At 41.1% G+C, this 144,179-nt stretch overlaps 3 protein-coding genes across 3 annotated transcripts in view; 1 reads left to right on the top strand and 2 right to left on the bottom strand.

The window, feature by feature from the left end:
- Positions 1-5,570, bottom strand: part of TMEM64 (transmembrane protein 64) — a 13,395-nt gene extending 7,825 nt beyond the window's left edge. The window contains 5 exon segments of the mRNA XM_059836352.1: positions 3,996-4,959; positions 5,013-5,183; positions 5,185-5,254; positions 5,257-5,311; positions 5,313-5,570. Of these exon segments, the coding sequence (XP_059692335.1) occupies positions 3,996-4,959; positions 5,013-5,183; positions 5,185-5,254; positions 5,257-5,311; positions 5,313-5,570 (1,518 nt within the window).
- Positions 5,571-40,691: 35,121 nt separating this feature from the next.
- NECAB1 (N-terminal EF-hand calcium binding protein 1) lies at positions 40,692-108,902 on the top strand. Its single transcript, XM_059836351.1, has 13 exons — positions 40,692-40,733; positions 45,549-45,573; positions 57,085-57,193; positions 72,357-72,382; positions 74,746-74,843; positions 90,087-90,223; positions 92,661-92,773; positions 95,909-95,985; positions 100,929-100,982; positions 102,517-102,629; positions 104,738-104,815; positions 105,838-105,929; positions 108,874-108,902. The coding sequence occupies exons 1-13, from the start codon at positions 40,692-40,694 to the stop codon at positions 108,900-108,902; spliced, it is 993 nt and encodes a 330-aa protein (XP_059692334.1).
- A 3,429-nt stretch (positions 108,903-112,331) lies between these two features.
- On the bottom strand, positions 112,332-122,195 carry C3H8orf88 (chromosome 3 C8orf88 homolog). Its single transcript, XM_059815872.1, has 5 exons — positions 122,117-122,195; positions 121,212-121,282; positions 119,115-119,199; positions 115,457-115,563; positions 112,332-112,370 (listed from the first exon to the last, which is right to left on the bottom strand). The coding sequence occupies exons 1-5, from the start codon at positions 122,193-122,195 to the stop codon at positions 112,332-112,334; spliced, it is 381 nt and encodes a 126-aa protein (XP_059671855.1).
- Positions 122,196-144,179: the final 21,984 nt, after the last annotated feature.

The raw sequence follows: 144,179 nt of genomic DNA, 5'->3' as shown, positions 1-144,179 counted from the left end.
CTTCGGTTACAGAGCAACACGTCTTCATGTCTGGATCTGTCCTGACGCAACTGGACCTCCTGGGCCATGACAAAGATTGTTTCCAAATGAAGGGGCGGCTGCCAAGGGACACGCTGGACTGACACTTGTGCTTCCCGCTAAAATGAAAGTCAAGTTGAAGGGGGAAAAAAAGATTGCAGATGCTGTTTTAACTCCTGGTTTGCAGGGTTTAGACCTATGGTGGTATCCCTTCCCCCAGAAGGCATAGGAAGCAGATGGCATCCCTACCTAAGAAACCTGAGAAATTTTCAATAAAACTTACATCTTTCTGTGTCTTTCCTTCTGTGAAACTTTACCTGTTCTAGAAACCTGCCGGACTGGGGTCTGCATGGCCAAGCTGTCAAACAAAGGCTATCAGGACTGTTTCTACTGAAAGCTCAAGCCAGCAAAAATTAACAGTAAAATCTCAATAGAAGCATGGATGCAATTGTTATAGGCCATACCAATGTACTAAAATAAAATTAAGAACTACCTAAACACTCTGGTAACAAAAGTGTTAGACAGAAATTCTCCAACTATGCCTTGGACAGGCTTTGTCCAGCAAAACTTTTGGGTATTCTTTGCAGCTGACACCTTTGGTTCCTTCCTGTCAAAGAACAGATGCTTGTGTCAAGGACTCTGCTGGGGGCTCGCATGCCTTTGGGGATTGCAGCAGATTCCTCTCCCATCAACTTACAAAATCCCGTGTTTCAGATCAGGTAGGCTTAGCAACTGAGAGCAAAGGACAATTCTGACACTTTACTTTCTCAAAAAAAAACCCCAAAAACACATAGAGAATAACAAACACACCAAAACAAAAAACACCTAGAAACTTTCCAATAAGCAGAGTAAGCAGCCTGTATGCTCCTGCAAAGCAGGTACCATTTCTTGAACTCTGATTTCACTGTGTGCATTTCTCAAACCAGAGATACATATTTGGACACATTATTTCTTCCATAAGATACTCCTCTCGGAGGAGAAAGAAGAAATATGAATTCTGATCTAAGCTACACCTGGCACTAGAAATAATCAGTTCGCACAAATCTAGCTCCAGGGACCCAGTACTGGGAAGGAGGTGATAACGTGAATACCAGGCCTCTTTGCAGACCTGCCTTCAAAACACTCAAGAGTTGCCAAGGGGAGAGGGCTGTGCATGGGCAAACTCTTCAGCAAGGGCTATCAGGCCACTCCAGCGGCCCAGGCCACCCTGGCATCACAGGAGCAACAATTAAGCAAAACCCACTCAAAAAGAAATACAAACATGCTTTCAGTTAAGAAGTTTCTAGCTCCTCCAGAAAGTCAAATAAATGCATTACCCCAATGCTCCTACTATCGGTGCTTTCCCAAAGAGCAGCAGAATGACCTTAAAAAGCAAGATGTTCACGTCTGGCTCGTGAGAAACTAAGAAATTTTTGTTAATTTTCTTCTTGTGCTGTTTCAGATAATATGATCCCATCACTAATCAAATGCTAGGAAGCTTTTCCTTCCTTCTGTACATTCCCCTGCAATTCAACCTCCCCAAAACCCTCAACAGATGGCACACACCACTGAACAAGTGCTTGCAGAAACCAATTAATCCCAGCCCTGCAGATGACCCCTTTCACATCAAGGTTATGCCTTGTCCTGGACCTTGTGTGCCACTTCCTCCCTTCCCTCTAAGTATTCTCAGTATCTCCAGTTTACTTATAAATATGCACATAGAAAACACATAGAACAGGCTGCTAGAAAACTGAAGATGCGTAGGTTTTCTAAAGTTCACTGTTCTTTCCTCTACTATTAAGAGCAATCCTTTTCAAATTCATTGCTGAAGTTGCTAGCACGGGGAATGGATAGATGGTTAGGGCACCCCAAATCCCCTTGCATTTTAAACAAAGTAGAGCACTAAGTTTTCAAATAAGTCAGATTTCAAAGAAATGACAGCTCAGTCTGTGTAGGTAGAATTTTGTATTCTATACGTAGCTTAAACTCTACTCACAGTGAAAAACTGCCTTGAATTCCCAGATTTGCATGCAACACTTATTTTTCAGTAATCTAGTAGTTCATATTCAATATTCTTAGTTAAAAATTGAATACACGGTGCTTTATTTGACTATGCTGCAAAATAATAAATCCAGAGTAATAAATGCAACCCGAACTAATTTTAGCAGGCAACATTGAAGTTATTTGGCATAGTCAAGAATCTACTTTCATCTCACTTCCTATCTGTTATTTTAACACTGAAACCTTCCACTTGAAAATAAAATTATTTAGCTTGCAGTACTTAAAGAATACAACACACTGATTTACAGTATCATTTTAATATTGCACTGGCCTGAATACTCTGCTGAATCGTCTTTCCAACAGAACAGTTATGCCATGAAGGTAATAATTTTAACTCGGTAATTCTCTGGTCAGTTCTTCAGATCCAATACTGCTCTACAACATTTGATGACTACTTCAAGTGATACCCAGAAGCTGTGAATAACCAAAGCACAACAGCTCTCCCCACTTTAGAAGGGTCACACTACAGCAGAAACTTCATCTGCTACATCGAGACCCTGGGCTCCAGGGGGACTCTGCTCCCGGTGGCATAGGTCTAAGCTTCCTCAGTCCTGCAATAATATAGGTAAATAAATAAAACAGCTGAGGTTGTTCTCATTCATAAGAAGGAAATGGTTAAAGGATCTGCTAAAAAAGAAATTGTAAGTTGCTACAGCTTTTATGGGCAGAGATTGCAGCTCCTGAGATGAATGCCCCAGCACACAGTTTTATACACAGCAATTTTAAATATTTGATGTGGGTGTTAACCCCTAAAATTCATCTGGATTAATTTTTTCTTAAATAACAAATTTGGTATTCAGTGACCTACTCATTTCAACCAGATGATTCTGTCAAAATTAAGCAAGCACTTCAGAAGGGTACAGGACCAGGACTGCCGATGGGGGACTGAAAGCATGCTATAAGAAAGTGGCAGACCAAAACACTTGTTTATAGGGTCTCTTACATTGAAGAACATACAAGTTACTGTTAAACATTTAAAATTTTTCACAATCTGGTCTGCTTTGTTTTGATTTCACCGAGTTAGCAGACACAACTGAAGCATGACACACAGCCAAAAACAGATCCTTCAGACAAAGCACTCGGGAAGAGCTGTGGGTCTGAAATTGTCATCATCAGCATGATGGTACTCAAGAGCAGTACCCTCTATGTTCTTCTTTACTTTCTCCTTTAAGATGATCAAAAAGAACAGCAAGATCATCAGTTTTAAATAATTATTCTTAAAGAATGTACCAATCTTCATCTAAAAGTAGAAAGAAAAGCAAGTCCAACCCTTTTCCAAACTCAAGTTTAAATTAACTTTCACTACCACTCTGGTGTACCAAGTCCCTTTTCAGCTCTGAGCCTACATCTTAATGCTCTGCCCAAAATGCATGACCTCTCTCGTGTGCATGGACTTAACACTCTTTATGGATTTGCTAGATGTATGCTACAAACATCAACCCAACTGAGCAAGAATTTTAATCTGTCCACTTCTTTCCTTCCAGTATAGTTATTTATACTAAGTAGCTGAGGGAGATCTGGCAAGACTGCTTAAAAATACAACTTTTCCTCCCACTCAGATCACTTTAAGAACACATGCACTTTAGAACTGTTGAGTCCTCTGCAGATTTTGCTACACAGCTCCTTGGCGCTTCTAACACCAGAACATAGTCTCAAAAGCCAAAGAGCATCTCTAATGCAATGCCACTGAACAAAGCACCTCGAGAACCTACCTGCCTGCCATCCCTCCGCCAGCAAGGAAGAGCCACTAGCAAGAGCAGGCAGGGGGGTTGCTTTTAGTGTTGCTAAAAGAGAAAGAAACTAAGGTTTCTTCTTGGAAAAGGAGGCAACCTCCACCAGTGACACTGGCTGCTATGCTGCAAGCCCTCCTCCCAGCCAGAGCTTCTTCCCTGGCCGCGGCTGCTGGCCTGTGGCACACAGCCCGGGTCGGGACTCACCGCGAAGACGGCGTTCTGCAGCCCAAAGGGGATCGGCGTCAGCCGTGCCAGAGCCACCACCTTGAGGCCGCTGCCACCCTCCACAACGCGGACGACAGCGCTGAGCGTCTCATTGCCCTGGATCCTGGCCCGCGCCCAGTGGGCCAACAGCCGCTTGCAGGCCACGTGGGCGACGAAGGTGCCGACGAGGACGCCGAGCACCATCAGCCCCATGCCCAGCACGAAGCCGTAGAGGTAGCCAGCGGCCACGTTGAGCAGGATGTAGCCCCAGCCGCAGGGGAAGGACACCACGATGAAGCCCACAGTGAAGAGCAGCACACCGGCCAGGCTGTCCAGGCTCTCGGCCCAGAGCAGCAGGTCCCGCAGGTACTGGCGCACCAGGGCCAGCGAGGCGAAGCAGAGGGCCGCCAGGACGCACACGCTGAGGCAGCTCTTGCACCAGCAGGTGCCCAGGAGGCAGCAGGAGCAGCGCCAGCCCCGGGCCTCCGCCAGCCCGGGCCCGCCGCCGCCCGCCTCGGGCAGCTGGCAGAGCAGCAGCTCCGCTGGCGGCAGCCCGCCCTGCTCCGCGTAGGGCCCCAGCAGCAGCCCGCCGGCCCCCGCCGCCTCCGCCGGGACGAAGCCGACGGTGTCCCCGCCGCCGCCTCCCACCGCCGTCCCGGCGGCTCGGGACAGCCAGCGGCCCAGGTCCTGCCGGGCCCCCTGCGCCGCCGCCTGCTTCACGGCCCGGGAGAGGAGCTGCAGCGCCGCGGCCCCGGCGCCCCACATCCCCCCGCCCCGCCGCCCGGCTCTAGCGCCGCCGAGCCGCCCAGCCCCGTCGCTCCCCGCCTCCCCACGCAGCCTGCGGGCAGGGGCGGCCGCTCCCTCATGGCCCCGCCATGGCTCGGCTCCCGGCGGCGGAGCCCCGCCGAGGGCCGGGCGAGGGCGGGGAAGCGGCAGCGGGGAGGGCGGGGAGCAGGGGGCCGCGCTTCGCCGCCGCCGCCGCCGCGCGGGCCCTGCGGGCTGAGGGGCCGCGGCGGCCTCCGCGCAGCCTTCCCCCTCGGCCGCGCCTCCGGGGCTGCGGCGTTAGGCGGCAGCGCCGCGCTCTCCGTCCCGGCAGTGGCGGCCCTGGCGGAGCGCGAGTCCCGGGGGGCGGCAGCGGCGGTGGCAGCAGCAACCGCGGCAGCGGGGCTCCATCTCCCGGCGCGCTGGACTCCCGCTCCGCGAAGCGCCTTCTCGGAGCGGCGGTGCCGATGTGGCAGCCCAGGCACCGCTCTCAGCGGAGGGGGAGGAGGCTCGACTCCGGCGGCAGCAGCGCCCTGCCCCGCTGCGGGGCTCGGCGGCAGCGCCGCGGCCCGCCCCCCGCTCTGCCCCGCCCCGGGAGCGCCGCGCCGGCCGGGGTGTGCCTCGGCGGGGCGCCGCGGCCCTCCCGCCCCGCCCTCGCCTCAGGCTGCCGGCGGGCTGGGGCCGCCGCTCACGCCTCCGCCAGGTGGCCCGCCGGCCGTCCCACGCCGGCAGTCCCACGCCGGCAGTCCCACGCCGGCAGTCCCACGCCGGCTGCCCCTGACAGTTTTCTGCCCCTTTCTCAGAAGCCCTCATTCACGGCAGAGCTTTAACCGGCGGGATTTGGAGCGACCGTGCTGCAAAGCAGTTATTTTCTGTCAGAGGAGCGCGTGGTTGAGGTGTCTCTGATCAGACGGTTACGCTCGGCCTCCTGTGACATGTTGGCCGCTCTCCCTCCCTCACACGGAGGCTTTGTTTCGCAAACACCTCAGTTTTCTTCTCTTCGCAAGTGCGGCAAACCTCTCCCAGCCAGCAGCCGGGGGTTTGAGCCGAGGGGTGACAACCAAGGCCCCTCGGCTCCACAGCTGCTGCATGGTGCTCACAACATATCCGCATCAGGACAACTTGACTCACCTGACTGCTTGGCTCACGTGCCTGAAGGCGCAGACACACTTTTGGATGGTTCGAGCTTGAATTTTGAGCCATTGCTAGAAAGAAAGAAATAGCCTGAATACACAACGAGGGCACGATCTGGAGGGGTGTTTTCTCAGGAGCCCTGCCGAGGCTCGACAGCTTCGTAGGTTGCTGTTGCTCTGGCATTACTAATGACAGGAGCTGTACAGTGCAGAAAGGGTTTTGTTTTCTTTACGATGCTTAAATGTACAATGTGCTCCAGTGGAGTTACATTCCTCTGCTGGGAAATTTGCAAGCATATATAAAATGACAATGTGTGTGGGAGTTGTAGAGGTTAAAGGGTGATTGGAAACACACCCCCCCACCCCCCCACCCCCCCCAAATCTCAAAATGAAGAACGCATCTTGAAGAATGTACTGGAAATATGGTCACTTGCAAAATACGCCATTCGAAACGATATAACCTGGGCAATCTAACAGATCAGCATAAGAAAATGACGTCTTTGAGCACCACAGCAGAATAAAGCAATCCTGGGAGACTCTGTACAACAGGGAAGTTGCAGATAAGTATTTCCAGCATAATCTGCCTTCTTGCTGTTACCTGTATCCAAATGTGAGCATTTGATTTTGTGTGTGCTCTTTACTTACAATGCAAACACAGGCAGGGTGTACATCCATAATAATAATAATAATAACGGCAAGAAATGCTGCATTATGGCTTGTAAAGGACTATGGGCATACTTGTACATTCAGTAAGGCATTTCAGCAAACTGGGGAGGCCTGGAAGTTCAGTAGAAAAACAAGAAGCCAAAATACTAATTTCTGATTTTATACTGAGAGCATGTATGTCTGATGTGGATTGAGCTTCTATATATTTTTATTCAGTACAGTTGCTTTCATAGAATGAAAAAGCCTGAGTGGAAATGTCTATCAGAGTTACACACTTTACGCTGCCCCTGCATTTCTGGACTTAGAGTGGATAACCTTGTGCTCAGAGCTGGAATGAATCTCCTGCGGCCACTCCTAAAAGCTACAGGGTTCTGTATTTATAATCATAGAAAACGTACATGAAAAGGGATCACGAAAGGGTACGAGGAACATAATGGTCTACCTAAGCGACAGTCCTGACATTACACTCCAACCTGTAAAAATATTTTAACTAGTTAGTTAGTGGAGATGCTTCTCCAGTCCCTGGGAATATACAGGCTGAAACTCCTTGACCTCATCCATCACCTGGGCCCCCTAAAATAGCTAATCCTGGCATTGTACAGATCCTTGGAGCAATAGCTCAGGAAGGAAAGACAACACGCAGGCAGATTTTGAGTGACACAGAGCATGGTCATGGAGCAGGAGCTGAAGCATCTTTGGATAAACATCCAGGCGAAGGCCGTAGGAATTCAACAGGACTCGGGCAGAGCTGGGAGCCTCTCCCGCACGCAGAGCAGATACAGCTGCAGAGCTGAGAGGCAGCGTCAGCTGGCTCCTGCGAGTCTTCCTGGCGTGCTCTTACTGTCTGAAGGGGAAAAAACCAACCTCACACACCCTTGAAAATTTGCCAACTGCTGGACAAAATGGTCTGCCTTTCAGACTTACTAGGCAGTGAAGCAAGATATTCCCATACTATGAATGATGCAGTCGCAATGATCTGATGATATGAGCAAAGCAAGATCTGTAAGGAAAAGCAGTTATCTTTTAATAGACCAATCACTACACTTAGAAAAACAGTCAAGCTCTTGAGCACACAGCTCCTGGACAGCACTTTGTGCTCCAAAAGATAGCGGGTTTTTTTTCCCCCAGATAAGTTAGTTGACTTGGTGAATAATTTCCAACAAATGTTGTCTAACCTGTTCTGTAAAAAAGCATTGCTGGCCTGGTTAGCTTCAGAAATTATTTGAAGTAATAGGAATAAAAATTACAGGTTTAGTACACATGGGTTTAAATGATTACATAGTAGCCGCTAAAATTGCTCCTATACATCCTCAGACTGAGTTACTTCGATTCTCATTAAACTCATCTATCATTTGAGCTGATTTCTTACCTGTCTTTATATTTTTGTGGCATTTGTCAGCAAATTAATTTAAATCTGAGAGGCACAGGGCAACAGCCAGAGGACTGTTCTGCTTCAAGAAAAGGTATTTCTGTAGAAAAATGATCTCATGGTGACCTAGATTGTAGTGGATATTAAAGAATTTTTGCCATGCGGGTGTTTTTTCCAGGCCTGTGTGTAGGTCCAGGATATTTCCTTGATCTGACACGAGCAACTGAGAAATGCTATTTTGCAGTTTGAAATTCTGCTTCTCCTGTCTTATTTTTTATTTCAAGGAATATTAGCATGGAAACACACCCAACTAAGCATGTGAGTCATCTTGTTGAAATGAAAGACATGACTCATTTAGGCCTGTGCGACTGGTCCACACTGAATAGGGGTCCTGAAGCTGGAGAGTAGGATACATTAAGTGAGGAGTCAGGAACCAAAATAATTCTGAGTTGCGAGCTCCTGAAAACTTGCCATAGTTTTTTCTGAATTGCTCTTCGGGAGTGAGAAGCAGGACTTTTTTGAGAAGATTGTATTAAGGACCATAACTCCAGCGTACTTCTAAATGCCTGTGCTGTTTAATTCTGTCAGCGTTACTGTGAAGGTCCTTTGGTGAGAGCTGCAACATTGACTAATTTATGTCAGGAGTAACCATTGTTTGGCCACAGCAGGCTGTCACTAGAAGTGCCTCCATCTTATCTGCAGTCTTCCTTGTCATACGTTCCTTTACATCCACATGAAGGAAGGTGCATGCATACATTTTGCTCATGCAGAGAATACACTTTTTGTGTATATACTGTTTAACAGAGGATGAGTTGCAAGGAGCAAGTCATGATCAGAGAAATTATTCTGGTAGACCAAATTAGGTCTGGAGGCCATAGCCTGGGCACCACCGATTTGGGTCGTTATGTTTTAAATACATGTGCGTTCACAGTTTTGTCAAAGTGAATGAGAAGTATGCTGAAGGAAAACAAGCTCTCATGTAGCTTTATGAGAGATTGGTTAAATTCCCAGTGAAAAGTGATAGTTCTGAAGTTGCTGCCTCAGGAACAGGAGGTGTAAGAGGAGAAATGGCACTATTAGCAACTTAGGATCATCCAGTGTTTTAATTTTTTGGACAAATATCAATCAAGATGTAACAAAGCTTGCATTGCTTTCACCTGGAGCTATCTAGATCAGAAAAGATCTTTAAATAAAAGATACAAACATAAAAAATGAAGTGCCCATAAAACTCAATAAATGTATCCATTCAAGAGCACTACTTCTTAAGTCTTAGGGTGGGAATCCAGACTGTATTTTGCAGCTTGATTGATTAGGTGTCTACATATAGGACTAGAAACTTCACTACTTGATTTATAGTCCCAGCCTCCCAGGTAAGTGCCATACAATCATGTTAAAAACATTGAGTGATTTGATATGCTATCATAAACTCATGTAATTCAGAAAATGAATGTTTTTATTTTCATACATGTTTGTACATAGAAAAATATGCTTAATACAATGATTTTAGAAGAAGCATTGCAAGCAGATTTTTTTACAGATATATGTAAGGCATGAACAAAAATTAAATACAGTAAGCAATGTGCTGAAATATTTATGCTGAAGGGAAGATTCTGGGACATCACTCTGGTATAAGTTATTATATAAATAGCGACACACCTAAAACAAGTTCATGTCAGTAGAACTGAGGATTTATGATGACTTGCATGATATTCCGCAAAGTGTCCTAGCTCAGAAACAGCAAATGAGAAACCTTAAACGTCCTTACACATAAGACAAAAATACAGCTATATACTTGGTACATCTATAGCTGCTTTCAGCTGTTGCAGTAATGGAAAATTTAATTCATCTTAAAGACTCACATGGGATTCTTCCTTGCAAAAGGATATCCTTAGGCTGACAGAAGAAACTTCCGCCAATTTTTCATTCCATGAAATGACTGCTTTGTTGCCAAAAGATCGCATTAGTCAGGGGCTGTTGGCGTAATGTAGTTAGGCTAAAGTTTGGAAGTCACGAAATTACTCGTGAGGACTAGACTAGCTGGCAGTCCTAGGAAATGGTAAGCTATAGAAGAAAGACCAAGTTTATTACGTTCATAGTGTCCTCCTGAATTGCACAGTGCAAACATTGGATGCACCTCAAAATGTTAACCGTATAATTACTTACTTCTACCAGGGCCACAAACTGGGAATCTACATTTTCGTGCAACAGAATACTTGAGACAGTTCTTGATAGTACTAACGTTTACAAGGTGTGCTTTCAAAATTGATTTTGTGTATTATGAAATAAGGTACAGTGAGCAAAGCATATTTGAGGAATAGGAAACTCTCAGTAATTTAGTGAGGATGTTTACATACAGATTCTTCTCTACTTAAAAGTGACTAAAATAAGAAGTTTATCTAAATATATACCATGCTCAGGACACTTTTAATGGGAGGCATTTAGGAAAATGGAAACATTAGCGTATCCTTAGTGTCATGTTTTCATCAGTTCCCACACATCTGTGGCTTTCTAGCAACATACTTTGATATTCTTCAACAAGCTATCACATTTCTTTTGATACATCTGCAATGCTTTTTATCCAATCCCATATGTAAAAGCTATATCTATCGCCTTTTCTATATATACTTTTAAAGTATACTAGACTAAGTTGCAAAGCAAAGTATACTGCATTTTCACTGCATTTTACCCACAGCAAGAGTATAGTCCTAGCAGGTTATGGGTTGGGGGTCAGTTTCTCCTAATATTTTTGGATCAGTGATTTTTGTAAGAGTATTTAACATTAAAGGTTAACCCAAGATCCAAAGATTCTGTTTTAACAGCGCAGTAATACTCAACGGAGTTTTACTATTAAACTTCATCAAGCAGCGTTAAGGTTAGCTTCAAGTCAACACTGAGGCAGAACATTGAATGTGTTTGTGGGTTGGATAAACAAACATATTCAAGTTTGCTGGTATAAAGCAGGACACTGATCTCAGTTACAGCAATCTAAGATCAGAAAGAAGCTCATGGATTTATTTTTTTATGTTGTCTTGATTTATAATTAGCTTTTACTTAGCAAAGTTTGAGCAGCCCTTTCCCATCCTTGTTGTTATTCCTTTATCTGAGAAACCACACTGTGGTAAACGCTGGCAGGCATTGAACACAGCAGGATTTTATGCCTCAGAAGAAGGATGGGGACTGAAAAAATCCCGGTTTCTAAAATCAATGGCAGAACACTTGTCTGAGTGTTACACTGTATCAGGCACTGTTGCTGCAACAAAGCACAATTATATCAGTCTACATGTTTACAAACCTTGTTTTAGTATATCTATTAAATGTTTTATTTTTCTGAGCTTCCAGCCAGACTAACTGATGAGTTACAAACCTCCTCCAAGGGAGCATTCACATTTTACATTAAACACAGGTGAAAATATGATTTGAGGCCTAATTTGCCTCCCATTTCAATTGTCATGGCCCTTGTCCCATGCAAAAGAGCATATTAACTAGAAGCCCCAAAAGTCAGAGTTCAGTAGGCAGCCTGGCACTCCTTTTCTGTCTAGCTTAATGGAGAGGCAGATTATGACTGAGTTTGGAAAATATTTTGCAGTCTCTTCTAAATGGTCTCACCTTTTATATGCTAAGACTGCAAAATGGAAACTCCACTTTTGTCTGCTTTTTCTAGGCTCTGGTGTCTGCACTGCTACTCCAGCAGCTGAGATCAGGGACACAATGTAGTTGCAAGAGCAGCAATCCATTAGGTTCACAATAAAGATTTTGCCAAAGGCTCTTTCTTTTGAAGGATTCAGTAGTCCTCAGCAGGCTTAGCAGGCACTCAGGAGCTCTTTAAGAGGTGCTCCAGGAGGAGATAGACACAGGATGAAAACAAATGATTGATCAGATGAGACAGTGAGGGCTGATGGGACTTAAAGAAAATGTGTTGACAGGAAACCACATGAAAAAGGGTTGTGTGTTCTTTTCAGTTGGCATCCTCCCTCAAGTCACAAGAAGTCCTGTAAACATAAAAATGCCCTTTAGCATTACTCAAATGGAGTTATACAGGAGAGGCTACAAGAAACAGGATAGAGGGGCAGGGTCTGTGCATAAAATAGCCTTCTCTCTCCAACCCTAAAACCACTCTATCCGAGGCAACCTCCATGCACCCTTTTCTGCACTTGAGGGCAGCTTTTCCATAACAAGGAGGAACCTCTAATGCTCTAAGAGACAACCTTGCACACAGAATTAAGATTAGTGTGTTTGCTAAATATGAAGCCTGTGTACAGAGCAGATCTCTGCAGGGCACACAGCTTAGGCAAATAGGAGTCCAGGTGCATGGCAATTTGGACTTTTGAAAACAAACATTCCCAAACTGCACCTCTTACCAGGTTCAACAGAGCCAGAATAGCTGTATTAAAAAATATTTAGACATGTTGAAACTATTTATTGACTTTGAGACTGACTTAAACTTCTCATACACTGATACCTAAAAGCATGTGTTTAAACTGAAGTTATTTAGTAAACCTGGTTTAAATGATATTGTTAGATAAAATTAGAAAATGGTTTCCAAACCTGATCTTGCAAAGGCATAGCAGCACATGGGTTTTGGTCTGGCCTCTTTTGACTGGGCAAAATTGTGCTTTCTGCAGCTGATAAAACCCAAAGGCATATTGTAAAAAGTTGCATACAACATTATTAAACACACAGAAAAGTTATACATGTAACTGTAGACATGTTCAGGCAAAGACATCCACAAAACCTGAAAGCATCCAGAGGTTTCCATCATTATGCTCTACAGCTCATCTCTTCTTTAGCTCAGATCTTTACCTGGATTTAGTTTGTGAAGGTGGTTGTTTGGGGTTTTGAGCCATCTACACCGTTGCTGCTCGGTCTTTATTATAAGTTTCAATTTCAACAGTTTTCACTGGGCTATAACAATTTTTTCAAGCTCTCCTGTACTTTGCACCCTCAAAACACTGTGTAAGCATTTTGTGTTGGATATATTGCCCCCATCTGTCCCTTGAAGCACTTAAAATTACCTTTATAAAATATGCATACATTAAATCAAATACATTGTACATTTGAATGAATCTGCTCTAAAATGCTTTCCAAGTCATCAGGCAAAGCAGGCAGTCTGCAAACCCAGCTATCCCCTTAGAAAATAAACACATCGGCAGCTTATCAAAGATATCCCAGGAAGATGTTCTCAGCCACAAAATACAGTCTTTTCCCATTATTCCACCCAAAGTAACACAAATGATTATGTGAACTATTGTGGCAAGTCCTAACTTAGGTAGAGAATTTCTTCTTCATTGAAAGAGCAATTTAAAAACTTTCTCCAACATTGGACCAGCTATCTTTATAAAACCTCTACGTAGTGTTTGTTTGCTTGCTTCTTTACTTGTGATCAGAAATAAGGTAGAAGGGTTAAGTTAGACACAAAGGGAATTAATGCCAAATCTGGGATTTGAAATCAGTTCTTTGCTTCTATTACACAAATTTAGATTTTTGTGAGTTCTTTTTCTCTCTTAAAAAATTTAAAGAGGATTTTTTTTTTAAAGTAAGTTTGTGCAACAGGGAAAGTTCTCAAAATTTTCTTCATGTTTTTCACAGTTTCTTTAACATATTCTGAAATCACTGTTTCAATGTAGTTTGTATGCCTTCATGAAATAACATGTTTTATTAATATACAGACACCTTGTACTGCTCCATCTTTAGGAAAATGTTTGCTTTCATCATTATGTATGGTCCCAGGGGTAACACTTAACGTCATCCTTTATTCCCTGTTTCCAGTTGATGATGGTGGGAGGATCACCTCTGTTTTCCTTCCTCCTCTGTCTCCTTTCTGGCATTCTGCCTATGGCCATGGGGTAGCAGGTGTATATTATTTCTTCAAGCAGTTACACCAGTTACTTCAGGCATGCATATCTCTTCAAATTAAATTCTCTGTGCCCCTTAGCAGCTGTTGCTGCTTTGCCGTTTTACTGCCAGATGGGCAGCAGGCGCCAGTCCTGAGCCAGGACCAGCCGAGGTGCCATCCATCCTCAGAGCAGCAGCGCTGTTAAATTCCTCACTGGAAACTGGATAAGCTAATAAGCTATATTTTTTCATTAAAATTTACCTTCATTCTTCTTTATGTGTGTTATTAATAATAGTCAATAAGACAAGACTAATTTTGTACTAAAGGAAATACTGAAGAGCTGTTATGTGGACATATATGTATAATTCTTTCAGGGGTTCTGAATGCAACTCCACACCACTCCAGCACAAAATTTACCTTGATCTGAAGTATTCCTAATTTTCTTCTTTACATGTCAAGGCCTTCCAAATTAGTCTCACATCTAGCAAGACATATAAGAATATTAAAAAATTTTTCCTGTAAATAGTTACATTTTAAAGTGTGAAGTCTACCTTACCTCCTCTAAAGTGCACAAAAAATTTCCATAAAATGATGGGGGAAAAAAAAAATTCACAGGGAAAAAAAAGCCAGAAATAATTAAAATACATTTGGAGTTGACTTTTCTATTTAATAACTTGAGCAAATAGTTATAGTGTTTGATAGCAACATTATCCTTCTGTACAAAAAGCAGACCAGGTTACACTGCTAAACCCAATATATGTACTTTCATTATATTCTCAAACACACTATATGGTTTATAGGAACTAATATGCTATTTGCTAATTATGGCTGGAGTAAGACCATGGCATGCTCTATTATGAGCCTCTCCATTCCAAAATAGCTTGTTGCACAATAGCTTGTTGCAATCACAAGACAGAGGCTGTGGTGCCATTTTTCTTGACTTATGAGATTATAGACTTTTTCTGTAACACATACCTTGATCCACCGTGCCTAAAGAGAACTGCTGGATTCCTGCATAAGCCTTTACTTCCTCACAAAGCAGATGTAAACTGTTTCCTTCTAGACCGCCTTCATCTATTGTATCATAGACACACACTCCAGTAATGACAGAGATATAAATTACCTCTAGTGTGAATTCATGGGCAAACTGTACTTGCTGCCCCTCAGGACCTGTACTATCCTCAGGAGCACTGACATCAAATGTATAGATATCCCAAACTGTGAAGACCCAGTTCAATATAGGTAATATAATTTATTTTGATAATTCTAAGGAAAATTGTGTTATGAATGCAAACTACTTGTCTGGCTTGTTCATGGTTAATGTCCTAATAGAGGTTGACAGGTATAAAGGAGGATCATGTCTTTCTTATTTGCATCCATGGCATTAAAAAGGTTTGCGGGGGTGTTTTTTTTTGTTTCTGTTTGTTTTGTTTTGCAGTAGCTATTATTATTATTTTTCCTGGATTTTTTTTTTCTTTCTTTCTTGCATGGAGGTAGTAATGAAGTCTCATGAAGCAGTTCCTTAAAGAAAGCAGAAGACTAGCAAGAAAACTGGATGTGAGGTGTTGAGCTTCTGTTGAGAGCAGAGATCAAGTATCTTGGGTCTGTGTAAGACCTTCAGTCTTTATGATTTCACCATCTTGTTTTCTAGTTGCCCCTTTAAAACTTGTCATGCACTTTAAACTTTCAACCCTTCAGATGCTTTATGTTACTTCAATACCTGTTACTCCTCCACTTGCCCATTTGGCCAAAACTTGCTGGGCAGAAAGCAGACTATATTTCTTAAGCAATACCTTTGGAGATGGCTTCAGAATTAAGACAACTGATCATAAATTTGGTGTGTAGTGATAAGGTCAATCCCAGCAGCTTCCCAAGAGATACAGAAAGCTTTTTGGAAAGTTATCCTTTACAGGCATAGCAAATACAGAAACAGCTCATTGCACTGGCATTTGGAATACATGAAGCATTTATTTATTTTTTATTGTCTTAATTTTTAATTAGCATTTTACTTAGCTAAGTTTGATAAGCCCTTTCCCATCTTTGTTGTTATTCCTTTATCTCAGAAACCACAAATGGAGTCCATCAAAGGTAATCAAGTTGCTCAGGCATGATTTTCCCTTGGTAAATCCATGCTGACCGCTCCCAATCACCTTCTCCTTCATGTTCTCAGAAGACTTTATTTGCACTGTGTATCTTTTAGATAACATGCAGAAAATATTTAATCAGAGTATATTTTTATTGCTGCTACACATTTCTCATCACATATTTTATGCTACAATACATATCCTATGAGCACTGAATGTCACCAATGCACAGCAAACATAAGCAGGGCTGGATCCAACCCTGATCCAGATCTGGGGACTGTGCTGTGTGTGAGCCTTCACACCATGTGTCTGAATCTGTTTGCCACACAGAAAGAGGCTAAAGAGGTTGGACAGGGAAAAGGAGAAGGTTAAAGGCCATGTTACCTGTCTCCCCTCCCTCCCTGCCACCCTGCCTCTTCCAGTAAACCCTACCTGCAGGGTATTGTCCTCTCATTAGGAACTATTTCTGTAAACAGATAACAAACTAGAGGAGGGAGATTAATAAAACTTTACACAACAAGTAGTTACATAGCTGAAGACTTGATCTGATTCAACAGATTATTACAGTAGCTCTAGGACAAGTTACCCTTCTTGACATCAGAGGTTTTGCATGAGCAGAAAAGCAGGGAAACACAGAAGCAGTTGGGCTTACCTAGTCTTCAGTATAACAGAAGGCTGCTTCAACAACAGAGACAATAAAGTAGTAGTAACTCTGCTGCAACCAATTATGAAGTTCCTAATTATGAAGAATTATTTAGGGTTTCCCCCAGGGAGTTCTTTTTAAAGAGTACTGGAGATTATCTCTAAAAGACCTCTTCTAACCTGTCGCACTTAAAAGCATTCCAGCTTCTCAGATGTGCTGCTCAAGGGAGCTCTTTCTATTTTATTGGCATCCACTAGAGAAAAATAAGCAACAGCCAAGTCGTAAAAAGGTTGTTTTTTATCACTTAACATTACAGCAATTTGCTGTTGCTAGCCTCATCAGAAAATTGCAGGGAGATGAAGATGAGTGGATGAGCTGATTCACTGGGGAGTATGATTGATTGAGGGTGGGAAAATAATGAGAAGTCCCAGGGAAGCACATAGCAGAAAGGAACTTCAGCAAAAGGAGAGTTTTAAAGAGAAGTGTTCTATTTTTCCTCCCCCCTTTTTTTTTTTCCAAAAGCACCCAACATCTTCATGATACACTTTGATCTGCACAATTTTGACAAGGTTATTTTCAGAGCGCAGAAGGCCCTTCTTCCTGTGTGAAAGTGAAAAGGCTGCACTTGCCACCCCTGGAAAAAGCTGTAGGATTCACAGTTCACCCAGAGCTCCTAAGAAAGTAGATTCCCATATGCAGCTTGTATTTCCTTCTGACAATGTAAAACCAGTTGGTTTTAAGCTGTTCGTTAAGAAAAGTCTAGAGTAGGTCACCTGTGGTTGGAGCAAGTGGGTGTATACCATGTATGACTGGACAATAAACTGCTCCTCCACATGCCAGCATTTAGATCAGAGCAAAGCACATGTAAAAAGCCCCAAAATATTTCCCCACCTATTTCCTGCCCTTGCACAGACTGTAACAGTCTCTGTGGTTTGGAAGCAGAACCGAAGAGGGAAGCTGTGATTTCAAAGCAGCACAACGTGAGGGAAATGTTCAGTGTGGCAAGAGGGTCTGCTGTGCCCTCTTTCCTGTGGAAGAGCGAAAAGGTTGCCCTGCCATTATGAGACACTTGCAGATTCAGCACGTCTGTGGTAAAGATTACCACTTTGTGGTCTGGAACAGCATCTCTGCTTTACTGGGGCGGGGGGGAAAGAAGGAAAATCTGGTCAACTGAGGGGACAAACTACAGAGCCGAGGGATTTCTTCTTTCTCAGAGCTCAAGCAAGACAAAAACATGGGAAGGGATGATGAAGTGACTTCATATCAAGATCTCAGAGCGGAGAGGACAAGCATGCGTGAGCGTTAAAAGAAAGCCACAGTGGAGGCAAGTCAACCAGCCTGTCTCTAGCAGACCTTTGTTTTCAGGGGAACTCAGGAAACAGGTGAACTTTCTGGTTCTTCCTCACTGCTGACGTATACAGGTGGCACCACATTAAGTCCTACCCTTTAAGGTATACATTACCACATAAACATGATTCTCCATTTTCAGGTTTTTTGGAATTAAATTTAAACATATGCCGTGTTAGCACAACTAGTATTACTACTGCAGCAGTTATGCTTTATTTCCTATATTTCTGCAACAGGGCAATTAAAAATTAAAATAATGAACCTGATTTTAAGACAGAAGAGCCTCCTGTAAAGGAAATAATCTCATCAGCCTTCTGAACTGAACAAAATAGTCCTGTTTCAGTGCAGAGCAGACCAAAATTACTACTACACCAAGGTGACTTAAACTTACTGTTGAGCCTTATGCCTTCTCAAGGGACTGCTACACAGAACCTCTCTTGGAGGGTTTTTCAGAAGCCCCTTGTCTTGGATGCTGCAAGTCCCCTGGCAACACCGCTGTCCACAAATACACACAAGATCACCTGATGGTGTACACAGAACTCTCTACTATGACAGCAGAATCTAACACTGAAATATACACCCCAAGATATGGAGATAACTTTTCTTGAAAAACTTGGCTGGAGGCTGCAAGGCTGCTTGGGCAGTCATGCAAGAGAGCCTGTACTGCTCGTGCAGCTCTAGAAAAGGGGAGCAATTATAAAGGGATTATTCCCAGTGCTTACTTCAGACATCACTTTTCAGCCTACCTATGTAACCAAAAAGAAAGAAAACAAGGACTGTATCATTATTAAAATGTTAATTAAGTAATGAGACAGGTTAAAAATAAAACAGGAAATTATTCTTCTATTTTTACTTCCCAAGCTTTTATTAGCTAGCTGACGCAGGCCAGCTCCTGAAAAAGCACTTGTTTAACAATTGGACAAAAATCAGAAGATAAATTTGAAGGCCATCTCCTTGGCAGCTCTCATGACAGACTCTGCAGCATGCAGTAAGACTCCTTTAAAAATGTTAAAAGTTAGTCTATCTAAAGATGCTATGTACCTTTTAGGAGAGGTTCGAAGTGAAACCAACCTGTTAGAGCTATCATGACCTGCAGTAATTTATCCTGTCTGGCCTCATCTAATGTTCAGAATATCAGCATGCCAATCAGATTTTCCCAGAGAGCATATTATTAATCTTTGCCCTTTATAATAAAGTCTTGGGTTTAGCTGTATTGTATACAATATGAGCCCAGGATCCTGTCAAGGACTCATCCTCTATGGAAATCCCACAGCCCAGCAACATGGGGTCTTCTGAGACTGAAAAAATGTCCTTTGTGATTTCATTTAGCATATGAGAAGAAGGAGAGGAAAAATGCTAATAACTATATAGAAAGAAGTGCAGATTGCACAGATTACAGTGCCCTGCATGTGACCAACTCTGTGCCAGTTCCAGGGATGCAATCGGATGCATACACTGCAGCCGGTGGAGACACACTTGCACTTCTCTCTGTGGATGGAGCTCAATGACCCCCTGAATTAGGCCAGCTTCCCTCTTGGGAAAAGCCCCAGGAATTGGCAGCTCTAATTGAATTATCCAGAGAGATTTTGGCCATGACGAGCAGAGACAACCATGAATGAGACCTTGATGCAAACCCTCAGTCTCTTGCCTGTCTCTAGACACTTTTTAGAAAGTTTACCCATTCTAAGTAGCTATAATTTAGCAGAATTATATCTTTGTATAGGCTATATAGATTTATACAGCCAGCTTTAGTGCTGGGGACTGAAGAAAAAGAAAATAGGAATACTCAGAGCTAGAGAGCCTGAAAGAGAGAGCAGTGCAAATACAGCCCATCCAATAAAAGACGTGCTTGTGTTTTATTTAGATACTGTTGCCATTTATGTTTAAAATAATCTGATTAGTTCAGGCTATTCAGCACCTGGAATGTTCTCTTTACTGCTTACCAAAAATAAATTATTAAGGCTTATTCTTTGTGATAAAGGACACTGGAAAGGGAAGGGAAGTCATGGAGAAAAAGATAGGAGAGTAGCCTTTGAGAAATACTCAGAATACTCAGCAATGGGTTTGTAAGTATTTCTAAGTACACCTGAAGCCTATGAGAGACCAGAATTTCTGGCCTGTGAACACGAGAGACTTCAGGAACTGCTCAGCTGGAAATGATGGGCAGAACAGGTCTCACAGGAGTGCCAAATGGTGAGGATGCCTGAACTCTTGTCGTACCCTTAGCAAGGGAGAAAATTAGTATTTCTGTAATTTTGCCACTGATTAAGTATGAAATTCAAAAGGAAACAGAGTGTCTTGATGCTGTTTCCCTGCTCACAGAAGACCTTTCCATGCATAGTTCTGTTCATATTTACTGCTATGCCAACAAATGTGCATCAAACGCCTTTCCACTGCTGCTTTTTTCTCAGAACCTCTGCCAAACCATGCAATCAATTTTTTTTTCCCAGTGTTTACAGACAGTTTGGGAGTCTATAAACTACAGTTCCTGCAATATACACACAAAAGCAAAGGAAAGAGAGGAATAAAAATTTCATGCCTGCTTTGATGGCAAAATTGTCTGTACAACAAGGAAGTATAAATTCTTTTATTCTTTTCTTTTACGTTTCAACATCTGCCAAACTCATCCTCTGCTAAACTCCAGTATTTCAAAAATGCAACGACTTAACTGCAAGGGCTTTTGCCAATGAATTGGAGTCCCATCCCTCTAGTTCTGAAGCTGGCTTTTCCAAACCAGTGTATGCAGCCAATTTTGTATCTGGGTGTAGAGGTTCTCCCAGCCCCAACCTCAGACCCCATCTTCTGCATGTAATGATCCTTCCTCATATTATTTTCCTTATCTGATCAAGAACCACTTTCATCCTTCAAACTAAAGATGGAGATGTTAATTAGTACTAATTAGATTAATATAGCTGTTATAGTTACACAAAGGACTTGCCAGAGGAACCTGGGAAAGGAAGGGGGAAGGAAGAGGAGGAAAGAGAAGAGAGAGTTTATTTGTGGAAATCACTTCATAAGTACCAAGGACACCTCTGGTTGCTATTTGTGAAGTACAAAACCAAAGCAAAGACTTGCATCTGGACCCATAAGCCTGGCTGAAACCAGCACAGCTGCCAAATAATTAGGCCATCTTGGGAAACTCCTTTACTAAGCAGTACTCTCCATTATATTGTTGTTTTCTCATGTGAGTTACTCAGTAAAGTGAGCAGAAAGAACAAGTCGCTGAGTGGAAGAGAGATAAAGTCTCCAACAAAAGGGAGAATCAAAGGCTGTTATACACTGCCCAAGTGCAAAACCTCTTCTGCTGGAAAGAGCACACAAAGCTCAATTGTTTCGTTCCAAATAAGTGTATTGATCTGGGTGGATATTAACAGGAATAATGGTAGAAGAGTTGGGGGGAGAATGAAACAGAGCAGAGCCATGGCACCCAGACAAAAGCCATTTCAAACTTATGCAGAGAAGAGGGGAGGCCTGTGTTGGCATGGATTTAACAAAGGATGGTGAGGTGATGTGGGCAGAGCAACAGGAAAACATTATCCCAGCAATGCTGTTCCCACTAACACCAGTAAATACTATATAATATATAACAATGAATAATCAGTCACCATCTTGATTATTGAAAGGTAATTGTCTTACCCCATGGCTGTAATGTAAATGGAGATGAGCTAACCCAATTGAAATTTGTGGAAGTATCATCAGAGATTAATCATACCCTTCTCCTCTATAGGTTTGCTTGAATTTGCTTATTTTGGAAACAAAGCAAAGCTTTAACTTCATTTGTTAAAATTGTATAGGGAGCAAAACTAGCCAGTATTTTACTCTGCCTCATGACCTATTAGTAAAGTTCCCAGAATCAGCAGATTTCCAGGTGCAGAAGTTTAACTGGTGCTGAGGCAAGGGACAGAAGTGACTTTTGGGTTGTAAGATTAACAACAAAGTAACTAGCTCTCACGTATGTACCAATGATGTATTCCACTGGTGGATATTTACTGCTCTACACCAGCACATTTCTGTGAGATGTCCTGAAGGTCCCCAGCATTAAAATTAAGACAACATAGTCGGCTTCAGTCATCACTTACAACAGTACAGCTCTAGATTAATATAGTATTAAATTTACATCAGCAAGACAATGAGACACCAAGAGCACTTGGCTTTTTCTGGAAAGACACAGAACAAAAACCATTAATATTACCTTTGCCACAAGATTTTACATTGGCAGAAGTGATGGGAGAATGTGGCTAGTAATTCACCAGCCTTAGAATTCATTTTGAAACTTTATTATTGTCTCCACTGAGACTCTCAAATTACTTTTGCTATAACATCATTGCAATTATTTTCAGCTGCTCAGCAATTAGAATTTGTAGAACAATTCTGACTCTTTGAAAGTTGTGCTCATTCTGAATGGGAATAAAATCAACTTTTTATAGTTTCTTAAAACACAAGTTTCTGGAGAAGATACTGTTTCAGGAAATTTGAAATGCATTAACCTAAGATAATTAACTAGTAAAGAGCTTTGCGTTTCAAACACGACAATTTATTCTGAAAAGGATCAAAATTAATCATACTGACATTGTTAAAATGCTTTTCAATTCTTTTCGTCACAGAATTTCATGAAAAGCAATGCATTTTTCAGATGGTTCTGTTTTTAATGAAGCTTCATTTCCCAAAGGACAAATTTTCCTGCAGTAAATTTCTTACCTTTTTCATTTTATCCATTTTTTTATATACTCTGTTCATCTGAAATTCAATTATACAAATGCTGCAGACACTTGTACCACCACCACCACCACTTTTTTCTAGGTATGAGTCTCTTACTCCATCTGCCAGTAGAAAAGTGTATTACAACACAGACATTACAGCTCTATGTATATAGCATTTTATAGTTTGAAGATTGTCTAAGGGTTAAATATTGATACCAAACTATACTAGTAAATGCTGTAAATCTACAGTACACCCCAGCTTTAAATCTAGTTTTGCATGTTGGAAATGAGTGCTAGCTAATTGAGGGTCTTCTGCTTTTTAAGAGGTGATCAGAGAGAAATGGGTAGATTAGGAAAAGAAGCTTAACTAAAAAAATTAGGAGGGAGGAATAAGGCAAGCCAACGTCAAGACGTTGCAAAATACACAGACAGTACCTCAATTAACAGGAAAAAGCTTTCCAAAGAATGGGCATACTTGGAGCATAGTGAAAAAGTTAATTGGTTCTCGCTAGGGTAATACGGAATTAGAGAGGATCGAGTTGCATCGTAGACCTGTTGTGTAATTTCCCTGTCTGCTCTTACAAATGAAGTGGATGGAGATTTGCTTTAGCTGGATGTTCATTTTCCCGATGACAGGGAAAACAACTAAGAAATTATGCTCAGCTGTAGGTACAGGCAGGACACAGCAGGGCCAAAGGCAGTTGAAGCAAAAGATTTGTGGGTGGGAAACTGTCAGAGGTAACCGCTGACAAATATTTGCCGGGCTGGTTTTGATAGATTCAGACCCAATATCTGATCTGAAGGGCAGGAAAAAACCAAGTATAAAACAAATACCAACACAAGAATCAAGGCTTATTTGCCAGAGATTATGGACATTTATTACCAAGCACACATATGGAAATCTGACCTTTGGCAAGAAGATATGATTAGGCAGAGTATGCACACTGCAGACAGCACAACTTTCCCACCGAAAGAGGATGCTAGAAGAAGCAGCAGCTGAAGTACACTGGGATTATAAAGTGGAGACCGACATATTCTGTGCACGTCACCTGCGTAGCAAATAGTGCATGTTGTCCACGGGAGGAGGAGAGGGTGCGCACACTTTTTGCAGCTCTGGCACCTCACCAAGTTGGTGAGACAGATAAGATCTAGCTACAGCCTGTCCAGCAAACCCAGGGTCTTAATCTTCTGCAGGTGCATCTTTGCCCTTACTTTAGATAGTCCAGAATTAGCAGAGGAGTTATTCCCAGGCTTCCACAGGCAGTGGTGACATTCTTTTACTAAGGGCTGCTTTAGTGGTTTAAAAATGCCTTAGATATAATTTGCTTCCTTTTCAAGTGAGATCCACCTCATAAGTACTTACGTTTAGTGTTCATCTGCCTGTACATTCCTCACTGTTGACAACACAAAGCAAGAAGGGATGGTAAATCTTAGCTGTTAATTAAGGCTGTGCTGAGAGTTAAGGACTCTGCCATAAATGGCCATTTTATTGTCACATGCAAGAACCAAGGAGCACAGTGCAGACCTTTTTCACAGAATCACAGAATCACTAAGGTTGGAAAAGACCTGTAAGATCATCAAGTCCAACCATTATTTTAGTGTGAGCTACAAAACGTGAAAGGATAGTTTATATAACTCATCCACCAGCTATCCTTAAATCCAGTATAGATGTTCCTCTGGTGCATGCCACCTCCCAGGCAGACTCCTGTTTTCCACATATGTCTGCTGAGCAGGTAGGCAGGGTGGTCAGGACCAGGACGGTCCATACAATTCTTTGCACAGTACAAAGCAAGAAGGTTTGTGGGAAGGAAGCTGGCATGGGGATGACATGACTGCAGAGGCAGCTGAAGGGAGAGACTCCTCTGGACCAAGGCCCTGGGGCTATGAGAATTTTGTGTTACAGATAAAAGAGACATCAGCTGGGATCCTGCGAATGTTTCAAAAAAATAAAATAAAAGGGCGAAAATACAGCTGCCATACATCTCCCTAAACTTTCTCATCCATACAAGGGTTTCAAACATTAAATCCTCTCTCAGTCAAGAATCTGGAATTGTCTAAGAGAATTCCCATTGACAAATGAAGTGCTGAGTAAAGACAGATGGGGAAAGGATTAAACCTGTCCCTTCTGAAATTTTTTGTGCATTGTATCCATCACAGACTTTCTTCTAATATTCACCACAACTAAAGCTCCCTCCTTGTAATCCTTTCTGATAATTCAGTCACTTTCTACCGTGAGAAACAGAATCAGGAGCCAACAGCTTTGAGTTATTAAAAATGATCCGGTTAAACACACAGGGCTACTAAGGAGAGAGGAGCATCCAACAGACCGTGCCAGCTTCTGCAAACAGGGCACGTGTTGTCTTCATATGGCCAACGGGGAGGGCGCTCTCCGTGTAAGCATTTTCCCCGCTTTAATTTGTGGTTCATAGGAATTGATAGCCCATTAGTAGGTATCTTAGGTCATCATCCTGTTAACTGCTTTCATGGTTTAATCAAAAACACCACAAATACTACTAACCCTTGTTAACTCCCAAATTAGAGCCAAAAGAGCAGTCCCCAGGGAGCGCGAGCGACCTGGATCGCAGACAACAGGGTGGGCAAGCAGGACGTGGCGCATCAGAAGGGTGTGGTGCCTCAGTGTGCGTGTCAGTTTGCGCAGGCAGGGTGTGCAGGGAAGGCGTGCGGGCCGGGCACGATCCTCCCTCCTGGCTCTAGGGGCTCTCTCGATGAGTGGTCATCGCCCTCCCAGAAAAGGACCGGCTACGGTCTCCACTCAGTTGAAAGCCATTGCCAGAAGAAACGTGGCAACCCAGACGGAGCTGCCGCTCAAGCACGCGGCTCTCCAGGTCTCCGGCTGCCGGCAGTGCCTGAGCCTGTCGCTTGTGCCGGAGGCCGGGAGAGACAACACCTGAGCGCGGTGCGACCAGGTGAAGGATCTGCTCAGCCTGGTGGCAGAGCTGAAAGAGGAGGTGGAGAGGCTGAGGAGTATAGAGCTCAATGATTATAACGGCAAGGTTGAGTGCTTATGGGTAAGGATGAGGGGGAAGGCAAACAAGGCAGATATCCTGCTGGGTGTCTATTATAGACCTCCCAACCAGGACGAAGAGGCGGACAAAGCGTTCTACGAGCAACTGGCAGAAGTCTTGCAATCGCAAGCCCTTGTTCTTGTGGGGGACTTCAACTTACCAGACGTCTGCTGGAAGTATAACACAGCCGAGAGGAAACAGTCCCGGAGGTTCCTGGAGTGTGTGGAAGATAACTTCCTGATGCAGCTGGTAAGGGAGCCTACCAGGGGAGGTGCCCTGCTTGACCTGCTGTTTACAAACAGAGAGGGACTGATAGGAGAAGTGATGGTTAGAGGCCGTCTTGGGCTTAGCGACCATGAAATATCAGAATTCTCAATTCTTGGTGAAGGAGGGGGATCAGCAAAACCACTACGATGGACTTCCAAAGGGCAGACTTCGACCTGTTCAGGACACTGGTTGAGAGGGTCCCTTGGGAGATGGTCCTGAAGGGCAAAGGGGTCCAGGAAGGCTGGACCTTCTTCAAGAAGGAAATCTTGAAGGCACAGGAGCGGGCAGTCCCCATGTGCAGTAAGACGAGCTGGCAGGGAGGACGGCCAACCTGGCTGAACAGGGAGCTTTTGCTGGGACTCGGGAAAAAAGGAGAGTTTCTCACCTTTGGAAGAAGGGGCAGGCAACTGAAGAAGAGTACAAGGGTCTCATTAGGTCATGCAGAGAGGGAATTAGAAAGGCAAAAGCCCAGCTAGAGCTCAATCTGGCCATGGTCGTAAGGGATAACAATGTTTTTTCAAATACATTAACAACAAAAAGAGAGCCAAGGAGAATCTCCATCCTTTACTGGATGTGGGGGGGAACATTGTCACCAAGGATGAGGAAAAGGCTGAAGTACTTAATGCCTTCTTTGCCTCAGTCTTTAATAGCCAGACCAGGTATCCTCAGGGTATTCAGCTCCCTGAGCTGGAAGACAAGGATGGAGAGCAAAATAAACTCCCCATGATCCAGCAGGAAGGAGTTAATGACCTGCTGTGCCACCAGGACACTCACAAGTCTATGGGGCCTGATGGCATCCACCCAAGGGTACTGAGGGAGCTGGCGGAGGAGCTTGCCAAGCCGCTCTCCATCATTTATCAACAGTCCTGGTTAACAGGGGAGGTCCCGGACGACTGGAGGCTTGCCAACGTGACACCCATCTACAAGAAGGGCCGGAAGGAGGATCCGGGGAACTACAGGCCTGTCAGCCTGACCTCGGTGCGGGGGAAGATTATGGAGAGGTTCATCTTGAGGGCGCTCACAGGGCATGTGCAGGACAACCGAGGGATCAGGCCCAGCCAGCACGGGTTCATGAAAGGCAGGTCCTGCTTGACCAACCTGATCTCCTTCTATGACCAGGTGACCCGCCTAGTGGATGAGGGAAAGGCTGTGGATGTTGGACTGTAGTGAAGCCTTTGACACTGTCTCCCACAGTATTCTCCTGGAGAAGCTGGCGAATCATGGCTTAGACAGGTGCACTCTTTGCTGGGTAAAAAACTGGCTGGACGGCCGAGCCCAGAGAGTTGTGGTGAATGGAGCGAAATCCAGTTGACGGCCGGTCACAAGTGGAGTCCCCCAGGGCTCAGTTTTGGGGCCGGTCTTGTTTAATATCTTTATTGATGATCTGGATGAGGGGATAGAGTGCACCCTCAGCAAGTTTGCAGATGACACCAAGTTGGGTGGGAGTGTTGATCTGCTCGAGGGTAGGAAGGCTCTGCAGAGGGATCTGGACAGGCTGGATCGATGGGCTGAGGCCAACTGGATGAGGTTCAACAAGGCCAAGGGCCGGGTCCTGCACTTGGGTCACAACAACCCCATGCAACGCTACAGGCTTGGGGACAAGTGGCTGGAAAGCTGCCCTGCAGAAAAGGACCTGGGGATGCTGCTTGACAGCCGGCTGAAGATGAGCCAGCAGTGTGCCCAGGTGGCCAAGAAGGCCAACAGCATCCTGGCCTGTATCAGAAATAGTGTGGCCAGCAGGAGCAGGGAGGTGATCGTGCCCCTGTACTCAGCACTGGCGAGGCCGCACCTCAAATACTGTGTTCAGTTTTGGGCCCCTCACTACAAGAAGGACATTGAGGTGCTGCAGCGTGTCCAGAGAAGGGCAACGAAGCTGGTGAGGGGTCTGGAGCACAAGTCTTATGAGGAGCGGCTGAGGGAACTGGGGTTGTTCAGTCTGGAGAAGAGGAGGCTGAGGGGAGACCTTATCGCTCTCTACAATTACCTGAAAGGGGGTTGTAGAGAGGTGGGTGTTGGTCTCTTGTCCCAAGTGACTAGCAATAGAACGAGAGGAAATGGCCTCAAGTTGCACCAGGGGAGGTTCAGGCTGGATATTAGGAAAAATTTCTTTACTGAAAGAGTAGTGAAACATTGGAACAGGCTGCCCAGGGAGGTGGTGGAGTCACCCTCACTGGAGGTGTTCAAGGAACGTGTGGATGTGGCATTGTGGGACATGGTTTAGTGGGCATGGGGGTGTTGGGTTTATGGTTGGACTTGATGATCTTACAGGTCTTTTCCAACCTTAATGATTCTGTGATTCTGTGAAATTCTTACCCATGAGGAAGGTTTAGTGTGGGCAATGCCCTTTGTGCAGATTGAGTTTGTACATGTATGCAGTTTATTTCCGCAGCTGTCATTTAACCTGTTCATATCCTTTCAATTGTAGAAATTTAAATTCAAAATGAAGGGAAAGAAAAGAATATAAGATGGGAACCAGATGTGACTGCTATACCTCTTTCCATGCATCACAGCTTTCTAAAGACTAAACAAAATTCCTGTATGTCATGCAGAGGGGAATAGGAGGCTACCTTTGCACAGCTTTGTATCTCTTGTTTTAATGACTTCTTAGGTAAGATTCAGAAATTCTAAAGCGTTCAGTTTTGGACAACTCACTGGGAATGGCAAAGCCAATAAAACAAAGAAGTTATATTGTTCAAACCACCTTCATGCTGTTTCATCAGATTACAGTTCTGAGTTTTATTTAAATATAATAAGCTCAGAATTAGTTAAAATGAATATAGGCACCATGTTCGTACTTCAAAATATAAATTAGAGATTTGTAATCTCTGTTTTCTAAAAAGGTAATATAAATTTCCTGTTCCTTTTACATTTTAAGGGAGAGTGATCTGTGTATTTGTCAATGTCATTTTAATGTTTTACAACTTTTGTCAAATGCGTTATTCACAAGCACGTTTGATGATTTACTTGTTTAGTTCTGAGCAAACGCTTTGATGTGGCAAGTTGGAAAGATTATTCAAATACTATTCTACTATTCAACTAACTCTGGTTGAGAGCCAGAAGAAGGCACCTTTGCTCAAAATATGCTGTTCTAGTGCTTTAATTAGGAGAGACTGGAGAAAATAATTCCCTAAAGCTTTTGGCTAGACAGTATTAGGCTGCAATGTAAAAAGTGAAATCTAAATGAAGGGAGGAGCGTTCCTCCCATAGCAGATTAGAGTTCAGATGGGAGACCGGAGTGTGCCTGCAGCCTGGGTCATTTTGCTCGAAAGGGGAAAACAGTTTGGGTTTTGTATGCTTTTTACAGCAACATTGCAACAGATGAGAAAAGAAAAGAATACAGATCTCTGAGAGTTAAGACAAGAGTAGACTATTTAAAATCAAAACCTGAGAGCCACATGCTATTCAGAGACTTGATAGCAGGGTCCATTGGAAGCAGAGCATTTGCTTCTGTGGCCAGAGGACAGCCCGTAGCTGTTGCCAAGCAGCCCAGCTGGGGCACGGAGAGCCCTAGTTGTAGACCCTTTGCATGTGATACTGCTGTCCTGACTTCTCCAGGGCAATCTGCGAGAGATGTGAGCGCAGCATTTCCTAAGGCTGTAGCCTGAGCTGTACCTGATCTGTAGATTAATGGAGTTCAGCAAGCCCAGCTGTTATTCTCCCGCTTTTCAGGAACATGATATGTATATTTATTTATACTCATATTGATACTCATGAATGTGAAGGGAACAAAAGGAAACCATTAAAGTAGAAATGAGACTTGTGCGAACTCTGATTTCTAATTAGAAACACTGCACATCTATTGCAATTTTAGCTCACAGAGGTTAATAGAAAATGAGATCAAAGGCAGCACGTGTTTACCAATGGTAGATCATACCAGACTAAGCTTCTTTGATGTGCTAACAGATCTGAATAGGAAATGCAGATCTCATTTATCTGAACTTCAGGAAAACATTTAATATGCTGCCACTTGGGACCATATCTGTTAGATGAATGAGAAAGGAACTCATAAAAGAACTATAAAAGTACATGAGGTTTGGAACAGGGCAGATGACAATCTGGTTCTCTTGAAAGGAAAATTACTATGCTGGAAGGAGGTTAGTAGTAGAGCTCCTCGAGGGTTTATGGTGGGTTCAGTCATCTTCTGTATACTATTCCTCCTTCCCCAACCCTGTAGGTTCTGAGGTTTTTTTACCAGATGCTCTAGGGCTGCTCAGCAAATGAATGCAACTCTGCCCTGGACCCTGAGCTGCGTCACCCAGCTGTTGGGAGCGCATGTTGCAAGCCCCTTCCCTTCTTCCTGAGGAAATCCTCACCAGGGCTGCAAATGTTTGCTCCAGGGAGGGCATCAGTACCCAGCAAGTGCAGGGATGGTGATACCTCCCACTTTCCTCGAGCATGGACACTTTCAGAAGAGCTCCACAGGGCCACACAAACACCACAAAACCCTCTGGACTCAGGTCCAATTGATAGCACTGCCAAATCATCTTTCAACTGGTAAAGAAGATAGGTTCCTGTGATGGGTGGAAGCAAATAACACAGAAAAATAGCTTGCTTTCGTAACCTTAAAAAGCTATTTTTAATTGAAATTGCAGCTGTGACAAAGCAGAAGACTGCAATATCATTCAGGAGGAACTAGAGGACCTTAGGGCATGGAGTCACAGCAGTGTGATGAGCTTCCATCAAATATGTTGTAAGACCATGCCCTTTGGACCTACAATGAGATTTGTGTTACAGACTGGGAGTTCTTCATTCAGGGAGATGATGGACCAGGGATTTATTTCCAAAGAAGCAAAGGTACTTAGAAAATATTGTCTGAACTACTTCTAGCAAAGAGGAGGAAACATATAATGACATTTTCCTTGTGAGCTCTTTCTGGAAGGTGGCGTAAAACCCTTGTCCCTTTGAAAAAGAGAAGCAAATGTGAACCAGTGCAGAGAAGGCAGACATGATGAGGGAAATGACAGCTTTTCTTAATGAGAGAAATACTAAAGAGTTTAACTTACTTAGTCTAGCAAAATCAGGGCTAAAAGAAGAAGCAGTTCTTCTCTGTAAAACTATCAAGACCAAACCTTAGAGAAGGAAAAGGACTTTTTAGCTGACACAGCAAGACATGGGAATAAACTGGCCATGAATATGATTAGGCTGGAAAATAGGAAAAGAAAAAAACCTATCAGGGAGCAGGGTTGTCTCACAGTAGAGGCAAATAGAAGCATATGCAATTTTAGGACAGCAGCTAATCAGCATATGGAGGAACCACCTTGAAGACTGCCATCCTGCAGCAGGAAAAATAAACCATAAGAAGCCATAAGGCATTTTTAATTTGCATCTGGGTGTATAGAAGCCCAAGGGATACCAAATTTCATGGTAGTAAGTAAAACCACCTCTTCTCCTCTCAATGGGAGAAACTGCACAGGTTATTAATGCTGGGATTAAAAGTCCAGTCCTACACAAGAACAAGCAATTTCTTTGCTCTGGAGTTATAAGTGAAACTGGAATAAAATCTTTCTAGGCCCTGTAGACCCATCTGCTGCTGCTCCTAAAAACAATGAGCAAAAAAGAATGGCAACAAGAAAAGCAACAAGCCAACAATAAGGAACTTCAACCAACATTCAGATCCACAGCCTAAGCTGGACTGTGACAGCAGAGGGTTGGTTATAAATCCTCTGCTTTGGGAAAAATTCAGGACCTTATAGGAAAGCTTACATACACTTTTGCTATGAATTATTGAGACTCCAGGTAGACTCTAGGTGAAAAAACCTCTGGACGTTATCACAATGACAGACCTTTCTCTCCCGCCCCACCAAGCCAGGAGCCTGCAGACCTGAAACTTTGGTTTGGGCATGTATCTGTCTGTGAAGCATCCCCTGCTTAACAGAGCAGCTGGACAGCTTAGAGGGGTGCCACTTGATTTGTGCCTTCTTGGCTGTGGCTGATGACAAGTTGTTACACTTCTGATTAATTTCCAAGCTACAAGACATTACAAGCCTTGTGCAGACCACAAGATGGCACAGCTGTAGTAGCTATATAGAACTGGATAAGGCAGCCTGGCATGAACAGGTTAAAAATAAAAATTAACACAGTATTTAATATCAATTAGGGAGGGGGGGATGAGAAGAAAAATATCCTGGTGAAAAAGCTCTTATTTCTAATTGAAGGGCAGTGTTCTCTGAGCCTGTAAACAACAGACAATGGTGAAATCTTTTATTTTCAATAATCAACTGCTTATATATTTACAAAAAAATAACATTTCAAAGCAGAAAGAACTTTTGAACAGGAAACTAGTTTTGTCTGAAATGTAATAGAATCCTGTGACTTTAGATTATTTTCAGTCAAATGTTACAATGATTATGGCATAGCTTTTTAGTGATCTATTTTTTAAGCTGGAAAATTCTTTAATACCGACAAACTCTCTCTATCCCGCAGACAATTCCATTTGCAACCACTTTCAATTTTTGAATAGAGAAAGAGTTTGAACGCAATCCCTAATTCAATGTCAGATACCAATGACCTTTTGAAAATAGTCTTTTTATGATACAATCCACAAGGCAATGAATGCACTCTATGTTAGTAATATGGATTTATGGGATTCAGATTCACTGCTCTGGATGACCCAGAAAATATTATAGAAATTTAACCCAATCGTTACTCTGGCAGCGTATCACAAGGAACTAGACAGTATAGGTTTATTGTCTCCAGGATATTTGCTTTTATTATCCCCTAAATACTGAGGAGATGATTTGAGGTAAAGAGAAGCAGACATATACAGAGGACTATGCAGGGAGGTGGAATTTCATCGTGTTTGTGTTGTGGGTTTTTTTAACAAAACTGATGTGATTTGTATCATTAACCAGTGAGTATTGTCATTTGTCTTGCGGCTGGGGCATAACAGGGCAATGATCCGTGATTAAGATTTCTAGGAGTCTAGAACAAATAGGAGTCTGCAGCAAAAATATTAACTTTCTATCCATTTATGTACTGCCATAGTTGTCAATAATTGTCACAAATGCCAGGGATTTGGAGAGGTCCCATTATGGCAGAATAATCAAAACCTAAATCTAAACTCATCTAAATAGTGATATATGTCCATCAGAAATATCTATATCTAGTCATCTAATCTATATCCAAAGGGGAGGGAAATAATAACTTTATTAGTCAGGCCCTCTTGTAGAAAATCAGAATTCCTGATTAGCATTCAAATAAAAAACTGACCTTTCCAAATTTGCTACATTTCATCCAGGCAAACTGTTCTCTGACTAGGCAGTGAAGAGACTCACAAAAGCCTGCATTTTTTTAAATGAGATCTGAAACTTTAATTAGCAAGTTTTTCATTGGGGTTGTCAGTCTTCCTTATTTTAACTGGGAAATGCCTGTGACTTATTGCTATGCTTGGTATGATACTTATAAGGAATGTCCTAGTAAGTAAGAATATAAGTCACTGATGTTCATTGATAATCATGGATACGACTTTCAAAACAACCTGAGGGATTTGAACACATAATGTTTTTCCTCTAATTCTTCCCATACTTCTGTCATCATCATCCACTGCAGTATTGTGTCTACTTCAGGGCTCAGTCCTCCAAACACAGAATTCAGTTCCAGGAAGCCCGTAATGATACGGGGGGCTGAGTCTTCAGATTAAAACCTTTCCCAGGGAAGGAATGCACCATTACAGCTCTGTTGGAAGGGAAAAGGAAAAGGAAAAGGAAAAGGAAAAGGAAAAGGAAAAGGAAAAAAGGAAAAGGAAGAAAGGAAAAGGAGAGAAGAAATGGTGATTGATTCCTAGAGCTCTCATGCTAATTGAAATGAAAGGAGTCAACTTCTTATCTCATACTATTAGATCCTCTACTCACACCAGCAGCATTGCTTCTATTAGATCCTCTGCTCACACCAGCAGCATTGCTTCAGGGGGCTCTCCAGAGCTCAAGAGACTGACACCAAAGAATACAATTATTCTTTTCTTATATTAATATAACTCAGCACAGATACAGACCAAAGAAGTATAAACTGTCTATTTATTTTTTAACTGAGGGTAATAAAGAGTCTTTAAAATTTCACAGCGAGGATAAGGATCCCATGTAGAAAACTCAGTCTTGCAATTCCCATTCATTTTAATGTGATTTGTACAATCAGTCCCTGAATGCTAAAAATGCCTCTCACATGAAACACATACAATGTCCCTGTTGTTTTATTGCATCCTTTGATGATTAAGTTTGTGTATTTTGGCCTTTGTAGAGAATGCACATCCTGAAATCTTGTTTACAGTTCCCTGTTAGTATTGCAGTGAGTGAGCACATTTTGAGGTCATATGACTATCTGTAGAATTTTGTTTCCCTGCCCCTATCTGTATATTTATATACACTGATGAGGTCCCCCCCTGAGCCTCCTCTTCTCCAGGCTGAACAGTCCCGCCTGTCTCAGCCTCTCCAGGCCAGCTGGAGGCCAGTCAGTAATGGTGCACCACAGGGGTGATACTGGGACCAGTAGTATATAACATCTTCATTAATGACAAGGATGATGGGACAGGGTGCACCCGCAGCAAGTTTGCAGATAATTTGTGGATCCAGGGACTCATAGGCACGCCAGCACTATTAAATTTTTGTTTAGGACCCTACAGAAAGTCTGCAATATGGCCAGGATTTTAATCTAGTTGTCTTGGGGTTGGTTCATCGTGGCGTTGAACCAGCCTTCACAGGCCTGGCTCTGGGATAACGACAGCATTAGTGACATGTGTCTGTCCAAAACACTTACTGCTATTTTCAATCTCAAATCCCATCTGTAAGTAGAACTTCTTTGGGAATATTTTATGTATCATTTCTCCAAAGAAGCACAGTATTCAGAAGCAGGCCAAAACTTTGACTTTCATTACTGGAAATTATCTCGATTTCTAGTACAGAGTTGCATTTGGATAGATATTTCTCCAAAGCTCCACTCTGTTTGGATTGAAGGTTTTGGTTCTGTCATTTAGCAGAAATTATTTTTTATTTCAAGTAGACATGTATTAATTATATTAATTATTGACCTATTAATTGTATTAATTATTCCTATTAATTGTATTAATTATTGTTAAAATCAATAACAGAGAACATCACATCCTAATTGCCCCCCTCTTTTTTTTGCATTTTGTTGCATTATGCTCCTTAGTTTAGGATTGAACATGATACCAGCTGGGGAGCAGAGTGCTTGTCACTGAATGCTCTGGCAATATAAAGTTGCTAGAGATTTCTTTGAAATAAGATGGCTTCATAGATGCAAGAATTCAGTCCCCCCCCAAAAAATCCTCTGAAAGCAAAACAGAGTATCATCTACAATTGTAACAGTATGATCACAGACATGAGTCAAAAAGACATCGAAGAGCCCTTGGCTTTCCTTCAGGTGAGAAGTACCAGGAGATGTGCCACCAGGCTGTGAGCATTGCCTGTCATGGGGAGAGGGGGTTGCCCACAGACTCTGTAAGCGTGGCTGTAAGTGATGAAATCACTGAGCTGAAATAAAACAGGTGGCCATGTCTGAGAGCAGAATTTCAACAACTGCCAGGGGTTTTCAAACTGAAAAGCAAAGAAAAGAGCTGGCATCGTTATGTCAGGTACTACTTCATGGGAGATGTGTACCTCGGGAGCAGCGGAAGCCTGGGAATGGTAGAGAGAAAATTCTTCATTTCATAAAACCATTGGAATAATACAATTTTTCTTAAAAAAAATTCAAATTTTCTCAAATCCAGCGATAGAAATGAATTTGAGATACTCTACTCAGATCCATGCTCTTGTTATTGGATTCATGTCATTAAATCCCTGTTGCATAGGAAGGATGATGGCCTGCACCTAGAAAAATATTTGGGCACCTAAAGCAGAGCTTAGGCAGGGAAACTTTGCGAAAGTCCAAAACCATGACTTCATGTCATAGGTCTCAGACACTCTCCCACATTGCTGTACTGCCTATTATATGTATATATGTGCTTACTTATGGCCCGGTTGTGAGGCAGAAAGCCTTTGGCATTTTTCTCAGTGGCAGTCCTCAAACACTTTTTAATTCAAAACATGTTAGTCATAGGTTGGCCTTGGTAGGAGGCTACATAGGCATGGAGGAGGAAGAAAACAGTAATTATTTACACCCCCCCAACAAGCCTCAAGCACTTGAATAAATTAACCAGGCTCCTACAATTACTCTGTAGTCAATGGCTTCTTCAGAGCCACTATAGACCAGGACCCTTAAGACTGGACTTTGGTGGAGCCTCACTCCCTTCTTCAGCTGTATGGAAAACTGTCCTCTGAGGATTGACAAATAATTAGCGGCTAAAGCTTTGCAATACAAATAACCTTCTGATCCCCGTTCTGAAAGGAAAGGAGCTGAGATGTATGGAGTGCTCAGGACCATTGGTTATACCTGTGAACCGGATCTCTTTGGGTTTGGATTAAATATGAAATAATTTTTAGCCGCAGGCTAACGACAGCAGTTTCCTTCTACCTTTTTTCTGGGAATGTTTCAAATACAAAGAATGAAACTGCATCTTTTTTACTGTGCTGTTGCATTGTTATGCTTCTGACTCTCTGTCATGTTTTTATCTTTTCCTTTGTTCCTTTTCTTAGATCTTATATGGAAATATCTGACTTAGCCATCCAGCAGGCTTTTTCTCAACATGAGCCATAGTCTCTGCTGGATGCCCCATTACAGCAATTTTTATTACACTGCTTGCTTCCAAAACGCTCCTGCAGGGCTGGTCATAAACAGAATGTGCATAGGAGAGTCTACAGGGTATATTAATTATCATCACACATCTCGTGCATTTCACATGTCCCTAAAAAGCTGTCCTAAAATCAACCAAATTGTCTGGATCTATATGAAAGAGTGTGTAAAAAAACATGTGTTACATCTTGCAAGGAATGACCAATATTCTGTGTATGGTGATGTGCATATAGTTTACTTAGGCACTTCTAATGAACCACTGTGCATTACTGACCCAGAACTGTTCCATCTTTACTATGTTTATCTTTATAATGATAGTGTTCTGTCCCAGGAGTATTATGTATCCCTTACAGACAGAAAGGGGGCCGGTAAAGAAAGGCTGAGGTTCATAGCTGCTGGTCTACAGCCTGCCTTAGATGCCAGGAGATGCCAGGCTTGGCATTTCCCACTGGTTAGGAAGAGTCTGTCAAAGGCACCGAAGTATTAAGAAAAATTAAGCCTGGGAACCTACATGAAAACTGGATTGAATGAGTAGGTCTTCAGTGATTTTCCCACACATTTATAGGAAGAGCGTGCAAGTAAACAAAAAGAACAAAATAATGTTCTAGTGCAAGCTGTGTGGTTTCCTCCTGCAGGAGCTCTTACCAACACGGAAGACAGCATCTCCCTGTATTCCTCATGTGTAATTACGGCTTTGCATTATGTTTCTTTTCCTGGTGATGTAGGAAAAAGCTCCAATACACACAGACTATATCCAGGTTCACCTGCTGATGTACATCCTGCATCCCAGTTGTCTATGCTGGATTGCCATTGGAGCGCGCTGTGGCTCCAGTCCAGCCTGTGTCTGGGTTTCCTTTCCATAAAAGAGTGGGTATGGGACCAGAGAGAAAGGAGGAGGGCAGGAAGGGCATGGGAGCAGACTCAGGTCTTCCCCCAGGAGGGATCAGGATGGGGGTAAAGTGAGCTCCCAGGGCTGGGGACTTTGAGGTGATTTTCATCCGATGATCTAGATTTAGCCACACACTCCCTGTATAGGTAGTTGATCCAACAATTTTCTAGGCACACCATCACTCCCTTTGGGATTTAGTACATCTTTCCTTGCTGTCACTGGCACAGATACCATCTGGAAGAGGACTCACTTTTCCATCCTTACAATCCCGTTTGTGGAAGCATGGAGCTGTAAAGATACTGGCTCCTCACTTGAGTCAGATTAGTCCGTGTGCAAGACCCAAGGTGGTGGAAAAGAAAGGTGGCCTCTAGCCTCCTCTGTTACTGCTCATATAACAAGCCATGGCTGCACGCATACTAACTCTGAAATTTCTGTTTTTACAGGTTATGATCAAGAAAAGTTGCGAGGGACCTATTACAGGGGGCAGCATTTGAGCACTCAAACCAGAAGCTGTTTTGGGGTTGGCCTACAGAGCACCAGACCAGATGGTCAAACCAAGACAAAGCAACATGTTTTGACAGCTGAATGGAGACATCGTATTATGCTAACTCAACTCTTTAGCTATGTACCAATGAACTCCTGTGGCCAAAAAAGGACCATAAAGCAGATCTATTTCCTTAGCCAAGGGAAAAGAATACTTTTCATCACAGACCCATGGGGTACCCAAGCAAGCAAGCTGTTCTTCTGCTGGAAAGCTTATATTTTGACATAAGCATTATATAGTGTTTTTCCTGTCATTTAGAGGCAACACACGTAGCTAACCATCATGGAGTGATTTAGAAACTTGATTAGACAGTTAGGCAGCTTGCACTTCCTCTGTAAAAAGGAAGCTTTGCTGTTTATCTCAGCACTGATGGCTCCTGTTGCACAGCCCACTGCACAGTAAATGTAACGTAGCGCTTGCTGCCAGTTTTCATTTGTTTGTTTTTCCCAGATAAAAGGGCAACATCATTAAATACTGACTGACGACTTCGTTTCACATGAGCGAAGACATCGGTACAGTAAGCTGCTTTCTAAATAAAAGTTTAATGATGTGACACATGGCAAGAAAAAGAGCAGGCACTTTTTAGGTTTTATCCTCATTCGCACATGAAACAACATTATTTATTATAATAGATTATGAGCAGCACAGGTCTGTGGCTGCAGAAGTGAGTGTATGTATCACTGAGTGCTGACCTCTGCTAACCTCACCTGGATATTTCACAAAACCATCGTCCTCCCATTAAGGCAGCAAGTACTATACCTGTACTCCCACATCACAGGGAACCACGCCACCGCATTCCCTTCTCCTCTGCCTCACAGCCTCTTGCTCAGGGACAGAGGGAAACCATTGAATGAATAGGGAAGCTGGTAAAATTCAGAGCTTTCATCCTGCTTGTGTTGTTAAAATTGAGATATTACTTCAGAAAACTTCAAAGTGGTATAAAAAAGTATCACCAGTAAGTTACACATATTGTTTGCTCTTCTGAACCTGAAAACTAAATAGTGTTTAAAAATGATTACTTAAAGAGTACTTTCATGTTTCTATGTCATGCAAAGGTGATTTGCAAATAAGGTTTTTAATAATGGAAATAAAGTTTTCTTATCTGATAAAAGGCCTATGCTTCTTATGTGTTAATTTTTGCCCTAAAAATATCAGGATTACACAATTCTTTTCTTACTATTTTTAAGGAAGATTTCTCTAGACAAAATATTTACAGTGAATGTTAAGACTAATCAAAAGGGAAAGATACTGGTTCTTCAACAAAAGTCTTGTCATTCCAAGACAGTAATTAGTCAATAAAGTTAAATACGTAAATTACTATTGTTGTTGTAACAGTTAACAAAAACAAGACCCTATATCGTCTGAAGAAGCTTTTCCTTATTTCTGCTCACCCTCCTGGCTCTTGAGACAACATCTGGACTTTTTTCTTCTTTTCTCTGTCTGGAAAGAAATACATTCCTATACTTCCATCATAGATATCAGATTAAATAAAGGCCTTTCATTATTATTAAAAAGCAAAAATAGCCTGAGATGATTTTTCCATCTCTCTTTCAAGCCATCTTTAGGAAGTGCGATAAAAATTTCTCACTCTGTGAAATGCCTTGTCTTTCCTTTTGGACAGTTGTCTCTCTCTCTTCTCTCAGATTTTCTTTTGAAATGTGGAAAGGGAGATGGAAGAAGCAGGAACACCCATGAAGAGCAAGCAGTGCCATGACCGAGGCTTTTCATACAAGAAGATATTTTAAAGTAAAAACTTCACTCTAACATTTGTTGTGAAGTATATCATCTACAATAATATATAACAATGAAATATAACATATATATATCATGTGTATATAATTATATATAATATTATTGTAATATGTAATGTAAAATTGCAATGCCATCAGCTAGTGGCGCGTGGTGGGAGAACAAAGACAATGCGCCCATTACTTGATGTCCACATAATAAACCTCTTGGCACGCGTCTGAACTAACACGAGGGGAGTTTCCCTCAGAGCTGCTCTTCCCCTCACCCTGGCATCCTCCTCCTCACCTGCCTCACCCCGCAGAGCCCGCTCCTGCCCCGTCCTGCAGCTCACTGCGTGCTCCCCTCCAGAAACACCAGCACTCCCGGGTCCCCTCAGCCCCTGATTTTTGGCCAAGCCACCTTGAGGGGTATATTATATTTAAGGTCCTTAGTTTGAAGCTGGAGTGCTTTTGCAGAGCACAGCTTATCGCCAGGTCTGCATCAGCCATGTGAAAGTACAGTTACACCCCATCACCCCTCCGCACTGCTGAAACTTCAAAGCGTGTTCAGTCTGGGGTCTTGTGGTTCACGAAAGATCTCCCCCAAGTGACCATATTGAAGGGGAAAGCAGCCAAAATAGTGATGAAAACTTGACCTGACAAAGACAGACGGCAAGAACCAAGTTTCTTTCATGGAGAGAAAGCAAATCTAGCCATGAACACACTTTAAAGATGCAACAAGGCGGCTGTAGAGCAGAATGGGACCAACTCTTCCCCGTACCCTCAAGGGTGAGAAGAAGCAAGAGCAGCCTCTTCTCCAGCCTCTTTTGGGGCGGTTTTCCAGTGACAGGCGAGGCGGGGCGTGCGGCTCGGCCCCCAGGCAAAGAAACCATCCCCACGGCCGGGGGCGGCGGTCCGCCCCCCGGCCCCGCCACCGCCCCCCGGCCCCGCCACCGCCCCCCGGCTCCGCCACCGCCCCCCGGCCCCGCCGCCGCTCCGGGCGGTGTCGGCGGCTGCGGCGGGCGGATGGCGGCGGAGCTGGGAGCGGGGCTGCGCATCTTCCGCGATGTGAGTACCCGGCACCCTTGACACGCACCCCTCCCTCCAGCAAAGGCAGCAATTGCAAGCGTCTGCGGGGGGGCGTCCTTTTTTTCCCGTTTTGCCCTTTTTTCTTGTCTTTTTTTCTTTGGCCCCCCTTTTTTCTTTTTTTTTCTTCTTTTTTTCTTTTTTTATTTCTCTTTTTTTCTGGAGCCATGATTTCCTCCCCGGGGTGAAGCCCAGTGAGGCTGTGGGTCTTTCCCTTCCCCTTCCCCTTCCCCTTCCTCTTCCCCTTCCCTTTTCCCTTCCCTTTCCCCTTCCCCTTCCTCTTTCCTTCTTTTTCAAACGTTTTTACCATTTAAAATGTTAATGAGGGGAATGAGTTTGCTTCCGATGGCATGCATGTGTGAGGAGAGCAGGGTAGCAACTGGAGGTGGTTAGGAGAGGCACTGGGTGAAAACACTGTCACTTTCCAAAATACTCCGCTTGGATTTTTATTATTTTAATTTTTTCTGGGCTTTTCACTCAAGTTTCTCACCCTGCAAAAGTTCTTTCCCAAACTGTGCAGGCTCCCTCCCATCCCGTTAGACCCTGTTGGCTTTGAGGTGCCCAAGGCTGATGTGCAGAGCTGAGCCCCTCAGCCCTTTGAGGGGGAGCCCACCAAGGTGCCCTCCTGGGCCCCCAGCCATCCTACTCCTCAGGGGTGCTGTGCTAGACCATCACCAAGGGCTCAGCATCTCACAAGATGCAGCTGTAAAGTCTTTTGTCTAAACTTGCCTGGCACAGAGCATTTCTTGGTCCAAGGTGAGTCCTGGATAAGAGGCAAACTCCCACCCAAAGATCTCCAAAGTACCCTCTATAGCTGTTGAGACCTACAAATCTTCAACTCTACTATCAACTCTGATCTACTTCAGACCAACTCTTATACCGGGGTTAATCCACAATATCAGCTGGAAATGACATGTTCTGTATTAAAGCTTGTTTTCAGGACCCTTTATCTAGGTCTTTTCTCTAATGTGCCCACATAAACTTCTCCAACCTTTTCCTCAAATTATTTCAAGCAGCCCCCAATGAAAGCCACATCTGCCCATCTGCTGATTGCTCTAGGTTCCATGAGAAATCATTTAGATTAGACTCTTTGTTGACCTTTATTATTTCCATTCAATCTTTTTGGTCTTACAAATACCTCTTAGAAGAGAAACAGGAGAATTACAAGCATACATCACAAAGACAGAAGAGAAACCCAGGTTGTCAGGAAAGAGATAAAATACATTCAAATGGTGCCAACTCTTCAGTTTAAGTCAGCACACTGGGTTAAGAAACTGCAGATGGTCAGAATATCTGATAAACTGACAACTTTTCATTTTACCCACTGTGAAAAATTTAATTCAAATCAAAATTCTTTGTTTAATTTTCAGCTATTTCTTAAACTAGTGTCAGGTTTGTATTTATAGAAAAGCACATGCCATTCAAAAAACTGGTGAAGAGGAGGGAGAGGGGCTGCTGCCGTACTTCTGCTCTTACATTTGGAGGAAAACCTTAAATTCAAACCTAGACTCTGCCTACTTCAAAGCAGAGACTGGACAGTGGGGGCCCTTCCTCCTGTGGAAGTACACTCATGTCATAGCTATTCAGGGGTGTGCAGCTCTCTGATAAACCCTCAGTGAAGTACCTCCACCTGTATAAACACTGAAAAGCCTGTTAGACCAGAGAGCAAGAGACTGGCTGTAAGGCTGCACAGGGAGGGCAGCACTGAGGTCCCAATCCCACTGGGAGCTGGTCAGAGACCTAAGGAGAATGAGACCTGATTTCTAATGCAACTTCCTCCTACTTTTGTGTCAGAGTCCCTATCAAGTGTCAAAAGGATTTTAACATTTCCATAAGGGTTTTTTAAAATAATTAAAATTAATTAATCCAAAATTTAAATAATATTCATTAACAAATAAATAAAAATTAAATAATTAAAATTAATTTTAAAAGACAAATTACTTGTGCAGAAACTTTTTCCACATTTGACCTATATTTGTGGGGCACTTCTAGTTGATTGAAACTCCACTGCTACAGCTGTCCTAGTCCTATACATCCGTAAGCCAAGACTGAGCAGCCGGTGTGGTTGCTCACATAGAAGTCTTGCACAAGGTGCGGGCTGCATCACCTGGTGTGGCTGCAACAGGTTGTGTGGCTCTGCATGGCCCCTTGCTACTCGTGGTACAGGTCTATGCTGGGCATATTTATCACCTCGCTGAAGCACACCTTGCTCTTTCCCATCAGACATGCTTGTGCACGTGCCCGCAGCGGGCAGCCCAGGCACCTCCGAAGTAAGGAGCAGGATTTCAGCACTAGCCCCTTTGGTATGCATCTGCTTGGGGGCACCCACTGTTCCCTTTTATCAGGTGTAACTGGGCAGAAGAAAGCCTTTGGATCTCAGAGCATCGTGTTTCTCCACCCTCCCCAAATTTCACAAATCTCTCCACTTCCAGCTGAAAATCTGCAAAACCTTTCAGCATGCTGGCTTTGCCATCTCTGTTAACATATGGTTACAAACTCAAGAGCAGCACCAAGTCCTACAGGCAGCACCGTGGTGGGTACCTTGACAAGCAGTCTAACTTCTCCTTCAGGTGGCACAGAAAGGAAACAAGGCTGCTTGCCAATAAGATAGGAGAAAGACCAACAACAGTCCCCCGAAAAATCCAGCCAAACCTGCCAGGAATCTAGGACTGTATTTTACCTGTTAAGGATTGTAGAAAGAGTTTTTATTTTATTCTAATAATTCTTTTAATGATCTTCCCTTTACTCTGCATTTAGTCTTTTAGTTTTCATTAGGAGAAATTCTGCAGTTTAAGAGTAAAAAATTATAACCCCCAAACAGTCCAATCCTCATACTGAAAATTGAGTGGCAATATATGATTTATTTGGCTATATCAGGAGGTAAGATATATCTTAGTTTTCTTACTAAGTTTATTTCATGCTTTATTTGCTGTAAACTTGGTCCAATGCAAAGTTCAGCTTAGGAACCATAAGTGAAGTCCTGGATGTGGGTCACAATTTCGTTAGCTCCCTGCCATCCCCACCCAACAGAGTACAGTCACAAAGATGCTCCAACAAAGCTTGGCACCTAGATCCTTGGGTTTCTTGTTTTGTTTCACCTCTAGGAGCAGAGCAGTTATGGCAAATGCTGGAGAAGCTGTTTAAATACTACTAGCAGTTTATGAAACAAGAGAATCACAGAATCATAGAATTGTTTAGATTGGAAAAGACCTTTAAGATCATTGAGTCCAACCGTTAACCTAACACTGCCAAGTCCACCACTAAACCATGTCCCTAAGCACCACATCTACATGTGTTTTAAGTACATGATTCTGTGATTCTGTGAAATGACGGAAAGTGGCTTGGTGAGCATTTCCACCAGCTCCCTCAGTCCCCTTGGGTGGACCCCATCCGGCCCCATAGACTTGTGTGGGTGTCTAAGTGGTATAGCAGGTCACTAACCATTTCCCCTTGGATTGTGAGGGCTTCATTCTGCTCCCCATCCCTGTCTTCCAGTGCAGGGGGCTGGGTAGCCCAAGAACAACTGGTCTTACTATTAAAAGACTGAGGCAAAGAAGGCATTAAGTACCTCAGCCTTTTCCTCATCCTTTGTCACTATGAACATTTCTGTTGCTGTCAGCTCTTAAAAATATATGTGCCCGTTTTGACACTCTTTCCTTTGCTGATAAAAATAACAGCAATAGAAACTATAGTCAGAAGATTTGCTTTCTTCCCTTGTCTAAACTTGTTATAGCATTGCCCGGATGACTCCCCATTGCAGTTCAGGCTGAAGTAGTGATGGGGACTACGTCCAGAAACGTAGCAGGGTTGCAGTGGATGGCAATTGCGCTTATCTATCTGAAGTGTCACATGGTGACCCATGCCACAGCAAAACCACCTCATCCAGAGAGCAGGGAGCAAAGAAACTGGAGGAGACCCCCTCTGTCACTTCCACTCCCTATCCCTGATCCCTTTTCCAAAACGCAGACTAATGTGGTACCTGCAGTGGGACTCCAGCAGGGACAGGCGGTCACGCCAGCACGTCACTGGTGGTAAGATGGGACCAGTGCACCTACATACAGCCCCGGATGGGTTGGTACTGTGTCCCCCGCCAATGGCAGGGCTGGGCCTGGCAGGCTCAGTCAGCTCTCCTCGTGGGATGCTCCCCCCAGGATCTTCCTCTAAGACTTTACATAAGGAGTTACAGACTATTGCCTATCTATTTAAATAGCTTCTCCAGCAGGTGCCATTTACAGTGGCCCTCTCTTCTTTCTTCTGCATCTGTATCTGGTTTCTACTTGCTATCAGAGCAATTCTCAGATTTGCTACCACACATCTGATCTTGCTGCCTCCCACACCAGGTCTGATCCCTTCATGCCACCCGGCTCCTCTCCTGACTTATCCCTTTGTTTCCTCCACCCACACAAACCCTGAGTCTTTCTTAGCTCAGCATATCCTCCCAGCTATCATCCTTGCCCTGCTTCTTTAAACTTCTCTCAACCCTGAATCCAGTATCATGGTAGCCATATGGTATCGGGCTTTGTGCCTGAACATGATGCTTATAAGCCATGCACAAACTAGAAAATAAAGCTGATTCTTATTATGGTCTTGATTTCCTGTGCACACAGCACAGGAGGAGTTGAAGACAGCAATAACTCTGAGGGAAGGATGGAGACACACTAAGGGATTTTCAATTTTATGCAGCCTTGTGAAAATATGATGTAGAGCTCAAACTATAAATGATCACTAAATACAGCATTGTGTGCTATTAACCCATACAAAAAAAAGTGATTCTGTTCTCTCTCTCTTTTTCTGTAGATATTAAGAAGAGCAGACAAGAATGGTAAGACCAGTCATGTGTCTTCTCCCTCCCTTTAGAAAAAAAATCCATCATTGATTCAGCATTTAAAATCATGCTTTAAACATCCTAACAGGAAACCCAGCCATCTCTCATGTCATTTTATGTTTTCTAAAGATTCAATGCAATGTATTTTGTTTTTCACTGATCCTTCCTATGGATTTTTTAAGGGCAGATCTTACGCTTTCACAATTTGGCATGTGTGTTTGATTTGCACTTTGGTGCATGTGGGTGTTTTCTTAGTGACTTTGTGTTCACAAGGAGGTTTGAAATACTTGTCAGTAGCTCCGTCTTATTACTTTTTAAAAGCACCATAGGCTATATCCAGCAATCAGACTTGTTTCCTACATTTTGCAGTTAAGTATTTTTTCAGCATGTCAGTAGGCAGAATAAAGCTTTGAATTCATCTCGCATATTTATAACACAAAAGTCATGATTTTTTTTTGTATTATGTTCGTAATCTAAAGTTTTTCCCTTGTCCTACTGACTGATTTTGCTTCCACATATATTTTTTTCCCTTATTTAAACTCAGTAAGTTGGAGCATAGTACTGTAAGGCTTCACAAATGCTCCCATTTGGCCTCAGCAGGGGAAGGGCCTTGCTGTAAGGGCCACAAGGGTGGCCGCTGGATTTTTTTGCTGGTATACATAGTCATGGTCTTGAACCTGACTTTAACCCCTTTTCCCATCTCAGAATTACTGCACAATTTTGGACAAGTGACATTGTCATTTTTGTGCCACATACCCCAGCAGAGAAATTAAGCCACTACCATGTCCCTGTGTCACAGAGCGTGAGATTTGGTATGTTTGAGGCTATGAAGAGCTTCTGTAGCTCTGCAGTTACCATAATAGTGTTTATACGTAACTCAGATAACCAGACTTAGGTCTTACAGGATGACAAGGAAATACAAGCTTGCAATTATTTAGCAATGTAATACTGAAGTACGGGAAGAAGGGAGATGCGACTTCTTGCAGAAGCGCAGGCCAGACTTTGGTCTTTTCCTGAAAGCACTGAACAGTGTCAAACCCACAGCTCAGACAGGGTTAACCCTGACAAGCAATTCCCACTTAATCCTCAGAAAACAGGTATTGTGCGGGTTCGATAAAGTGTACTCTCAGGTATCTGAAGGCAAATGGATACCATTGAGAAAATCAGAGAGGAAGAACTATTGGACAGTAAGGGGCTACCATACGGTTCGATGGTATAACTGAGCCTGTTGAATAACCATTTCCTGTTGCTGAGAGGGCAATTGCACCCCCCCAGCCCACCTCCGTCTGCTAGTCTTGCCCCAGCTCATGTGTGGCAACTGGCACTTCCTACGAAACCATGGCAGGCTCCTTCAGAGAGCTTAGGGGCCACAAAATCCATCACTGAGAGTTTTTTGGTGGTGTTTTTGTTATCATCTCCCTCAGTCAGCTTGCCAGTGGCTTGCAAGGGCAGTGATGGTGCAAGTTGAATCCCAAGGTGAGGGCTGGGATGGGGAGGAGAAAGACCTTCCCCTTCAGCAGTGCCTTTCCAGCTTAGCTACATGCCAACCACAGACAAGCTCTGCTGGCATCTCCTGCAGACCTCCCCGCGGTGTTTGGAATAGATGTTCATGTGTCTACCCTGAAGACTGATGAGAGCCAGAGCACATGGTGCAAAGCAGTGGTCGTCATCCCCCCAGAGTCAGAAAGAGCCCCTAAAGCTTCCATGTCCCTGTCCTGGACTTTGAAGTCATGCCCTGTCTCAGCCCTGGGGGATCCACAGCACTTCAGTGGTCAGGAAGACTCCCAGTCCTCACTGGGGTTACCCCACAGTTTATTATTGATGCTTTTCTACTAAAATAGGGGAAGCAGCTCACATGATCAGTGACAAACTTCCTTGGTCCAGAACAATATGAAGCCACGTTGGCACTAGAGACTTTGGTCACTGGAGTTCATACCTATATATGGATCCTTTACAACAAATTATTGGGAGAAAGTAGCTAAGTTCAGTCGCTTTAGTTCTATTAATTTAAGTCTATGAACTTGAAATGGTTTCAGCTTTTATGTGCTTGATTATGTTTGCTCAACCATCAGTTGCCCATGGGTCTTCCACTTTGCTAGCACTGCACAGGCTCATGCCACGTTAACAGGGAGCAGATTTGTTTTAAGGCTGGGAAGTTTAAGTACCTTCTCAGAAAGGTTATTGGATATGTGAACACTTACCTAACATGTTTACACTGTTGTCAACACAGATTATTAGCTTTTGTTAATGACTAGGATACTTATACTTTCAGTGTCACCTTTCTGTGCTACAGGAAACCAAGTATTGGCTTACAGTAACAAATACTACATTACTAACCATGAAATGCTCCTGTTAACCCATACACTTTTAATAGGACTCTCTCAGAGCTGCCATATTTATTCTCTGTGAGATTAAAATACCCCCCCAAAAAATTATCTTCAAAAACCTTACTAGATACTTGCTTGACAGCAAGAAAAAAATACATCCAAAAAAGTGGACCAAGATGATAAATAGGCATATTATAGGAGAAAACATTCTTACTATGAATTTAGGGACTGTGGGGCTCCAGGTTAGCCTTCCACAATAAGGAAAGACAACTGTTCCTGCAAAGACAATATGAAATAAGAGATCAAAAGAGCCAAGAAATCCTGCTGAATTGCTGTTACTGAAAAATACTACAATGATTTATGACAGCTAGGTTTAATTGAGAAACTCCTTTATCAAACAGTCATTCCCCTATTCAAAAGAAGCCATAAAAATGTTGTTTCTTTTGTGGTGGTGGCTTCTTTCTTTGCCAGCCCAGCTACATATATCATTCTGTTACCCTCCCATTTCTGGAAATATCAGCTATGCCCAACTTCCACAAGAGGATCAGCTTCATAAACTCTATCTATAGTTCTTATTTCATGGCTGATCAGCTCCATTCCGTATGGATCAGACCCACACTCCTCCCAAAACTGAAAAGGTCATGTGATTTTCTTCAAGGGAGAACAAGGTATAGGGAAAGAATATCACATTTCTGAGAAATGTATGTTTCATAATATTGACAAAAGAAACAGAAAACCCCAAGGGAAAAAAAAAGCAATTTCATAAAGGTGAGATGTTGCACATTGACCTTTTTGGAAAGGAGAAGTTTCACGTTTGCATGTCAAAATGAAGTTTTGGTCAGGTTTACCTTACAAAACTCCATGTGTTTAAAGGAAAGCCTGTGGATTCAACACAGAACTAATTCGGAAAAATTCCAGCTAAAAGGAAAGTTCTTAATTTATTTCATTCCTTTTGCTATGTAAAACAAAATCAAACTCATTAAGTTCCTCTCAAAAAGTAAAATCTTGTCCCTAGCCTGCAGCAGGGGGAGTAAAGAAATATGGGAAACTGGAACTGCCAAATGCAGTCTTTCCTAATCACGAAAATTTTTTATCTCACTCATCTCACAGGCAACAGTGGTTGCCCCCCACACATGTGACTGCAGTCTGTATGTGCTTATCCTCCTGCTTGGCTGCATGAGGTGTTTCTCTTACCTTCTGATATGCTAAGAGGGACATGGGCCACCCCATGAGCCTTGCAGTGATTTGCAATCAAATGAAACAGTATTGTTGGTAAAGGTCACCCTGGGGCCTCTCCTGACCATGCAGCTTTGACATGTGCCCTATTAGTATAGCCTCATGCTGTAATTTCCTCCTGTTAGCACAGGAATGGAAATTCAAATATAGACTATGTTGCAGAAATCCGATCACAAACAGTCTGACTGTCAAAATGGAGAAGAAAAATGGTAATGATCTACTGAGAATGCAACTCTCGATCTTGCAAGAGCAACAGTCTTCTTTCGGCTGAGGGAAGGTGCTTCAACACTGATGGTTCAACGCTGACCAGAGTCAGGGAGTACAACAAAATAACTGGAGACCAGTGCCCTGCCTTTGCCTGCGTCATGGCGGGGGTCATTTCCCTTCCCATCCTCCTGTGGGAGAAGAGGGCTGTTCTTCCCTTTCTACTTTATCATCTCCAGCTTTTTCTTGAGGGGAGGCTGGCTGCTTCAGGTCTGTTCTCTTATGAAGGTGGAAATGCATGACTCTGAGCCCAGTGGCATGCTTGCCTGGCTGTAGGCTGCTGAGCATATGTGCCAGCACAATAACCACCCTTTAAGGCGTGAGCCTCCTCTCCTGCTCTGGGAACATGGCATGCCCTGGCGTTTAAAACTCCCCTTAGCACTTTTCAGTGTGGAAACAGCCATCCAGTCAAACCTGGAGGAAGGAGCCAGTGACCCCCAGCCACATCCCCCAGAAGGAGGACCTCTCAGCTGTCTCTCTCCTCCACAAGTTTAGAACTGGTATTTGATTATGGCCTTGTTCCAGACTTACAGCTCCTGCCCCCAAACTCTCGGAACAGCTCCAAGCAAGAATTAACTAAAAAGAGCAGCTCTAATATGACAGTTTTGGAAAAGATGGTTTGTATATAGATGCTGTCATTGATTTGCAAATACAAGTCAGCTGTTATGAAAAAGCACTGAGTACAAGTTCTGTCTCAAACATCCTTAAAGCTCCTAAGAGGAAGATATTTGAAAACACCATATGTAATATCTGCCATAGAAGCAGAGACTTTCCAAAAAACAAGACGCCTTAACCGTAAGGAGCACAGTAAACAGTATGTGCAGGCAGTCAAGAAGTACTGCAACCAAATGAGGGAAAATTAAAAAATTTACTAAACAAAGCAATACTGGAGCTCCAGAGATAGCCAAACCTGAATATCAAACACCTAGCACAGACCAGCAATAAAATGTTATTAATGCCAGAACCAGTGCATTTATGACTGGTTTCTTTTTTTCTCTGACATTTCAAACAAGCACTCACTGAAAGCTTTCCCCCCCCCCCAAAAAAAACCATATGTTTTACAATGTCATTGAACTAGAATCTGTAAAATGAAAAATACAGTCAGATGCGACTAATCTTCTCATTCTGTCCTATGTCGTCATTCAGCAGCCCCTGATGTCCATGATACAGAACAGGGACATCCCATTTTTAAACATAGAATTCTAAAACTATATAAAACAGCATAATAATAATAACAGTATCTTCTCACCTGCCTTTAGCATAAGAAATTATATATGAAAAGTCCCCCAGTTCCCTCCAGCTCCAGCAGGAGGAAAATTGTTGTTGATTGCAGTGGCCTGGGGACTCCCAGCTCTAAAACCATGTGAACATTTGCCTGACAAAAAACTGCAGATCATAAATAAAGGACTCTTTAAAATAAGGCAACAGAGTGCAGCAATAGCATCCTATAGCTTCCACTGGTATCAGTGACCAAAGGGACTGATTCACAGAGCATACACATTTCAGTCAACGAACAGGATTTCCACAGAATAACCAAAAAGACACCGAGCTGCACGTGTACAATGATCAAGAGGAAATCTCGCAACTCTTGCTCTAGAGTCAGTTTTGCAGAGATCAAAATAGGTGTTTTCATATTCATTAGTTATTGACAGCACCATTGCAGGACAAACATTTTCTTTGCAGGTTAGTCTTCTACCCGCTGCATCTGCTCTTGTGTCTCCTGGTGAGCTCTGGCAGGATGATAGCTGCCTTGCTACAGCAGTCCTCAGATGGTGACTTCTCAGTTGCTCTAGCTTGTAGCCCAGAGTGCTAATTTAAGCCACCCTAGAGAACTGAGCGAATATGTCTGTGAGAGGCAGGGAAAGCACCTCAGGAAGGGGATCTCTTGAATCACCCTAAAGTGAACTGTCAGAGTTGGCGTGGACACTCTCTGAAGATTGCCACTTATGGGATTAAACTTTTTTTCAAGGAAAATTTTGGAGTTACACCAAAGCAAGGCATGCCAAGTCCCTGATTTCAGCATTTTTTCCTAGGCCATTATCTCCTAATGTGGGGCCACAACATCCTGACATCTCAGGAGGTCTTCAGCTAGCCCATAGACATAGCACAGTGGCAGCTACAGCAGTGCATGTGCTCTCCCCTCCATACACATGGACTGGCCAGATATGTCACAACATGACAGGGTGACCCATCTCTTGCGTGTCCTTCCTTGAGAAAAACAGCTACGTGCAGGAATCCCTTGGGGAAGCTCTATGCGCCACGATACCCAGAAGGGCCAAGTTTGAGCAGCCTATAGTGAGCTATACATCTACTGGATGACTTTACAGAACATATATTCTGACTGTGAGCCAGAGCACAGAAATTCTCTGAACTGCAGCACCACTGATTTGAGCTCCCAAATTATCCAATCAGTACTGGTAAAATGGATTTGTAAGGCAAAACCCTTGTAGCACAGCCTCCAGGGACTCTCGCCATGCTGCTGTTTGCTTCTTGACCATTTGGATCCACTGCAGAAACCACCCTGGCTCCTGTTTCAGAGCCCAGGCTCTGCCTGGGGTGGGATTCCCCATCCCACCTCCCTGGGTCCTTCAGGTGCTGGGCTCTGTTCTCCATATTCCACACTTTATTATTTCTATAAAGACAAAATGCCTACTTTTAAACCTAAACCCTCTCCCTGTTAGCCTCGTCCCCTTGGGACCACTTGGTTACATGTGCTAAGCTTTTCCAGCCTAACAGCTGGAATAATGGCTCAAAATCATTATTTCTGGTTATATCAACACTTGATACAGATCAGAGTCAATGAAAGCTTAGAGCATTTGTCCAGAGTCTTTAAAGTTTCAGCCTTTTTCTATGCTTTTTCTTATGCAACCCCTTATGCCTGGGACCTAGCAGATATTACCAGCATATGCTCTGGCACACTGAAATTTATTGTGTTGGCAGCTCTTCCTTGGTCTGATTCCAACCTATGTGCTGTATGCCAATAAATCAGGCTTTTTTCAACTTTTTGCATCTGGTTCAGTCCATCCATGTCTGTTGTCATGTGTCCCCACCACCACTTCTTTTTCTCTGTGTATAGGGCAATATCTTTTAGCACTCAAGTGCTCTGGACCAAACCTTTTACAGCAGGTATGGACTATCAGTTCCTTCCAGAAAGGCAAGTCACACAGCAGGTCCCCAGGAGTGGGTGAGCTGGGAGAAGGACCCATATTTATGCTGCCTTCCCACTGTGTTTGCTTCAGCCATGCAGGGGACTGAGGCCTGGGTGAGGCACTTTAAGTCTTTAAATTCTTCAAAGGCAGCCAGATTTCAAAAAGCTATAAAGAGCTGTCACAACTCCCATGAGGGATTTAGGAAGTTAGCTCTCATTGAGAACTGAGAGGGCCTGGATGGGGCTGGAGATTTGACCCTTGCCTTTCCCCAGGCAGAACTGACAGCTTTATTTCGAGCATGTAATTTCCTAATCCCTGTTGTAGCTTCCTGAGGAAGAAATACGTTCTGCCACAGGGGATTTTTCTATTTATTGGTTTCAGCTGTTGTTCTCTCTTTTCCCTTTTCTAATTTTTGCCCTACAGGGGCAGAGGACTGTGTTCATAGAGCCCCAGACCCTAAATAACCCGACTGCCCTGGCAGTGTGTGTGTTGCCAGCCTGGAGACAGGCTAGGCACCATCTGGTTGGGCCTGGACAGTGTCACGAGCTCTCCTTTCCAACTCCTGTCCCACCAGGGTGAACCCAGGATGAGCTTTAACCCAGTGGGTATTTTCCCTCTGATTTCCATAAGCTCTTCCATGTGGCTCTTCCAACAGCTATAAGCCCTAGGGCCACCATTCAGCAATATGAGCTCCATCTGCTGTGGCCCCTGCTGTGGCAACACTGCTTTGGTGGTCCTCTGTGGAGCCCACAGGTATGTTTAGCTGCTATGAAAGGCTCACAGTCCTAACAAGAAGCCCAAAATAGGTGGGAGTAGAAGCTGTTTGGTTGCCCTCCGGCCTTGGCTGGCATCTCTGCAAGACATCCTGCTCCTCTACATCACCGCAGCTTCCTTCGCTGGCTGCAGACTCACCATTTGCCATCGTCTTTGGGCACATAGACTCTAAATATAGAGGTGTTCTTGTTCATTATTTACTTGGTATCTTTTCACTCACTGAGGTCATCTTTCAACTCAAAAAGAGAGTATGTGTGTGGCTTTCCTTCATCAGATACACTGTTGTCTATTGAAGTCATAAGCTATCGCAAATGTCTCCTGGACACTATTAGTGTTTCTGGAGCAGACTGGCTGGGTGATATCACTTGAAGCTATTTTACACGTAAAACCATCTGTTCAATAGAGAGGTGAATTTTACTGAAATGAATGTAAGAATGCAATTGTAACCCAAAGGAAGGCTCTAAAACACCGTGTCAGTGTATCTCTAAACTTGCAAGTGCTACATAGGAAGATTAATTTTATTGTTTGTAATTTTGTCTGCCAGTCAGTAGTGTTTTGGCTCCAAGGAGGACAGGCAACTGTGCCTGTTTTTGAAGAAACCCTGCTTTTGAAAGACACCAGGGATGATATGCAAAACCGCTTCTTTGAGATAATGTTGCCAAGCCAAATGCTGCTGAAGGTTGATTTGTCTGAGGGATGCATGGCTTCAGAAAAGTTTGTCTTTCACGACTCATCCATCCCCTGTCGCTTTTCCAGTGACAAGGATTGAAGCATCTATAAGAGTGGTTTCCGCTCAGCTGCTCTGAAGCACTTAAACGAGACAGTATTTATCTGGGCTCTCCAAGGGCAGCAAGGTGTGCCCCGGGGAGGTGGTGCTGAGAATACATAATGCAGCCTTTAAAATAAAAGCCATTCTTGACACTTGAAAAAAAACCTGGCTAGGCAAACGTGTCTTCAATTAAAGAGCACAAGGAGCACTTGTTAGGGGTTGGGTCTGAGCTTCATCTGAGCACTGAGGAAGCGCAGGAGTGGCCTGGGCCGCCGGTGGCTGAGTCCCCAGCTGCACTAGCAAAGCAGTTACACTCATACAAAATCGGAGAAATGCTTTGGAGAATTAGAGCTTTTTTCAGTAAAGATAACTGTATGAAGTCTGTAAGTAACCAAATAGGTTCAAACCTCCTTAGGTTTTGCTAGCAACAAGCTCAGTGATGTGTCAGTCAATGTCAATAACATTCAAAATGTTATTGAGAATAAATAGCAATGAAGCAAAAGGCAATGTCTGCTCTTGGATGATAAAATTTAAAGAAAATAGCTAAAGTGCCCAGTCAGGCTGTTGGCAGATCATTGATTTTCTGGATTGATGTAAAGCCAATGATCCTGAAGAACAGAGATAAACAGACAGATGTTACAGATTTTGTGTCATACCCAGACTGTTCTATGAGCAAACTCATAATATGTTTATCTCAGAAAAGTTGCCAAAAATCACTAGTTTCTTGAGTATGTGTACAACTTGCATGCAAATCACCCTTCCCAGCAATGGCTAAAGCTGCAGAGGCACTTTGATTAAACAATTGATTGTATCTGTATGAGCAAAAGGAAGCATAGCTGTGAAACAAAGCTAATTTCAACATGCTCAATACTTGATATTCCTTCTCTGTAACCAGTGCCAAATGGGAGATGTGTTTAGATTCTCAATTAGGTAATCATGGCAGTTCTGTCAAAGAAAATTGCCTACCTTCAACACAGTATTGTGCCATCTTGGTTTTCAGTTCTTGTACATCCTGACATTTTATTTTGATCATAATGATGATTATCTCCAGCTACAATCTGTCTTTTCGTATTAAACATTTGAAATGTTTTGTTGAAGCAGACATTCAATTTGTCCAATTTTAAAAACTCTTGAAGATGACATATTTGAAGCCGTATAGTCAAGTCAAAGAAATTATGAAATAAGAGCAAGTAAAAGAGTGAGGAAACTCCTCAGCTCTACTCTTCAACTCTGCATGCTGTAGTACAGCATGTAGTTACAGGGTTCAGACAGGGTTCAGATACTGCCTTTATAATAGATTCTTCACCACTATGAAATTAGATGGCAATATGTTGTAGATTTGTCTGGTGCTTAGGGCATCTTAGTCTTATCCTCTACAGTTGTTTAGTGCCCCATGAGTGATTCAGTATGTTACTGAAGGAAGAGAAAGAGCCACATGTACTTAGCATAGAAAATCTGCAGTATAGCACCTTCTCTGGGATTTTTAGACATGCGTAAGTGAGGTGAGATACAAATACAATCCCTACTTCAGTGAAATGCCGTGCTATTTGTTGGAATATCCTTTAGAAAGCGTTCATAGTTGTGCAGAGTTTGATCTGACAAAAGGAGAGTAGAGACTCAATTTGAAGTGGTAACATCCTGAAAATACCAGATTAATTAATCTCTGCTTAATACATCTCAGATCAAGGATATTGCCTCATGTAGTCAAGGGCTTGCTACAATTGAAGCTAAATTAAGAAACAGATGAAACAGACTGCATTAAATAATGCATTACAGATTGTAATAAGGACTCTCTCCTTTGAATTAATGTACATCCCATTACTGTTCTTCTAAATGTTATCATATGGTACTTCCTCTCCCTCTGAGTCCCATTAGTCCTGTAGACACTTCCTAACTACATGAACGTATTATTGATGATGATCCGGACACATGTGGTGATGATTGTTTTTGTCCCAAACAAATGAGAAGAACAGGTATTTAGAAAATAAAAAGTCAAATTCTTCATAGTTGGGCTTCACTGTATATGGCATGGCAAATTCAAACTCCATCTGAAAATCCATCTGAGGATTTTGACTGACCTCTGATATATGTCCAAAACAGTTTTCTCATTCCTAAATTTTGGTGTAATCTCCAGACGTATTACATGCTGGCAAATAGAAAGGTATTTTCTGTGGTAAGAAAATGAGCTGAAATTCTTTCCAGTGGAAAAGGACACAAAGCTGTCTTTCTAGTCCATGAAAGTTGAACTTTTAAATATTTATTTTGTTAATTCCATACCAAACATAGAGCTTTTTGAGAAAGATGTGTTTTATAAAGAAAGAGAGAATCAAAATGCTGCAAACCAGTGCAGTGTATTGTTTAGTGTCCTTAGAAGACAGCCAGGGTCAGATCCCTGCTGCTATTGAATTATGCATTTGAGTCTCAGTCTCCCATGTAAGAGGCAGGGAGCAGAGGAAAGAGAGAGAAGGAAAAGGAAAGGGAAATAAGAATATACCTCTAGATAGCTGAAGAAATTTTCATTGAACCAATTTGTTCCTTCAACAAATGTTTGGTTTTGCATTTCCCTGGATTTTCTCTGTCCCCCTCAGTCTCAAGAAGTCACCGATCTTCCAAGCAGAGGCGAGAACATGGACAGCGAGCAAGCAGGGGAAGCGTGGGGCACAACAGGGAGAAGCTGCAGTGAATGGAATCAGGACAAAGACAGGATTGTATTGATGTGTTTGTCAGTAGAGGTTTACCAAATCCAAACTATCTTTGCTTGAAAGATGAGGAGGAAGCATAACAGAGTTACCAGGCAAACTGAGAACTCTGATACAACAACGGATGCATTTGACATCATGTTCTTTATGTGTCTTGATCAAGTGTGTGGAGTTTCTACATTTAATATGAAAAGCTAGTTTTTTTTAATAGTTTTCTCTTCTCCTGCATGAAGTAAACAAGCAAAACTATAAATGAAACTAAGGCACTTTCCATTTCTTCATTGTTTCAGACGATGGAAAACTGTCCTTTGATGAATTCAAAGCTTACTTCGCTGATGGAGTTCTGAGTGGAGAAGAACTGCATGAACTTTTTCACACAATCGACACACACAATACTGAGTAAGTGTCCCCTTACAATCAGAGTGCTATTCTCTGTACCTGAGAATGGAAAAGAAAGACATCAGGTTGATTTTAGAAAACAAGTCTAAGAAGAAAGCTGCTTCAGGGAAGCTAGGCTGTGTCAAATGCCTCTAAACTGTACAAGTGAAATGTTTCTAAACCTTATAGAAATACCTGTATGTTCCAATAAATGTGATTTGGGTACTGACAACACAGGGTGGCAACTGGATGCCTTCTGTGTTCTCCACCCATGATAGTAAGGAAAAGGGTCTGTCGCTTCCTTGAGGCTTAAATATGAGTTCCTCATTCTTGACTCCTCCTTACTGATTCATTACCTGAGATGAATACTTGGAACAGGTGTTGAGCAGGGAAAAAATAAATTAAGCAATCATAGTAAAGAGCAGAAAAAGCTATCCTGTCTGGTGCTGGCACGGTAATTATGTTACTGTTGTCACTTAGGCTGTTTGGACATTCCCGTTATGGTTTGGCTTAACAAGGCCTCAGGTTGAGGGTGTGAAAAACCTTACTTACTGCTTTCAACAGAGCCAAACATGTGCCATTGCATGCTTTCTTAAGCTAACTTTTCCTTATCTATAGTGATTAAGGTGGATTGAAAACTGGATGAATGGCCAGGCCCAGAGGGTGCTGATCAGTGGCATGAAGTCTAGTTGGAGGCCAGTGACTAGTGTTGTACCCTAGGTGTCAATACTGGGTCCAGTCCTGCTTAACATCTTCATTAATGATCTGGATGATGGGGCACAGTGTACCCTCGGCAAGTTTACTGATGACACAAAACTGGGAGGAGTGTCTGATATGCCAGAAGGTCATGCTGCCATCCAGAGTGACCTGGGGAAATGAGCTGACAGGAACTTCATGAATTTCAACAAGAAGTGCAGAGTCCCGCACCTGGGGAAGAACAACCCCATGCACCAGTATATACTGGGGGCCACCCGGCTGGAAAGCAACTTGGCAGAAAAGGACACAGGGGTCCTGGTGGACACCAATTTGAACATGAGCCCGCAATGTGCCTTTGCTGCAAAGAAGGCAAATGTTATTCTGGGCTGCATTAAACAAAGTATTGCTAGCAGGTCAAGGGAGGTGATCCCTCCCCTCTACTCAGCACTGGTGAGGCAACACCTGGAGTAGTGTCCAGTTCTGGGCTCCTCAGTACAAGAGAGACATAGACATACTGGAGAGAGTCCAATGATGGGCCACGAAGATGATTAAGGGACCGGAGCATCTTTCCTATGAGGAAAGGCTGAGAGAACTGGGACTGTTTAGCCTGGAGAAGAGAAGGCTCAGGGAGGGACCTCATCAATGTATATTGAGGGTGGAGTGTATATGAAGGGTGCAAAGAGGACAGAGGCAGGCTTTTTTCAGTGGCGTCCAATGACAGGACAAGAGGTAATGGGCACAAAGTGAAACACAGGAGGTTTCCTCTGACCATCAGGAAACACTTTTTTACTGTGAGGGTGACCAAGAACTGGCACAGGTAGCCCAGAGACATGGTGGAGTCCCCATCCTTGGAAATATTGAAAAGCCATCTGGACATGATCCTCGGCAACTGGCTCTAGATGGCCCTGCTTGAGCAGGGGGGATTGGACCAGATGACCTTCAGAGGTCCCTTCCAACCTCAGCCATCGTGTGATTCTATGACTGAAGAAGAGAATTAATTTCCTTTTTATTTGCTTTCTGGCAATCAGCAGTTATTCACAGGAGGTCTCCCATTTACTGTTAATTAGGAGGGCGTTACTAAGCTAGTGGTTTTTAAATTGGACTATTCCTGGGGTAGAGAAGGTCCTGAGGAGAGGCTGTTTATTGCTTTTTCTAAGAGGTTATGAAGACATCGTGTAGCAATCATGGTGTGGGTTGTGATTCTGTTTACAAGGAGCAAGTACTCATTAAGTCAGTATTGCTTTTCTCAGCTGCATACAGTGGAGCAACAAGTATTAAGATGCTATCACAGCCCTGCTCCCAGGCAGGAGCAGTGTAACAGGATCTTATCCAATGCCAAACTCCATTGTGTCTCTGGGTTTTTTCCCTGTGGGAGGTAAAAAAACCCAGCGCGCTGTTATTTTGTATTTCATCTACTTCATAAACATCCAGACACTAACTTACAGTAAGATATTAGTAGCCTTTTTCCTCAGACACATGAATTTGGCCATCGCCGTAATACCTTAGGACTCGTCCATTACCCCAGGTAGCTCCAGACAGGCCTTTCCCCTTGGCCAGTTCTTCCTGACAGTGACTCTCCTATGGCTTTTTCTCCTTTGGATGTCTGTGTCATAGCATTGCACCCCTCCTTGATCCCCTCTTCCTCAGCTTCTGCCACTCCTCCTCTGCAAACACCCAGTTCTTGTGACAGTTGTGTATCGCCAGCCCCAAACGCTGACCCAAGCCCAGGCCCATCCCCTGGGGGCCTGTCAATGACGAGGCGTGATGCTGGCATGTTGACATGACAACTGCTCTTGCAGTAGAAGGCCTGGAAGTCCAGCTAAGGGCTTTTTTGGGAACAATCTCAAAGCTCATTCTTCTGAAGGAGCCTCACTGGAGGCTTTGTCTGCTTGGAAGCTTGTCAATTTTTTCCACCATCAGCTAGTCTAATGAGTATATTCTCTCTCCTTGCAAATTTTGCCTACCTCCAATCTAGGTGGAATTATTAAACCATTTCAACTTTTCCAGAAAGTGTGAAGAAAGAAATCAATTGAAGTGTGAAATCTGTTCCGTAGTGTACAAGTGTATGTTGTACATGGGAACATGTATCTCAGTTTATGATCATTTATGAACATCTTCCAGGATGATAAACATAAAAATTTTTTAAAAGTTTCTAGGTTTTCATTAGCCAATATATAAATATTTTTTGCAAAAAATCAATAATTACATTAATTCAGATATTAAATATTCAAACTGTTGCCATTTAAATATACAGTCTATACGCAAAACGACATTACTTTGCTGTCTTAAGGGCTTGGTTGCTTTTTTTATAAAGGTGTATGAAGTACTTTTCATGAGCAGTATTGTCTGTGTGATTATACGGAGCCATGAAATGCCTAAAGTTAGGAATCCTCTTTTAGATCTGTTCTCTGCATTCCTAAAAGCATTCACATAGGCACCTAATTGATATAAACAGGGGAATATATCCCCTAGGAGTAAATGCCTAAATAACTCTGTCGATTTGGTTTTTAGCTCTGATCTCACTTATTTTTTAATCCCAAGGCCATCCTAAAGTATCCAGTAAACCATCCTGTGTTGAAGACTCTTGGTACTAGGATGCAACAAGACAGAGAAACAGATTTCCCAGATATATCATTCTCCTTAACAGACAACACAGGAGAAGAAGCAATATTAACAGGTTATCTCTTATTATAAGAAAAGAGGAAAAGGCTGTCATTATTGCCCTAATTTCCCATATTTCCCTAATTTGTCAAAAGTACTTATGTGCTATGAATTCAAAGCAGAAGGTTGCAGAAACACTGCTGAATAAATAGGCACTGTGTACAGAAGAAATAAGTGTAACATTTTAATTTCCTCGTTTCTTAAAATCAGTGGCAAAAACTGAGAAACAAACACAATTTTGAACAAATACAGTGCATGCAGTCTGCCTAATCCTAGCAAAATGAATCACATGCTTCTTAGAACACCATGGCAATTTGTTTAGCAGATTAAGGGCATGCATGCAAATTTTTAACCCAGAGTCAAAGACTCATTCATACAGATTTGGACTTCCTCATGTGTACCACATATCTGCATCAGAGTGGTTTTATTTCTGCATTTGTCAGGGAGCATCCTGGTAAGGGCAAATATCCGCAATGACTATGTAAGATTTCTAAGAAAAAAGATAGATGCTCTACATCTATTTTTCCTTTCTTTTAATTTGTAAAGGTTTTTTTTACTTGTAAAATATTTTTATTTGTAAATTTTTTATTATTTGCAAACCTTTTTCTCTTTAGCAGAGACTATCTGGATGTGAAAAATATGTAGAAAAGTGAGAATAACATTACGTTTTTCCTCCTGGGAGATAGGCATACCCAAAGAATAAGTGTGACTCTGTCAAATGCTACAGTTATTAGCTGAGAACAGGTAATGAAACTGGCACAGCAGCCATCTGAGAGAGAGATCATTCTCACTGTCCAGGAAAGCCTGGCAAAAAGCAGAGCACAAAAGTCACAGAGAATATGTACCATGAAGGATCATATTTTCATGTATTTCAGGGAACTGAACAGGTGGAAGACTAAGAAAACCTAGTAAATTACCTTTTCCAAACAGAAGAAAGGGTGCTTTCTATTGACAGGTTATTATTTGTTATAGAGTAGAACCTAGATAGAGACAGTAAGAAAGCATGCTTAAAGCTTAGATTTAAAACAGCAACAAGAAGCTTTCTGAGTATGTTTTTTCACAAAGTCTTTAACTGATAAAAGGCTTAGTGCCTGACTTTGCAGCTGAAAAGCATTCTACGCCACTTGATCTTTCTCTTTAACAGAGGCAAATACATTTTAAAGGCTTTTCCTTAGCACCTTTGAAAGCTTTTGTGAACCCTGTCATCAGGCAGGCAGCAAGATGGAGCATGCCAAATATCAGATGGATATAGCAAAGAGATACATCTTGGACAGTATAATATAAATTCCTTGTTAGTATAGCTTTCCAGCAAAATCACATGAAGCAGATATAAAAAGGAGGCAAAAACTTTACTCACTGGCATTTGCTGAAAAGGGCAGATTATGTAAAATGTCTCAAATTAACCAGCTGGCTAAGAAAAGCAGCAAAATGTTCATTGAACCTTGGGAAGTTTTGTAATGTAAGCATTAGGAGAATCATGTACATATCAAACGATCCCTAAACTACCTATTTTGTGATGTTTTCACTTGAAAATTACCCAAGGGAATGAAATTAAAATCATGGTTTGTGCCTATAATTCCCATGTAGTTTATGGCTGGTTTTTAGTAGGGGAGGGTGAGAAATTCTACTCAGTTGTGTATCTAATAGGAGAAGATTTGCACAGATTATTTCATCTCTCTTATCCAGTTAAAATACAGACTCTGTCAAATCATTTACCTTCTCTCTGCTTCGCTATTTACAAAATGCAGTCTGTAGTTCCCTATCCCAGAAATATTTCATAAGCACTGAGATTATGCAGTGATTTACACTACACATAAATGTCTAGGACAGATGGCTAGGGAAGCATATCATGATCCACTAGATCATTTCTTGGATGATCTAGTAGATCATCCAAGATTTCAATCTCAAGATTTCATACCCAGCTTGTCACAAGAGCAGACTTTGGGTCGTTTCCACCTGCATTAAATCTTTAGCTCTGCCAGCATTCAAAACCTCACTGTCTGTGTGCATGAGTCTTTGTACTTCAAAGCCTGAAGATAAAAAAGGTGAGGTGGCCTTGGGGTGATTTCCATGGGCCACAAGCTCAGGAAATCTGAATTCCCTTCTCAGCTCTGCTGCAGCAATCTTTCAAAAAAAATTCAAAGCATAAAAGACTTACACTGGCTTAACACTTTTAAGGGAATTAAATTAACCCGATATTAAAAACCCCTGTTACATGGGTCCTAATGTCAGTCTTGCTGAAGAGAGATTTAGAAGACTAACTTTTAAAAAGACCAAGCCAAGCTAATGTAACATATCTGTTACAGAGCAGATAGACTTTGGAAGACTGCTAAAATGAGCAATTACTGTTTTCAGTGTGATAGCAGGGCAAATAATAGGGGGTTTAACTTCCCAGTGATTGAGGCTGTGTCTGCCTGACTATGATCTCTGCACCTTGCTATTTGGTGCAGACAGGTGTTATCTCTTTACTAGGTAAAAGAAGAGTCAATTAGTACTGCAGTGAACATAATCACCAGGAAAAAAGATGAGTAGTAATTAGTTACCACCGCATAAAGTTTCCAAAAGATAGGTGGAATACGAATTCATTATGCCAGGATGAATTTATATTTACAGTTTGTCTAGACTCCCCATGATCCAGGAGGAAGCAGTTAACGACCTCCTATGCCACCTGGACACTCACAAGTCTATGGGGCCTGATGGCATCCACCCAAGGGTACTGAGGGAGCTGGCGGAGGAGCTTGCCAAGCCGCTCTCCATCATTTATCAACAGTCCTGGATAACGGGGGAGGTCCCGGACGACTGGAGGCTTGCCAACGTGACACCCATCTACAAGAAGGGTCGGAAGGAGGATCCGGGGAACTCCAGGCCTGTCAGCCTGACCTCGGTGCCGGGGAAGATTATGGAGAGGCTCATCTTGAGGGCGCTCACGGGGCACGTGCAGGATAACCAAGGGATCAGGCCCAGCCAGCATGGGTTCATGAAAGGCAGGTCCTGCTTGACCAACCTGATCTCCTTCTATGACCAGGTGACCCGCCTAGTGGATGAGGGAAAGGCTGTTGATGTTGTCTACATGGACTTCAGCAAAGCCTTCCACACTGTTCCCCACAGTATTCTCCTGGAGAAGCTGGTGGCCCGTGGTTTAGACAGGTGCACTCTTCGCTGGGTAAAAAACTGGCTGGATGGCTGAGCCCAGAGAGTTGTGGTGAATGGAGCGAAATCCAGTTGACGGCCGGTCACAAGCAGTGTCCCCCAGGGCTCAGTTTTGGGACCGGTCTTGTTTAATATCTTTATTGATGATCTGGATGAGGGGATAGAGTGCACCCTCAGCAAGTTTGCAGACGACATCAAGTTGGGAGGGAGTGTTGATCTGCTTGAGGGTCGGAAGGCTCTGCAGAGGGATCTGGACAGGCTGGATCGATGGGCTGAGACCAACCGGATGAAGTTCAATAAGGCCAAGTGCCGGGTTCTACACTTTGGCCACAACAACCCCAGGCAACGCTACAGGCTTGGGGACGAGTGGCTGGAAAGCTGCCTGGGGGAAAAGGACCTGGGGGTGTTGGTCGACAGCCAGCTGAAGATGAGCCAGCAGTGTGCCCAGGTGGCCAAGAAGGCCAACAGCATCCTGGCCTGTATCAGAAATAGTGTGGCCAGCAGGAGCAGGGAGGTGATCGTGCCCCTGTACTCGGCGCTGGTGAGGCCACACCTCAAATCCTGTGTTCAGTTTTGGGCCCCTCACTACAAGAAAGACATTGAAGTGCTGGAGCGTGTCCAGAGAAGGGCAACGAAGCTGGTGAGGGGTCTGGAGCACAAGTCTTATGAGGAACGGCTGAGGGAACTGGGGTTGTTCAGTCTGGAGAAGAGGAGGCTGAGGGGAGACCTTATCGCTCTCTACAACTACCTGAAAGGGGGTTGCAGAGAGGTGGGTGTTGGTCTCTTCTCCCAAGTGACTAGCGACAGGACTAGAGCAAATGGCTTCAAGTTGCACCAGGGGAGGTTCAGGCTGGATATTAGGAAAAAGTTCTTTACTGAAAGAGTAGTGAAACATTGGAATAGGCTGCCCAGGGAGGTGGTGGAGTCACCCTCCCTGGAGGTATTCAAGGAGCGTGTGGATGTGGCATTGTGGGACGTGGCTTGATGGGCATGGTGCTGTGTGGTGTGGTCTTTTTTGTTTGTTTGTGTGGTGTGTGTTTTGTCTTTTTTTTTTTTTTTTAGGTTGGACTTGATGATCTTACAGGTCTTTTCCAACCTTAGTGATTCTGTGATACCCAGTTCCTCACCCCTATCTCCCCCAACCTCAGCTCCAAGCTATGCAGTGCTCAGTGAGGCTCTGCAGGGCTGATGGGAGCAATGGGAAGGGTGTTGGAGGCAAATGCAGGTGCTGCAAAGGCACTGGAAGTCTTTCCCAGGGTTGACAGGGAAGGTGACAACGCACAGCTCATGGAGGACATGATCTGCAGGTCATAGATAAAATAATTTTGAAGCTGAAGACCCACATGCTTTGCTGTCTTGGAGGATCCTGGTTATCAGCTCCTCTATCAAATGAATGTGAAACACTCATTTTGGTTGGAAAGCAGTTTGTACTATCATGGCATGAGTGTAAATCCCTACACACAGCTGAAGGCAAAGACTATCCGAGACTGATGCTCATTGCCACCTGAACATAGGAGAAGTGAGCAGATGATGTTAACTACAAGAAATACTTTATGTTTTCAGAAATTGCAGACTTTTACAAAGGGAATATCTGTGAAGTTTAAGGCTGAGGACAGAAGAGCAGAATTGTCTTGCAAACTTAAGCATTGTGTTTCTTAACATATTCTCCTAAGCACTATTTTTAGGAGCAGATAGGAGCACAAGAATATTTTACAGATTAAATAGGAAGAAGAATCATTCAATGTGACTAGCTTTTGCTGACTTTCAACTTGAAAAATACTGAAGAATTTTTTGGTGTTATTTCTGTTTTTACTTCATTTCTTGGCCCTTTTGAATTACTAAATCATAATGTATACACCAAACCCAAATCTGAAGACCTTCTTCCTCCCATATTTGCATCTAATCAGGAACAAAAGTGGTATTTTTATTGTAAACTTGATATTTTAAGCACTTAAATAATGTGAGCATCATTCCTACTACATAGTTTGTATCTTAACATTTCTATTAGTTCTCATCTGGTTTGTAAATCCAATGTGTGCGTATGTTCAGTGCAGCTGCCTGGGAGTTGTAACAATGCTGAAGAAGCTATTTAAACTCATTATTCCAACTCAGAAAACGCTAACTTGTGGGGTTAGTGTTCTCTAAAGGATTAATATATCGCATTACCTGGACTTCACATCTGCCTTTACTGAATGTTAAACAGCTTGCATGCAAGACAGGATTGCAGCACAGTTCAGCTTCAGAGGAGGTAGTTCTGCAGAAATATAGCTGTTTTGTTTACATGTGTTATTGCCTGAATAATTGTACTGAAAGTAGAGAAAAATATCAGCAGCACAGATCTTTTTATACATGGAGAGAACTATGCAGAAGTTTGAAATTTGTGGCTTATGGGGTGAATGCTTTTACAGCTCATTTCCTTGGTAAATCTGCCCCTGCTTAATTTTAATATCAACTCTGATGAGTCCATGTTTCAGCAGAGCAAGACTCCTTGGCATGGTTAATGGTTTAGTGAATAGGTTTCAGCAGTCATTGCAAATGTAACCTCCCTTTTACTCTTATCCTTCTCCCTTCCCTCCCCCCACTCATAACTTTCATGGAAATTGGTTTTGCATAATGACATCCTCAGGGGAAAGGTGTCAGAAGGTAATGAGAAGATTTGGCAAAGTTACAAACTAAGAGATATGCAGAGGATCTCGAGGGGATTCAGACTGCAGCACTGCCGGAGAGACAGTGTGATAAATGCTTCACTGATTACTGACTCATATGAGTCAGTGGGGAATCAGACTTGTTTTTCTCACTTTTCTCACTGGTAAAATGAAGTCCTCAGCCAGGACCTTAGTTACAAGGTAGGAGGAATGCTAGAACTATTGAGGCAGACTCCAGTACAGGCAACCTCCCAAAGGCAGGGAGGTCCCATTAAGCCTTTGCATGCGGCACAAGGTAAAGAGGATAAACTATGCACAAGCCAGAGGTGAGTTTGGTGAGGACCTGAGAGCCTTGACCACCTGCAGCGCCGAGCTTGTGCTGGGCATTTGGGAGAGTCTGTCATGCTGCATGTACTGCACATGTAAGGATGGGACTTGGCACTATGGACAGACATCTGTGCTTGCATGTGTATGTATCGGCAGGGTGTCTAAGGCCCCATTATAGTCAATGAAGTCACCTAAGAAGTAATACTGCTGACACAGGCTTCAGCACTGTTGCCCAGGCATAAGGCCTTTAAGATGCTCTCACCTGAAACACCAGCCCAAGGTGAACAGGATGGCACAGGAGAAGCAGCTGGGACATCGGTGGTGGGAGAAATTCTACAGCATCTGAAGCAACACTAGATTCCTATGTTATATGCAATTACTCAGGCTCCTGCTAGCCGATCTACTGAAAAAACCCCTTTTCAGCTGGTCTACTGAAAAGCTCCTTTGCCTGGCAGGGGAGGTTGGACACCCAGGGCACATATGACCGTCTACATTTAGGACTCAGCCCCGAAATGCATCCACTTCCCTCACACTTTCCCAGCTCTTCATCAGCAGAGCCCTAGTTCCTCCCTTCAGTCAAAGAGAAATGTTGAGATCACCTGCCCTAATAGCAAACTCCAAAAGGATGCCAATTTCATGCCTGAGAGCAAGAAGTTGGTTAGCATCATCCTCGCAATAGTGGGAACCCATCCAACTGCATTAGCCTGCAACCCAATACTGTGCACTGAAACTAAAATGAAATGCATCTTATGTGGGACCACAGTGCTTCCTTCAAGACTCTGGCTGTAAAGATAGTAATGACAAATCCTCAGTATTTTAACAGTAGTCTAAGGGTAGTAATTATCTGTGCCTTGGATGTTTTTTTTTTCTTTCAGTTGGAAGGCATATTTTAGTCTCATGCCATTACTGATTTATGATGGTTCAATACAAGTACACAGAAAAAAATAATGAACTTCTAAGTACAATGAGGAAAAAAAATATTTATTAAAACCAGCATGAGATACCGAGAGGCTGTTTAATTAGGTGAACTTCAGGTGAGTGAAAAATGTTTTTTCTAAAAAGGGATTACTGAATGCAAAAAATTGCAGGAGGAAAATAATACATTGGGGTTTGACCATTTTTTAAAACTAGATCTTTTAGATTAAATGAGAATTTCAGGGCACATGGGGCAGCACTAACATCAGAAAGGTGTGTTTGCTATTGTTTAAGAGACATAATTGCAGCTGTTGGCTTTAAGTCTCAGACTTTTCAAGACAATAGCTACAGAAATCAGTCTAGAAATGAAGTACAGAGAAAAGGGCAAGATACTGGTCAGAATGAGCTGATTATACAGTTCAGTATTTCATGACTGAACAAAACAATTTCATTGAGAATGATTTACACAGTCCTGATGCTAACGGATCCTCTGGTCAGACAGACAAGCTGCAAATAGAGTTGCTTGGAATTTTTCCATATGAATGGTTATTTTTAATGGGAAATTCAGCTTTCTGCAGAAAAAAAAAAGAGAATCACTCACACTGGGAAAATCAAACGGTAATAAGTAGTTTCAATTGCATTGACCTAAATGGAGCTGACCTAGAATGTTTCATTTCAGTTGAGTGCTTCAGAAGATAACATTGGCTTCCTAGCAGTGAGCTCATTGCTTAATGGTAGATGTAGTTTGAGGGCCTAGTCCCTTCCATAATCTGGGTTTCTCAGAGAACCACAGCAGTTTTGGTATGTCTATCAACATGTGTATTTCCAGGGAGTTTGATAAACCAAAATAAATGTTTTATTTTGTGTAACAATAAATAATTTAATCTCAGTTTTTAAAAAAAAGTCATTTGGGGACAAAAACAGAAGTTGAAACATTATTGTCTTCTACACGGTGAAAACTCTGAAATTTGCTCCTTGTGGCAAAAGAGCCACCATGATGTTGCCTATCGTCTCCTTGTTTAGGTTGATGTGATTCAGACTCTGCTAAAAAATTATAGCTCTGCAGCCCTTGTACAGTTGTCTACAGATTTTAGCATGCACCACAACTTTTAATAGTATTATTAAGACTCTTAGCAACACAGACACTATTATAGCTGGGTTGATTAAGGGGGCCAGCCAGCTATGTAGTCATTGCATCCCTGTGAATCATTGCCTAATGCAAAGGACTAGGGTTTCTTTTTCAGATGAGCTTACAGCTTTTTGGCTGAGCTTGTCCATGGATGACTATTCAGTTACCCTTGCACAGTCTAAATAACACTTAATTCCTTTCAGTCACAAATAATATGCTTCTACTTAACAATAGGAGATACCAGCCTCAAACTTTCCTCCCTAAAACCAAATTTAGCAAGGAGACATGCAAATGAGAGCCAAAAAAAAAAAAAGAGTTGATTCAAGCCTCTGAAATAAATCCTTCTCATATCTGAGAATGAGGAGAGATCTGAAGAAGAAAGCATTATCCTTCTCCAGCTATAATAATCATGGCAATGAATTTCCTAAACTAAGGTGGTTCAGAAAGTCTTTCATATAGTATTGGATTCTTCAGTAAAACGACTGCTTTAGATGCCAGAGTCCATACTTTATATATAATTCCTGTACTGAAGAGATGTTATCGCCTCTTCCTGTGGTCCAGGGAATATATGCAGATCTTCTGCTGGTACCTTTGCCTAGAGGTGCCTTTCGTCCCAGAGAATGTTATGTGTCAGGTCAGTGGATGCGGCTGTGGATTGGTGGATTCACACCAGTGGATGAGTGGAATAGCTTTAACCTTCCCTCCTTCCTGGCTGGCCCCAGTCTGCAGCTGACTCTGGTGGGCAGAACAAGAGCATGATCACAGCTGCATTGCACTCCTACATTTTGGGCCACTTCCAGAGGTAGTACAAATAGGCATTTTTGCCACAGTTCATTCAAGTAAATTTGCTTATGTTTCTGTCACCGAGCAACAGGTATGATCAACTTTGCAGTGATCAGGACTGCACAGTGAAATATTTGTTAATAGTCCTTTAAAAATAGCTATTGTTATTAGGTAGGGAACATTTTAGACACAAAGTCAGACATGTAAAGGACTGCATTTGGTAGTCAGAAAGCAAACTGAGAGCAGAAGTTTAAAAAATGATTGTGCTGACATGATGTGAATGCATTTGGCTGCACCCTATGTTTTGGGTGCTTATCAGGAGAGGAGTGCTGGCGCCTAGATGTGAGTCATCCAGCAAATATTGCAAATAACATGTTCAGCGTTGCCAGATTATAGGTCTAAGCAGAAGGATCCTTGGCATACGTACCCACTGAAATGATGAACAGGTGCCCACTATAAATCTGAGTATACAACTGCAGAAACAGCCCTCTGGTATGCACCTCACTCCTGTACTATTAAATGTATTCCAAACTTCTTTAATTGCTTCTGTAGCATCCAGCAGGGACCTCAAAATTGTTTGCATACAGAAAAAGAATTTCTAGGTTTGCTCACGACTGTGTTTGAAGCAGCATGTTATTATTTCTGAGAGAATGAGATAATCAGGCACAAAAAAATTATGGTTTTCCTGCCTAGAACAGCATCCCCTTCAAATAGGATGCCAAGAACAATGGAGCCTCAGAGGGTATTTATAATAGAGAAGGAAATACTATGAGTATGCTAGACTAAAATCCACGCTCTTTATGTCATTTCCATGTTCTGTCACAGGCTTCCTGAAAGCTGCTGCACAAATCACTTTGGACAATAATTTTCTCATTATTCAGATGCCCAATTCTAACTGAAAATTAACTCAGCACCCAAATACTTTTCTATTTTTACTCGTAGTCCATTTGCAGCTGCATCACTTCTGTCAAAAGGACTAGCAGCAATGTTCTGATGACAGCAATGCTGAAAGCCTCTGAGCCACTCCCTTACTATATTGCTACCACACTGCTGAGGATACTGCAGAATAACAAGGACCAGAATGGATTTTAACACAAAATTTGAAAAGAGAGCGTGAATTTGACTGGCTAACAATGTGAAAGGCTGTTTTAAACACAGTAATCAAGATGTACATTAAGAAATGCAGAAATGTCTTTTACAAAGAGAAGGCATTAGGGCAGATTATGTGAAGGGGCAGAAAATGCAGGGACAATGAACAAAGAGTAGGCATCATAACAGCAAACTCCTGCCATTTGACATCATATTTTGTCACAGGGTTTCAGTTTGCATTCAAGGTGTGAACATCCAGACTGTTCCGAAAATGACTGCTGAACTGCAGAAGTGGTTGGTCAGACACGTTTGGTCATTGATGCCATAGTGATCTGTGGTGAACAGCCTTAAGGAGTCACAGACACTTTTTCCCATCACATCATTTGTTGACCTAAGAGTTACATTTCTCAGCTTCAGCACCAATTCTTACAGACTATTGATTTCATAATACCTGCCACCAAGGTCACTGGAAAAATGGGATGCAAGACTCATTTACAGCCATCCAAGTTGGACTGTTCAAATGCAGATAAGGTCATCCTTAATTAATAAAAATTGTGAGAAAATCTCATTTACATCATCAATTAGAAGTGTTCAGAAGTTTTTATAGCCCTGAGTATGCAAGTTCGTGACAACCCAGGACCCTGCAATTTCTGTCTGTTTCTCTCTCATTAAATAAAAGCCACATGCATGGAAGTTAGCATTGGTGAAAGTAACTTTAAGATAATACTGTGTCATCATTTTATTAAAAGGTCAATAATAAAATCCCATTAAAAAGATAAGTGAAAGAATCCTAAGTGCAATCAGCCGTTCAATATTCACCCCTCAGCAAGATTCAAGAAGGACATTCATGCTTTTAAGTTTCTTTAATAATCGGTTTCTTCTCCTCCTTGGAAGAAAGTCAATATACTAACTTTCAGTATTGAGCTGAAGGTCAAATGTTTTCTCTTTTGATTATTAAAGCCTCAGAAAAAAGAAAGCTTAAGAGAGAAAATATCGCTTAAGAATTGATCTGGGTGAAATCTGTTTGAAGTGAAGTTTTGAACTGTATGGAGTACTTGCATACATTTATGTATTTATATAATGTTGGCATGGGAATATGGCAATGCAGTGATACTTTTCACATCACTAATTTTGCTGAAGTTAGTACTGGTGAAATGGTTTTGTATGGTCAGAAAGTCTTATAAATTATGTATGCTGATGGGCTATGTCTGGTTTTATTCTCCTCCTCTACCGTCTCTCCCATGGAGCACTATTGCCCAGTGAGGAATGCAAACAGGAGAAAGTTACTGGCTTTTCCCTCATTTAGCATGGAGGGCTGAGCTCTGAGCCATGCTGTCCAGCATGACAGCCACAGAAGAGGAGTACAGGCAGAAAGGTGGGGAAAAAACCAAATTTCTGGTGTTTAGATGGATTTCTGTAGCACTGGGACCAAATGTGTAAAGCCTGAGGAGCAGTGACTCTGCACCATGATGCAAAAAGGCTGGGCGAGGAACTTGAAAGAGGGTTGTGAGTGAGTAGGAAGGTGCCAGTGGGAACATGATGAGGAAGGGAGGATGCACCTGCATCCAGCTTCAGAAAGGTTGCAGCACAGCTAGAGCCTTTGGCTTAGGACAAGGCTCCCTAAGGCAGCAGAGCAAGGCCAGCAAGGGCCAGGCACTCACATCTCCTGCTACAGCCCAGGAGGGGAGGCTTCATATCCCAGTCAGGCTAATCTTTGAGTCCTACTATTTACCAATCCAACAAAAAACACTACTAAGCTCACTAACCTTCTATATTGTTATCTTTCCAGCAATCTGGACACAGAAGAGCTCTGCGGTAAGTTCCTTTTTTGGGCAAGAACATAATCTATGCCTGCAGAAGCCCTATGCAAGTGAACATACCATGTGATATGATTTTTTTTCTGTTTAATCTTTGTAGCTCAAACAGAAAATAATTTCCATTGAAAGAACTCCTGGGAAAATGCAGATGGCTTATAATCTTTTCAGACTCTGTCATCCATTACATGCAGAAATTACTTTGAAAATAGTTTTCCTATTCAATACTTCTCTGCACTTCAAGATCTGTTCTGATGCAAAGATAGATAGATAAGTTATCTTATTTCCCTTTCATGTGAGGTATTTTTTCTAGTTAGTTCATCACTTTGAGAGGTATGAGGGCTCTGGCAATTTTGAAAGAGATTGTCATATTAGTACACCACTGGAGGAAGATTTATTACTTTCCTCCAGCTTGAGCCAGTAAGAACAGCAGTTTGACAAGGTCTATCATCTTTCATCATAAAAAAACTCCTGCAAGGCCTAGAATTTGGCCCAGTTACTCATTTCTGTACCCCATTCTGGGCTGTGAGTCATTTCCCCCAAAACCCTGTTTGCTCTTCAGCTGATTTACAGCACCTGATTTAGGAAGGCTACTTGCAGGAAAAAAGCAATTCATAGAAAATTTCTTCAAGTCCTCCCACAAACTGTCAAAAAAACAGTTATACTTGTCAAAACCAGGCTATTTCTGAAGTAAAGATAGTAGCCTGATAAATTTTCCAATAGCCAACAATGTTGAAGACCTATAAAAGCTGAAAATACTGTCAAGTTGAATGCTAGCTCATTTACTCACCCATAGGATGACTCTACTCACAGCCAAGAACCCACTAAGAGACACCTCAGCCTGTGGCTTATAAATATATGACAAGAGACTCAGCTGAAGTGAATTGGGCTGTGATGACTTCTGATGGTTGGGAATCTAGCCAAAATTATATAAAAGTGGCCAAGGAATACAGGTGCTTTGTTCCACAAGGGATTTATTGATGTTGCACTGGAGGCTTACAGGTTTGCTCAGCACCTGGCTGCACTAGCTGCCTCAGGTTGGCTGGAGGGCTGAGGGGGGTGTCAGCCCAGCACTGGCTGTTTACTGTCTGTTTTGATTAAATATAGGCTGCTTCAGCTGCCTTTTAAATCTTTCGTAGGTTGCCAAAAGAGTGCTTCTCCTCTGTGAATCTGGTACTGAGTTTACTCAACATGTGTTTAAGCTAGTGATTATACAGCTCTTTCTGAGTTATCTCCGTTCTCCTCTGAAATGAAGCTTCACATCCAGGATACTAATTCACAATATGTTTTCATTCCAAATCATTTCATTCAACCTTTCAGCAATACCAGGTTATGTCACAGTGTTCCTGAAACCTTATGCTTTCATGACTCCCCTGAGAAGCTCGTGCTGACCTCTTAAAAGCCTCAAAGTATTGCTATTGATTATTTCAAAAAGCTCCTATTTGATCTTGTTCTTCCTGTCTGCCATTTAGATGTTGTTTTTCATGCTCTTCCAGGTGATCTGATGTCTAAATGCCTTGTCTAACACAGTCTCTAGCTTTAACATAATTTTCTTTCTTTCTTTTCCACACTTTCTCCTTCCTGTGCCTCCCTCTATTGTATTTCACTGCATCGACCAAATGGGAATTTGGGTCATAATTTCCCAGGTTTGCCTCCTCCTCTCGCTGGTTTCCCTTTGATTCAGTTATGCCCCCTGATTTTACATCAGCTTTTTCTGTTAAAATGTCCTTTGCTTTGAGCAGCTACGCAAGGACATCCTGCAAGTTACACTATTTCCATGATTTTTGTTAAAAGTATTTTTTTATTTGTTGAAAATACAATCACAGTACCTGAGACTAGAAGCTTCTCTGGCCAACTCAAGGTCTCTTCACTTCTCACAGAGAAACAACAGCCCCCGCTTGATCTTATCTCTTCTAAGGGCTTTATCAGTGTTACTCATTTTTGTATCAATATAATCAGATTTAGTAGATACACATGAAAACTTCATTCCCTGCTAGTAACTGTAAAGTAGACTATTAAAGTGAAAATCCAGTTTAGAAAGAAAATGTAGATATTTTGAAAGTAGGTCTCTTTCAGCTCTCAAAGTGATATTTTAAATTTTTGTCAATTTGGCAACTCATTTATTGAAAGAAAATGTTTTGAAACACTGATTTTGGTATTTTAAGTACTCCAGGAATGATTTTGAGGGAAATAATACAACATTTAAAAATAAAATCATCCCTTTCATTGTAACTCTTATTCATTTCATATATTTAGATAGTCAATAATACTGTAACTGAATTCAGAGTTGATAAAATTGATATTTAATGAAATATTGATTTTTCAGGTCATGTATACGTGATGTGGCTTTTCTTCTTCTTTTAGAATATTTTTCCCAGCACTTAGGAGAGTATGAAAATGTTTTATCTGTCTTGGAAAACTTAAACATAACCATACTGAAGGCAATGGACAAAACAAAGAAAGTAAGTAAAAATTGTGACTTTTTTTTACATCGTATATTTTGTTTATTTGAACATGTATCCAGTTTTTTTCTTATCTAGATAGAGTTACTACTTCATATTTAAGTTCTTCCACCTATACATGTTTGTAGCAAAAGTCCAGTAGGAAAAGGCTTATCAAAATGGTTGAGTATCAAAGCTGTAAAGCTCTGTCTGCAAAGTATTACAGTTTGAATATAACCAAAATTGTCTTTGCAAATGATCTGAAGAATGTTCTTCATATTGTCGTACCAAAAGAGGGTTCCATGTCCCATGCCAAATATGGATAAGTATTATCAGCATATCAACATTTGGAAATAGTCCAAATTTGAAAAAATAATCCAAGTTTTTGAAGTAGAAAACATGTTAGTAAAAGATGCTAACGACTTAAACTATATTAATGACTACCATTAAATTAGGTAGGCAAGAGTCATCTGGAGACATACTGGGGAGTCATATTTATGTTATTGTTAAATATAGATTCCAGGATAATTTAAAAAAATTTAGAAGTGATGTAATATCTCTCCCTGTGTTCCCTGAAGATGAACCCCAGTACTTTTACAATTATAAAGCCATCCTGTAGGCAGCGGCTGTGCATCCCAACTACTTAGTCCAGAAATATAACTGGCCAATGTAAATCACTTGAAAGTATTTCTGATAGTAACAACAGAAGACAGAGAAATTTGGGTTGAGTGAAACATCCTGACCGAGAACAAGTTTTCATTTCCATTTCACGCATTTTAAACAAAAACAGCACTCACAGAGTCAGCAAAGAGGAGGTGTTAGGGCTGTTGCCCACCGGAGGAAGGAGACGTTTCTCAGAAGCTTGGTTTCTCCATTCATCCATCTGACGGGGGATGTAGCCGTGCTGCAGGACATGCTAGGCAGTTGATCCACTTGGCACTCAATTCATTATGGTCATACCTGCTGGTATGTTTATACCTGCTCTTTCATACCACATCGCAGCTCGATGCCCGATCAAAAGTCCATCAAGAAATTGAGTTATATGCTCCTTTTCCCTGGCTGAACAGTTAAATATTCTGTGCAAGGTGGAACAGCTTCAAAAGGTGAGGGAAAGCACAAACCAGGGAAAGAAGTGAACCTAGATCCTCCAAACCCAACCCCAGACCCGCACCACAAGGCTATTCAGTGGAAGGCAAGCCATCAACAACAGAAATTTCAGCCAAAACTATTCAGTGAGATCCCAGGGGGGCAGGGGGAACTGATTTTTTCAGTCAATTAATGGAGAGATCAATGGGGAGAAAGCTGTGCTTCTCTAGCAAAGTTGTTATCTTTGGCATTCAGGTGTTTGCAAGAGTGCAGTACTCATACATTTTACATGAACTGCCAAAATAAAAACCTGGAAGTGTAGCTTATTTATTTAGAGCTTGAGCCAGTAAGCTGAATGTGTCTCTGTTCATGGTGTGCATCTTCCACTCCTAATGAAGTGAATGTGCACTGACTCACTGCCTCATTGGGCTGGACGCTGAAAAGCAACAGGTTAGTTTATTCTAGCCATGCATAATTTTAAAAAAAATTAGCCATGTGTCTGAACTACTGCTAAAGGGCAGGTCATGTCATCTGATAACTACTGGAAGTAAATAGAACACGGCGTTTAAGAATTACTTCAGAAGTTAATTACAGAGGAGGAGTCCCATTAGACTAATCAGAGTTGTAAGAAGTAAGCATTGGCCTTACTAGAAAATGGATAAGAAAATCTGGAATATTAATAAGTGTTTCATTTGTCTGCTTGAAGAACCCATCTGAAAAAAAAAAAAACAAACAAACACCACAATTTCTTTGAATTTTATTTTCCCAACTTTTATTTTCCTGACTGAAAATTCAAGATTAATGGGTTTTCTCTCTTTCAGGAATAACCCAACTGACTATTCATTAGAGGTGGCAGAACTAGAGCAAGGCTAACACTGGAAAAAATACTTTTAATTCCAATTAGTAGACACAGTGTGTGAACACAAACAAAAAACATATCCTCAAATATTCTAAAATAGAGCTTTCTGCCAAGGATATGCCCAGCAACTACAGCTTTGTATGGAAATTAAATTCTCAATTCAAACTTGGGATTATTCACAACAGGAACTCAGTTCTCAGGAAACCGACAGGTTATGTGAACTGTCTACCTGATAAATTACTGGAGTGCAAATAATAAAATTTCCATCTTAAATAGTCCAAGCTTTTATTGAAGTCTAAAATCTGGAATATATATCCACCTAAAGTCAGAGCCAGAGGTGGAGCAAAAACTGGTTAGCATATTGAGATAGCATGGATGAATGACATTCATCACCAGTGACACACACTAGATGTGATGTAGCTCCTCGCTCAAGTTGACTCAAACAAGCAGGTACTCAGAAGTGGGTGGTGTGGTTATGAATGGCCATTGGCACGTATGCAGAACAAGGCTTGGGCTTCCCCTCCTAGTGCAAAATAAAACTTTGTCATTGCTCTGCTGTTGCAGCCACCTAGTCCCTTAAATAGTCACTGAGTAATGGGAGCATTTATTACGATCTTCTAAGTCATCATCTAGTTGGAAAAGTCATATATAGAAAAAAAGCCCAGAAATGAAGACCTACACTTTGAGAGCTACAAAGACATGGTGTATCTACAGCAGCTGAGTCAGTTTCCAATGACCAGGACCAAATTTCCAAGGACCAAATTCTCCTATTAAAAAACAAAAGTAAAAACTTCTCAGATTGAACCTGAACTCCACCCTGCAGAGCATGGGGCTGACTATGGACCCAGTCCTCAGGGTTGCCATGAGCTTTCCATCCCCTCTGACTTTTCATGATTGGAGAAAGCTCAGCGCCTCTATCAGTCTCTGCCAAACTTTCCCAGAGTGCATGCAACTTCAAGTAGGTAGCTCATTCAGTCTTAAGTATTTGGAGTGGAAAAGGAGCAACTTTGTCCTTCATTCATCTTCTTTATCTGTTTAGAGTCAGATAAACATTCACCACTCAGTCCTTCCTATAGAAAATCTCTGCTTTCCTACCAATTCATGTTGCCTGTACTCAGTAGGTACTTTGCACGAGAGGCAGCTGCGGAATTGGAGCCCCAGAAAAAACATTCAGCTTCAGTTTCCAAGGAAACCCCAGAAAAGGAAGATGTATCAGTCTTCAACGAAAAGCTGAAAAGTGGATCAGATTGTCTGAAAAATCTGAATAACTAATCTAGAAACCATCCAGATATAAACAGAACTAGAAATTTAAACCCTAAATGTAGTTTAATGTACTTTTCTTTACTTTTTGGTGTATGTTAATCTAAGTTTGATAACACCAAAGTGTGTGGCGTTATTTGACTCATATCCATAAATCTAGTACAAAAGTGTGCACCAAGAAGCTTTTGCACATGAAATAGATGTGACTCTACCTGTTGTCTTATTTCAGTTTTGAAAATTACATGCATTAATGAACAAATACCTTGGGTTTTGTTTACAAACATTCCCAACCTGTTCAGCCTTTAGTCAGATAGATCTCTCATCAAGAGCAACTGGAGTTTGGCTTGGCTACGGACTCCTGGATTTAAATCAAGATCAACTAAATTGTCCCCATCACTCCAAATTATTTCTGTGTGTAGATATTTTTAACCCAACAGATTAGCAGGTAACTGACTCCTTCAAGTTAATTGCAGCATAATTTCTGTATACTTCATTATCCTCTGTGGTTTGAAAGGGTTGTCAGCACAGCTTTCCTGAACTGAGCTTTTCTCTAGTCTTCCAGTTCTGTACTATCTGAAAGTAAAAATATCAAGTCATCTGTGGGAGAAAATGTTCCAGTGTGTTAGCAGGTTCAAGAAACTTTGAAACCAGACTTCCTTTCACTGTTCTAGGGCTGTTCTCAGTGATTGGGAATCACTGAGAGCAACTGACTCCAGCAGAGATGCTTCCTTGGGAGAGTGGCACTAAGTGTCCATGTAGTTGTTTCTTTTTCCTTGCAAATGAAGGCCACCCTGTGAGCTGTCTCAAAAGTGACTGAAAACCACTGTACCTCTTGTAAAAGTGATTGCATCTGAGCTGTTTCTTAGGTTATATTGGTTATATTTATTAGATCATATATTTTAATTTCAAAAGCAAATAGTGCAATAGATTCTTTTTTTTTAAAAGTAAACTGAAACTGGTTTTTATAGTTAACAGTGCTTATAACAGTGCAGAGGGATCTGGACAGGCTGGATCGATGGGCTGAGGCCAACCGGATGAAGTTCAATAAGGCCAAGTGCCGGGTTCTACACTTTGGCCACAACAACCCCAGGCAACGCTACAGGCTTGGGGATGAGTGGCTGGAAAGCTCCCCCGCAGAAAAGGACCTGGGGGTGTTGATCGACAGCCGGCTGAATATGAGCCAGCAGTGTGCCCAGGTGGCCAAGAAGGCCAACGGCATCCTGGCTTGTATCAGAAATGGTGTGGCCAGCAGGAGTAGGGAGGTGATCGTGCCTCTGTACTCGGCGCTGGTGAGGCCGCACCTCGAATACTGTGTTCAGTTTTGGGCCCCTCACTACAAGAAAGACATCGAGGTGCTGGAGCGTGTCCAGAGAAGGGCGACGAAGCTGGTGAGGGGTCTGGAGCACAAGTCTTCTGAAGAGCGGCTGAGGGAACTGGGGTTGTTTAGCCTGGAGAAGAGGCGGCTGAGGGGAGACCTCATCGCTCTCTACAACTACCTGAAGGGGGGTTGCAGAGAGGTGGGTGTTGGTCTCTTCTCCCAAGTGACTAGTGACAGGACAAGAGGAAATGGCCTCAAGTTGCGCCAGGGGAGGTTCAGGCTAGATATTAGGAAAAAGTTCTTTACCGAGAGAGTAGTGAAACATTGGAATAGGCTGCCCAGGGAGGTGGTAGAGTCACCCTCCCTGGAGGTATTCAAGGAGCGTGTGGATGTGGCATTGTGGGATGTAGCTTGATGGGCATGGTGCTGTGTGGTGTTGGGTGGGTTGGTTTTTGGTGTGTTGTGCCTTGTTGTTGTTGTGTGGTGGTTGGCTTGCGTGGGTTGTTTGTGGGGTTTTTTTTGGTTTTTTGTTGTTTTTTTGTGGTGGTTTTTTTTTTTTCCCCCCCAGGTTGGACTTGATGATCTTACAGGTCTTTTCCAACCGTAGTGATTCTGTGATTCTGTGATTCTGTGATTCTGTGATAAGACAAAATTTTGATCCAGTGAGTAAGAGTGGAGCTTGACCCTATATAACTTTATATCTGAAGTGCAAATCCAATAACTATAATGCAACAGCAACCTCCTGGATGGACTTGGGCAGTACTTTTGTACAGCCAATAGAAAGCATTTATGAACAGCAAAATGAGAAATTAAAATCTAAAGTAAAGGCAACATCAAAATAACCAAGAAGGACTGTCAGCACAGTAGGAAATTATTTAAACAAATATTGAAGATCTCTCCTTAATCTGTTCTTCTGTGTCATCTTTTTTTCTCATCCTTATTTCATTGTCCTCATTCCATTTCTTTACATCTCTTTTCTTCCTCAAAAGGACAGCAAGATCTTTCTTCCATAGATGGAAGCCAGAAAGTGTTTTGGCTAGAATAGTTAACGTACACTTTTTCAAAACTAAATCAAGAGAGAGATGACCTCTGAGTGCACACTCCTCCGGTAAATACAGAGGTACAGTTCTTTTGGAGACAAAAGCACTGCAGACTTCCGTGGAAAGGAATGGCAGGCAAACATAGGAAACGAGGGATGGGACACAGAAAAATTTCTCCTTTTCAGACTCTAAAGTCCCATGTTCTTTGCTTTGGAGGGACTTTCTTCTTTTTTTTTTTTGAAGGACACCAAATGATCTGTCTGTGATAGCAAACACCACTTAAGCAGCAGTAACCGTGACTGACCAGTTTATACCCAGCATTTAAATATGCAAAACATAAACATATTAAGTTTAGGATGGAAATGAAAGATAATTCTTATTCAATAGAGAAATCAAGTTCTGGAATAGCCTAACTGCTTTTGACATGTTGCTTGCAAAAACATAGAAAGGGGAGTGTGTGGTGTGCAACAAGAAGATGCTGGATTCAGTGACTGACACAGCATGTCTAATTCTTTGCTCCTATGAAATCATTCATTTTTCTGCTTTGCTCAAAAAAACCCAAAGCTAAGTGAAGTCAATGCAGCCTTGTTATTGCTGGAAAACTTCTTGAATAGTCTAAAAATAGGGGCCAGTCAAAGTAAGAGAGAAGATTATAGGAGCTGAAAGACTAACACAGGGACATGCAATTTAGTTACCGATGGTGCATTTATAGTAAGTATGTAAACCACTGCACTCTGGAGGGTTGATACCCATTATAAACTAGAATACCTAGATTTTTTTAATTGCATATTTGAGTAATAGTAACAGTAGCGATCATGTAAATTATATCGCAAAACAAAATAACTGGAAAAAAAGCTAGACACGCATATGTCAACAATAGAGTTTCACAACTAATATGCAAAATGAGGTTTTAAATTGTTGGGTTTTTTGTTTTCTCAAAATCTGTGTTAAATTGGCTGGCACTGCTTTTTGCACATGATTAGAATTTATTAACAGTTTCCACAGAATCTAGTCTTGTACTCTTTGAAATTGCATTTTTTATAAATGCACCTTTTGCAGAATGAATTTAACGAATAGCTGCTGCCAAAGAATAACTTAAGGCAGGTATTACTCAGTTTACCCTGATTATTAATTTTCATGTATTGGCTTTGAATCCAGTATATTTGTTCCTTGCATTCATCACTAAGTTTCTTTCAGGTCAGCATCAGTCTAAAATACCATAGCCATCTCCCATCTTGATGTTTTAAAGTGGTCAAAATATCCACTGGTAGTGAAAAGCCAGAACAAAAAGGAGTTATTCATTTTATTATTCCTTATAAAGAAATAGAAATCTGTTCAGGATGAAGATTACATAAAACACTGAAGGCAGACAGATGAAGTTCAAGACACAAAGAGCAGCAGTGATACATACTGCAGCATGCAATAATTCATACTTAATACTGTAAGCCAACTGACAAAAATACTGCAATCTGATGTATTTCTTAAATGCACACAGTTAATTGTTCGTGTATATTTGATTGCTTCAGACTGTCTTTTAATGACAGTTAACTCTATTGTAGTAGTTTAATTGGGCATATATTTTATCTCCTTCCATTACAGTGAGAAGGGGTTTTGATTCTTACAATTATTTAGAAGATGTAAGATACTGATTAAAGGATCATAGATGAAGAAGAGAGTTTCACAAAGAGTGAGTACTTTCTGAGTTCCACATCAGAAAACATCCTCTCAGAATATTTATCATCCAGCTAGGCAAGCAAACTGCACGCTCAGGATTTGTCTTTCTTGCATTAATGGTGTGTTTTCACATCCTATCAGCTATCTTCAGGTACCATCAGTGGCTAGGCACCTCTTGCATGGATGTCATAAGTTAATACCATGGAGAGAAATAAGGGTTGCAAGATTTGCTGTAAATTCATGCTTTTCACAGAGGAGACAATGGGAAAGACAGAGCCAGAAAACCAATAAAAGATGTGGCTGCCTATAGATTAGGCATTACGTGCCCTGCACTGCCAGTGCCCAGCCTCAAGAATACAAAACTGAATGGAGAAAAAAAACATCCTACCCTTTCAGGCAGATGTTGGCTATGTTGCAGCAAAAAATGCATGAATTGTTGGGCCAAAAGAAGAACAAAAGAAGATTCTATTAGTCAAAAAATAGTTCGATTTTTCATTCTAAGGAAAAAATAGCAATATTTTCAAAATTTCATACATACTGTTCATTCAAATAAATGACAGGTATGGTGCTGCTCCCACCTCCATTTCTCACAGGCTCATTCAGCTCTAATATCAGACCAAACATACCCCTCTAAAATATTAACAGTATTCAACATTAGATCTACAAAATGAGTGAGGATTCTAAAGCAATTGTTGGAGAAAGTCCTAAACACTGGACTTTCTTGACTGAACTCTGACGAAATGTCAAAGGTTTTTCAGTAAAAAATAGAAAAAAGTGGAGTAAAGCAGATGCCTTCAATGCATTTTTGTGTTGTTTAAATTTCAAAGTTTTATCAAGTTAAAATTTTGGTTGGAATTTTTCAACCAATCCTTTTTTGAGTAATCAGAACTCAACAAAGGGATAAAAAGTAGTAACATCAAAATATCAGAGCAATAAATGAACTTGTTACTAAGCTCCAGCTGCACTAGACTTTTAAGAACTGTTCCTATTTGCAGGCATAGTTGTTTCTCATATTCTACTTTTTCTAGCGAAAAAGCTATAAAATTTATTAAATACAGTCTGTAAATTCCTAAAAAGAACCATCTAGAACATTTTTTCTTTTGACCATGAATGACTTTTGACCTAAATTCCTTGGGTTGTTTCTTTATCATTCCCTAATTTCTAACGAGACAGACTTGCCAGTGGTTCGAACTGGAGTCTGGATCCTTTTGCATAAATCCATGTACTCAACTGTTCATCTGTAAACTCAGCTGAAGAGAGGAATGCTGGTGATACTGCTAAATATACCACCAGTTGCACCCTGCTACAAGGCAGAGAGGACCCTATGAAGAAACAGCTATTTTTATCTACGGATATTATTAAATGAGGTTTTGGAATTTCATTTCATAGGATTTTCTTTCTATAAAATTTATTTAAGATCGTGACTATTAGTGCAAGTCAAGTCAAACGCAGATAAATTCAAAAAGCTGCAAGCGATGAATTCTGAACAGTTGTGCAAGGATATTCCAGAGATTCACCCCTTTCCTCTGAGCTCCTTATCAGACTAATGAAAACTCTTGGGAGCTTCTTTGATCTTTTTTGTGGAATTCTTATACCTACTGGTCAGAAAGAGAAAATGCTCAAATTTTTGCTGGTAGCAGAGAAGATGTCTTAAATAGTCAGAAGTTTAAAAAAAAACAAAAAAAAACCCTTATTTAAGTTTACATCCATACCTTTAAACATAAAAGTGTACAGAAATAACTTCACAGCAGAAAAAGCTTTAACCTAGCCATTCTCCTGTCAATAGCTATCAAAACCACCAACAGCTTTGATGTTTTCCTTGCATTCTTACAACCTTCTCCCAGGAGCAATGGCATTACACGTATCCCTTCTACCTGCTGATATAAAACGCAGCCAAAACACAGTTTCTTGTCTCTAAGCTACATGGTGAACTTAATAGCAGTTAAATAGGAGTTACTTTTTATCCATGCATTAATTTTGTACATACTATTATTGCAGTAAGAGTATATTACTTCTTCAATAATCTCAGTAAAGGAGAGCGATAGACTCTTGCGCTGTTCTGATGGACGCTATTACAAATGTGTGTCAATATTCTCCTATAATCACTCATGGCTGCCTATTTTATTTCATTGCTCTTATGTCAGCACTGCAAGTGGTTAGTAGAGATTGTCACTGTTCCAGTTCTCTAGGCAGAATTTAAACTTGTAATTTATTCCAAATATAATACTTTGATAAACTTCTAAAGTTTCTGCCACGCTCTAAAATTGAACTTGAATTTACTTACTAGTTTGGCATGTTACGTCTTTGCTCACTCTTACAACAAAGATGCTGTAAAAGTTGCATTTGTGTGAAGTAAACACAGTGAGCTCTCTGGATCTGGCTTCTGTTGAAATCATAATGTTATTCTGACTCTGTTCTGACTCTGTCCTACACTCTGAAGAATTAGATCTTAGTGATTGAAATGAAAAAGGCTTGAATTCTTTTTCGTTTTAGTACAGTTATTCTGACTAATTTAATAACCTCAATTTAAAGTTGTAACCCAAGGCATTGTCCCACTAATGTAGGATCTAAACACACAGGGCAGGAGACATTCCATGATCAAGGGAAACTTAAATAGATTATTCCTTACTGAGTTTTACTCAATTATAACTACTTTTTACTTACCTTGGAGGTATTTTCTGTAAAGATAAGCATAAATATTTTTTATGAAATTATTTTGATACAACATATAAAATAGGAAACAGAAAATTGCAAAGTAATATAACAGTAATAAATAACTATTATAGGTAATGTTACAAATAAAGTACAAATAAATAAGTTATAAAGTGTTATATAACATAAACTATATAGCAAAATAGCAATATAGAAAGGAGAGGCCAAGGGGACCAGGTTTGTTCAGCCTGGAGAAGAGGCTGAGGGAAGATGTAATTCTGCTACCTAAAGAAGGGTTAAAGAGAAGACAAAACAACATTGTCTTTTTTAGGGGTGCATAGCAAAAGCACAAGAGGCAACAACTACAGCTTGCAGAAAGGAAAATGCTGACTAGACATACCTTGCACAGAGAGGGTGATGCAACAGTGGACCATATAGATGGTGTAATCTCCATCCTTGGAGATGTTCCAAACTCAGCTGATATGTTCCCATATGAACTAACTTTGAAGTTGGCCCTGTTCTGATGACATCTAGTCCAACCCCCTGTTCAGTGTCATCCTTTCCCACTAAGTTTGTGGAGCTCTTGCCTAAACTCCAACCCCTTCTGAGAAATTTCAAAGTTATTTTTTGTCCCAACCAAGTTTAGTTTGCTTGCCCCAAGTAAGTGAACACAGGTATCTCCCTCCTTCCCCATCTCAAGGAGCTGCTCTTCTCATAAGTGGATCAGCATGCTGTCAGGTCACCCAAGGGGAGAGGATCGGGGCTGGCACCAGGGCTCAAGAGGATCAAGAGAGTCACTGAACCTGTGGCAGCTCTGAGATGTGGATTCCCTTACGAGATACCTAAGCCCTGCCTCCTCCGCCTTTATAAAAGGAGAACCTCTTCTGTACCTTTGAAGATAGCTGTAAACCAGTTTTAAAGACCACTGTGACCTTTTCCACAGGGAAATCACTAATTATGTGTATTTTCAGTTGCATTAATGGAAACGCAAATCTTAGCTGCTCACAAAGGTCGCAGTTGTCTCTTGATGAGGAAGATGTGGAAAATTACCCTCATTCACTCACAATCAGTAAAACTAACAAGCAGAACGATATGTTAACACAGACTTAATTCATCTGGACTGCTCAAATTTCTGTGCAGTATAATGTATATGCTAATGAACAGTAATTTACAGCTAATGAAATTCAAGAAACAGGCCATTTTTCTAGTTTATGTACAGATGCCATCAGTAGGTCCCATTGGTGGCACAGTATACTGACAATAGAAATGCTGGGCATGCCAGTTAAGCTGATTCTACCATAATATACACTTAATAAATTGATACACATTTTTCTTAACTCAGAATTAACATTTTCTTTCTTCTAGTGAAATCTTGTAACAGTGTGCCTTTAGTAAAATGCAAATGAAGGCACTTTTATGTAGAAAGTAGAGTGGTGAAACAATAACAAAGCATGGCTGGTAATTCCTCATTGCTGAGAGCTGGAGTTGAGGTTTAAGTTGAATTGCAAGGGGCAATATTTTTCCCTCCATGACCTAAATTGTAATAATGCTGACAATTGATATATCCTGAATACCTTCTTCCATGATCTTTGAAGGATTTTAGAAGGACAGGTAGGAGTAGTTATCTTTCAGCAGGCAGGAGTCGAATTTGCCCAACGTTGCTATGAGCTCAGAATTGCTGGCATCAGAGCCTTTATTTAACGAAAAATATTGAGTAGCCATTTGCCCAACTGGATGCATTAAGAGAGTTAAGTAATTTCACATAGAAGAGCTGTAAACACCAATATTTGGGTAAAATATACATAAGGAAAGAGTCTCTGATAATTCTAGACTCACACAGATGATGTTAGCATCCTGCATGCCTAGCCCATCTTTACAAAAAGCTCTGTGTGCCTGATAAGGTAACTCTAAACCATATTTAAAGATCACAAGAACCTTTTCCATAGGGAAGCCTTTAAATAGAGAACTTATGAGACCACAGAACAGGAAGAAAAAATCTAAATCCTGGTGCGACACACAAACCTGGAGTAGTTCTGGTGAATAAAAACTTAATAACTTTCAGATGCAGGAAAGCATTTCTGAAGAAGTCAAAAAGCAGCCAGCCTCAGACAGTAGCAAGTACTACACAGGTAATGCTTATATGATCCCCCCATCAGCAAGGGCCCACCTGAACAGTTTACAAAATGAAACAGTATTGATGTTCATTCAAAGTTGTAATTCAGCATGCCAGTATCAGATTTACCATGGCTATGAGCAGGAAGCTATATGGAGGTATCTGTAGCATTTACTTTTTGGATGCCCAGAATTTTCACAGAATCACACAGAATCACTAAGGTTGAAAAAGACCTGTAAGATCATCAAGTCCAACCATCAACCCAACACCACCATGCCCACTAAACCATGTCCCACAATGCCACATCCACATGTTCCTTGAACACGTCCAGGGAGGGTGACTCCACCACTTCCCTGGGCAGCCTGTTCCAGTGTCTCACCACTCTCTCAGTGAAGAAATTTTTCCTAATATCCAGCCTAAACATCCCCTGGTGGAACTTGAGGCCATTTCCTCTTGTCCTGTCGCTAGTCACTTGGGAGAAGAGACCAACACCCACCTCTCTGCAACCCCCTTTCAGGTAACTGTAGAGAGCGATGAGGTCTCCCCTCAGCCTCCTCTTCTCCAGACTGAACAACCCCAGTTCCCTCAGCCGCTCCTCAGAAGACTTGTGCTCCAGACCCCTCACCAGCTTCGTCGCCCTTCTCTGGACACGCTCCAGCACTTCAATGTCTTTCTTGTAGTGAGGGGCCCAAAACTAAACACAGTATTCGAGGTACGGCCTCACCAGTGCCGAGTACAGGGGCACAATCACCTCCCTACTCCTGCTGGCCACACTATTTCTGATACAGGCCAGGATGCTGTTGGCCTTCTTGGCCACCTGGGCACACTGCTGGCTCATCTTCAGCCGGCTGTCGACCAACACCCCCAGGTCCTTTTCTGCGGGGCAGCTTTCCAGCCACTCGTCCCCAAGCCTGTAGCGTTGCATGGGGTTGTTGTGACCCAAGTGCAGGACCCAACACTTGGCCTTGTTGAACCTCATCCAATTGGCCTTGGCCCATCGATCCACCTGTCCAGATCCCTCTGCAGAGCCTTCCGACCCTCAAGCAGATCAACACTCCCTCCCAACTTGGTGTTTTCTTGCAAACTTGCAAACACTTTGATTATCCTCCTCTTGTGAGATTGTTTTGGTATTCAAAAACTTAGAAGAAATGGTCAGTTCTGTCATGTTTTGTTCACTTATTTCCAAAAGTACTGGCAAAAGCTGAAAAATTAAAACGTACCCTGGATTTCTACTGCAGGGTCTTATTTAGCTGTCCATGCTACACAGGTTCGCACACATTGTTCTAACATGCCACAGAGAATCAAAATTTTTGGAAATTAAATGATCTCTGTCAGGTGCACCAAAGTTTTAAATCACTTACAATGGAGACAATTTGGAAGAAGAAGAAAAAATTCAGCTTTCTTATTGCATGATAAGATTTAGTATTCATAAACGTTGCCATAAATGTTATTTATAGGACTGGTGTGAGTTTCAGGTATTCACTGAAAAAGTAGACAGGCAGTCTCCCATGAGTATCTATTTTAAAAATGTATAAATAAGAAATTATTTGTTGGAGAGTGGCTCACACCTGATTAACCTGAAGACAGAAGGAGTAAATATAGAAGATCATGAAGCTCCTGGCTACGTAAGTAACTTCTGCTGATTCACAGGTGGTTTAACATTTGAGATTTCTGTAGCAGAAGTCTTCCTACAAGAACTAACTTAATAATATATATTGTGAATAGATTGCTCTCATTTGAGAGCAAAATGCTTTTAAAGCTATTATCTTACAATCTTTCATTTTACATTTAAATTTCAAAACATCCCATATTTGTGTTCTGATTGCAAACACATACATGCAAAAATTCTAAGAGAAGTCTAAAAGTCAAAAAGGCATTTCAGCTGTAATTCGTATTGGGAAGAGCTTAAAAATACCCATATACATTGCCAAAAATACTCAAATGGGTTCTCAGCTAGAGTAGGAGGCAACCCCATTCAAATGACAACTTTTCTTTAAAGCTTGGAGATAACAGACCATCATCTATCTTCAGATGTGGTGACTAGGGAAATCTTTCATTCAATGTGTCTCATATTTTATGAAACCATTTTAGATGGAATTGTACCCAAAGGCTTTCAAGATCAGCTGAGTGGGTTTTCTGCACACATAAGCAGACTTAGAGCATATGAAAAATGGATACCAGCGTACTTTCGTCAGAGTAGGAGCCAAGAAATTCGTTCAGAGTTTAAGAGGTGGAAGTCCATTTTCCTTCTCTGTTCTTGATGGGAGCTCTACACAGTAAGCAGAGGCTGTAGGGATCTGCTCTGTCCTCTCTATTACAAGTATTAATGAGAAAACAACAAAGAGGGTGTTTATATTATTGTATGGGTGACCCCCCCTCACACAAAAACCCTCTGGGTTTTGCAGATCTGGGCTTGCCAGAAAAGTCAAAGTTGACCTCATCCATGGAAATATGATTCACTGGGCCAGGGAGAGAGCAGGTGTAAGAATTTATTTCTGAAATTATCTATACAAAATAGGCACAAATATTTTTGAACACATAAAATATATTGGAAATGTCTTTACACAAAGAACCATTACAGACTGCTAAATGTAGGTGCAAACTTTTCTAATAACCATGCTCCAACTCAAAGAACGTTTAGATGCATTTCATGTAATTGTGAAATATATAGATATATGGTTTCAAAAATAATGAAACAAATTAAAGGAACAAAAATCAGTCAACGACTGTTAAATTCAGAAGGCAATCTCTCTGGCACAGGCAGTCCTTCAGCCATACTTGCTGGTGGAGTTTTCCAGGGCAGTATCACTAAGTACATGCCCTGCTCAAAGACTATTCCCATAATCACTGTCAGAGACAGAGCTACATAAACATCTTTTCACAAGAGTGGATCTGAATAAAAACTTTAAATTCACTTCTGCAGTTGTCAGTCATATCTTGGCTTTTCCATGCTTAAGAAGTAATGTGGTACTGCCATCAACTGGACTTAAGAAATGTAAGGAAAAGGGTTTTTTTCAGTAGAAACTATGTTGTGCCACTGTGTACCTGGGCCTCTCTCAGCTTGGGTGGGATCAGTGTCTATACGTGGAAATTCAGAGGTCTTTTTGTCCAGAAACATAAAGGTTGCTTATGTGGTTTACATGTATAAGTATGAAAATATCCAAGCTGCTTCCTCTCTGAATTAAGCCTGGATCTTCCCTCACATATTTCCAACCTAGTAGGCAAATCCTTACCTTTTTTTTTTTTTTCATGTAATTTTTAGGACTATCAGGAAGCTTCTAATTTGGAGCAGTTTGTGACTCGCTTTCTTTTGAAGGAAACACTGAATCAGCTTCAGTCCCTCCAGAGCTCCCTGGAGTGTGCCATGGAAACCACGGAGGAGCAGAGTCGGCAGGAGAGGTGAGCAAACCTTCTGCCCAGCTGCAGTGAAGGGGGTGAGGAGTGGAGTCACCGTGAACCTCCAAGACCATTTTACATTTCACCCAGCAACCTGATGTAGAGAATAACAAGGAGAAATAAGGATACACCTTTTATTCCATACAGGAACTCACTAATAGTTTTCCTGAAATTGAATACAAGCAGGTTCCACTGTGATCCTGCGGTGGGTTGCATGCAGGAGGACCATTTTGCTACATCCTAGGCTCTGCTCCTTTGACTTCTTTTTAAATCCATTGACTATTTAATATCAAATGCAGAAACCAGACCACTGCAATGTGAAGAGCTCTGAAATTACTAACATCATTGACTGTCTCCTTGTTTGCTTCTTCCGGTTTTATGATTTTTTTTCATTCCTGGTTGCAAAATGATCCCAATGTTAAGAGGAGAAATAGCCAGGCTCTTGCTTGTTACAGCTTTTTCCTAGAACATAGGCCCATAGTACTGGTTAACATCTAACTCTACAAACTCTCAATCACCTGGGTAACCTATATTCATCCAAGGTGTTTAGCTGAATTTAATACCATGACTTCATAGATGAGGGTTTGTAGGATCAAGGATCAAAACATTTTTGAAAAGGTACTTGGCTTTATGGATTTGTTTTCCTCAGTATGCTATTGTTAAAGATGATCGGGAAAGCAAAATACAAGCTGTTGTGTTTCATGGACAAAGAAGATCTCAACACTTCGTATGTTTTAAAATGCATTGCTTTTTCATTCTTTCTTTTGGAAATGCTATTTTATTGTTTATTTTGTTGTTGGTTTTTAGATCTCTGAGGTACATGAATAATACACTGAGGTTTTCTGCCAGCAGCTTGACCACAGGAATGAAGCAGGTTTTGAAAGGCTGAGGGTGCGCCGAGTATGCACAGTATATATACCCCTCCATTCATGCATAGATCTTTCCAGATTCCCCACACAACCCATGGAAGAGAAAGAAGTCTTGAATGGCGAGTTTAGAGCTGGAGCCTAACTTAGGTGCTCTTACATCCTCTGGAGTAATCATTGACTTCTTCTCTGACTTGCCTTTTAGGACAGCCTCTCTAAAAATACAGTCTAGAAAGACCATCTAAGTAACTCAAACCACTCACTTGGGTGTGTAGAATTGGGTGACATGAACATCTCTCTTGCTGCCAGCTTTCTCATCTGCATTGACTGTCTGGAAAGGCATTGTGGGGACTTCCTTCTCCAGTTTTATCAGTACAGTTATTCAGAAATATTCTCTTGGATGGTGAATTTGGTTTATGGCAAAGAAAATGAGAAAGAGGTGTGACACTGTTAAGCCAAATGACATCCTTCCCATCTTCTGAGGTAGCAATGGAAAAGCCAGGCAAACTCAGCACTTTATCTACAGCTATTTTGGAGAAAATGAGTTAGTTCTTACTGCAGATGCACCGGTCCCTGTGTAAAATCATTTTCAATTATGTTTAACTTAACTCGGGGGCAAACTGTGTGAATCAAAATCCCATTAAGACACTCCTAAACTAATTTAAGTGTGCTCACAGTGGGAAACTGCCATAATTTGGCTTACTGTGAAGGGATTTTATGCTGCAGAAAATACCATCATAAAACATCTCCTTAACATAGTGTGTGAGCTTTTGGTGAGCCTTCCTTCTATGCTTCAGGAGACCAGACAGCTTTCCAAAGGAGTGACCTGGGAATTATTTACTGAACTGTTTACACTACTGCCTAATATTCTTTGCAACCACTCATCCAACAAACTGTTCACAACTAACCACGGTCCTGGTCCATCATTGCTCTCCAGCTGGATGATGAAGAAAAGCCACATAGAGAGCCTTCAGTCCTTACACAAACTCTTAAGCTTCAATGACTCTGTCATCACAGTACAAATATAAGTAATTTCTGTATCTGCTATTTTTCAATACCAGTGCTAGAAATGTATCTGTCCTCCATCCAATATTAGCTAATTCTCATCAGTTTTCCTTCCTTATTAACAGATACATGTTGCTGTTTATCTTTTTAGTCTTTAAGTTGATGGGGTCAATGTTTACAGTTCATATCTCAATTTCAGCTGTTCTTGTGACCCCAGTTCCTCTACAGAGATGCTACGAAACTCCTGCAAATGAAGAAATGATGTGAATGGTTCCTTAGGTCAGGTCAGAACCACATCACAGACAGACACTGACCTCAAGCTTTCTCTCCCTAAAAGATAGGCTTATAGCAGCTTCACCCTCCTTTTTTGGTTTTACTTCTCTAATGACTAGCAACTTAAACACAACCAGTTAGTAACAGTGAAAATCTGGAAAATAATTCAGTGGTCTCAATAGGTATTTCTCCTTTTTTAATTCAAAAGGGAACATACAAGCACATTTTTTGAGAACAGAGAGAGGAGAGCTCTCCCACATGTTTTGCCTTATGAAGTCTCCTGTGTTTCTGTGCAGGCAAGATCCAACAAAACCAGAAGTGCTCTCAATTCCATGGCCAGGAAAACGCTCGGCTCGAAGGCTTCAGAGGAACAACAGCCTGTCACCAAATAGCCCTCATTTTAGCACAGGTATGATATTTCACATTTTAAAGATACTTAAAAACACGTGCATTCACACACACATACAGAAAAACATACATGTATCTTCCTCTCAAAAATGTAATTCAGACATGGTAACTAACTCAGGTACTTTACTGACAGAAGTAATTCGTCAATTTAATACAGAAGGTATTAGCTCAAAATGTAAGGAAAATAAATATGTACCCATAGATCTGAACTGATAAAAAATAAATACATAATTATGGGCCAAACTGTGATATCGTTTTGGGGCTGTGGGTTGATTCAACATTTCTTAGGTAATATTTTTAGCCTGCAGATAAGAATGAAAAGGTGAAGGCTATAACTTATACAGAACTAAGTTCTCTGTCATGACTTACATCCCAGCTGAGGGGAACAAACAAGAAACAGAAAGGGACAATACAAAACCTGAAGGAAAAAAAGATTTCATGTAAGATGATACAGAAAAAATCTGAAACAGCATTTCTGCTTTGGAAAATGTGAGAGGGTATTTTGGTAAATGGGATTCTTTGGAAGCAGTGACATTAAGCATGAAGCTGCAATGAAGGCATCTCCAGGGCTAGTGATGTCTCCCAGAATCAAGGAACGAAGATGACTGAAACACCAAAGTACGTGATGGGTCAAGCCCACTTCTTGACCAGTCATGCAGATCTCACTGCTTGCAGCCACGTGCTTAGCTCTTCCTATTTAATCCTCTTTTGAAAACCCTTCTGTCATTCACATTCATGACTCACTCTCTGCCACTCACCAGATGATGCTGTTCATTCAGTGCAATGATGCAAGATGATGTTTGATCCCTTGCTGTAAGTTGCTGGTGTTCATAACAAGGAAGGTCACATAGCCTTGTTGCTGCACTCCTAATTCACAGAGTTCAGAAGAAACCCAAACATATGCAAGCTGTACCAAATCCACTTACTGTATTAATGTAATTTTAAAGAGCTAACATCTTTCTCCACAGCTATTCTAATAGCTCTCTAACAGCTGTCCACTTTCCCAGACAAGATTTGTGATTGTCTTGGCACTTTGTCTTCCTCCTTACTGCCTGCTGCCCACAGGCACAGTAACACTGTAGGTGTGTAGACGCACTCAATACTCAAGCCAGCGTTTCTTTATCCTTTGTACTTGTTCAGGTAAAGCCACACTCTGCCTCCTCTATATATCACACCTGTAGTACATCCCCAGCATTAGGATTCCTTTGTTTGGTCAAAACATAGTCCAAGTGCCACAAGAACTATCAGCTGGAAAATGAGCAGGTTAATGGATGCGCATATCTAGAGCATGTGTTGAAAAATCTTCAGTTTCTGATAAACAACCTTACTCTCTCCTTAGAACAATCACTTACGTACACATGCACACTGTGGGTGATGCCAGGAACTGCTTTTATAATGCACATATCTGTTTCCTTGAGTATTAGCCTTTCCATCTGATAGACAATTTTCTTGAGACTTTAGCAAAGCAAAATTTTCCAGAGACTTTAGAGAGGCTCAGAGATGCTTGTGCCTTTGTAGAATGACATTTTCTAGCTTCACCTTTGCTATATGACATCAGGTCATTATACAGTCATGAGTATGACTGCAGTAGAGATGGAGAGCTATGAAGTCTTCTGACAGGGTCCTGTCCTATCCATATAAAGATAAAAGGCACAATTAACACCCAGTATCTTTAGTCTTTCCTGTGCTGCTCAATTCTATGACTTGGGAGAAAATTAAACATAGGAAAGTTATTATGATGAAACATAATCAGTCTTGAGTTGGTCAAAATTTGCAGTCACCACAGGCATAAATTACACATCTCAAAACCAAAACCTCATTCTAGAAAAATCTAGTGTAGGAAGGATCAATTCTCATAATCATATTGCTGCAATTCATCAAGCACCTAGGAATGCTGTTTGGTTAGAAAGGTAAAGAAGGATCATTAGCTGCAAGGGACATCCAGTTAATGTTATTAAATCAGCTATTGAATCGACTGTAAGATTATATCCATAATTAGTGGGCAAACACATGAAAACCCCTAAGACAGCATATTGCAGATGACTGTAACAAAGCTGAAAGCCCCTCAGAGTGTAAGAATAAAAGCAGCTGTTGCAGCTAAATGAACCTTTTCTGAATGAAGAGAAAGACCCTTATTCCCAATGCATACAAGACAGTCTACAATTATGTTAGGAGGCTCCTTAGGGAAGACCTCAACATGCCATGCCAGAAACCTAGGTCATTTAGCTGCACATGAACCCAATTAATTCTTTTCTGCTGTTCAGAAGAATTTTTTTTTATTATTGGGAAGGAGCATATACACTCTTAACCTTTGAATAATCCTGGAATCCTGCTGGAAGCACCATGTCAGGACCCTAAAAACAGCAATAGGCCAACCACAGCAATGACCTTACAGCTGGGGCCCTACAGTAGGTCTGCCCTACAGTAGGTCTGCTATCTCTCTGCAGGAGGAAGAAAGATCCTATTGCCTAAGCTGTTTTGGCCATGCCAGGATACGTAAGACAGTCTTGACTGCATTTGTTTCACCTTCACCAGTGGTCTCAGGGGAAAGAGGAACTGCAGAAAAGACATAGTACATGGTCCCGCCATGGGATGTATTTGAAAGGAATCCCAGAGACAGGCTTGCTATGCAGCAGAAAAGCTGACTCTTACTTTTATAGAAACTTTCAGGTAAAGAAGATTAAGAAATGGCAAACTAAGAAAAATATGAAGTCAGAGAAAGCTTTAACACCCCCACAACCACACCCCCACACCCCCACACTCCCCACATACCAAGTTGATTCTGCGTTTTGAGCAGGTGGTGCTCAGGTTATGAGCTGGTTCCATCTGCAGAGGAGAACATTCTTTTCTTCAGGTATCAGAATGATTTCATAAGCACTGGCATTAATCTAGAATGTAGTTTTCATTCTGTATTGGATTTCTATTCTATCTTAAAAAGAAAGAAAATAATTCATATAGTCAAAATCATGCTTTCCTTTAGTTACACCTAAACGAACATTGAACTAGTTGCAGCACAATCTTCAAGAAGCAAAATAAATTGCAAGCTAAGCTAAACTCTTTTATAAAATAAATGAATACACTATGTTCCAGCATTTAGCATCATTTTATAAATGTTCATTATTTATATTTTCCAAAGGTTGGATTGAGGAAGACAGCCAGTGGATGACCCAGCTAAACAGACTCCAAAAGCTGATTGACAGGCTGGAAAAGAAGGTGTGTATTCCTTTTCACCTGTTTCTTCTCTTTTTCAGTAAAGCAATCCTTAAACCATAAATGCTTTCCATGTCCCAGTCGCAGTCTTTCCAATCGATAATGAGTGAAACTTCAACATCACCTAAGAGAGCTAATACTCATTAAAATCCTACATATTCCTTTCACCTTCTTCTTTCCTATTTCATGAAAGCATGACATAGTTTTCCCAAGCTCCTCTTTCCCCTTCCCATCACAACAGATCCAACTTTTCATAAAGATCTGGAAAGTCACTTTATTCTATGACTGGAGGGTGTTATTGTATTTAGTTATGCTTGTTTTGGGGAACATGGGACAAGCCTCTCTTTTTAGGATCTCTTTTTTTTTCTCTTCCTCTCCAAACTTTCCCACTAAAGCTTGACAGAAAGTTTTGTTTCCTCCTTCCCCATCAGAGAGTACTAATTTATAAAGATTAAACCACTTTCCTAATAAGTACAGTTCAGCCAAAAGCTGATGCAAATCCCACCATACTGCCTGGAAGCTGTGGGAGCCGCCCCAGCTCCAGGGCTGCACCAGCCCCCAGAGCCCTGAGACTGCCTGCGTTTCCCACACCAAAGCACAGTCCTCTGGGAGTCTGACAAATGACCCATCTGATCCAATGACACCAAGGCTGCCCAGGACTTGCAAAAACCTGAGCAACATCTGCCTGTACAGAAAATACCTATTTATTTTGTTTTCAATCAGATTTTGTGCTACCCTAGGTTTTAAAAGTTGGTTTATGTCTGTGTGTGATGTCTTCTTTTTTTTTTTGGAGAAGAAAGAAGAGCAGAGGGAAAAGTAAGGTATAAATTCCTGTGTTGTTCTCTATATAAATTGTCCCTATTGAAGGACAGACAGACAATTTCAGATAGGTGCTAAGGGAGTGGCTGAATTCAGTGGATTTTGGTTCCCAGGGGATTTATTCCTCCTGGTCCACTGAGGCAAGGTTTTAGGTTGAAGTGATCTCAGATCCAGGAGTTGCTCCAGTCCCAGTGCGGCTGATGCTGCTCCTCCCTGCAGGTCAGTGCTAACCAATGGTGAGGCTGTGCATGTACTCCAAAGACATGGATCCACGCATACCGGCACAGGCACCTTCACCAGCACCTACAAACAGACAGGCAGCACTCGCAGAAACATGAACATGCAACAGCCTGATCCTGTTCCTTCTTTCCAGCTGATCAGGATGGACATTGCCCTGTGAACATTATCATGGGCTTCAAGTCCATCTAGTATTTGTGTCCAGACCTATGCCCCTTACCCAGGCACTGGCTCAGACCTTGGGTCCTGGCAGACAAGTGTCTCCTCCTACTCACCCGCTAGTCCCACTTGAGTTCAGTAGCAAATTATATACCTAGAAAATAGTTACATATGGGATTTAACAAGAAGACAGAATAAACTCTGGTGATCTGGGACGGGGCTCAGCAAGACAAGCATGCTGACCTCTCTCTGCCATTGCTCCCTCGCAAATGAACAAACCACCCCTAATTACTTTTACCCTTTGGTCCCAGCTTGGGTCCAAAATTTGGTATTTCTGTCATCTCAGCCTTATTACTGATTAGCTGCATTACCTATACGGTCACCCCTCGCACTGCTGGCCTTGCAAGACTCTGCTCCCAAAAAAGAGCCCAGTACTCCCTTTGGTTATCCCTGAGGTCTGACAGTCTCTTGCATTGCTTCTCCTTAACCAGCTGTGAAATTACACCATTCCTTGTGGCACTGTCTGTAACTTCTGTCAGCTTCTCACTCTGTTCTTTGCTATGCTCAGCAGCTCCTCATGGTCTGCTCAGTCCATTAAGCCTCTGGCCAGGGCATACTCATCTGCCTGCACGCAACAGCTTCCTCCCAGAGGTCATTTCTGCATGAGAAAAGCAATTACACAGCAGTTGCCACGTTAATGACATTTTAGTAACAACTTGATTTTTTCTGAAGAGCTATAAATTGGATTTTGAAATGTCAAAGTCCGTCATGAAATGTAACTCTTGCTTTTGGTCCAGCTTTACTCCCAGCTCTGCTTTGGAAGCAGCAGCTCGCTGGCCTGCCACAGTGACTTCCCAACATGGACTGATGCCGAAAGGAGATTAAAGAAACTTAACATTTAAAAGAATGTTACTGAAAAAAGAAACCTGGCATACAGCAATAATGCAATGCAAACGTTACAGAAAGCAGCCAACCATTTTGTAGTAAATAAACTTACAACAAGGATGTTATAAAATAATCAAATCTGCTACAGATAAATGACAGAGAACATCAGTTTGAAAAGGAGCTCAGTGCCAAAGGGAAACAGTGGCAGGGCATAGACCTTCCATAATTATCTCCTTATCAATAAAAAACTTGAATAATAAAACATAGCAATTAGACAAACCTACTTTCACCGATAGACAGACTATATCCACCTTTGCCTAACTTTACATCTGCTTGACTTTGTATCTCATGGCCAGGTCTAATTGTGAGAGGTGAGAAGTTCACCATTTCTGCAGCTTCTCCAGGACCATCTCCTTTGATTGTTCTTCTCTTGGCACTTCTTTCTGGCCTCTGTGAACTAAAAAACCCCGATTTGCTAGGCATGCAACTTAGAAATCATAAAACTAGTCCTATACAGTATCCTAAGGCGTATTAAAAAGACTGTGAGAATTCTTTTGTATTAACGACATTCCTCATTTTATGACTTGTCCTCATTTTATTAGATCTTATACTTCATTACAGTAGGAGGAGCACCCTGTGATCCATGTTTAAACAGCATCTAGCAAAACAGTGTCTGGATCATGACTGAGACAGGCACGTATTGCAAAAAGGGTGTCGGTGCCTCTTAGCAGTAGGAGACTGTCAGCCCATCTGCTCTGTTCTAAAGCAAAGTCAAGAAAAGGCAAAGTCAAGAAAAACCAAAGCTGATCACTTGAATGACCATTGACTTCAGACTGAAATGAATTAGACAGAAACATGAAGTGGTGACTCACTTCTCACCTGGGATGAGGCCATTATATATGCCATCTCTCATCAGTAACTTCATCATTTTTAGCCCAGGTGGTGTTCCAGGTTAACCCACCACATCCAACCAAGCATTACATTTCAGCTGTCTTTCAGCAGCTACTAAAGCTCTTCTTTTTGACTTTGCCCTGAAGCAGATTAGAAGGATCACACAATCACACCAAGAGGCAATTTCATAAGCTACCACTTCTCAGCTAGGGTGAGGTAGGACTGAGGAGGCATTGTAAAGCCCCAGCTCTGAACCGCAGTCTTGGTCAGTTTTCATTTCCAGGCTGCACGGTAACTGTCTGGCAGGAGCTTTCATCTCCGCATTGGGCTACTTCACTCATGCTCAACATCAAGTCAGCTGATGCCTGAGCACTCTTTCCACACAGATAAAGACTATGCAGCAGTGCTTGCATGCTCCTGTCTGTGTAGACTTCCTTCATCTGTGTAGTCATGCTCTGTCTAATGACATAATATTACTGAAGAACTCATATAGATTATTTTTAACTTCTTAAGGGGACCAGCAAGGTATCCATCAGTGGTTCCTACTAGAAACTACCTGGTGAATATTTGATTTAGTGTTGTCTAACTCTTCTGCTGTCTTCTCTCAAAGGTGAATTTAACTATGAATCAATCTCATAAGTGGTCTTTTTTTTCTCAAGTTCTAAAGTTATATACACTGGACAAAACAGAATTATTTTCTTGCTACCTTAAGTGAAAGTTTGCAGTGCAACTTGAGTCATTCCTTTCTTCTCTTATTCCATATGTTTCCCTGGAAAAAAATTGCACTGAAAGTATAGAAGAACTACAGGAATGTGCATTTTCCCTCAGGGTTTTTATCTGAAGTGTCTGCACTGACAAATGAGCTATTAAGGCTGGGTGTTTCCCATCCCCCCTGCCCATTTCGTGCCTTTCTATGCACATTCCGCAGGAGAAATACACAGCAGTTACTGCGTGACTGCTACTCCACTCCCGCCTTGCTCTGCCATCTACTGCTGGTGGAGGTCCCTTGTTCGTTTGAATTCCACCTGCACACCTCTTGTTGGCTTTTCAGCGAGCCCAGTATTTGTGCTGGCGAAACGCCTGCTACCTCAGGTTAATCAATCCTCACCCAGCTGGAAGCAAAAGAAAATTTTTTATCTTTGTTACACAAGAATCGTGTGCAATGAGAAGCGAAGCACCACTAACAGAGAGTGCATTTTGCTCCAGCTGCTTATTGCAAATTGATCTGCTTTTTTTCAGGCATATGGATATTTTTCAGAATATCCATATGGCACTGGGTTAGAGGGTACTGCATATGCCTAGCATGTAAGTGATAATTTTGTGTGCATTACTAGATAGTGTTTGCATGAATCACTGATTCATGAAGTGTGCATCCAGTTTGCGTGTTAAGCAAGCGTACTTGTGTCTCACAGATGCAGCTGTTTGCTGCTGCCCAGTTTGTCCTTAGAAACAAGGGCAGCAGTTCAGAAACCTGACTTGCAGCACTGTGCACATCTTCTTCAATGCTAGAAAACAGTTCCTTGCAACTATACCCCCCCCAAGTTTCTTTTGAATAAAGTTTTATGATGGCATAATCGTAGCTAATAGTTCATTTCAAATTACCATCCTTACTCATCTCCATAGTCTGTATGACAATTCAAGAAGGTATCTGTCTTTTCTGAGTTAAGTCCACATACGTTTGTGAGCAAGCGGGTTTGTTACAAACCAAAAATTACCTGCTCAGCATTATAAATAAAACTTTACAGAAGAGCCTGGGTTAGATTTAGCCACTGAAATGTGCAAGAGTCTGCAAACAATGCTTGTGTTTTACTTACAGCTAATAAAGAAGGGATTTAATTATAACTTCTGGAGATATAACAGAATCTAGCTATTGGAATAGCTTGTTAAAAAGGTAAGACCAGAATACAGCTGTCATATTGCCTTATATTTCTATTTTCTTTTCAACTGCCTGAAAGGACCTAAAGCTTAAACCATTTGAAGAGGAAGTTTTGGAAGAAAATGCAAAATCTGTAAGTGCTTTACAAGATAATGACTTTTGACATTTGATTTTCCATGTCAGGTATTGAGACAACAATCTCTTTTGTTAAAAAATAAAAATAAAAAAATCACCATCCTCCCTTTTCCCAGTGGTAAGAATCCATTTTAGTCAGCAGAATACATTGTGCAAGACACAACACGACAAAACTTAGAATATGTGGGCAAAATATTTATATTAATTTTAGTGTTGTTTTCAAAGGATACAGTGAGCCAAAAACTCAGCTCACATAAGGAATAAAAGCTGTCATTTACAAGATTTACCAAATTTGGCAGCAGTGTTTATGGGGTGATAGCTTCTCAGCTCCCGATCACCTAATGCTGCACACATGCTTTAAATCACAGGTGTACAGCCAGCCTCCCTTCCTCCCTCCCAAAACTGCTATGGGAAGCCTTATCAGAGAAGACGGAAGAGTATCTAGTGTTAAGCAGTAATCAATATTACAACTTACAAAACCAAAATCATAACCAGAAATAAACTTACTTTTATTAAGTTCATGTCCCAAGATCAATTTTTCAAATACAATGGCATTCCTAAATTCTGGGCTTTGATTCTAACAAAATTCAAATCAAATACACAGGAAAAAAATAACCAAAATAGATGATCCATCAAATTCCTTACTTCATTACAGGAGTTGTAGTAGACTTTTTTCTTTTTTAAATGAGATTATACAATATTGCCAGACAGGCTGCTTATGATGGAGGGATAATCCATGAGATAACAGTATCAATAATCAAGGCAGAAACAAGTCAAAAAGCTGTACAAGAGATGAAGTTGTATTAATTAAGAAGCATGTGGTATTTCTTTATGTATTCCATTAGTAAAATTGACAAGCTTCAATGGATGAATCAATATGTAAACTACTTACATTAGCTAAATGATAACCATAATAGTTCAGGACAAGTAAGTCTTTTGTACTGCCAAGTGTTTCCATAGTTCTGTTTATAAAGATTGTCCATTTTTTGCAGAAAGGGGGAGGAAAAAAAAAGCTTCTCTAGTCATCATTTAACATGGGCTACCTTAGGCATCTCATTCAGGTGTGAGTCAGAGCTCTGAAAGGCAAAACTACAAGAGCACCTCAATGAAATGTAACACTGCATCCAATGTATATTGTGGGAATATGCTCTTATCTCAAACCTCACACCTGCTTGCATACAGATTGATCCAAGGAAACATGCTGACTTCATTGCTGAATATTCTGAAGATAAACATTTGCTTTGCGCTCTTCTGAAAAGGCTCACTCATCCAACTTTGGACAACTCTCAGTTTCTCTAATTTTGGGTGTTTCCATTCTGAGCCTCAGCCTCCTGAGATATGAAAGCTACATTCGGGTGTTTCTACTTCTCCACTCCAAAGCACTAAAACAGGGACTGCAAACTTTGAAGGAACTACTGTGGGGTTTTTTGATGATTGTGTTTTTTATTGTTTTATGACACACTTTTCGGAGTTTAAAGTACAAGGAATTCAGAGGATAATATGGCAGTAATATTGTAATGTTTTTGTATCAGCACATAATGATCGTTCAACGTCAAATGTCTGTGATAGAAGAAGAAATCGAGGAATTCCGTTTTGCTCTGAAGCAGTACGTGGAATCTGTTTCTGCTCAAGGTGGCTGCTTGCAGTAAGTACAATGTTATTGTTCTTCAGCTGAAGGAAGGAATGTAGTTTAACTTCTTGAATAACCTTTAAGTGGAGCTGAATTATTTATGAAGAAAGAACCTGTAACATCTTTCCTGGCTGGTTATGCATGTGTGTAAGACAGGGCTTTTCAAAGACAACTAAAACCAGAAAGAGATGTCAACGTGTATGTGCAGAATTTAAGTAGTATCACAAAATGACAATACAGGCTATCCCAATGATGCTAAACAATCTTTTAAGCTTGTCAGCTCTGCAGGTCATCAATTCATGGCTTCTGGAAGCTCCTAGGCTGACACCCTCTATTGGAAAACTCATTTGACAACCTTCATTTGTGCTCACCTGGCAAGCGAGCAACTTACCAACTTGTTTGCCAGTTCTCTGCTTGGAAGCTTTCAGAAGCTTCCCTTTAGGCTGTCATTTTAAAATTTTCATTCATAATAAAAAATGGGAAAAATTAAAAAGCAAAATTTTCAATGTAATGGTGTATTTCTGCTTTGCTCCTTTTAGAAATAAATAAAACATTAGAACTGGGTTAAGAATAAATTTTAGTGACTCACCACTGTACTGAATTTCTTAATTTAACATACTGGAGAAAGCTACTACCGCACACACTGCAGACTATTATGAAATAAATATTTTTATAATGTGTACACAGGATCTTCCTATATATGCAAAGGCTTCAAAGGCTGCCTATCACATCCCTAATTTATGAGCCTTGCTGCTATGAGATTATCACACTTAGGATTTTATCAGTGGTGTTCACAGAGACCAGAAAAAGTAAGTTAAGCTGGAAGAAGAAAAGAGTGACCTTTTTGCAGTGGTTTACTTGTAAAGGCAGACTGATCAGGAAAATAAAATTTTCATGTGTGCCAAGGGCTGGAAAAAACAAAGAAGAGAACCTCCCAGTCCCCTTCCAAAAACGAACATCCAGCAAAACACTGTAGTGACTGCAAACTTGTCAGGGGAGAGAGCTTACATGACTGCAGAACGCAACTTAACAAATTAGGGCAAAAAGTTACTTTCTTTCCCAAGGTTACAGGCATTCGGTAAGTCTGTAATGCCACCTACCGGTTGATTTTTACTGTAGCTGTTTATGACATTGACTTGGTTTTTTCAACAGCTCTTGATATTTTGCTATTTTACAATGTACTTCCACGTACAGCAGGAGAAAACCAATAAATCATATGATTTATTGCTTATTACAGTATGAAATATAATCTGAGACCAGTTTGCAAGCACATCAGTAGTGAGATCAGCAATCTCACACTTGGGCACTCAGAGAAATACGTATATATACTTTTTGTGCTAACATCTAAACACCAATTTGAGTACCCAAACGCATCAGTTACCCTACATGCTATAAAGCTTTTATGCTCAGGATAATAAGCGGGGTGATTCTGTGTACAGGATCAGCAGATATTCTGTGGGTCATTTTTCACCCATGATAAATCGTTAGCTGAATAGCACAAAAACAAGTAAATAGTACCGAAAGGTATTATTTAAAAAGTGTATCTGCAGCAGACATAGGCCTGTCTGGCTTTATACTTCATTACTATTTGCTTTCAAAGCACCTAAACTCTAAGCCACTTCGATGCATCTCTCGTACAGAAAGATGACTTGTCACAGTGTAATTCTTCAATAGAACAGCACAAGTTACTCTATGAACTTACTTGAACTGCTCTCTCTGTGAAATAGGCTGTATTAGCCGATTTTCCCTGAACTACAGTTGTTTGATTAATTTTCTGTATTACTGATTAGCATTTCTTCAGATAAATGACACTATTGGAGCAATATGAAAAATTAGTTTCATAAATAAGAGTCCATCGTAAGTGTAGCAATATAAAATATTAATAAATAAAAAGCCATGAAAATACTCCGAGAGGTTTTTTTTTTAAAAAAGCTCAGATAATTTGCAGTATGTGATCACTTATTTGTTAACTTTATTATTTGGGTTATTTTTTGGGTTTGGTTTGGGCTTTTTTTCAAAAATCACTGCCTTTGGTTCCTACTTATAAGTAATTTGGAGCAAGATGTGTATGTCCAATAACTTTGTCATGTTTGATTAAATTAGTTCTGTCCTACAATTCTTAGTGTTTCCATACAGAAGCTTCCAAGTGATTCCCGCTTTGTTGTTTATGAGTTCTGGGAGAACAGCAATGCCTGGAATAGGTAAGTTTCAGGTTTTTGGTTTGGTTTGTTTTTTTTTGTAATACAGAAAGTTTTGAAGGTTAGAAAGCAATTGTGTAGAAAGATTGAACACAAATTACTTTAAATACTGCTAATCGATCTCTTGCTAAATATATCACAATTCATACTTCAGAACAATACTTCAGTTGCCATAGACTAAAATATACTGAAACATATAAATGAAAATGTCAGAAAGGCAAAGCTAATTCAAGTAGAACATAAAAAGTCTGAAAGTAAACAGAGAAAGGTACAGCATCACGTGGACGTTAGTTGATGACAGACAAAAGAATAGGGAAGCAGCAATATTACCACACTTTAAAGATAATGAAAGAAACTAGAGGAGCCAATGACTGAGACAGGAAGTGCACCATCCAGCAACACACTTAAGCATGCAAGCAGTCATGGGGAACTCTCCCAAAGCTTCCCAAATAGACATCACAAAAACTCATCTGACAGATTCCCAGAATCTCTTTTGAGCCCAAAATAGAAGTTATAATGACTAAAAGTCCTACCAGCCAAATTCTAGCCTGCAGCAGGCAGATGGCTAAGAAATTAAGCAGAGACAAGAAGATTTTCCTTAACTACTTTTACTATTAAAAAACCGAACAAATCCTATGATCCTAAATCTGTAGACGGAAACCGTTCTGAATGAAGATGGAGAAGTCTCTTAAAGCTTAATTTCTTTCCTTTTGAACAAAACCCCAGTTCAAAGTTTACTTTCAGAAAGACTCAAGAACACTAGTAACACACGTCAACACTATACTGGGTCACAACCAGGAGGTGAGCATCAGAGTAACAGTTAATGATACAGAAGAAAACCTGTGTTTAATATAACATGCAAGCACTTCACAGCTTATCTGGTCTCCTCTCCCACTATCCTCACTGCCTAAGTTTTGAAGCACAAAATCTCTGTTACAGCATTAATCGTAAAATTTCTTATGCTCATAAAAAAGTTTAGCCCCTTTAAAAAACTTCATATATTCTTATTTTTTACAATTATTTAGCCACCTTCAAATGAATTACAGCAAGACATTCCAAAGAAGTAATGTGGACTTCTTGGAAACCCCAGAGCTCATCACAACAATGCTAGTCCCTGGTAAATATCTATTTTTCACAAAATTCTGTTTGTTCCATGTGAAAAGTTCTGCTGTATTAGTGCATTCCATATGCGGGACCACTGCCTAATACCACCCTTAGTCAGATCTTCTTTGGTAAAGAATGGAGGAGAAAGGGGCTCCAAATGTTTTTATTTTAAGCACAGAAATGTAAACTGCATCAGCAAGAATAATACCCACAATGCTTTATTTTATATAGTACAAAGTTACGCTAGCATACACTATTGAAGAAAATATCTAGAGTAAACAACACTATTTGTGAATAGTAAAATAGACCTGTTTAAGCTTTTCAGGCAAAAAATCGCTTGCTGATGAGGAGTTCAATTTAATCATATTTTCATTGACTGACGCAGGTCTTAATTACTAATAATTGACATTTGCTAACCAATTCATTGTACATGCTTCCTGCTATGTTAAAATAGGGAAAAAACAAACTACTTTGAAAAAGCAAGGTGTTAATGATTCCAAATCACTATTTCTAATACAAACCAATAAGCATGCAACATCTTCTTTCTCAGAGAAATGATAGTTAAAAAGAGACAGTGCAGGATGAAGCAAAGCAAGCGTCAGTCCCACATTTACAGAGAGAGGGCAGCAGAATTTTTATCCTAGGCAATACACATATACTACAATGAAACCCTGATTTCCCCTATGTCTGAGTACAGACTAAATTTAAAGTAATAAAATCTCACCTAGTAGAAAAAAAATTACATAGTCCTATACCTGGGGTTTCCCCTTAAAAGAAACCAGCCAAGACATTTTCAGACCTCATGAGCCTGATCTGAACATGCAATTATATGCCAGGGATTCCTGCAGTATCAGGAGATTGCACTTAATGAACCAAGAATCCCTTCAAAACTTATCTCTTTCTGGGAAATTGCTGGATTTAAGACAAACTTGGCTGTAGGAAACAACGCGGCCTTTTCCCAAACTTCTTTGTGTCCAAGAGATAGACTGGGTATGACCCAGGAGCATTCCAGGGGTGGTTACTCACAGCTAAAGCACAATTAACATAAAATAAAATGTAAACATCATTTATAAGTGCCTAAATATAGAAGTGTCTGAAATTGGATTCAAAATGCTCGTTAAAGCATCCACTCTGACTGCTAAGAAGGATTTCAGTCTGCAGCACTCTATCCTGGCAGACGGTTGCCATAGAAACAGCATTTCTCACTGTGTACTCCTTGCTGGAGAGGGCAATGGGAAGTAATGCATTCACAGTTATTTTTACAATTTCATAGATTATCTATAATTTAGAAATCTGTGCAGACATTTGAACTTTTGTTTCATGGAAAGTACTTCCCATGTTTCATCTATACAAAACATATTTGTATTTGAAAATGTTCATGAAGTAAAAATGATGGCTGTAATGCTAACAGTATACTTTGTGAAAGGATTGTAGACACCGTGAAGTGATACCACTGTAAAATTAGGAAAAAAACCAACCTGTCTGCAACTAGCACATAGATAGGCTCTATTTTAAAAACAAATTTACCCTAGCTCAGACACATCTACAGTTTTTTACACATCTGGTTAACTACAAACTGAAATAATTCTAAATCGTAATCCGAATCTGATTCAAAGATTACAACCCAAGAGTCTTCACTCAGGTCATTATTTAAAATTAATAAGGATACACTTACCTGGCTAAGAATGATTCAGGAAGACATGGGATTTCAAGACTGTTAGATCCAATATTATCCTAAACCAAATTCATTCACCATTAGTTAATAGGAACCACAACCTATTATAATCACTTGCACATCTGTTAACCTACCAGGTTGCTTCAGGCCAATCTACCAGGGTGGCATGAATCACTCATCTTCAGTGAATGCCTAATCTTTGTATCAGATCTGGACTTGAGGACACTGGAGAGCCTTTTGGTGATGAAAACAAAAGCTATGGGAAAACTGTTGAACACTTGACACTGTAATCCATGAAATAAACTGTTAAATTGGCATTTTTTTGGCCAAAATTCATTAATCCACTGATGTGTCAGAGACTACTAGGCTTCATAGCCCAAATTCAGGTAGGATTCTTAAGTATCTTCTCAACATTCTTCTTCAAAAATAGCATTTTTCAGAAAAATGCCATAAATTGAAGGATTTATGGACACATTCACAGAAACAAGTTGTGTTAATGAATTTAATCCCCAAACTGTGTAGTGCAAAACCTACTGAGCCTAGAACACCCCTCTGCTAAGGGGACTTGGCATCTCAGATACAGTCACAATTCCTTCCCTTCCTTCCTGTCTCTCTCCATAAATCTTGTGGTTCCTCTCTGCATAAAGTTCAGTTTCAAGAGGGCAAAAGGGAGGGACTGTGGAGAAGAAGGACAAACGTGTTTCACTCCAGCCCTGTCTATAATCTGGTGATTACAGATCTTCTTTTACAGGAATGACATTTTACAAGACCATAGATTCTCTTATTTTTGGGGCAAAACACTTTTAATTCCTAGAGTTGTGTAAAAAGAACACCAGGTTTGAATAATGTCAACAGCAAAGAAAGTCATTAAAGGCAGCACAACCACCTGGGGACACAGTGCTCAGCTTAAATATTGACACGCGCAACCAAACAGGAGCGAGGATTTATGTGGTTTGCTCTCTGGGATCTGGGCACTTAATTCTTTGCAACCGCACCTATGACACATTAATCTTCCTTGGATGTCATCAAAAAGAGATATAATTTCTTGTGCTAAAGCCACCCCCCACCAGTTATACTCAGTTCTCCTAGTATTTTAAGTACTCTTCCCCTGCCTGGAGAGGTTTAGTCCTTGAAAGTATGCAGCTTTCAAGAAAAGTAGACTTAGCAGCATATGTATTTTTCTTTATATACATTATAGCTATTTTATTTAGTTTTACAAAAGGTAGAAAAAGAATTACTGCTTATGTTAACAACTAAATAAATAAATCCTCCTCTCTTTCAGCATCGTGGTGGATCCTCAATAACAACTAGAAGCTGTGGTTCCAAGTAATGTTAATGTTGCATTTTTTTTCATTACAACAACATTCATGTAGCAGTGTACAGGTGTGCTGGGTTATGAATTTATGATGTGATACTGTTTGTTATTATGGATGTGATCTTTTCTATTTTAAAATTTGGAAAACTGCACATTTATTGTCTTCTCTTCTTGTGACCAGTTCAGTGAAATGATGCATTCTAAAAGCTGAAATGAGACAACTATGCTAAAGTGTTTATTATGTATATTTATCCCAAACTGTCATAAAAAAGTGCATCTTGATTGGTATGACTAAATATTTGTGAAAGGTTTTAGTCTTACGTTAATAAACAATTGTTACTTAATGCTGCCGTTTTCTCCTTTTACAGAAGAAACAGGTATGAACATGAACGCACATTTTCATAAATGTCTTATGCGTCAAAGAAGCTGTAAGTCATTAAGTAAGAGAATAAACATAGGGACAGCTTTTTGTGTTAATACAGAACTTCACTCATACAGGAGATTTGCTGCCCTCAACAAGACAAGGCAGTACCATTCTCTCTTCACAGCCTCTAGCCCCTACCTTCACAAGAGGAAACGTCTGCCTGTCTGTCAGGCCGCTTTGGATCCACAGACTTAACATTTCACAACTAATTTGCTTTGAACACTATGTCCTGAACACTTGGAAAATATTTTTATTAGATCACTGGCAGCTCACTGAGAAGTCATTAGAGAAACCGCTGTTAGAGCATAAATAGCCATAAACCTGGAAGTAGAAATACTTTCTTGCCTAAGAAGTCTTGGTGTTGTCCCCTCCATCTGAGCAGTAGGTGCGTCCTCCAACCCAAGAAGGAAAGGCAAGTGACTATTGTAACCTCACACCTCCATGACAGGCTGACAAGCTCTACATGCTAAGTGACCACTCTCTCCACTCATCCAGCAGCCCAAGGTTACAAACAGTACCTTGTTTCAAATAACTTGGAAGTCATATTCAATAAAATATCTTCTTCACTGTAGGATTTCTCTATTTTTGTTTCAACTCAACCCAGCATATTACATATGTAATTAAAAGTGGGGAATTTAGACCACAAACGAGCAATCTTCATTGCAGTAAGGTTCCGTATTCCAGAAACCGTGACCAGGATTGAGCTCAGGATTAAGAAAGGTGTCACATTTAGGTACCTGTAAGCGACCAAGGCATCTTAGCTCCTGTCGTTATCAATGGAGTTCAGAGGCAAAATTAGTTGCCTAAACAAAGGCATCTAGTGTGCGAGATGTTCTAGGTTATCCCAACTGGTCTCCAGCTTCCAGCTGAGAAGGACATGAGTTACCTTTAGGTTGTGTGTCATTTATGCCAGCTCAATTCAGCTGCTTCAGATATCTTACATGTCTCAGATGACACCAGATACCTACCTTTAGGCAACCGAACCAAACCCTTTGCCAATAAAGTCAACAGAGCTTAGGTTCTCCAAGCAAATGTGGATGTCAGAAACTGAAGCCTACACATCTAAATTTAGGTGCCTATGTTAGAGACAAATTTCACCTTTAAATCTTCTTACAGTAACTCAGCAAAAGTGAATGCTTTTAATACTGAAGTCCAAAGCTTTCCCATATTGACACGATCCAACTACAAATCTGTTCATTCTTAAAAAGGCACCCAAATAGCCATATTACAGTCACAAATGACAGATCAGTGAAAGTTTAAAGGTTTCTTGTTAAAGGTTTCTAGCAAAGTAAAAGTAAAACTTCTCCTATTCCTGAAGATCTGTCTGGCTTCTTTCCTATGCCAAGATGTCAGTCTAGTGTACGGCATGTTTTCTTTTGTCACAACTGATCTACCGACAAAGGAAATACAGTGACATGTGACACTGCTGCAAGGTAAATCCTTAAGTGAAAACTGACACACTACACTGAGGTTTATGACATTTTTCCTTTTCACTGGATAAACTATATTAAAATTATTCTTAAAATAACCTGCTTTAGAACTTCATGTCAATTAGGAGCTGGAGGGGCGAAAAAGTTCTAGTAGGTCATATGTCCTTCTAACAGTTACTCTCCTTTGTATATTTACTAGTAAACAAACACTTTGATGAATCATACACAAGAAAAAAGTATTGTAAGTTTCACTTAAGACTTTTGAGAGCTACACACAGAAATTGCCTTCAACACATACTGGGGAAAAAGATCAATAGGACTCACTCTAAAAAACTCCCAGTGATTGAAAACAAAACAAAACTATTTCAGTTCTTTGTTACACTACTTGTAAACAACATACAAATAGAATATACTTGCAAGCTTATTTTAATTGACTGACTGCTGCTAAACCTAAAAGAAACTGAATTCAAACAAGTTTATTTGCATAGGTCATATTTTTCAGGAAAAGAAATCTAGTGTCTATCAAATGCAACTTGAAAGTTTTCTGCACTATTGCTATTACCATTCAACACATTCTCATTTAGCTTCCATTATCATTTGTGACAAAGGTTAAAAAACTGCCTTCAGTGCCCAAATGACATTATTGCAGGTCTGAATACAGGTTTTGAAGGTAACTGTATTCATACAAAATAACTATTATTGATGCTTGTCAGCTGAAGGATGCTTTCAGGAAATACTCAAACTACTGCTTTCCACTCCACTATTAAATACTATTCTAATTTAAGAAAAAAAGTTGTAGAATTAACTATGTATTGGTATATCCATTTACCCATATAAGACATGTGATTAAAATCTGTCTTGTTCCTCAGTTTTGCCCATTACATCCACTTTTCAAAGTCAAAAACACTGGACAATTATTTACAAAGAACATCAAGGAATGCAATGCATAGGCAGTTCTCCTGCTCTTATCCATGATGAGAGATCTCTCATTTTAGTGAAACTGTTAGTAACAAGAGACTTCATACCTTGAAAGAAGGTATGTATCCACAAAATATTAAGGAATCTCTTGTGTCAGGATGGAGATTTCGATTGAAGAAAGCAAGCAAGTGAAGTTTTGACAAAAAAAAAAAACAAAAACAAAAACACTAAGCTAAAGGAGTACATACCCTAAGACAACTCAGATTTGACACAGCCAGTATTTGTTGTTCTGTTATCACTGCTAAGGAAGGGAGGTGGGAGCAAGCAAAAATCCCCAGTCAAGTATTGGTTTAGAATTTATGGTCAGATAAACTATATGGCTACATAACACAGACAATTCAAGGACAAAATTCTGTCACAGAAAAATGTAACATTATTTATTTTCACTGTAATTGCATTACTATCTTAGGCATTACAAATTAAAGGATTGACTTTTAAAGCATCCAGGCAATTACAGGAAGAAACAGGCATTTCTGTAAGTTTCATAGGGTCCGACTTTCATCTGTAGGCACCCAAGTACCTTTAAAAATCTTAAAGATCTACATCATATGTAGCTCCTTCATTGATGGATTTCTCATCTTCCAAACAACCTGTCACTTCTTGCATATGTCAGTAAAAGGGTTGCTCTTTTCCTGTAAGGCAAACAAACCCTCTAATTACTTCAGTTATAAGAGGTCATTTAAAGCAAGTTTTCGTGGGTCTGCTTATAACCCTTTTCTACACCATCCATGTACATCTAACAATTTGATAGTTCTTTCATTAATGCAAACAGGTCTACTTTCATTAGTCATACAGACTTAATCTGAAATCTTCCTGGCAGACTTTGTCAATACAGTAACATCAGTTCAGTTCAAACGCTGAGCTACGTATAGGTAGGCCTGATCCCCACATCTCAAAAAACCGCAATGTCTTTCAGGACAAATGCAACTCACAGCCCACTAACTGTAACAACAGCATCTCCCTTGTACAAGTCACCCTAGGAAGCTTTCTCCATCTGAAAATATGTCTTTCACTCAGATGGGCATATACTTCAGCAGTGACTTCAAAAATTCGGAACTAGGTAAGTCTTAAGATGGTTAAGAACCACCTGAATACTCAATTCAGCAGCAAACGGTTGACAACCACCTGCTCCTAAATACAAGCTCACTGACATGTTGTAGGATTGTCTGTTCCTCATCAGAAATTTATTTGGAGGCCTCCTTCTGTCCCCTTTAAGCATCATTCATTTAATTTACACATGCATCTTATCGATCCCTCTGGTTTCTGTGCAGAAAAATGGGTGACATGGGATCAGTCAACACATTGGAATTTGCCCATGTAACTACAGAATCTGCTGCATGAAGGAAACTAAACTGCAGAGGAAAGAGGATGGATAATGGAACAACTGAACACCACTTATTGTTCAGTGTAAGTAAAATAAGTGGTTTTGCACACTCCACTGAAAACAAGTCCTGAATAACGATATCATCAGGATACAAACATTCTACTATCATTTCTGGTACTGCTCTACCAAAAGAGTACTGTCTTTAGATGACGTGTTATCAGGACGCCACAAGCAAAACTGCACAGAAATACACCTCAGCATTTACCTTCGAGATCTCAGGAGCAGCAACATTCAGGTAATTTCTCACTACCATGTCAGCTCTGCTACAGGATGTCCTTAAAATTAGTCTGTATCTCTCCCACCCTTCTAGAAACCACAAAGGCTATGAGAGAAGATTTTTTTTTTTTAAACTAATGGAAACATCCAATAAGATCTGATGAAAGAGACACAGCTTTCACAACCTCCCCAAACCAATTGTTTTTTTCACTGCGAGGGTGACGAAGCACTGCAACAGGTTGTACAATCTCTCCACAGAGAGGTTGTGAAGTCTCTGCCTGTGGAGATACTCAAAACCTAACTGGACACAATCCTGGCCAAGCTGCTCTAGCTCACTCTGCTTGAGCAGGGGGGTTGGACTAGGTGATCTCAAGAGGTCCCTTCCAAACTAAATGATTCTGGGAAAATTCATTAAAAGCTACAAAAAACACGTGTAGGAAAGAAAAACAAACAAACAAGCAAAAAAAAAACCAAAACCCAAACCCAAAACAAGGTTGTAGGTTGTAATTCTGTCTCATCACTTTCTTTTAATGAGAACAGGATATTTTTCCTTTAGCTTCCTACTCAACCATCCACACTTTGTGCTTAAGACACCAATAATAATACCTAAGTGATACACTTTATGTTTTTCTAACAGCATCCTGACTAATAAGGGTTTGTAATTTACCCATCACCTTTTGCAGCTGAATAGAATCAGAAAACTCACTGCTTTTTCATCTGTATGACAAACTAGCATATGCAGGTGGGGGCTTACACACATATGACTAACACAAAGCAGAAGAAAGACTTTAAGAGCAGGCCTCACAAACAGTGAGATACTGTTATTTCTAAAGTCAAGACTATATATAACTGGATACACTTACGACATCACCCTACAGACATAGATCCTCCAGCCCCAAAACAATCTCTTAAAACACATGCAACCCATCCTGGCTTGCAACAGTTTTTATTATTCTTCTTTCCCTCTACTCAAATTATTTGCAATTTAGTCATGTCATGAGCAATTTTAGAGATCATTTGTCCACTGATATCATTTCTGTGGGGGTCCTCCTTTATCTATGAACATAACCATGTGAAAGTGTATATATTATCAAAATTTGCCCCCCTTAGAAACCCAAGCGACAGGAAAAGGGAGGAAAGAAAGTTAGGGAATTCAAGAGTTGAAACTTCCCTATCTGCAGGCAGGTTTTCAAACAAATAAAGCTTTCACCTTGAAGACAAATATAACAGAAAGATGTAAAAAGTAAGATCCGGGAAGGCCGATTACTGTCATATGTTAGTTTAACTTTGTTTTTCCAAAGAACAAAAATTTTAAAAGTTTAAAACTGCCTCGAATTGTGGCCAACAAAGTAGTCATCCGGATGTACTTCTCCAGGATAGGAATCCAATTTCTAGAAGAACTACACCCTGATGGCCTCAAAAGCAGTCTAATATGTAGCCTGATTTGATATTATAATGAATATACCCAAGAGCGTTTTCCCACACTTGGTGTGTGGAATGTGAACCATTAGATTCTGTTCTCTTAGCATACAAAGTATTTGAGCATTGTTTCATCTCAAAGGTTAAGGTGGCACTCCTGGATATCCTTCAATTCCTCATTCATATCTATTAATTTCTCCCTAACATCACAGACCAGAGATAATGATAACACAAACTGCATTAAGCTCATGAATAGTTTTGTAGTGGACACCGATGCACGGACAACTTAAAACACTGGAATCAGACTTTCACCAAGCCAGAAATTTATCAAGATTGTTCTCTTTTATTTTGAAAAGGCAGACAGAAATCACATAGAATACCAAAGCTATGTACTGTGATTTCACAGTAGAAAGGTTTAACATGATTTCATATTGACTTGAAATTTGGAAACATACCTGATCTTTCTCCTGAAAACAAAGAAAAAACCCTTTTCCTTTGTATGGTACTTGCCATGGTAAGATGCCAAATACCAACTGGGGAAGTTAGGTACAAAAGTAACAGAGCTGAACTGCATGATCTGTCTTTTGAAGGTTTTATCAATTTGGCAGGCTAGTCTGAAGAAAAATGTTTCCTATCAAATGGGTTGTCAAAGCCTCTGTGACTTTTTATATCTTCACCTAATATGAAAAATGCACTTACTGGCTTTTCAAGTACAATTGGATGATCAGGAAGAAACTCTGGCTTCTTCTGAGAGAGAGAAACACTTGAAAGTTTCAGAAGGAAATCTCTGCTGTATTTGATCCTTTCTGTGAATATACAAAATTACTAAATTCAACATTGTTGTTTAAGGCATTAAGGTTGGGAATTCAGAGAACTGATTTGGCTTCTTACAGAAGGGTGAAAATGCTGCATGTGAAATATAAAAATCAATATTACGAACAGCAGTAATTTAAGTCTGACCTTGCATCAGGACAATTTGTAGTAAATTACAGAGCATTTCACTTTAACTCTATCAAATTGACTTAGTAAATATTGAGGACTATTCCAAGCTAATAAGGCTTTGTTGTTTTAATACAAAAGATTAATCAAAAATAATATAAAAAAAAATACAAAAAGATTAATCCAACCTTACACTACAGACAGACTCCCTATATCTTGTTCTAATTAACATAAACACCACAAACTGGTCTTGAAAACCTACAAGAAAATCTGTCTATAACTCACACCAAAGTGGCACATATTTCTGTGGCACAGATAACAAACACTGAGTGTCTCTTCTCTTGAAGCTATTAAGTTGCATTCTTTCAACAGGTAATTATGAGATCTGCTGCATGTACACTAGCAAACAGATTAACACCAATGAACTAGTTTTAAGGGGTTTACATCACATCAACAAGAGTCAGGGGCTTTGCTTAGGACGTGCATGTTATCATTCAAGTTTGTACCATCTCTACTCTAGTATAGCCTCAGATATAGTATGTCTACCCATGTCTGCATTTTAAACTAGTATTCTTAAATGAGCAGAAACAAAAAGGGAATTAGGCAAAGAAGGGATAAACTTTATCTCTGGTCCTTGGTGACGAAGTTCGTTCCTTCAGGAATAATGAGCCTCCTGTTAACACTATTACACAGTCACTTGACTGACTACAATTTTTGCTTCTCAGGCTGTAGGCTGTTGACAAGAGAGGCCACAAAGTCAGCTATGAATGGGATTTTTTCCTGCCTTTTACCACAAGTGATGGTAGTAACTGCTGAACCTACATGAGGGCATGAGGATAATTTTAAAAAGAATAGTTTAAAGAACATGAGCATACTTGAAAACTTACGGCTTGGACTTTTTCCCGTTTAAAAACATATGAAGACAACTTCTGTAAGCCTTTGACATGGTCCCCCACAACACTGAAGAGAGATGGATTTGATTGCTGGACTGTTCGGTGGATAAGGAATTGGTTGGATGGTTGCATCCAGAGGGTAGTGGTCAAGGGCTCAATGTCTGGATGGAGATCAGTGACAAGTGGTGTCCCTCAGGGGTCTGTATTGGGACCAGTACTGTTTAATATCTTCACCAATGACAAAGACAGTGGGATCGAGTGCACCTTCAGGAAGTTTGCAGAGCACACTAAGCTGAGTGGTGCGGTTGACATGCCTGAGGGATAGGATGCCATCCAGAGGGACCCGGACAAGCTCAAGAAGTGGACCCATGTGAACCTCATGAGGTTCAACAGGTGCACGGTCCTGCACCTGGGTCGGGGCAACCCCCAGTATCAATACAGGCTGGGGGATGAAGAGTTTGAAAGCAGCCCTGTGGAGAAGGTCTTGGGGGTGCTGGTGGATGAAAAGCTGGACATGAGCCCATAATGTGTGCTCACAGCCCAGAAAGCCAACCGTATCCTGGGCTGCATCAAAAGAAGCATGGCCAGCAGGCCGAGGGAGGTAATTCTCCCCCTCTACTCCGCTCTGGTAAGACCCCACCTGGAGTTCTGCATCCAGCTGTGGAGTCCTCAGTACAGGAAAGACATGGACCTGTTGGAGCAGGTCCAGAGGAGGGCCACAAAAATGATCAGAGGGATGGAACACCTCTCCTATGAGGACAGGCTGAAAGAGTTGGGGCTGTTCAGCCTGGACAAGGGAAGGCTCCAGGGAGACCTTACTGCGGTCTTTCAATACTTAAAGGGGGCTTATAAGAAAGATGGGAACAGACTTTTTAGTAGGGCCTGCTGCAATCGGACAAGGGGTAATGGTTTTCAAGTAAAAGAGGATAGATTCAGACTAGGTATAAGGATGAAATTTTTTACAATGAGGGTGGTGAAACACTGGAACATGATGCCCAGAGACGTGGTAGATGCCCCATCCCTGGAAACATTCATGGTCAGGTTGGATGGGGCTCTGAGCAACCTCATCTAGTTGAAAATGTCCCTGCTCATTGCAGGGGGGTTGGACTAAATGACCTTTAAAGGTCCCTCCCAACCCAAACTATTCTATGATTCTAAGAGAAAGCAAGGAAGTGACTGAGATAGCAGTAAAAAGCACTTACCTGTAGAGACCGATAATTGAAGGCATACTAACACTGAATAGATAACAGACAGAAATTATCTAGAACTTAAGGTACATCTGGAGGTAAAAATGGAGTTCCAGTGGAAATTTCACAGTGCAATGGAAGAGAGGAAGGAAAGAAAAAAAGAAAAAAGAGACTTATTTGTAGGCAGTAGCAGATCAACAGGACCTCTAAAGTTGTGTTACTCTGAAGGAAAGGATTACAAGTCAGCAAAAAAAAGTCCTTTGAAAACAAGTGCTGGAAAAAGTTTGCCATTATGGACAAATGTGGAGTAGACTCAGGAAAGCATCACAGAGCAATTAACCACTAAAAAAGATGCAAAGTGATGGCTTATACAAGAGACCAGGATCTGATGAGAAGGCGTTTAAGATCTTGTAGAACACAATAGTCTCTACACACCACAAGCAGAATCAGTGAGAAAGGATCAGAAAGCCACCACCAAACAGACAGAACTTAACAAGCCTGACACCAAACTAGATCCAAAGAACAGAACATTATTCTATTTACCAAGATCAAGAATAAAAGAAATGAACCTGAGGCTGAAAGGAGATACATGGAACACTTACCTTCAAGTAAGTAAAAGTTTGGCTTGTTTAACCTACCAAACCACAACAAAAACACTATTATGCTTTATGAGTACTTAGTAACAGGCAGAACAGAAAGAAGAGCATAAGAAGCAAACCTTAAGGACAGTGTTGACACAAGAACAAACTGTCCAGGACTAATCATAAAAGAAATTAAGTGATTTCTAACCATCAGAAAATTAGTATTTCAGAAGCACTGTAGTAAGAGTAGGAAAAGGAAGCCAAACTACTAAATTCTTAAATTGGTTGCATGCAACAGTCTTAAAGATTGTATGCCATGACTAACAACAGGCTAAAGGATGTAACTCAAACCTGTACTTCCACACACAGAAGCAATTTACACAAAACCAGGATTTTGTGTGAAAAAAATTTTTATGCTCAGGGTTTGTTTTTTCTTCCATTTTGTTAGTTTGTGGGGTTTAAAAAAAAAAAAAAAACAAAAACAAAAAACCCACCCAAGTACACCCTTATATGCAAGCAAGTCTACCAGTGGAGGTTTCCCACCTCAGTTATGGCCAAGTTTTACACTTTCTCTACAGTGTTATGTGAAAAACAGAAAGGTTTCATATTGCTCTCAAATTGTGGTACAGAAGGAAGCCAAACTCTCAAAGCACTGGCTAATCAGAAAAAATAATATGAAGCCCACATCTCTTCAAAGTTCAACTGTCTTCCACCCAGAAAATACAATTGTGACACATCTCTCCATGCAATATTTTACCTTTTTTTGCTTCAGATTCATGCTGATTTGGTTGACAGGGCATCATAGTTTTAGTTAAGATCTTCACTTCAGTCATTTCAGATAACTAAAACAGGGGGGAAAGAGTTAAACATTTTTTGATATATGTCATAAAATTAAGTTATAAAGCTTGTTTCCTTTAAACATATTAAAATAAGGATGTATGTTTCTGTGTTTCTTAGTTAAAAATAACAGTTGTAGCACAGTTTCAGTAATCAATTTTGCTTTCACCAGTCACCAAGATTTTTGACAATTAATACTTTCTGTGCACGAAGAAAACTGGATTCTGTTCATTTTTTCTACTTGCAAATGAATCACCATGTTCTTTACAGTATAAGAAGAGTCTGAAAAGAAACAGTCTTGCATAAATTAAACTGTAGTCAGAACTGTAGCTATTTATAACAGTAGATGCACCTCTAACTTGAAAGATGAAGGTCCTGCAAAATAACTGCAGAAAACTGTAAATAGGAATATTGGTAGTGTAAAATGCCTGAGAAGTTTAATTTGAACCTGTAGAATGTTTGTTACTCTTGATTACACAGAATAAAGGAATAGTTAAATGACTTACAAAGCAGTATAGGTAAGCACATTTGAGACAGCAATCTTTTAAACAGAATTTTACAGCGCTATTGCTAGTTTTTAAAAACGAACACAATTATCTCCTCCTTTTCTCTTACCTCACTCAGAACACAGCTAGAAGCTGCTACACTGGGGAATAATGAAAGCAGGAAGGACCTTCCTTAAGACCAAATGAGAGACTTGGATTCTCTCATTTAGCAAAAGGTTTCATAAGTATCAAGACCCAACATCTACAGTATAAAATTGAGTTCCTTCCAGCTGCCAAAACTTTGAAGTCAGTGTTTTGGAAAGCAGGAAAGCAGTTTACCCTCAACAGTTCTTCTTGGCTCCCAAAAAGTTCCACGGGTTTGGCTGAGGAATTTTAATCTCATTCTGAGACAGACTGGGGGGGCAGGGGCAGGAAGAACTGAAAATTTTGGGAAGCATTTGTCAAAAGCAGAAGAGATCCTGTTTTCTGGACAGAGACAGCGGTTAACACTTTGTACTGTAACCAGCTTTCATGGTGCACTAAGACTACAAATTGTGAAATGGCAAAACATTTCTAATGTATTATCCACCCTGTTCGTGCTTCCATTTTCTGTGGCTGAAATTTAGTTATCTTTTTCTGATTTGTCTAAACAATCTGGAGAAAAAAATCTGAAAAATCTAGGGATTTCAAGAATGAAGTTAACAGAGCACCATACTGCTAATCCTAACTGCTTTGTGATGTTCAACTAGTCTTTGCAAGTCTTAGCTATTCAAAAGCTCTTTCCAAGTACAGACAAGTATTTAACACATTCTCAAATCCACAAGAAAAAGACATGCATGATAAAGTAGAATTTACACCAATGTGCCAGACAATGTCACCACAATATTTGTACATTTCTTCCTGCACCATCTCCCATCACATTATCCTGTCAACTGCTTTATAATATCATGAGTTCTCTTATGCCTGGTTTTCGGTCCAAAACTTAGTATTTGAGTATCACCACTCACAACAATACCCATATATGTTCCTATCTGAAATCCATCTACAAAGAATATCCCTAGAGCAGGGCACATATTTCTGAAGCTCAACATTATCTAGTTTTGTGAAGTTTGCTGCCTCAAATGAATTTGTGCATGTGTTAACAAAACTAAAAAAAATAATAAATTTTTTCTAATGTTATTCTTTACATATAATAAGCAAAGACTGAATATGTGTACTTTAAAATAGCTGTCTTAAATTCAATGCAGACTAAAGAAACACCACACAGACTTTCATAAGACTCTTAAATAAGTAACTCATAAGATGCATTTTTCAGCTACTAGTGCATGCAAATATCAGGGAAAGGCATTCCTGAAACTAGTATTTCTTCTTAACACTTCTGACACTGCTGGTTCATAACATATGGATTCAAGGACACTCGTAGCTGGAAATACAGTTTACTTTTCATTTCATAACATAAGCTGACCTCCAATTTATAGCACTCTAGAACACCGTTCATCAACTTTGTCATCTACTATTTACTCAATACTCACCCAGTCAACATCACTCTGCAAACATACTTCAGCGTTGCTAGGTAATTCAGTCTGAAAGTTTAACGCAATGGCTGATGCTGGTGAAGATAAGAGAAAACATTAAGAAAAAATATCTTAAATAGACTCCACATTTTTAGTTTATGATACTTGCCACAAGAACATTACTAAAATCCAACTGCAAAGAGATTACATGGGCATTTATTCACAACTTAAAAGCTCTAAATCACCATAGGACCATTTTCCATTTCTTCCATGAATTTTAAACAAAGTAAAATTTTATCATGTCACTTAACTTCTGTCCACATCAGCACGGCTGGTGCTGTTTCTCTGGCCACCAAAGATGTCTAACTTAACAATAATAGCTGTAATACTGCAATATCTAGAAGGCATACAGAGATTTAAAAACAAACAAAAATATACACACCTGTCATAAATACTACATGATTTTTTTCTTAGTTTTTTTTTGTTTGTTTATTTTAGAATTGCATGAAGGCTAGATAAGAATGGTACAGTGCAGTATATTGTGCTTGCAATAAAACCTAAACAATAGTATATTTGTCGAACTATGTGTATTTCATGTTTTCAATAGCAGGAGTCAACTAACCCAAGAAATCCAAATTTAATAGAGAAGCCTGATCCAGCTTTCTGAAGTCAGAATTTCAGATACCAAGCTAGAACACCACCACCCAAAAGAGTTCTGCATAAACCTAATGTAGTTTAAATTCAGATTTTATCAGAGAGATGATGTAGTGAGATCAACACACACCAAGATATTTATATATCACTGTAGTTTGAATGAGGTAATTAAAATAAAAAAATGCAAGTCACCTTACACATCCTTGTTATTTCCTTAAAAGCAACTGAAGCTTTGGCAAAGTGAACTGTATCTTAGCCATGCTACTCACCTTGTTTAGAAGACAGATGATGCACAGGTCGTGCTGGCTGAAGGGATTTACCAATAAACTTTTTAGTTTCCTTTAACATTTCGAAGCATCACACTTTAAAAAAGCAGCAGAAATCAATACAGAGCATTCAGTTTCACATATGGATGTTAAGTGAGAAGACCAGTCTATCTACCACTCGTTAGTTGCATTTGACAGGAGGATATACTATTTTTTAGTATCTGGGCAGGAAAAAGAAGAAAGGCCTAACACAGAAGTTTTCTTAGATGAATATATATGAATATGCCAGAAAAAAATTGCATAAAGACAGAATCAGACATCTCACTCATTTCTCCTTCCAATCGAGCTACCCCAGCTTCTTCTCAAGATTTTTTTCCTGTATGTCTGCATGCTTGGAGAAAGGAGATGGGGACACGTGGTAGAAATGAAGGTATTTTCTAACAGTTAATTAATTCAATGGGGGTTTAATTAATCAACATCAGCATACCCTTTACGGTCTGCTGGCTGCACAGGAGTTCCTTATACATATCTCTACATAAACTTGCATAATTGTTTTTTAATATCTACTTTAGTTAAATTAACAGTTTTGCATCTTCACACTCAGTTTAGCTGCTATAGAAGCACCAAAAACTGCTAAGGTGGTGCTGGGCTGACAAATCTCCCACTGTAAGTAAACCATCAGTCATAATATTTTAATTCATAAGATCTATATACAAATTCTTCTCCTTCCCACCCCTATCTCCTTTGTCAACTGGGAGATTTCATGATTTGAAGGAACTTCTGCTTCATTTAGAGAAAAAGAAAAGCAGAAACAACAATCAGCACAATAATAATGGTACTGAAATTCTGTTTTCTCTGAGACTTTACAGACAAGGGAAGAATTGTAACAAAAAAGATTCAAAGGAAACTGTAATTACTTCAAGAGTTAAAACTATAGAGATTATTATCTAATTCCAGTATGGAACAGGAAAAGAGAAGTTAGGCTATTTAAAATATGATCCAGCATCACCCCCCACTTCAATTGCTCTGTGCATTATAGAAAAAAAAAATCAGCTATTTACTATGTTATAATCTTTTGAACACTGAACTTTTACTATATTCAAGTAAGAATTTTTCAACATAGTTGGTCTGAACCCATTCAGGTCTAGAAACCAATTGCTAAATGGTTACTGTCTGAATTAGAACAGTTGAGCTAAAGATAGGGAAGAAGTTCTGGTTTGATCCCCTGGTTTTCCCACCTTCTCAACTTAAAAAAAAAAAAACAGTTGAAAGCTGTAGTCAAAGGCAACAATGAAAATTCCTGCAGATGAATGAACTGAGACTACTGACATGCATGAGATACTTCATTTTATCCACATCAGGAATGCTTGTTTAAACTAGATTTATACTAAACACTAAATTGCCGCATAAAGCAATGCAGGAAGCACATTTGCATCAGAAGATAAAAAAAGAAAAGTTTTTCTCCATACCCTGACTGCAAATGATATGCATACACTTTTTAAAAACAGGAAAAACTGTTTAAGAGACTGGCTAGCTTCTAGAATGTAGCACACCTGTATTTTTTGAAGTGTTCTCCTGTCAATAACTACAAGATGACTTGTGGTGACATCAAAACAACACATTTTGCCCCCCCCCGCCCCACTTCCATGAGGAGCATGTCTAAGAAAACACATACTCCCAAAGAAAGCAAAACAGAAAAGAATATGAGAGGAAGAGGGGAGTTTCAGCAGGGGTGAAATCGAGTACAGTGTTGTAACAGCTCTATTTCCTCCTTTAAGTTGAAGGAAGAGGCTAGGAAAGATTTCAACAAGTTATCCAGCCCAACCTTCTGGATTAATACAGTGTTCTATCTGATTAATATCAAGACTAGTGGAGAAAGATTAGTTTTAACAGCTGAGAAACAAACTGCTTCTGGAAGAGATTATTGCTGCAGGGGCACCTCCTGCAGCCCAAGACTTCCCCCTTACAAAGACCATATTGCTTCTCAGGAGTTACTCCAACTGGTGACCTGCCCACCAGAAAGGAAGCCTTCTGCAGTAGCGAACAGGCCTAGCAGGATTTCTGTATGACCTTTTTTTTTTCTGAGCATGTTAACAAGTTGGACGTTCACAGCAGCCAGCTTACGAGGGCCCACCAGAAATGTTCTTTGGAAGACTCCTTCCTGAACATGTGAAAGAGAATTAACACAACTTTTGTGAAAAATCCCGCGAGCCCAGCAGGCCCACAAGTAACCAGAAACTGACCATCTCCCCTTGCCCAAAGAGGCACAGCACTGTTTCCAGAGCCCCCCAACGCCCACCACAACCCAAAGCCACTCCTCTCCAGCCTGACAGGAGCCGCCTCCCCCCCCGCCCGGTACCTAGCAGCCCGCGGCGGCCCGGCCCGGCCGCCTCCCCGGCCCTTCACCTCGCCTCTCACCATCCCCTCCCTCCCCGCTTTGGGCCGAAGGATCCCAAGGGCTGCCCCAGCCCACCTCCAACCGCCTCCCAGGGCAGCTTCCCCAGCCGCAGGCAGCGCCTCTGCCCCAGTACCCCGACCGGGCTCCGAGGCGCCGCTCTCCCTCAGCGGCGGGGGGGGGCGGGGCGGCCTTCGCGCGGCGGCTCTCGCCACAGCCGCGTGCCAGGCGGGGTCGGGCACCGCCGGCCGTTTAACGGTCGCGCCGCCGAGCGCGTGGGGGTGAGGGTGGCGGTTGTATCCTAGTGGCGGTCTTCGGCGTCCGTTACTGGGTTGCTGTGGCTTCTTCCCGCTACCTGTTGCGTTTTAGGGAGGGGGTGCAGACTTGAAGGGCACCGTACGAGGTGCGGCTCCTTTTGCCGGGCCTGCCAAGGCGGCAGGAAAGGCAAGATGGGGTGCTGCCGCCAGCTCCCTCTTGTATTAGGGCTGAGAGAGACTGGAAATAAAGGTGGTGTTTGTAAAGTAAGCTTTAGTTGATTCTTTTTCCACTGGCCTTCAAAGTTTTGCAATTTCAGGTTGCTGAGTGCTTTGCGGTTATGCTTTTTTGCAAAGGGTTTTTTTTAAATAATTTTTTTTTTAATACTCATAGAATCATTTATGTTGGAATGGACCTTTAAGATGATCGAGTCCAACCATAATTAAAGTGTATATTACCTTACAGCAGGTAGTGCACCACCAGCGCAAAACCAGCAGGAAACTTTGCTGCGCGTCAGCGGCAGAGCTCCTTCCTCCGGTGTGAGGGAGCAGCCCCGGGGTCTGTATGAGGGAGGCGCGGTACGGCCTGTGCTCTTACTCTGAGGAATGTACTCTGAGGCACCTCTGAGGGTGATTTCTGATCCCAACCACGACAATACCCAGAAAAAGTGCAATTTAGGAGTCAGATCATGTCTGGGTGATGTACTGGCTGAACAGAAAGCACATCTCCACATACTCTTCCCCCTAACTTTGTGGGTAGTTAATGAGATTTCCCCGCTCTTGCAAAAATTAAGTCTGTTTATCCTTAGAACTACTACTCTGTCCCACAAAGTGTAGTCATGTTTCATCAGGATCTTACAGTGGAAATTAGGAGAAAATAAGTGACTTCTGAACACAACCATGAGGCTACAACTAGACTCATCCAGAAAGAAAAGGAAAAGCCACAGGCCTGGGAAAGCTGTCAGGTGTGGTTTGTGAATCAGAAAACAGCCCTTGCCAACCTGCCCAATTGCACCAACCAGTTACACGGGTATGAGGGACCAGAGAATGACCACCAGCTTTTCATTTATATAAGTGATGACATCCTGCATGTTTTGGAAATTGTTTTTTTCTTACAACGTGTAATCAATAGTAACAATGGATACATCCTGCTAACTCCGAAAAGGGCAGACTAAAATTCCCTGATGTTAATTCGCCAGATTGCAGGTACTCACCTTACTTACATTACTTCAGTCCACAACATTAATGAAAAGTCCTTAACTTCTTTGTCAAATTTTTTGTTCTTTTTTTTTTTTAATATTTCATAGCACCCACGAACTCTGACTTCAGACGTTCAGAATAGGTATGTAAAATCAAGTATGTAACTAACTTCACTATATAAATAGCAAGTACTTAAATAATAGGTATTTAATTATTAATATCCAATGTTAAGATTTACAATACTGATTTGTTACGTATAAAGACTTTTTTGTTCCACCAAGCATTGTGGTTCTTCTTTGCTGCCATCTCTGAATTTTATTTCTCTTAAGTCAGGTATGCAGAGTTGAATACTGTCCCTGAAATAGAGGCTAATATATAGATGTGATGCTCCTATAGTCTTCTCTTGGAACACATTATCTTCCAGTTAGTTTCCTGAACTGTTCGCACATGGTGCACCATCACATTCTTTTTGCAGACACTGTTGCAGTACATGTGCATACTCGCAAGCCCACTTGCTGCCACTTAAAAGTCTGGTTTGAAGTAATTTCTCCCAAGTGAATTAGTTTATACTCAGATATAACATGTTTCTTCTGACCTGTCATCTAGTCTCGCAAGATTATCAGGTAAAACAGTTACCCCTCTATTCATGTCAACCATTTCCCTTAGCTAAATCAGAACTAATTACCAATTATTAATATGCAAGTGCACATAAATATTAAATGTCTGCTGCCTCTCCAGACCAGTTACTGACAGGAAAGTCAATGGGGCAGCCAAGCTAAAGGTACGGTTTTCATGGGGGTGTTGTCATTTTGGAAAGAAGCATGCCAGGTGCTGCAAACCAGATTTGCACAAGATCAACAAAACCCTCTTTGTGGTTGACATATCGAAATGGTATCATGTGCAGTGATGTAGAATTACATAGCCTTACAGTATTTTTGCAGATTTAAATATGCTAAGGATGATCTAAACAGTAAAAAACCTCACTTGTGTATTTCATAGGGGCTGTAGACAGGGCTGCTGCTTTTAATATATAAGGGAAGGAGAAGGGGCAGGAACAGAAATAGGGCAAGAGGAAAGAAATGGAGCGTGCCAGATATTTTGAAAGCTTGTTGCTCCTGGGCCTGCTGGGAAGATGGGAATATTAGGGCTGGTAATAGCTGTTTTTTGAGGCGCCGACCATCCCAGCAGGAATAGTTATCACCTCACACGCTGCTGCCCACGAGTTGGCAATACCAGCGGTAGCAGTGAGGCCAGCTTTCCAGCAGTCTGGCGTAGGCAGAGGGAGCACTGGACCGCAGCCATTTTGTAGATCCCAGCAACCTGCTGTCTTAAGCAACTTTGCCTGTGCCTGGAGACAATCCTGCTTCTGATTGTGGGAAATGAAAACATAAGCTAATGTTCTTTCCACCTCATCAGTTGTCTCACAGTTTGCCTGGTGCTGGTAATTATGCTACTGGAAATTTCTACTTCATTTGGTATTGTTTATGTTCTTACATTACATAAAGATAATCTAGTGTTCTCTCAAATACCTGATATATACAATAATTACAAAGCCAATGATGGGTCTATCCAAGAGACATTTATTATATATAGCAAAATATAAATATTAAAGCTTTTATTGCTGTGTGAACAAAATGCGTATATGTAGAAAAAAACCACCCCAAAACTAACTGCGTTTTTTTTCCTGGCAAACTAATCAGATATATTATTTCCTTTTTTTTTTAACATATTGCTTCACACAGAATCACACAGAATCACTAAGGTTGGAAAAGACCTGTAAGATCATCAAGTCCAACCATCAACCCAACACCACCATGCCCACAAAACTATGTCCCACAATGCCACATCCACATGTTCCTTGAACACCTCCAGTGATGGTGACTCCACCACATCCCTGGGCAGCCTGTTCCAATGCTTCACCACTCTCTTAGTGAAGAAGTGTTTCCTAATATCCAGCCTAAACCTCCCCTGCTGCAACTTGTGGCCATTTCCTCTTGTCCTGTCACTAGTCAATTGGGAGAAGAGACCAACTCCCACCTCTCTGCAACCCCCTTTCAGGCAGTTGTAGAGAGCGATAAGGTCTCCCCTCAGCCTCCTCTTCTGCAGGCTAAACAACCCCAGTTCCCTCAGCCGCTCCTCATAAGACTTGTGCTCCAGACCCCTCACCAGCTTCGTCGCCCTTCTCTGGACACGCTCCAGCACCTCCATGTCCTTCTTGTAGTGAGGGGCCCAAAACTGAACACAGTATTCGAGGTGCGGCCTCACCAGTGCCGAGTACAGGGGCACGATCACCTCCCTACTCCTGCTGGCCACACCATTTCTGATACAGGCCAGGATGCCGTTTGCCTTCTTGGCCACCTGGGCACACTGCTGGCTCATCTTCAGCCGGCTGTCAACCAGCATCCCCAGGTCCTTTTCTGCGGGGCAGCTTTCCAGCCACTCGTCCCCAAGCCTGTAGCGTTGCATGGGGTTGTTGTGACCCAAGTGCAGGACCTGGCACTTGGCCTTGTTGAACCTCATCCAATTGGCCTGGGCCCATCGATCCAGCCTGTCCAGATCCCTCTGCAGAGCCTTCCGACCCTCAAGCAGATCAACACTCCCTCCCAACTTGATGTCATCTGCAAACTTGCTGAGGGAGCACACAATCCCCTCATCCAGATCATCGATAAAGATATTAAACAAGACCGGCCCCAAAACTGAGCCCTGGGGGACTCCGCTTGTGACCGGCCGCCAGCTGGATTTCGCCCCATTTACCACAACTGTCTGGGCTCGGCCATTCAGCCAGTTTTTTACCCAGTGAAGAGTGCACCTGTCTAAGCCACGAGTCGCCAGCTTCTCCAGGAGAATACTGTGGGGGACAGTGTGGAAGGCTTTACTGAAGTCCAGGCAGACAACATCCACAGCCTTTCCCTCATCCACTAGGCAGGTCCCCTGGTCATAGAAGGAGATCAGGTTGGTCAAGCAGGACCTGTCTTTCATGAACCCGTGCTGGCTGGGCCTGATCCCTTGGTTGTCCTGCACGTGTCCCATGAGCACCCTCAAGATGAACCTCTCCATAATCTTCCCTGGCACCGAGGTCAGGCTGACAGGCTTGTAGTTCCCCGGATCCTCCTTCCGGCCCTTCTTGTAGATGGGCATCACGTTGGCAAGCCTCCAGTCATCTGGGACCTTCCCCTGTTAACCAGGACTGTTGATAAATGATGGAGAGTGGCTTGGCAAGCTCCTCCGCCAGCTCCCTCAGCACCCTTGGGTGGATGCCATCAGGCCCCATAGACTTGAGTGTCCAGGTGGCATAGCAGGTCGTTAACTGCTTCCTCCTGGATCATGGGGAGTTTATTTTGCTCTCCATCCTTGTCTTCCAGCTCAGGGAGCTGGATTCCCTGAGGATACCTGGCCTGGCTATTAAAGACTGAGGCAAAGAAGGCATTAAGTATGTCAGCCTTTTCCTCATCCATGGTGACAATGTTCCCTCCCGCATCCAGTAAAGGATGGCGATTCTCTTTGGCTCTCTTTTTGTTGTGAATGTATTTGTAAAAACCATTTTTTGTTATCCCTTACGACCGTGGCCAGATTGAGCTCTAGTTGGGCTTTTGCCTTTCTAATTCCCTCTCTGCATGACCTAATGAGATCCTTGTACTCTTCTTGTGCTTGTGCTCCTAAAGGCTGTAGATTGCAGAAAGCCACACAGTCACACTTACTCCCTTCACTAGATATGGTTCAGGAAAACATCAAACATTTATGAAAGACAGTATCACTATTGTACATGTAAAAATGAGCAATTGCACATCTAAATGAGTGTGTAATTGTAATTGCACATGATTTTAGTTTTGTAATGGATGGCACTTAATAGCAAAGTAATGGCTTTATTCTGAAATGAAAGGATTCTTGGGTCAGCCTGGGGGCAGACTTGTAGTTGCAAGTTTAAAAAGCCATTTTCAATGTAATTTGTCATTCAGTTGTGCAGTCAAGTGTAATCAGCCTATTTGCATATGTAATTGTGATTTATTTAGCCGTGCTTTTTTGGGAGACTTCTTTTTTCTAAAGCCACTTTCAAAGTAATTTCATCACAAAGCAAAAAATGCATTATTTCCAGTGTCACATGCTTTATAGTCAATAGAACAAACACTGAGAGACAAGAGTGTACGTGTAAATGTGTATGTGTGCACACAGAATATTTTAGTTGTACGTTTGTTACGTGGCTACTTCAGCTACTGACTTGTCCTGTGACAGCAGCACAGGGAAAGAATGCAAAAGCTTTTTTAGCCCCTGCCTGTTCCTGAAGATGAAGTATTTATTATACTGATGCTGTTCTTTCAATAGATTCGAGAGTTCAGAATATTAATCATGAGTATTAATCTTGTTCTTTTTGACTAGAGAAACTGTTGAATTGAAAGTGGGAAGCTATTGCTGTATTTCATGCTTACCACATGTAACAAAAAAGAAGTTTGAATGTTTATGATTGGCATATAATACTATATACATTAATATATGCAATTATATTTCCTTCACATTTCATTCACTTCTGTCAACTGTCATGCTTCTCTTAGATTAGGATTTTATATTTTTCTTTAAAATTAATTTCCTGGGATCATTAATTATAACAGATTCTGATTTCTCTGAATGTGGAGAAAAATCTTGACAACATGGATCAAAGGCACCATACCAGTACCAAAAATCCCCAAATGGCAAATAAAAAGAACTTAATAAATAACTATATCAAAGACATATCAAAATGAAACATTCCTTGTTTTGGGGGAGGACTGCCTTGCTCATCTCTCATCATTGAATGATGGCAGTACTGAATTTCAGAGCTTAATTACTGCACCTAAACTGAACAGTGCATTCAGAATATATGAACTGAATAGTCTCAATAACTGCAGACACTGAACATGAAAATTTTGACTGACCTTATTTTGTAGGCTCTGAAAAACCACCTGCACGTCCTGCTTCTCGAAGAGGATCCCAGGAGCTACTGGCAGGAGGATTAACAGGCAGAAACACCCATGGAACCTGTAAGTTCTGTTATATCACAGGGGTTTTACCTGGGTAGCAGGGTCTGCTCTTATTGCCTGGACCAGCACGGGCACTGCATGCCTCACAGAATCACAGAATCACACAGAATCACTAAGCTTGGAAAAGACCTGTAAGATCAAGTCCAACCATTACAAAAAAAAAACAAAACACCCCCCCCCCCAAAAAAAAAACCAAAACCAAACCACCACCCACACCACACAGCACCATGCCCATCAAGCCACGTCCCACAATGCCACATCCACACGCTCCTTGAATACCTCCAGGGAGGGTGACTCCACCACCTCCCTGGGCAGTCTATTCCATTGTGATACCACTCTCTCAGTAAAGAAATTTTTCCTAATATCCAGTCTGTATCTCCCCTGGCGCAACTTGAGACCATTTCCTCTTGTCCTGTCACTCATCACTTGGCAGAAGAGGCCAACATCCACCTCTCTGCAACCCCCTGTCAGGTAGTTGTAGAGAGTGCTCAGCTTCCTCTTCTCCAGGCTGAACAACCCCAGTTCCCTCAGCTGCTCCTCAGAAGACTTGTGCTCCAGACCCCTCACCAGCTTCGTCGCCCTTCTCTGGACACGCTCCAGCAACTCAATGTCTTCCTTGTAGTGAGGGGCCCAAAACTAAACACAGTATTCGAGGTGCGGCCTCACCAGAGCCGAGTACAGGGGCACGATCACCTCCCTACTCCTGCTGGCCACACCATTTCTGATACAGGCCAGGATGCCGTTGGCCTTCTTGGCCACCTGGGCACACTGCTGGCTCATCTTCAGCCGGCTGTCAACCAGCATCCCCAGGTCCTTTTCTGCGGGGCAGCTTTCCAGCCACTCGTCCCCAAGCCTGTAGCGTTGCATGGGGTTGTTGTGACCCAAGTGCAGGACCTGGCACTTGGCCTTGTTGAACCTCATCCAATTGGCCTGGGCCCATCGATCCAGCCTGTCCAGATCCCTCTGCAGAGCCTTCCGACCCTCAAGCAGATCAACACTCCCTCCCAACTTGATGTCATCTGCAAACTTGCTGAGGGAGCACACAATCCCCTCATCCAGATCATCGATAAAGATATTAAACAAGACCGGCCCCAAAACTGAGCCCTGGGGGACTCCGCTTGTGACCGGCCGCCAGCTGGATTTCGCCCCATTTACCACAACTGTCTGGGCTCAGCCATCCAGCCAGTTTTTTACCCAGTGAAGAGTGCACCTGTCTAAGCCACGAGTCGCCAGCTTCTCCAGGAGAATACTGTGGGGGACAGTGTGGAAGGCTTTACTGAAGTCCAGGCAGACAACATCCACAGCCTTTCCCTCATCCACTAGGCAGGTCCCCTGGTCATAGAAGGAGATCAGGTTGGTCAAGCAGGACCTGTCTTTCATGAACCCGTGCTGGCTGGGCCTGATCCCTTGGTTATTCTGCACGTGCCCCGTGAGCAGCCTCAAGATGAACCTCTCCATAATCTTCCCCGGCACCGAGGTCAGGCTGACAGGCCTGGAGTTCCCTGGATCCTCCTTCCGGCCCTTCTTGTAGATGGGCGTCACGTTGGCAAGCCTCCAGTCATCTGGGACCTTCCCCTGTTAACCAGGACTGTTGATAAATGATGGAGAGTGGCTTGGCAAGCTCCTCCGCCAGCTCCCTCAGCACCCTTGGGTGGATGCCATCAGGCCCCATAGACTTGAGTGTCCAGGTGGCATAGCAGGTCGTTAACTGCGTCCTCCGGGATCATGGGGAGTTTATTTTGCTCTCCATCCTTGTCTTCCAGCTCAGGGAGCTGGATTCCCTGAGGATACCTGGCCTGGCTATTAAAGACTGAGGCAAAGAAGACATTAAGTACCTCAGCCTTTTCCTCATCCTTGGTGACAATGTTCCCTCCCGCATCCAGTAAAGGATGGAGATTCTCCTTGGCTCTCTTTTTGTTGTTAATGTATTTATAGAAGCATTTTTTGTTATCACAGAATCACTACTAAGGTTGGAAAAGACCTGTAAGATCATCAAGTCCAACCATTTAAAAAAAAAACAAACCACCAAACCCCCCCCACCCACCCACAAACCACAAAACACACCACAACCCACACCAAAACAACCCACCCACACCACACAGCACCATGCCCATCAAGCCACATCCCACAATGCCACATCCACACGCTCCTTGAACACCTCCAGGGAGGGTGACTCCACTACCTCCCTGGGCAGCCTGTTCCAGTGTTTCACCACTCTCTCAGTAAAGATATTTTTCCTAATATCCAGTCTGTATCTCCCCTGGCACAACTTGAGGCCATTTCCTCTAGTACTATCACTAGTCACTTGGGAGAAGAGACTGACACCCACCTCTCTGCAACCTCCTTTCAGGTAGTTGTAGAGAGCGATAAGGTCTCCCCTCAGCCTCCTCTTCTCCAGACTGAACATCCCCAGTTCCCTCAGCTGCTCCTTATAAGACTTGTGTTCCAGACCCCTCACCAGCTTCGTCGCCCTTCTCTGGACGCGCTCCCTCACGACCGTGGCCAGGTTGAGCTCTAGCTGGGCTTTTGCCTTTCTAATTCCCTCTCTGCATGACCTAACGAGGGCCTTGTACTCTTCTTCAGTTGCCTCAGAGTTGCCCTTTTGTTTTTGACATGCTAAACTGTGCCCGTGTTGAAGGAACTAGAATGTGGAGGGCCCACCTCAGATACAGAGCTTTATTTTGCTCTGATTGCCTTGTATAGTGGAAGAAGATGCCATGGGACAGTTGATCCCTAGAGAAGGAAGACTGCTAGACTGCAGCTAAAAGCTTCAGGAACTAACTTTGTATATGAAGGAGGATATCAGAGAGTATCAGGATGTCTACTGTTTGTTTATTTTTTTGTGTTAATAAAATCATAAGAGAAAGAAGTTAGGAAAGATTTCTGGTCCTACATGAATCAATCAATAAACATTCATCCACATCTGTCATTATCCAGAACAACAAAGTTTTATAATCTGTGTACACATACACTTAGTAATAGAGTTAAAAATACAAACCATGTATTTCTCTTCTGTGTTTTTATATATGCACAGGAAAAGAGACTCATACATTTGATAATATTATCCTGGAAGAGCTTCATTTGCTTTGGGAGAATAGAATTTTGAAATCATGGCTTAATGCATTTAGTGCAAATTTTGCACTTTTTTTCTGGGTTTGGGCCAGAATTTCACCTGCTATTTGTATATATTCCTTTACTCTGAATTCTTACATCTGATATATCTATCATAGCTGAATTACAGGACCTATAAATCTTTTATATATGCTGGAGTTAGTGTCTGAATCTGGAAAGAAACTTGAGGAGAAATCAGCTCATGCTTCAATGGAATGCAGAATTTTGCTTTCCAGTATTTCAGTCATGGGAATTGGGTTTAGTTCTTATGCTGATTGAGATTGTTGTCATAGCTTTTAATACCAGGAGTATATATACTGTCCCATGACTAAGACATTGCTTTCTTTAGATTCAGACTAAATTAGCATGATTCAGCAAATGCCACCAAAACCTGTACTGATAAATAAAGATACAGTAGATGGGGATAGAATACTCAGGACCAAGAGCATAACAGGAAAAAAAATACCAAAGTTTGGAATGTGACACAAGGAAACACATATTAGCTGTGTGAAAGAGTAGTGATTATAAAAATTACACACATTAAAACTATGCATTCATGTTTCTCTGGATTGAGGTAATAATCTGTTTATGTCACATCTGTGGGTAAAAATGGTTATCAAAATTGTTGACAATTTTAGTTTACATGCCAAATAGGAAATATGATTTCAAGATAATAAAACTGTTACATGTTCAGATGTGTGTATATGCATATGAGGGTAAGAATGACCTAAGTGAAAATTAATCCTTTGTAAATTAATCCATTGTATAATGCACCCTGGGAAATCAGATTTGCTTTTTCACCTTGAAATATATTATTATAAAATTACTAAATGCAAATTACCGAATACTGGAATGGAATAATTCTGACCTCATTTAACTTTTTCTAGATGCAAGGTGTGGCTGATTTATAAGGAATCAGAATATACTTTCTTACTTATATTGCCATTTAAATTTTAATTCATTTACAAGAGAAAGAGATTAGTATTTCTATAGCTTTTAAGTTAGTATCTGTCCTAAGTCAGTTCACTGTTCTTTTAGGTGGTAGTATATATCTAATAGCTTGTAACAATGGACTACCAAGACAGCACTCAGTGTAACTTTAGCACGTATTGATCTTTCTGCATTATGTAATGCGTCATCTCCATTTCTGCCTTCTTCTGTGTGCACGTGTATCAGGGTTTTAAAAGGTTTGTACAGCAAATGTGCTTTGCAGCCCTTTCTGTCTTTGCACCTGTATGTATACTGCAGGACAGATAATGCTTCATGTTATATGCAGCATACATTATAATCATAAAAAAGGACAGGGGGAAGGAACTACTGCGGCTTCTTTGCAGTTCACACTCCCCATTCCCTCTGGAAGCAGGACAAAGAAGAGGCAGGGGAAGAGCCTTAGTTTTGTCCTAAAAGAGAGTCTGGAGCATACACCTGCCTACAGCATACAGATCAGCTGGCTGCTGTGTGTGCTGTGGAAGACAGTGAAAATATAAGAACATCATTCTTTGCTTCACTGGGTGGAACTGCACTCTCTTGCCATGCAAACTAGCGTGAGAGAACCAAGACAGCGCATTGAAGTGATCTGAGAAATAGCAGTTAAGAGGAATGCAGAAGAAAGTCTAGCACTGGAAGTTTAGTCTATCCACTTAGCGGCTGCCTTTCCTCTGCCAGAAATAGCAGTTTGTCAGGGTTAGTGAAGTAAGTCCTACCTGGGCAGGGACTCCTTGCAATAGAAACTAACTGCCAGAAGCAGGAAGGCTGTGGCAAGTGAAGACTTGCACTGGGGTGCACTAGGGAAAAATTAATGCATTGTGGGGCTTGGCTTGGCATTGCCTACTGGAGATTACCCTGCTAAGAGAAGCCAGAAACTGTATAGTTCATGCTCCAATACACTTATCGTTTACTTACTCTCAGTTATCTAAGCTTGCCACTTCATTGTAGCAATAGACCCATCAAATTTCAGCTGTTTACGAAGTCAGGACAGCAGGTTGTTCTGGCCAGGAAGGTGGTTTTTCTCACCCAGATGCTCTGGGTCTTATCCTATAATTTACTGTGTGCCTCTTAAACACTGACAAAGGTAGGGAAAAAGCAAAGGTCACCAAACAGCAAATGAGAATAAGGAACCAGGATCAGGCCAGAAACAAAAGAATTTTTGCTGTCATTAACCAAACCTAGGATTAATTAAATAAAAAAAAAAACACCACAAAAAAGCAAAAATAGTGCCTAGAAACCCTATTCTGGAACTGAAGCCCTACAACCACCCCAGGAATCAAAATTAATTTGGTTTCTTGAACACGCAGAAGTCTCTTGTTTAGTATATTAATTGGAAAAATAAATTCACTGTCTGCAAAATGAACAGTTGAAATCTTGACATTATTGAGAATGAGCACAGAATGTGGCCCCTAACTGGCAAAAACTAAAGGATTTTAGATTCATCTTACTAAAAATAAAAAATTAAACATTAAAAAACATCAGATAAAGTTCTCCTTCCTGTGTAGGAAATACTGCTTGTTAATCAGTCTCTTCTCTGAGCATATGCTTACAGAGGCATTTGGCCACACAAGGTACTTATAGGTATTCCTTTTGTTTTCGTTTATAAATCTTATCTTCTGGAGATCTAGAAGTATTAAAGTAATACTATGCCTTGGTCTGTAACAAATTTATACCAGTACATCGTATCTCTCTATTTTATATTTTTCTACCACAGCTTGTATTACAAGCTTTTCAAAAAAATATTTTGGGATGAATATTTTTATGAAGAACATTAATCCAGATTTAATGTTTATCATACAAGGGTAGTGAAAGAAATTTGGGGGGGGGGGAAGTCTCTGTTTATATAAGATTTAGCAAAAAAATGACATTTTTCCTCAAAGGTTGTAAATATAAAAAAGATTTTTAGGCAGGTGTTTTACTTTTCATGCTGTCTTTTAACTGCCACTGCCAAAGTTTGTAAGAAACCTGAACTTTTCTGGAATAGTCTTTTTAATAACATTTTAACTGTAGTTTAATCAACAAATATAACCCATTTTCAGATTTATTTAGTTTTGAATCCAAAGTTTTTAATTAAGCACAAAAACATTTAGGAAGTTGAGATTTTGAAGGCAGTCTTCTTAGCCATTCTTTGCAGAAGTCTATTACGACTCTTCGGAAATCAATTTCAATGAGAAATGGAACAGCTTGTGAGCTGTTGTTCAGTCTGATCTCACTCCTGGAAAGCGACTCCCAAGGACTCCAGTGGTATCAGCCTCTTATCAGCGATACCATTTTTTGCAGGATAAGTAAATCCTAACTTTAGATGTCTTGAATCCAAGCAAAGTTAGCAATATTGCCATCGTTGAAACTATATTATAGATAGTTGTACTAAACAGAAAATGTTGTATCACTCTAGTCAAAGAGTATCAAAGAGAAAGAAATGGCTATATTCATTAAAGCATATATTCTTCATCAATTTAGAAAATATTACACACTTAGAAGAATCACAGAGATTCCATAAGTAATAATGAAATAGGAAACTTAGGGTTCAGTCAGCTCACATATCTCATTAAATCAGCTCACACTAAGGCTTTCCTTCAAGCCAAGATTAGGATCTGCTGTTATTTGAAAATTCCATTCAAGCTTTCTCGCTCAGGCAGCCTGTGCGCTTACAAGTGTGAAACTAAAAGCCGATAATCCTTGTAGGGAAGTAAATTAAATTTTACAAATATAAACATTAAAATTGTAAATTTTATCATTTTCTTCTTCCTCTGGCTACTCGCAAAAATCAAATCAGCATTAGTGACAGTCCAATACACTTAATGCTGTGTTTACCTGAGCTGGTTTGAGCATGACAAGATTATAAATTGTATGATGGAAGTACCGTATTTTCTGTCAGTGCTAGAAGTTTTCTTTACTGTGAGGGTGGTGAGACACTGGCAGAAGTGGCCCAGAGAAGTTGTGGATGCCCCCTCCTTGGAGGTGTTCAAGGCCAGGTTGGATGAGGCTTTAAGCAAGCTAAACTAGCGGAAGGTGCCCCTGCCCTTGGCAGGGGGGTTGGACTAGATGATCTTTAAGGTCCCTTCCAGCCCAAACCGTTCTATGATTCTATGGTAAGGGCTCGCTGCTATCACTGTACTGATGGGTGGCTACTCTTACAGCCAGGCTGCTTCTCTGATGTAGAGAAGGGCAGTGTCACACCCAACGCAGTGCCACGCTGTCTGTGCATGACAGAAACATTGCTTTTCCCACATGCAGTGAAGCATGACATTGAGTTCTCCACACTCTTGACCTGCTCTGTCTTCTTAACGCTAAAAGCATAGGAAATTTTAATAGTTTGTCTGACAAAGCCTGAATGAGAGGAGGCAACAATATTCTTTCTGTAATTCATTGGGTAGGAAACTATGAATTGGAAAGCTTTCATTTACTCTCTCCCAAAATGAGATATATCCCAAGCTTTCAGTTTGGATTTCTTGGGGGGGGGGGGGGGGGGAGAGAAAAAAAAAGGTGGGTTGTTTTTTTTTTTCAAGCCAATAGCACTAACTTTTTGTTTTAAACTAAACTGAAACAGAAGGGATGCAGAATAGTTTTATTCTGCTTTAATGAAATTGGCTTAAAAATCACAACATATTCAACAGTTTATGTTTTTTACTTTACAGCTGCTTTTTACTTTAAAGCAAAGATGAAGAAAAAAGGTTTATTCTCACTAATTTTTACTTTTTTAATCAGGAAAAAGCATTCTTGTTAAGCTTCCTGCCATAGATGTAATAGCAGAACTATATAGTGTCTTATGACTACATGAGTTCTGCCTTTGCAAAGTAAATTACAGTACGTTTGTACATCTGAGGTTTTATTATCAGTAATAGCTGCTACATTACATTTTCCAAATTTGGAAATAAAACCCCATTTGTAAGGTTGTGTCTCCTTTTCGCTAACAGTCACAAAAGGTGTTAATTTGCTGCAAGCCTACCAGTCAATGAAGTCTATTGCGTATCACCTCTGATACTGATGACAGGGCATTTTAAACAAAACTGGAAGTATTTTGAATAGAAATGCAGATTCTAACAATTTTTCAGGAAACCTACAGCATCTGTTCTGTTCAGCAATATGTAAATAAGAACACTTCAGTGTTTTTCTGATCAGAATAAAATTCATTAATTTGGGGACAGTTCTCGTGTTAGCACTGTATAAGACAGTAGGTACACAGTGATGCTTGCAGTGATGAGTGTTTCATTAACCTCATCAGGGCTGGTAAAGAAGGCTGACTGCAGACAATTTAGGAAGAGATTAATGCATAACAATGATGAGAAACCTTTTTTTTTGTTTGAGAGGGAGAGCACGCACCAGATTTCTGAGCAAAACCTAAGCTATTTCGTAGCAGGCTCTGATTTTTTTGTTTCGTACTGTGCATGAATTTTTAAAAATTTAGCTTAGCTCTATTATCTTCCTAGTGTCCAGTTTAGACAATCTAAATATAACATTAAATATTAGCTTTGTAGGATGACATTTACAATTTAAAACCCACAAAATTAAGTTTGCCCTTGTTGTTTTGGCCCTTGTGGGGTGGATTTAACTCTAAAGTTTATATTGGCTCCCCCTTTTCCTGGGACATGCGGGATGTCCCTGGGTGCTGTCAAGCTCAGGCTATTTCTGCCAGGAATTCCAAGGTCCCTCGGTCACATAGCACAGTGCTGATGGAGGGAGCTTGTGGAGATCACAAGTGTGCTCTTAATCTCAGAGGGGAACGGCTTGCTTCTGCAGGTTTTCCAGCTCCTGTTACCAGATACAGGATCGACTGATGCAGACAGTAGTGGTGGCAAAGAGCAAGCCCAGAAGACCAACTCGTAGCCCAGTTTCTGTCCAGTCTCTGACTTACTGCAAAGTCAGGTGGAAAATGATTAGGAGTACTGAAAGCATCTTCTCAGGGATACTGCAATCCTCTGTGGACTAGATATTATGCCCAGAGGCATACCATGCAAAAAAAGTAGCAGTCTGTATAAAGGTTGGTTTAAGCAGAATTTCATGTTCTTAAGAAATTACTAGGTGTTTCTTCCTCATTTTCCTTCGTGTGATTTCCTCTATTCCTATTCCTTAGCCTGACTTGCAGATTGTGTTTTCTGCCTCTGTTTTGTAGCACTATCTCCCCTCTAGGCTACTACTTCATCCTGACACTCCTTGTTACATTTTTTTTCTTCCTTCATCTTGCCCAATTGCCAACAAAATAGTCTGTAGCACTGGAAGAGGCAGTTCTTTTCTTCTTTCAGGTATGGTAGAAGAGAGAGGTATGGGAAAGCCGTGAGTATTTCCGTATAGGAAAGTCATGAGTATTTCCTGCACCTCTAGAATGAAGGTACAAATTTGAGCAGTTCAGAGGAAACAGGAGATATCCAGTATAAAACAGACCTTCTGAGACTTCTAACGAATGTCTGCTGAGAACACATAGGTAAAATTTTTCTGAGTCTCATAACTCAGCCATATTTCAGCTCACTTTTGCAGGAGGGTTGAAAAAACGCTTGACATAATGCCAACTGATCCTGCCAAACTGCTCCAAAGCATGGGGCAAGGATACCTGGAATTTTCTGGCTATCTGGTTTTATTTAAGCATAAACAAATAAACAGGTTTTCCCCTGCTCTCATTCCTGGAAAAACAGTACTATTTAAACTGAAACTGCACAGAAAATATGCCTGAGACAGACACCTGGGATGGAAAATTTTGATCTAAAAGGTTAATGTTTGACATTGTAAGCATCAAACAGAAATAAGAGAAAATTAAAGCTCAGAGAATGGAAATGTTAAGCAAGTTAAATATTTTTTAAATCACACCTTTTAGTTCATTGACCTTTCCATCAAAATAACAATAGTGTGCATTTTTGTTACAGGGAATGTACTGTTTTCTTACTCCTAAATAAGAAAGGTACACAAACTATAAATAGCCCTGTAGGTTCTTTCAGCCCTTTTCAGCACTGATTAGAGCTAGCTGAGCAATTTTTGATGGAAAAAAAAATAATCAGAGAATGCCAGTTTGTCATACTCAGATTTCTGAAGGGATGACTCCCAGGGTGACTGCATTTTCAATTAAATACAGCAAGAGAACTCTTGTGGAAACCTGCATGCTCTCCACTGGCTCATCTGGTGGGTGTTTGGGGTTCCTTCCCACGCAGCCTGCTCAGGGTGAGAGGGTCTAAGCTTGCAGAGCTTCTCAGGAGATGTGTTACACCTTTCAAATTGATGTTCAATAGAAATCCTCTTATTAAAGATTCATTTCTTCAAGGTGCTTTATGTTTTATCTCTTTGAAATGGTTAGAAGTTATGTTCAGTATGTTATAAAGGCACTCCTTAAATAGGCAAGAATTCAAAGTATTTCAAAAGTTTAACTTGAGAAACTGGCAGATACCACACACAGTAGCATCAGTTACAGATAGAGAATTAAAAATATCTGAAGAAAAATATGATAATCACATTACAAAAATAAAGAGGACCCAAAATACTCCAATAATGCTACATATGCAAAATTTTGGAGGTAAATAATATAAAAATCAAATGCTCTACCTATTTCCTATCTAGGCAACTATGCTAATTTTTTAAACAAGAATTGAAAGTATTACAAGAAAGATATATTATACATGGGTAAAAGAAAGACTTCATTAAATAACAGTGAAAGTTTAAAGATGTTGCTTTGGAAATACTAGAAATTCAGTCTGATCTTTGTGTGAAGGTAATATGCTATATGTCTTTGGCCTAGACCCCTAAGCCTGATAGCAACTTCTTTCTCACACAGTTTCTACTCAAATCAGTCTTGAAATTCCATCAGCCACATCATTTTCCCTAGTAAATATTGCAAGAGAAATAAGAAGCATGCCCTCAGACATGTTTTTCTAACCTCAATCCCTTCGTCCCTTCCCCAATTTTTTTTTAAAACACTAAGCAACACACTTAAATTTAAGTAAGCTGGAACTATAACCACATCATTACAAACTGATATAAAGCTATGCAAAAGAGCTAGTATTACATTTATTTTAAAATAAATTGCTGTCTCTCCATTAAAAGATAGTTATTGGATAAACCCATAATATACAACTGTCCTTAGGAACCCATGCTTCTCATCCAGTTTTATCTTTTAGCCGTTGTTTATAATAAGTGTTATGAAACCCATTTGATAATCATTTTAGTAAATCACAGCAATGACATACAACTTGTCATCTGATCAGCAATTTCCAATCCACGCTCTGTCCTATCCGTTACTTTTGTTCACAAGATTTAGCAGAACACACTTCTAGCTAATAACCTGTTAAAAAGGAACCATAAAAACCGCTATACAGGTCCAGATCCAAAATCTGTTTAGTTCAGTATCCTTTTATCCAAAAGCAGCTAATAGCAAATGCCTACAGATGAATATAAAAGCAGAGAAAGTGATACAGGGATACCTCCCTGGTAGACTTCTCCAGCTTCCAGTGAAGTGTAACATGATGAGTTGCTAGCTAATCAGGCTAACAAGTAGCTTTATTGTTGTAAAATAAAAGCCCTTTTGTGGTTAAAGCTGTAGGAAACCGAGTCTAGATATTCTTTTCTTGTTGGCTCAAATAACCATAATAAATAATCTTGCAAATAACTTAAATCAGATTAAGTTCCTCTCTCCCCTCTCCTTCAAGACCTCCAGCCTTTTGTTCCTTCACCTTCATGCAATCTGCTGCACATCAACTACACCAATAAAATCACTGAAAGAAATCTGAATTAAGGAGGCACTTTTTAAGTTATTTTCAAGCAGGCTTTCCCTCCCCAGTGATGGGTGTACAGTGCAGTCACTCACACTCCTCCAGGAGCACAGCTCTGCTCCTGAGCCGTGGTACAGGGACAGACACAACTGGGAAGGCTGAGGAATGGGGACATCTTAATCTGATATGGTTACTGAGACAAATGTGGTTTATAACTCCACTATAAAGAAAATAATATTTGGTATGAAGGGGTATTTAATATAATGAAAGTCCAGCTTTTGAACATTACACAGTATACTAAATGTTATGATTACAATTTTCTATTGCAAGTAGTTAAGTGATACTCAGTTCTTCAACATTGATCTACTTCTCCACAACAAATTTTTTGAAAGAGAAAGCTCAGTCCCTGGCACTGTAAATCTGAATCACACACATAAGAAGGAAAATAAGTAGGAAAACAGGATGGGTTAACTTAATCCAGTTGTTCAGCTTGCTCTCAGTTTCTATCAGCTAGGAGTGAAATAGATTAAGTAAACAGCACACTAATTCTACAAAAATATTAAGTATTTCCAAACAGCTGGCATGTATTTGCCACATCCTCGTTTGATCATCACTATCTTTGAATAATTTTACCGCGTTTCTCAAGCTTACTTGGAAGAACGTTTCACAAATATTTTTAGAGGACATAGTGCATTCAGTGCAGTATTTTTGCCCTGTCAGAAAAGGCAGTTAGATTGATCTAACATGACAAATCACCTTTGTTGCTACTCACCTATTTATTATTCAAGTCTTTCTAGTTAGTTACAGAGATTTTCTAGCACTTGATGTTAAGATGCTGCCTTGGCTCTCCCTCTCTTTGTAAAGACATACACTACGTTTGAAAGACCAGCAAAAAGCAAGTATTACTCATCATCCATTTCTCAGCAATAACCACTAATGGCTCCGTGGTTGCTTCAGCATCTTCTCTATGCACTCTACGGTGAATTTCTTATCAGGCTGATTTGAAACCTCTAGCTTCTTTCAACATGCTACTCATGACCAACTTCTCCTAATAATCTAATTTTCAGAAACACTACCCTCTAGTCTTTATTTTTAAAAGACAACGTATCAACATATATGAGAGTACAAACAAAACCAGTAAAACACTCACTCATCAGTAGGTTTGTAATTAAAAAATAAAACACAGTTTAAGGTCTGAAGTATTTCCTAGTCAACACCGCTCAGTTTATATGAAAACTCTTTGGTGGGAAGGAGTGGAAGGAGAGTAAGGAAGGGGGAAGATAAAACCTGAAAGCACAGAAGCCTTTCATTGTGAATTTGGATAGCTCCTTCCCCCATCTAACACAAAAATAAAACATTGAGGAAATTACTATGAGAAGTCAGCAAAAGAAATGAGTGATTATAAAAGCTGGAAGT

Source organism: Gavia stellata, chromosome 3, assembly GCF_030936135.1.
Source record: "Gavia stellata isolate bGavSte3 chromosome 3, bGavSte3.hap2, whole genome shotgun sequence".
In the NCBI taxonomy this organism is placed as follows: Eukaryota; Metazoa; Chordata; class Aves; order Gaviiformes; family Gaviidae; genus Gavia; species Gavia stellata.
This window is presented reverse-complemented; position numbering and strand designations above follow the sequence as displayed.

Coding starts and splice junctions, on each gene's coding strand:
- NECAB1 (XM_059836351.1), top strand. CDS start 40,692: ATGGCGGCGGAGCTGGGAGCGGGGCTGCGCATCTTCCGCGAT. Junction 45,574..57,084: donor AAGAAGAGCAGACAAGAATG/GTAAGACCAGTC, acceptor TCATTGTTTCAG/ACGATGGAAAACTGTCCTTT. Junction 100,983..102,516: donor TGGAAGAAAATGCAAAATCT/GTAAGTGCTTTA, acceptor TTTTTGTATCAG/CACATAATGATCGTTCAACG.
- C3H8orf88 (XM_059815872.1), bottom strand. CDS start 122,195: ATGTTAAAGGAAACTAAAAAGTTTATTGGTAAATCCCTTCAGCCAGCA. Junction 115,564..119,114: donor TGAATCTGAAGCAAAAAAAG/GTAAAATATTGC, acceptor GTATATTCACAG/AAAGGATCAAATACAGCAGA. Junction 112,371..115,456: donor CAATTGTACTTGAAAAGCCA/GTAAGTGCATTT, acceptor TTTGCCTTACAG/GAAAAGAGCAACCCTTTTAC.